This window comes from Strix uralensis, chromosome 1 (assembly GCF_047716275.1).
Source record: "Strix uralensis isolate ZFMK-TIS-50842 chromosome 1, bStrUra1, whole genome shotgun sequence".
In the NCBI taxonomy this organism is placed as follows: domain Eukaryota; kingdom Metazoa; phylum Chordata; class Aves; order Strigiformes; family Strigidae; genus Strix; species Strix uralensis.
In genome coordinates, this window is record NC_133972.1 from 32,849,213 (window position 1) to 32,957,022 (window position 107,810).

Genomic DNA, 107,810 nt, shown 5'->3' on the forward strand with positions numbered 1-107,810 from the left:
CCTGAAGACAATTTCCATCTCCTCTAGATGTAAATATCAACAGCAGACTAGGTTATAGCTATAACCTTTCTGTGATTCACCACCCTAGGATGTTAAAGGCTATTTATCTACTTACATGCCAGTAACCATAGATCTCATTTGGCCAGGACTCCCATTGACAAGGCCATTGTACACATGGATTTCTATGGGAATCTTCTTTTTCCTATGGAACATTTTTCTATGGCTAATTCTAGAATTTTGCATGTTTGTTCAGGATTTCCAAATACCTGGCAATCCTGGATGTATCTCTTGATTCTGTGCAGACTTGTGACCATGTGTGATGAGTGCACCTCATCCAAGAAGCATCACACGTTCTGCATGACGTTCTGCTCCTGTGCAGTAGATACAGCACAATGAGAACATTTGGCACGCTATGTATGCACAGTAAAACCATCTAGTACCTGAACTTCTTGAGGATCTATCAAACCTTGTGCACATTTGATCACCATTCAGTAAGTCCATGGGTTTCTTGCCTATATAGATTTTTACAGCACATGCATACATTGTAGGGAAGCATAGGCTTTCTGCATGTCTATCGCATTATGAATATGCACATATTTCAGCTGTGAATGGCAGCCCTGTTGTTGTGCAAAATTTTAGGCAATCCCAAGGCAAATGCTAAATGGTTTGCAGTTTGAAAGGCAAGGTCTGAAAGGCAGATGAAACCAGTAGGAAAGGGGAAGAAGAGTAATGTTATAAAGGTCAGCAGCTGTTTTTAAATTTTTCTACTTTGTTGTGCCTTCCAACATTACAAGGCCACAGTGGGGTTCTTCTGATCACATTGATGGAAGTCACTTGACATTATCCCATAACTTTTAATCATGTTCATAGCTCTTTTAGAGTGTAGTCTGTATCAATAGTAAAAGAAATGTATGCATGGGCATTACTCATAGGAGAAAAAAAAGTAAAGGACTGAGCCTTTGAAATAGGTCTAAAGGTGCAAAGTTAGAATTTCAAGCTGAACTTTCAAAAAATGAAGTAAGAGCTGGGCTACTCTGGAAACAAATGACCTCTGAAAGGTATAAAAATAAATCAAGTTCCCTAGCCAGCTTTGCATCTCTTCAAATACAGAGTATAGAGAAAAGAGGAGGCCAGAAGGCCACTGCTTGTTGTGCAACATATAACATCCATTAAGTGACTAATTTGCAGAAAGGGTTGCTTTTGGAAGTTGCTAGGCATCAATGTCCTGCCTCAAACGTCCTACCTTTGCCCTTTTCATCCAGTGGACAATCTGAAGGTTTACTAGCACTGGCTTGCCTTTAACTGACCAACTACCCTGTGACCTGATACCCTACTGGGTGACTAGCACAAGCAGGACTGTTGATTAAGTCACAGCTTTCTCATGTGGTTGAATTTACTTCATCGTGTGGTTGAATTTACTTCATCACACAGTTAGTGGGTCTATTCCTATATGGGTTTCTGAATTACACCTAATACACCAGCAAGGAAATGGTGAAGCCATTCATTGTTTTTCTGCACTTACTGTCTTTTTTGCTTCAGCAGCTGTCTTTGTACTTGTAGGTAATACCATCTTCCCAAGTAACATTGGCTATGTTGTCAAAGTATTAAATCTAAATGTTAGGTGTAACTGATTCAGATGTGCAAACTTGAACAGGTATTTTTATTGTGAAAAACAATTGTTGCTAAATAGCTATCTAACAAGGAAAACATAATTATAAAGAATCTTTTCCATCTCCTGCACTAATCGAATGAACAGAATTCTTCTGTACTACTTTGCAGACATGATCTGTTATTGAATTATTGCATTAACACTGGGTTGCTGTTTTACCTTTGCCCCACTCAGCAGAAGAGCTTTCAGACTTCTGAACTAGAAAGTCTTGATTATCTTTGTCCTTCTGACTAGAGCTATGTTCATATAGAACCTTGAGATTGATGATATTTTAACTACATTAATTTTCCCTTGTCTTGTCAATGAAGGACCTGCCAAACAAAAGTGGATAGGACTGGGAAAAAGCCTTTTTTTCTTGAATAGAAAATACAGGTTCATAAATTCTGTTTACATGTAGGATCATCAGCAGATTCATCCACCCACTTCTAAGATTTCAGGTCTGAGTTGAAAAGCTCAAGCAAGTGCTACTTGAGCAAGTAAACTGTGCAGGGGTTTTTTTGTTGTGTGTTGGTTGGCTTTTGACATTTTTAGTTGCTATGACATTTACTCAAAATAGGATTTTTAAAACTGCAATTGATTTCCTGTGATAAAACTGTGGGGATCTTTATCTTTGAACAATAAACTGCAGGTGACATTTGGGGTTCTGGGGTTCTCATTGTAGAACAGTTTTTTAAGTCAAATCCTCAAAACCCCTTGTTCTCACTTAGGCCATTGGGGTATCTTATAAGACTCAGAAACTGCAGTGTGAAAACTTTGCTGTGTTTCTTTCTTAAGCTAATGTTATCTGAAATAGAAATACTGTTGAAGCCATTGTATTTCCATTCAATGAATGCTACTCCTGGTATCAGCAATTCTAGGTGAGACGAGCAATTATGCAGTATATATTCATTCAGTTTCTAGCAACTGCATAATCTGATATAAATTTTTTTTCCATTTATTTCCCCCAAAATTTAAAATATTTTTATTCCCACATATTTATGGGATCTTCTCCAGTGGTTGCACCATGAAGTCGTGTTAGTGTGGGTTTTCACTACACCAGCAACAGCAGCTGCAGTGAGTACAGAAGAAAGAAAATAAAATCCTTTGTTATTGATTGCTATTTGGATGATAGAGACAAGGACCTATGTCTAATCTCAGATCATTGGCCTTAACTACCTGGTGCAGAGCTCTTTGAAGGGTGCAGAAGCTTTCCATTAGCGTCATGAGCCCATGGGAATAGCTGGAGGAATGCACTGCTTCACTGAGCAAGTTCAGAGGTGATAGCTCAGAGGCCTGGAAAGCACACGTCCATCAAGTTTCTCGCACCATATAGGACTCACTCTGCTACGTGACACTTCCCCTCCTCAGGATTGTCTCTATCACGTGCACCAGTACCATGGAGGTCAGAAATGAGCTGTGTAACCAGGTGTACATACTTGTCATCTAGTATGGAGTGCTAGTTAGCATGGAGTGTCAGTCTTGTGCACTGTCACCTAAGTCAAAAGCAAAAAGCCCGCAGCTATTGTCCATTTTATTTCTAAGGGACTTAATTTTTCTCCCACTGAAACCATTAGCAATCTTGCCAACAGTTTTAGCTGGTAGGGCCAATACCTCAAAATTAGAGGAAACAAACCTCTATGGCCTGGCTTGCTGCCTTGTAATGAGAGCTCTCCTTTGTGTTGACCTAATGGTGGTCCCACTAAAAACTAGCAAGTTGGTGAACTACCACTACATCATGATGAAGAGGTCTGTTCAAATATGAGTCCAAACATCTTTCAAGTCTTTTGTGAAAGCTGGCATGTTTTCCACAACAGAGTGTTTGCCTACAGAGCTTTCCTCTGTGTTGGCCAAGAGGCAGTTCAGGTCAAACAGGCTTAGACTTCAGAGTGATGGAGATGCTATGTCAAAAGAAAGGAGAATGTTGACAAAACATCCATTTTTAATCAGGGTTCTCCACTGAAATAAGTGGATAAAAAATCTCTACCTAAGAATGACTGCAAAGCTAACTATATGTGTCTTTTTTTAACTCTGAAACAGCCCTGGCTTTCTGTATCACTTCTGGCCACCTCCAATATAGCACTCACTCCTGCGAGGAAAAGGTATATTCCTTGTTCCTATCTTCTTTAGAGTAGATCAGAGGGTGGATGTGGTTTACGATAGAATTCCTTGCAATATTCTTCAAGCAAGATGTTGCATTTTTACCCAGACATGTTTCTGTTCTAGGCTGAAGAACCAAGAACTGAAATTGGTAAGGGCAGTGATGGAGGAGGGGAAAGATATGGGTCTTAGTTCTTTGTCGTGTTATTGGATTAATTAATTTCCTTATCAAATAGAACATATTTTGTACTACAAATTTTTACCAAATTTTCTATTGCTAAAAGACTGCAGGAAGATTTCAGGAGGATTTGAAATTACTCAGTTGTTGCTTTGACTAACTATTGAGTTCGTCAAATATTTTCAGAGGTGAATATTTTGATAAAATCTTGAGATTTTTGCATTTGAGTAATTTTTTTCCAGCATCCATGCAGGCTTCTAGCATGGAGATATTCCACTGCTTACCTTTGCGATCAGGCAACTGGACATTTATCTTACATAGGGCTTGTCATGATAAACTTCACAGGAGCTGTGCTTTTCCCTCTGAGATGCAGCATGCTAAGAGAACTAACAACACTTATTTAATCCATGGTCATCTTGGTCAAAGAAGAAAGAGACCAAGCTACTGTCTTCACTAAAAGTAGCCAAATACTAAAAACTAACAGACAGTGGAATAAAGTAGATGAACTTAAAAAATAAATTCAGTTATCCAAAGAGTTGCAGTACTGGAAAGATATTTTAGAAAGCACTAGGGTTAGATTAAGCATGTCCTTTAAGGATAGAAATATATAAGGCAGATATGATTGTTCCTATCAAACCATTACATTTAGAAAGATTTTGTTAATATCTTTGCAATGTCTTGAAATCAACAGCCAACATTGTTTAACTAGAATTGTGGAAATACATCGCTTTGCCCCTTAGTGGTGTACTCAGTAGGAGTTGACACCCAGGGAGATTTGTCATCATCTCTGTCAATGAGTACTTTTCTCAGATTAAAAAAAAAAATCAATTCTGTAATTAATCCAAAGGATTTTCATGTTTGTTTTGGGAGGAACAATAGACAGTGGGCGAAGAAAATGATCTCCATCTGGAAGAGAGGGAGTAATGATGGTTTTCACAGCAAAGGAGTACCTCTGCTTTTCATGGAAACCACTGTCAGATTCCAAGCAGAAAGGAGGATCCCTCTGCTAGTTATTCAGAGGACAGAAATTTATTTGCAAAGCCCTGCAAGTTGCAATAAGGCACAGAAACACTAAGCTTTTGTACAGGTAACAAGGGCACACACTGCTTTTCAGAGAGTCAGAGGTCTGTTTTCTTCCCATAGTGCTGTGTAGTGTGTTGACCATCACCACCCCCAGAGCTGATAGCGTTTCACTCACCCCATCATGGCACACATATTGTTTCTTCCACCTGTTGCACCCTGTCAGTAAACCCTTTACAGTCCTACGATGTCTGGCACTATTAGTGATACTGTCATTTTCACTTAAATCCCAAATAATAATCTGTTGTGCGGTTTGTGAAGCCTTTGTGGCATCCCTCAGCCTGAGATGCACTCTGTAAATGAATGCAGTGCCTGTACGCCTCTAACTACCAGTGGTAAGCAGATGTTAGGTCACTGCTCATCTCTCATTAAGGCAATTAGTGACCTGTAGAAGATGATCGATCAGGGATTTTATCCATCTCAACGTTGGTGTCTGGTTGCCTGCACCGAAGGATGCTGTTTATAGTCCAGTTCATAATTTCTCCCTTTCCTGCTCCTCATTATTATTATCCAAAGTGCCTTTTTGCTTCTGTTAGCAAAACCAGAATCCCCCATGTCCCAGTTTTAGCAGCTAATGTCCACAATAGGGGCAACTGATCCAGCACAGGAGTTAAATATAACTGTGTCTAGTGTAAGGAGAAGATTTAATGGGAAATGGTTGGCATTCTTTCTTCCTAAAGGCACGGGGAAAGGGGGGGGAGAGAGAGAGACGTACACACACAGACACACACGCATCCCACAGCCAGGGAAGAGGCAGAGAGCAGGCAAGGCAGAGAGGGAGCGAGGGTAGAGAGAGAGAGATCCCCAAAGCAGCCCTGCGCCTCTGAGCTGGAATCTGCCAGGGTGCAGCCAACATGTTGGTCCTCAGCTCACTTGTCTGGGGATCTTACCTGCAGCTTTTCTTCTGCTTTGCTTTATCTCAGACTGCGTACGTTGACAATATCTTCTCAGTTTCAGCAGGTAAATTGCTTTAAGTCTTGTTACTTTTCCTTGCTTCAAGCTCTCTGCGCTCTGATTCTTGCACTCTCTGGTGACTGGGAACACAGGAGGAAGAAAATAAATACTTCAAACTGCAAATCTCGATGGAGGGATTTTGCATTGCAGACCTGTTCTGCCACATTCTGGGACATTTTGTTTCTTGGTTGTTTTTGCTTTTTGCTTTATAATTTCTGGTTTTAAACCCTTCCTTTCCCTGTGAGAAATAATAGACAAGATCCTCAGCTGCTCTAAAATGCTTTTTTACCATTGGCTTCTATGGTGCTGTGCTAATTCATGGATCTGGCCCGATTAGTATATTACTTGCATGTCTGCATGTTTCTTTCTATTTTGGATGAGCTTAGGTAGATTACAGCAAGGGAAAGAAAATGAATCTCAATGTATATCTGCTGCTATAAATAAAGCCCTGACCTCAATGAGCGCTGCCAGAGTCCGACTGGATGTTAGCAGAATAAACATCATCTGGCTCTGGCTATGACACTAACAAATACTTGGATGACTTACATAGCGAACAAGAGCCCACTGCATGGAAAATCCCTGCTAGGCAAAGGCAAAACAAATTAGTTGTCAGCTGAACCAGGGCACTGGAAATCCCACTTAATAGATTTTACAGTTTCATCAGTAAGACTTTCCGTTAGCCACGTTCTGTGCAAAGGAAGGGGCAAATTGGCAACAACTCTGATTCCATTTCTCCTTTGAGGAACTTTCACCAACTTATGGCAAGTTGCTATCTCCCACCTTCTGTCTGTTATTCTGTATCTGTCAATAGCGATGCTTCTAACTAACATCCCGGATTCCTTCAGTGTCAAATTTGAGATGGTTCAACTGAGATTTGTAGGTCAAGGTCAGCTATACCTACAGATCCTCCCCATATCTTTCAGATGAAGACAGTGACCAAAAGGCTGCACATTTTAAGACTGTACATACAGTCAACCTTAGACATGAATCTAAAGACACACAGCCTCTCTCTCTCTCTCTCTAATGTCTCTGGTGTGACCACAGAGTCAAATGGTTTACATTCAAGGCATTTAAGAGAGATGGACAATCAGGAGGGTAGCTTGTATGAGATGATAGACTTCTGCACTAAATAACAGTAACGGTATGCATGATTTCTTCTAAGGGCTTTTTAAAAATCTTTTAAAATGTGCAGAGCTAGTACGCTGTATTTCACTCCCAATGGTTTGAACAGTCCATTCATTTAAAGATATTTAAAAACAAAAAAGATTCTGAGGGCCACAAGAGTAATGCAGATATCCTTTGGGGAAAAGCCCTATAGGATTTAATAACACAGCCATTAGAGTTCTGTAGTCATTTCAGATAGCTTTTAAGATAACATCTGGAGTAGCCTAATGTTTGAAGAAGTACATCATTTGGAAAACAATTTAATCCATTTTTTCAAACCTTTAGGAATGAATATTTTTTTCTACTAAGCTCTGTAGGATGCTAAAAAGCATTTACATTTGTTATCATTTCTGTTCAATTGGGTATGATTTTTTGATTATGTTGAGATTAGTTAATGCTGACCTACAGGTATCACCAGGATTTATTTTCTCTGATATATTCCAAATTGCTTTGCAATAACATATAAGTTATTAGACCTCAAAAATTGTTTTGTAGAGCTTTACATTTACTTGACTCTTGTAGATGCTACCCAGAGAAACGAGAATTTCACGTTTCCATCACCTGCATGGCCTGGCCTTTCTCCTATGCCACACGCTTATGTGTCTAGAGAAGCCATTTAAACTGTCCTCTTATAAAATAACAGTTAAACAAGTAACTTTCCTCTTAGAAGAGGAATGACTTATCATTTCTGCTGAAAACATAGTAGAAGAGGCAAATATGAAGGAAAATGCCAGACTCTGATCTTCGCAGTAGGATATTTTCCATAGTGCAGTTCCAGGGGCTTGCCTGCAAGACAGCCCAGGGTTTCCCTGGCAGCGAATGCAGCTGACCACAGTCCCTTCCTCCTCCATCCCCACAGGCCAACAGCTTCTGGTTTCAGGCTCAGAGAAGGTATGAACCCAATGGGGAAATCTGGTTCCCAGTGTGGCAGTTTGGGCAAACTGCCACCCCACTCACTGCTCCATGGGAAAGCCCCTCACCATGCTCTTCTGGCCAAGCCACTGGAAATTGCCTTTATACCCAGCAAGCTCTTAGCAAGGCTTCTGTCACAAATGTATTCTAAATGTTTACTTGATAATATGGGGAAAAAAATAACATCTGGCAGATGATTCAGTCATAATCCCACAACCACAGGGCTGGATCTAGAGCCATACTTTGGGGAGCTGTTACATACCTGTGGGCCATTATTACTTGCTAATATCAGGGCTATTTGGTATGAAAAATGACATAATAAAAAATTCCCTTAGTGCTTTGATTGCATCTGCATTTTAAGAAACATCTCCTAAGAAAAAAGAAAAAAAATCTCTATTTGCTGGTAGAAGTTTCACAGTGGGTATGGAAGGTGAATTAATTCAATTAAAATTTTCAGTTATTTTAATGGTTTCTCAAATGTTCTGTGACTTTCAGCTGAGTCAATTATTTATATCTGGCACCAGGATGCATTTTCACATTTAAAGAACAGATTTCAGCACTGTACTTGTAAATTCTAAAACTAATCACATTTAACAGTGAGGATGTTCTTAAGCGACAAGTTGTCTTTCCTATAGTTGAGAAAATGCATCTGGGTATTTTCCAGGTATGGCTGAAAACTTCTGGGCTAAAAGTACTTTTATTTCTGTCCTCACACATCTTTGCATAGCAACAGGTCACAAATAAAAAGGTTTACAGGTCACAAAACAGTAACCAGAAAGCAGAGATAAACAATTGGTAGGGGGAAAAGTGTTTGTAGAATAATTGGGGAAAGAAGAATAATCTGGATCTTTGTCTGTTTTGCTGCCAACTCTGCCTTATAGTCCCATCTGCCTCAAGCAACAGTGCATCCTTGTTTCTGGAAGTATTTTGAATGTCATGTCAGCTCCAAAGTGTTGAGTCTCCTGGTCCCGAAGCATCATTTCTGGAGGAAATGCCTCAGAGATTAATATTACAACATGCTCAAAGGTGTGGCTGTGGTTCCACGTGGCAGTGAAGACCCCCAGGGTGGGTAGCTCAACCCTCCTCAAGACAGCAGGTTTCTTTTCAGGGTAACCTGTCATATCCCAGTCTTATGCCACTGTGTATGGTGTCCTTTATAACCATGTTTCAGACCTCTGCTCCACTGAGGTTCCTGCACTGTGCGCTTGAGGAGGTTGCACTCACATGATGAAAACTAGCTGTGAATTTTATATTAATTTCTAGTAGGGTTACATGAACCAGTCTGTGCCTTGTAAGAGCCAGCCTGAGGAAACCACCTTCCAAATTCAGGTAGTAGAAAGACTCTCTTCCTCCCCCATCTCATTCCTTCCTCTCCCCTGTTCTACTCATCCAGACCAAAGGCTTCTGAGGTTTTGCAGAGAGATGGCAAAGTATTTAAATTATCAGCAACAGCTAGAGAAGAACAGTATCTTGATGCTTCTTCTGACCCAAACTGCCTTTTGTGCATGTCAGAAATGTATCCCTTGATTGAATTTTCTCCTACAATCAATATTGATACACAGCCCTATGAAAAGAATATAGTTCATTAATTTAAAGGAATGAAATGGGACAGTAATATCTAGGCGCTATTGGCAGTATTCCTCTTTGCCTTTTTCCTATTATTTTCCCAAAGAAAAGGAACACCATGTCTCACTGGGCAGGTGGCACAGCCTCTTTGAATCGGGAAGGTACAATATTAACCTCGTGGGATAGCTGCAGAAAACAGTCTAGCTTTCCTGTGGACAGACACTGTTGGAGCAGTAAGAGATGTGATGAGCAAGGTGGGTTGGGGACAGGAGCTGTGCAGGGTGACAGCCTTGGCTGGGCAGCGCACGGAGGGGACCTTGGTACCCCCTGTGTTGCTGCGCTGGGGGGACAGGATGTGTATTTATGAGAGAAACAGCACAAGAGAGAAAACACAAAAACTAGTGGTGATTCCTGACATTGAGGAAGTCGGGATTCTGGCTGCCTTTCTGTAAAAGGAGTATCTAACCCCATCACTGGCTTTTTTTTTTTTTTTCCCTCTAATGAAACAACCTGCAGGAACCCTAAATATTGTCAAATGGACAGCAGAGATGTCAGTTGGATGGTTTTTGTTTCTAAGAAGAGTAGCTGTAAATATTTATTTATGTAAAATCGTAAGGGGAAAAAAATATCAGAGTGCTTGCAGGAGTAAGAAAGACACAGAAGAAATTTAAAATAAGACCAACAGTAAAAGCTGGAAGACTCAAAGGCAGCAGCCAGAGCCTGCTGGGAAAACAGCCCAAAGGGTGACTAGCAAACAGAGGTGTATCTCTGAGGGGCAAAAATATTAGTCCAGGGAAGGAAGCCTAGAAAGTCAGCATGGGCCCAGGAGGTGCCCAGCATCCTCATGCCATTGATCAAGGGTTTTCTCATGGAACATATATGAGCAGGAAAGCTTTGGTCAGATTAAAATTCCTGATGGAAATGAGCCACTGGCAAAGGCTACAGCTTCCTTAGGGGAAGAAAAGCAAAGTATCATTGGCCACAAGAGAAGGCAGTCACCTGACTGTGGATCTGGTTAGGAAAGGTGTTTGGACTGGGCTCAGCTTGACATTTAAAAGATTTCTATCTTGTTTGTGACTCACAGAAGCCTGAAAGGGAGGCAACAGATTCTTTCAACAGAATATCTCTTCAGGTTGAGAGAAAAAAATAACCTTGGGATTGGCCATTTGCACCTGATAGCACAATTGAGTGGTTAGAAAGATAAGCCAAAAGAAGGCTTGTGTAGTGGTTACCCTTCTAAGCTGATAAAAGTGGTAGTTCCTGAACAGCCTCTGGGGAAAGACTTGGAGCAGTAGCAAAATAACAATCTAGTCTCTGTGGTTACTGTAGCTTTAAGTAGATGGGTCTCTAAAATAAGCACAATTAGATTAAAGAAGCACCTGACTTTACTTTATCTGTAGTTTCTCCCCTGGAAAATACAACCTGTGAGAATCCCAAATTGGATTTCTTGCACAGGTCAATGCGGATAATACTCAGGGATGAAATTGCCTTAGGATTCACAGACCCTTCTCTGGTGGCGTATGGTGGAACACCTGTGCTGAGTCGGGTGAGAGCAGAGCAGCCACACTGGGGCACAGCCTGTCCATGACTTTGTGCCTGCACCCAGCTTCGTGTGGGGAAGGGCAAAGGGAAGGCCGATGCAAGCCACAATAGCAAAGGACCCCCGGGAGGTCTGGGAGATTAGCAATAGATCAGTGAATAGAAGCCCACTTGATCCTGTGGGTGAGGGACAAGGAAAGGACATCAGAGGCAGTTCGGGAGTTTGTGGGATTTGCCTTGCGAAAATAAATATAAAGTAAAATAAATAAAAGTAAATAAAAATCAGAAGAGGACACAGCCAATAGTGAGGAAGATGGAAGCTGGTTGCAACAAGGCTTTTTGAGTACAGCTCTGCATCTTGCATGCAGGAGGGGAAAGGGACTTCTGACCTGTTTGTGGCATTACTGGATGATAAGGTGCTCAGCTTGTCAAAAAGATTCAGTGACTATAATGCAAATGAAGGGAAAGGGTCCAGTGAAATGCTGCTTAAGGTATCATGTATGTTCACTCACTCAAGAAATGGTCAAAGGACCACGTGGTCCCCCCTGTGTTCTCCTGTTCCCCCTCGTTTATATAAAGGTCGACTTGGTTGCCTTCATGTATTGAGCTGGCATCTTGAAATACAGAAGCCATGTTTAATACCTGGACCCCTGAAGTGCAGAAATCTGGGACTACACCAGTGGCCAGTTCAGATTTTTCTTCTGGGGCAATATTTGTGTTGCAAGTAAGGCAGGTGTCCAACTTGAGACTGGAAGCTCCTCTGGAGACACAATCCAAGCAAAGCCAGTATTTTTCAGGGAGTTGTTTTGTGGCAAACAAGTTGTCCAGGTGCCAGTACAGAAGCTGAGGCAGTGCTTGCTTAGCTTTCCAGGGAAAGAAGCAGTAACTGATCTGAAGGGTTTTCTATAACCTGTGAATGTTTCTGACAGGCAGCAACCAGTCCAAAAGGGAACCTCAGCTGAAAGCGATGCTGCAGCTAGCATGGAGATCCCAACTGGTTCAAGTAAGCTTGTCCATGCTGTATCATTACTGTGAATGAGCATAGCATTATCTGTAGTCCATAGGCATTGGATGTGTAGGTGAATACTAGATTTTTCTTGTGACCAGACTGGAAGGTGGAGGCTTAAATTCCAGCACAGCAAAGAAAAGTGTTTCAAAAATCAGGTGTTTTCAGTGAAAGGATGGGAGCTCCACTAACAAGCAATCCAAAGTGCTGGAAAATCAGCTATGTACTTGTAGACAGATAATGCTTGTAGGCCTCTGCTCCTAGTACAGACAGTTCATTTGTGGGTTTGTCAATATTACCAAACCCCTGCACAGGAAGGGAACAGTCTGTGACTTCACATTTTACCCTCATGGGTTTTTACAGTCTGTTTCACCTTGGATACAGAGGCTTCCCATGGGCAGGCTGTATTGGCACGGGAGCACCAGCAGCATGATTGCCGCAAAAGAGACTGCTAATCTTAGTTAAAACTATATAAAAAATATCATTTGTGTTTATGCGGGAGGAAGTTTGTTGTCAGGATAGGCCATGAACCCCTGCAGTCTTTAACTCTTGCTGCTAGGATAGGGTGTGATTGCAAAATCAGGGAGGACCTTTAGCTGTAATGCAACATAGGACTCACTCAGGAGGCATCTGGGAGACCTATTTCATGCTACATCTTAGTAGGTAGAACTGGGAACGCATCTTAAAGTCTAGGGGAAATTGTTTGAGGAAGATTAGAAATAGTCAAGAAAGAAAAACCCCACAGGAATTAACAGACCCCAACCTAATGACTGCTTTAACGAAAAGGAAACTGGGGGGATGCTTTCTGTAGTCACACGACTGTAATGGTAAAAGGGCATTTGGGATGAGAAGATGGATATAGGAAGAATGCAGAAGAGGACTGAGGCAGTGGGGGAAAGAGGAAAGAAGACATTAGCTGCTTTTCTCAGGAACTAGTAAGTGTATATGCATAAACGCATGTGCCCAGGGAATGCACACAAGTAAAGGGAGATGCTTTGTCTAAAGAAGGCAGTGCTACAATTTCTTCTACCCAGGGAAAAGTGCTGATGGATTTTTTCTTTTAACTTCTTGAAACTACAAAGTTAATGACTTTTTACAGTACCAGGTCAATACAGAGTTATGTTTTGTGAAAGGCAGGAAGTCAGCTGGGCTGTGAATCTGTTGCAACGAGGGAGCCATGAGGAATTAATTTAGTCCATGGCAGCAAAGTTTTGAAGAGGAATTTGAAGGCATTTGTCTGAAGTCTGTCTGAGAGTACAGCTCATAGGGATTGTTGGGGACTGTCTGAACATATGGTGAAGCACCATCAAAGTCAAGTACACTTTTGATCCATGCCAGCATTGACAGATTATGATCTTGCAGTTGTGGAAAAGTGGTACTGGTGTTTCTCTGCTTTGTTGATACTGATCTCACAGATGAAGTGGGAGAGGACTGTGTGGTAGTGAATATCTTTTGGAGCTGACACAGCAGCCATCTTGCATTAATCTTCAGGGTTTCAGGTTCTTCTATGGGTTGGAGTAGATTCTTAGGCTTTAATACTCAGAGCATTTCTAGTATTGTTTTGGTGTGACAAGCGTTGAGTTTTATAATCCGGTTCATAAAATGACTGAGACAAGATATTGTGATTTACCAGACTGGAACTCTTTTTCTGGTAGTCTAATTGATCTGTGGCTTTGGGGGAGTTGCTTAACTTCTCTGTGCCTCAGTTTCTCGTGCACTGAAGGGGAGCACATAGAGTTGTCAACATTGTTTAGCAGTGTCTGGACCTCTAAAAATGGAAGGTAATAGAAAGGAAATTGCACAAAATAGCTCTGTTGTGGTTACTGGGATTTATAAGCCATGCGTTTATTTTATAAACCCATAATATAACCCACCGAAGTGTTCCCACCAGTTTTTATTGAGATTTTTCATGTTCTTGTGAAACTGGAGTGCAGAGCCAACCCAAGCAAATGCTCCTGTCTCCTTCTGTACTGATCTCAGAATTTTCCTCTGCAATCAATCTGAGAGTATATTAATCTTTGGCACATGCATTGCCCTCATACATGCACATACACACAGATTAAATATCTGAAATATTTGCATATAGCGAGTAAAAGGCCTTTTCCTTGCTTAGAAATCTCCCAGGCCCCTTTGCTTTCCTGCATCTTGCCATTTCTGCAGTGTTTCCTAAGGCTGACCTGCAAAGATGCAGCCGTCTACTGCTCGCCAGCTGGGCTGTGAAGGGCTCACCTGGGGGCCTGTGAGCACGCGGGAGGTACTAGGAGATGCTGCGGGACATGAGCTGAATATTAGGTGGGAACGAGGACAGAGCGTCCTTGCTCCTCTGGCCGGGTGTATACTGAGATCCGGCGTCCAGGCAGTGTGCCAGGGATTGTGCTATTGTCAAGCTTTTTGAATGTCGACTGATTTTAAAAACTTCTATTTATTTATTTATTTATTTATTATGACAGCTTCTGAGTATGCGCCAGCTGGTAGAGTACACATTAGTGCTGCCAGGGCCTGTAGCCACTCTGGGGATTAAAATCAGAGTATTTTCCAATTTTTATGACTTTTTCTTGACTGAAAAGAAACTTGCAAGGTTTAATCTGGATTTATTAATTTTCTGTCAGAGGATGGGGAATTAATTTCTGACCAGCTTTGCTCTGTTCCTTAAGGACTCTGAAGCCTCATTTCAAGCAAGAGGAAACCAGAAATGAGGTAGAGCTGCAGCCCCACGTCTCATCCTGTAACTCCCACAGGAGCTTCACAGGTCACCACCTCTTCCTTGCAGACACCATTACCTAAGCTGTAGGGCTTAATATATTTCTTTGGCATATTTATATTAGCTGGTTTATAGGAAAAGATATATTTAGGCCATCAACTGTAAGGTCTAAGTTCAAAAGGGTACTGAGAGATGCAGACCATTCACCAACCTGACTGTCCAACCCAGCTCTGGACACAAGCTGCATTCCCGGCTCTGCTTATATGTCCTTAAGGCACATTTTGGGCCACAAAAGCTTTGAACACATTTTAAAGAAGTATGTATCATTAATGCTGACACATGACTTTGGAGTTTTAAAGGAGAGCTTAATACCTGCATCTGCTCTGTAAATGCAGGATTTTGACCTGTATGGCTCTCAAAAGGCACCTTTGACAAGCTCTTAAACTTTCCTAACTTAAAAGGAAAAAGTGCCTTAGTCACCTTGCAGTAGATGTACAGAATGGTAGCGAGTGGCTGTGGCCCATGGCATGCTGCTCTCCTTGCAAGGAGGGTAAGAGGAGCCTGAATGAATGACAACAAAGCAGATGGAAGTCTCAGTTTCAGCTGGACAAGTACGCATTCATTAACTGACTAGTCTGCCCAGCTTGTTTATTATTAATTTTGAGCTCCATCCAAGTAGGAGAAGCACCTGTGATGGGGTGTCAGCCATCAGAGGTCTCCGTCTAGCAGAGTCCTGCCCGTCACAAGCTGGGCAGGCCACCAGCACTGCTGTTGGGGCCTTTGGATAGCATCTCGTCTTCCCGTCGGGGCTTGCTAGATGAATGTGGTCACAAATAGGAAGGGAAACACATGTGAAGTATCTTTTTCCTTTCTTGCCCTTTCCTCCTGACAGATGGCCTACAGCTTTGTGGGTTTAGGATAAAAGTCACTTTCATGGTTTACTTACAATTTTTTCCATTAAATCCTGTAAATCTAACTTGAACCCAGGGTGGCACTTCTCTGGTATCTCCAGTGCAGCTGTTGAGGTTCACAGGGTTGAAGGTCAGCTCTAGGATCAGGTCTGGGAGGGTTCAGAGACCTCCTATGAGCCCAGCTCCAGGGGACTCAGCCCGGGTGAAGGCTTCTCTCTGGCTCTGCATTGGACCATCTCAGACAAGAGTTCCCAAATTCCAACTATGATCAGAAGCAAGCGGTCTGCAGGAACAAAATTAAACATTGCAACAGCTTATCTAAAATATGTTATTTTCTGAAGCAATCATTGCCAGTATAACCATAGATTTATATAGTCCCTTTCTTGAACTAGATTAACATATAGTCTGGACCGTAAAAATAATTTGAGTTTGAAAATGGTAAAGACTTTCTATTTTAAAGCTGACTATTATAATTTTTCTGTTCTCTGAAAATAACTGACACTTAGACAAGTCCTAGAAGGAGTTTTTCATTTTGTCCTCCTTCTCTTATTGAATACGTTCTTTGGTACTGATGCTGTTGAAAGAGTAGTTTTCATATGAGATATGTAAACGCACGCTCTGTGTAGGCAGGGTCTTTCTATTTCACAGAAAACTATGACAGTCCTATTCTTGTGCTGAGATTTTTTCCACTGATGGGGACTGGAATATTCTGAAGCTGTGTTTAGCAAACAAAGCTAACCTGGAGCCTAAAAGTACATATTGTATTTGCAGAGAGCCTGTAAACCTGTCAAGGTAACCCCTTTTGTGATAAGAACAAGCCAATACTGTAATGGTTGTACATCTTGGACCTATTGCAGTTACAAAATCCATACCAATGAAATGCAGTGCTTATTGGAAGATCGAATTATAGCAGTCATACCTGTAGTCACTCTGTGACTCATTCATTTTTTTGCTCCCTCTGCTGTTGTATCACCTGTCATACCTTGCATGTGGGAGGTCCTTGGATCCAGGACCAGCTTTTTCTTAAATATTTGCTTTGCAAATACACCTTCCAGAACATAGCCATGGTTAATGATGGACCTCCTGAAATACTAAGTACCTGCATCATTATATAATTGATATCTATCCTATATAGTAGTCATAGTAATTAAATATTTTTTTTTTTGTTTCCACATTGAGACCAGGACATGCTATCACCATTTATACCAGCAAACCTAAACTGGATTTCAACCTAACTGTTGTACAGTAGTATTAAAATAAGACTATAAAGACTGAAGTCAATGGCTATTTTGCTACCAACTTGGTTAGCTGTAGTGTTTTTCACAATAAAACCTGTTCCACAGAATTTCAGACCTTGCTTCTAAAAAGGAAAATCCAAATATATTATAACCCAGGACTTGACTTTACTCATGAGGACATAAGTATCCTATTAAAGCTATAGATGAACATCTATATTTAATCTTATCTTTGCAAAATATTTAAAGAACAAGACTTTAATCTTACCTTTCTTTTTTTTTTTTTTTTTTTTTAAAGTAGCAGTATAACTGCAGTAATGCAAACCTTTTTCTACAGTGCCTGGTAGTGATCTCTTAGCAACTAAGCCACACTGGGCCAACTTTGATAGTCTTATTCTTGTTGAAAGATAATAATCCTATTGAAATTTAGCTAGATCATGGAATAAGGTAATACTAATAAATAGTGATGATATTGGAATGTTGCCTGCAATAAAATAAGACACATTTTATACCTTGTTAAATTACAAGCTGTCCATTGCTTTAATAATATGCAATTTAGTCCCAATAGGTTCAAATACAGTCCTGAAATTAAGACAACTGCAGAAGTATGTGTGGTAAAAATTGAAGACCTTAGTTACAGCTGTGTAAGAGTGACTGAATTCAGAATAAGCCAATGCAGGACTTAACTCTACATATCTTTGTATTTTGTTGCTTAGAACTGGAGACAGGTGAACTCAAACTTTTGCTACTTTTTAAAGGGCATTGGCATTTTCAGTATGTGTTTCAATCTTTAAATGAAATAATATATATGTATTTTTTATTATAAATCTTTTGCCTTTCTCTTAAATACAAGTTTTTGGTTGTGTTTCAAACTTGTGAGGAAAAGTTGAGAAAGAGTCTTCGTTATGGATCCTTTCAGACTTGAATTGACTCATCTCTCAAAGGTATCATTGCAAATAATGTTTTGATAGAGAAAAAAATCTGGATAAGATAAACTACCCCTGAATGCTGCTGAATCACATTCCTCTGGGCAGCTTTTGTTTTGTGCATCAGGACTGAGAAAATGGTGTACTCATTAACGTGGGATGGTGGAACTGATATAATACATTTTCTGAGGCATTTAAAAAACTCTGTATCTCTGTCCCTTAGAAAATTTGCCTGACCTTGAGATGTGACTAATATCCAGCCTGCAATTGATTTGCACACAAATCTAGCAATTTTGTCAGGTTTGTCTTCCTAGAAACCTAATTTAAAGATTTTCTATTAATACCAGATACTTCACCATAGGCTTTTCTTCCTACTGTATTTGGCTCCCTGCCACCATTCTGTTCACAGACCATTCCATCTGCTGCTAGCCAGAGGAAGAAACCAACAGACATAAATAAATGTTTGCTGTCCTTGGCAAAACCTTTGCAAAAGGCCCCCACCCTGGGTAGAGATGCATTTCCCAAGGAGTAAATAGGTTCAGAAAAAAAACCCATCATCTTCACATCCTTTCTCTGTGAATCTGGTCACAGCTTCTTATATTGTTGATGGAAGTTTACCTCTTAGAAAAGGTTAAACACATTGCCGAACACAACTGAGATGCTGCCTTATCAGTCAGTCAGTGACGAAGCTATCAGCTAAATCTGGGTTGCAGAGTATTTATTCTTAGGGATGATGCATGAATCAGAAACCTGGTTTCAGTCCCAGGGGAAATATAAGCAAATGTGCTGTGGAACAGCTTCCCACTCTGTTATCACAGAAGTGCCTGAAGTGATTCGGTCCACGGGGAAGGTTGGTGGGCAACATCATGGAGTGATTTTTGGTGGCATGTGGGCTGTAACAGGAACTGGAAGATGCCATTTCTAACACCCATTTGGAACAGAGGATAGAGAAAACAAGAACTAATTCGATCTATTTTCTAATGCTGCCTATCTCTAATTTTCCAAAATCAGCCTGTGTCATAGCCACATTAAGAGCTTAAATGTCTGCATAGCCTTCAGCACAAGAAAGACTCTATAGACTTAAGGGACCACCCAGTTTCTTAAATCACTGCTTTGATTACAGTGTTACAATAAGTGCCCACAGGATGTAGGAAAATCCTGTGGACTGGAAACTCCTCTTATTCTGTAAGAAATGTTTGTGGTGTTCAAGACAACAGATGAGTGTTTGTATTGAACAGATCTCCCTTGTTTGGAACAGAAGAAACAGTTCAACCGCAGAGCATGCTGCCTCCTTGGCCCTCCTCCACCACCCCTGTTTCCACCACCGTACTTCAGGCATGGCTGGAGCACTGTAAGTGTGGCCCGGGAGCCCTTCTCTTCTTTTTACATGACTTTTTGTGTATGACAAAGACTGAAGCATCCTCTCAAGCACTGCTTCATGGCATCACTCAGCAAACTCATTTGTCTGTGTTGATATGGGTCTGTTAGGAAAATCATTTAACATTTCAGGCTGGGGCTTGAAGTAAATCTCAAAGTAATGAAACGAGGCTGGGTTTGTTCAGGCAATTAATTTAATTAACTTAAGATTTTCTCCTTACTCTGTTTTGGGAAATTTCTTAGAGTAAGGCAATCCTGAACTAAAGGAAATGGCAATGCCGTAAAACAAGTAAGGACAGAAATGCAGATTTCCATCCTGCACAGTGATTTCAGGGTGTGCATTATGTATGTGTCCTGCTCTGCATCACATTTGCCTTACCCAGTAGGTGAAATGAAGGTCCCGAAATACTCCTATGGAATCTATTCCCACCATTTAATTTTGCAAGAATAGATGTGTTTGCTGGTATGGAGTTTTCACTCACCCACTTAGGCACATACCTGCTCTATATGATGTGTATCCATACACATGTGTTAACATATGCAACATACAGGATACAATAGGTATATGATATAGCAGTATGCCCAATTACTCTTATTGCCAGGGTCTGTTAACTCCCATATATTTACCAGCATTAAGAATTTTTCTACCTACTCAGTATTTCCTATTTCTTAATTCTACTGTTCATTACCATATACAAGTACTGCAATTATTGCTAGTGTTATATAAATACTTATTAGTAAGATGTCTGACAAGAACTAACCCAAGAAAAAATACAGTGTAAAATCCTCCGTTGTCTTCAGAGAGATCAGGATTGAGCTCAGGGTGCTATTCCCCCCGAACCAAAATCTAGTTGCCTTCCCCTTCTTCATCCCCTCCCTGTGCCTTGATTTCCACAGAAAGCAGACCCAGAGACAAGATCTCCTTAGGAATGTGGTGTACTCCTTCGGTGAGGATGAGGTTGGGACCAGGGTCCCTGAGATTCCCCCAGGCAGCCCAGAGAGTAATCTGAGCATGAAATCACCCTTCACACCATCTTCCCCATAAAAAGATGAAATGAAATAAGTAGTCACTAGGAGGCTGGGAGCCACATGAATTCACTATGAGCAGTTTGTGCTTTGGAGTCTCTAGTTGGAGCTTTCCTGGAAAATGGCTTTTCACTTGGAAGCTGAAAATCAGTTGCATTAACCCAGTGTTCCTCTCTCAGTGGTTGTTTGCATTTCCAGGGGAGATCACTTTTGTCACAGGACATAAATAAGCCAGTTTACTCATGAAATCCTGTTTTTTAAGTCAAGAGGTTAGACATTCATTGATGATTAAAGTCATCAGCTCTAGTCTGCAGTGAATGAATGCCTACGGGTTAGTATCTTCTGGAGCGAAGTTCACACTGCCTATACCCTCACTGAGCATAGCCTCTATTATTAGAGCAAAGACACTATTTTTGGAGAGGAGCTGCTTCTTGTAAAGTGGAATGGAGACAGCAGGGTCAGGTCTAAGAATAGGCCAGGGTCCCACGCTGGATCTGAGGGGCGTGCGGCAGTCCGGCTGCGATGTGCCTCTGGGAGAGGAGGAGGAGGAGGAAGCATGGGGCAGGATGCTATGCTGAAGTGCTAATATTCAAGCATCCGTGAAGATAACCTTGTGACAAACCCTAGGCTTCTCCCTATGAGAGCAAATAAATTCTTGAGGCTGTAGCATTTGGTGGCTGTTTTCTTACACATTTCTCCGACAGGCTACGTATGGCTATATGTTCACTCATATGTTTTATGTTATGTAGAAGCTGCTTGCCCTGGATATGAAAGAGTTGTGTCAGGAGCTCCAGATAATACAGGCTTCCTCTCTACCCGAATTGCATTGCCCTGCAGGGCCTCCTGGCCCCCAGGTGAGTGATGCATTTGTAATTAAACCACATCGTTCTCTCACTTGCTCCAAGGTCCTTACAAAGCTGTGAAACATCTGCAAATGCTTTTTACCACTTAATAAGCATACCAAGCTCTGGCTTAATTTCATTTTTATATGACTATGCACAAATCATGTAGGCTTTTTACCCTATATTCTCATCCCTGCCTTGCATACTCCAGTTGGTTTCAAGTGTACACTTCATTTTTGTGGAGTTTTACAACAGGTAGCACTCATCAAAAATCTTGGAGGTACCATCTCTTCCTTCAGAGACTCTTTGTTAGTTTTTTCTTTGCTTTAGACTCTGTTGCCCTTTATGTGAGGGAAAGAGCCCATGGAGTGGATGCACGAGAAGTGCAATGAACTTGAATGTTAGTGGAGTACATCCCCTAGAAGGCAAACACCTACAGTAAGAAGCAGGACAAGGAGGGGCCTCAGGAGGGCAGTGGGGTGGGAGTGAGGAGATGTGGAATCTCCTAGCTTGACCTGCAAAGTCTCTGCCTCTGCTGAGTAGCCTTGGGCTAGTGTTTTTGACCTCCCATTTAATTTTCTACAATTTGTACATTCAGAAATCTTCTGAGGGAGGTCAGAAATCTTCTGAGGAAACAGTCCACCTCTAGGGAGAAGATTTTTGTGAACATGTATGTTGTGTGGAGAAGATCACCCATCTGTCTTTCCATTCCAGTTCATTCCCTCCAAAGATAAACAAAAATTTTCATGGAGAGGTATTTTCAGTTTCTCCTGGGGCACAGACGGTCCTGATCTATGTGCTGTGCCTAGTACTTTGGGACAGTGATCTTCCTCAAGGCCTCTGGGTGTCAGTTTTATTACAATACAGCTAATAGCAGACATGGCACAGGACTTTGCTGCAGCAAAACTGTGACTGAGAAGTTAACAAGCACGCAAACATTATTTAAAAAGTATGGACAGTACATTACAGTAAAGGTTCGGTTATGTGGCAAAAAGCTTAAATTATTTAGAAGTCAATACTTCAGGAGGTATTTGTAAATAGTCTGGAAGTTGCGATGTGAAAGCCATAAAGTCTTGTTTTATGAACCTTGACTTTATTTTTCTGCCATTTTGTCTTTGCTGAGATGCAGAATGAGGCAGATTCATTTAGTATGTGAATGATGAGGTGTGGAGAGAAGTGATGGGAAGTGTTTGTCCTGTCCTGTACTGAGAAAAGTCTTCTCTGCATTATGAAACAGCCGTGTAGTGTGGTTGGCCATGATCCATAGTTGCAGTACATGTGAAAGAAGCAGTTGTTATTTCAGTCTTCGCTAGTCTGTCTTTTTTTTAAAAAAATCCTCTTAATACTCTCTCTGACTTAAATTGGAAGAACAGTAATATTAAATCCATTGTTATACAAAGTCCATTGCTATAAATAATATTAACCTTGCAACCAAATGATCTACCATCCCTCCAAGAACATTTTTAAATAGAGTAGGCTGGCAGATTTTATCACAACGGCAGACAGTAGGGTAGGTATAACATGGCTTTGGAATTTTTAATTATAAATTATGGGACTGTGTCTTGCAATGGGACAATGTTAAAGCCAGCAGTCCTCTGCACAATACTTTTATGACAATGGACACCTGAAAAGAAATGCTAGCATTACAAAAAAATATCTAAAAAGTACTTCTGAATTCTTTTCTGCTGTAACTTGTATGTCTATCAAAAGAGTTGTAAAATCTCACACTGTTGACTCAGAGCTGGATTTTAACACTTTTTATAAGAAAGAGATTTAGATCTGTAATTATATAACTCAGAGTATAATTCCTTCCATGGGTAACCTAAGGTAAAATGAAAGAAATAAGACAAAATTTGGCTCTGACTCTAATAGGGTGCATTCTAATTTACACTATTGAAAATCTAAAATGACTCTACTGACAAAAATAGTTGGAGTAATTTGCATTTGGGGGTGTACTTTGCTCTTGTTCATGTACAATTTGCATCATGTTTTGGACAGTATAAGACAGTCAGGATCCAAACCTGGAGTGAATGATTTGTACAGTGAATCTAATGCTCCTGTGATGCAGGCTCATGGAATTTTTTTCCTTAGTCATTCAAAAATAAAAGGTCATCTGTGAACTGAAGCATTCTAGAAACAAAACTGTTTTTCTGAATCTTTACCTGAGATGGGGTTCAAGGTCTCCCTGGATTAAGAAGTCTCCTGAAAGGAGAATCAGACTCATTTGAGAGAGAGAAATATCTTCAGGATTCAGAAGTGGTGGCAATACTCCATGTCCATACCACATTGCAGAGCCCATCCCACATGTTTTATGCCACTTTCCTCACCACCCCTTTGGCTGACCTCCTTTACTAGCTGATGCGGTGTCTCCATGTCCTCGTTGTCACTGATTCTTCAGGACTCCAGTAACTTCTCATCTTTCCTTTGCTCCAGGCCCTTTTTCTTGCTAGTTTTCTTCATCTGGAAGATGCTCCTGCACAACTCTCCAGCCTGCCATTCAGCAGTGGCACAGACCTGGCATTTAGAGGCTACATTCAAACACCACATCCAACACCTCAACCTTGTGGTATCACACTGTTCCCAGGAGACACCTACAGGGTCAAGGGTTGAGGGAAGACAATCACCAGTGTCTCCTTACTAATGCAGTTTAATAGTAGCATTCACTTTTCTCCCTAGGGTCCACAAGGAATTCCTGGTATAATGGGACCAAAAGGGGAGAAGGTAAGTGTCTGTGGTTATGGACCATGGCATGTTTTTGAGGGGCAAAGAAAGGAGGGGGGTGTTCACTTTTTTCCTTGTCTGTTTAGTGAATGGTGGGCCTTATGGATGTGGGTATTTTCTTTAACTTGAATGTAAATCTGTGAATTGGTTTGAAGGTATAATTTAAAGCTTCATCTTTCAGTGTTCATTTTCAGTCCTGAAATATTTTTTATGGCTTCTCATGATAGCTCCCTCTGTCTAGAGTATGTATTAAGAAAGCAGCTCAGGCTCACAAGTCAGTAATCTTACTGATCCAAAAGCCTTTGAACGCTCTGTCCCTCTGGGAGGACATGAGAAGCAGAGCTCTCCCATGCAGTGTTAATTGTATGGGTCAACTCAGATATTAAAACTGGCGTAGATGTTAAGTTATGGCTTCAGATCTGCAAAGCATTTGCTCCATGATGATGCTTAAAGAGCCTTATACCTGAAGCTGGGCATGTAATTACATGCTTTGCTATACAAGGGAATGACTGTAGATTTAGGGCTGAGAACACAGGAAAGACCAAGGAGCTCTGTTAAAGTAACTCTTCTCATTTTACCTCTGGAAGCAGTCTTGAACACAAAGATATTCCCAATATTTATTTCTTTTTATAATATAAATGTATTGACTAATGAGCCACTGTGCTCATGTGGTGCCTATGAGACTAACAAGTTCCTTTCTCTGACAGGGGGAGATTGGCAGACCAGGAAGAAAGGTATGAACCAAGATGCTGTCTCAGAAAGCTGTCTAATACTTGACACATAGCAGCTGTCAGAGAGGGGATGCAGACAACAGTTAAATAAAAATTAACTAACGTTGAAGTTTAATCTGTTTGTACTGCTTCCCCAAGTACCCAGGGTGGGTGGTAGGGAGCTCTGGGTGCGGGCCTGAACAGCTGGGCCCTCTGGCTTGCAAAGGTGTCCCAGCTGGTTTGAATTCAATAAATTCCCTCAGTAAGAGCATGCGACTCTGGCCGGACAATTAAAACAGAGTAGGAAGTTGCCTGAACTGTGCCTCTGTGGACAGGGGAAGCAGAGTATGGGAGTTATCATAAAAGGTGTATTTAAAAAAGCCCAAAACAAAATCAAACTTTTGACACCTCCAAAGTCTAAACAAGGCTCAGCCAAATACCCCCAAAGGAGGAATAACCATTAATGATTACACTTACAGAGTTTTGGCACAAACGCAATATGCTGACTACAATCCTATGCTTGGTGACATATGAGCCATGATATATTATCAAAAATATGTGCCCCTACGTGTGATGAAACAGAATACACTATGTCAGTTGCTAAGTACCTCCATTTAATGTAATTAACTTTAAAAGAAGATAGAGATGCGGGATGAAATCAGAGGTATGCAGGGGGTAGTCACTAACCAGGAAAAGAAGTACTCTTCTAATAATATACCAAGGATTTTAACGCCCTTCTAATAATATACAAAGGATTTTAACACCAGCTACCAATCAGTAATTCGAATAAATACAAACCACATTTAATTTAAATTGCAAATGCCCTACAGTAAATAAAAATATTACTCACATAAATTCAAATGTTCAAAACAGTAATGTCTCAGAGTCACCTACCAACCTACGAAGAGGGTGCAAACCTTAAACACATTACATCTGTACTTATTCTTCCAACAAAAACTAGTAGGCCCCAGAAAAGAAGTTGCTCAGGTTGGAAATAAAATGTTATAACTTTTGCTAAAAGCTGTCTGGCTCATGGGAGGTCACTCTTAGCCCCAAATGTCATGATGACATTTCTGAGATCATATTGTCAAGTGGCATAAAGCAGTGGAATAGCACTAATCTGCAGGATTTTAGGAGATACTCAAAGAGTGATTTACAGGCAGTAATCAAAATAGATAAATAATTGTATGTATGTAGTTATTGCTAGTCATACAGGAGCTAATAAAGAGCAATTACAGCTATTAATATGAGAATGTTTAAAATAAGAATAGTAAATAAAAATATCTTAGTAAAGATTTGGTTCTGTTTTTAACATAAATTGCGTTCATACTGATATAGTTGCATGCAAGTCTTTTTGATTTACGTCATATTAAATGGAAAGACAATTTAAGTTATTGATACTGGGGTTTTAGGATGATTATTTTGACTGCATGTAGATTTATTCTGTACCTGACCTACTTATTTGAATCAGTATAACCTGCTATTTCTGCGAGCCCACTTCCTACAGCAGCATCAACACAAACTGTATTATGAGTATAGTATTTTTTGTATTAAAAACAAGGTAACAAAGCATTTCCAGGTCTTTTCCTGAAAATACTTTACTCCTCCATATCTCCTGTGTGCAGTGGAGGCCTGTGCATAGGAATGATGTTACATGAATCATTGTAATCGATGTTTTCTGTTCAAGGGTAGACCAGGTCCCCCGGGCATCCCTGGGATGCCAGGACCAGTAGGATGGCCTGGACCTGTGGGACCGAAGGTAAGACTAAAATTCACATGGAATAACCTGTCCAACATCACAGTCTGAACAGAAGAGTTCTCTAGGGAAATGTCTAAACCGCTATCTGCTGGAGGCTGGGAAGCTGCAGCAGCGCAAGGACACTGTGCTTGTCCTGTTTCTTACAGTGCTCTGCAAAGACCTGCCCAGTCTAGGGTTAGGTTACTCCACCCTCAGCCTAGCCCCTGTAGCACTTCTTATGTGGATTAAAATATGTCAAAGGAAAATTGAAAATCAATCTAATGAAGACTCATAACCACCAGTGTCTCACAATCACACGAATCAGTGTTTCCAAACTGATCATCATCTTTATGACTGTTCTTTATGACGATCTCTTTGCCTGAATGTGTACTTCTTTGCAGCGTAAATGTGTGCCCATGTGGTCAGAGGGAAAATACCAGGCTGCTATCAGGAGAAAGAGATTACAAACCATGAGGATTGCTGATCACATCTTTGAAGTTCATTCCCATACAAACAAACATTCATTCCTATGATTTTTAATAACTAACAGCAGAAGAAATGGCAAGGCACTCTTTGCTACTGCAGAGTGGTTGCTTCATCTGCATTTATTATAAAAAAGCTGCAGGACAGTCCTTTACTGAGTATTATCTTATGCAAAAGGTATACAGCTCTTCACAGGAGCCACAGCATATGGAGTTTCTACTGGGACTTTTGAGATAACTTGCTTTTCTTCAATCCAGTATGCATCAGGCAAAAGGACTGCACACAATGTTTAGTTCAAAGCTGCATTTTGCAATAAATCTTTGACTTTTTATTTGCTCCATGAAGGTTGGTGCCCATACCTCAGAGGACATGATGCAATAGCCCTTGCTACTGCAAGAATAATAGTAGATGACTTCTGAATTCAAGCGACATCTGGGAAGTAGCCTCACAAGATCTTCACAGCTATGGTAGATGAAGAACATCTTAATATAGTATGTGTAATGTAGGCAAGCAACAAGAGAATATGTACTTGAAAGGAGACAATGTTCACTTTGAACTATGAGATAGGAAATGATGTGTCCCCCCAAACACATTGTGTGCTATGATTTCCCACAGTGGGAGCAACAAAAGCAGAAGGAAGGTCCAACTACCTCCTTCCCTCACAGTCTTAGTACTGAGAGCAGAGCAGTCAGAAAACTCATTCACTTGGCCTTTTCCTTATATAAGTTCTAGTTTTATTTGTGAAGTCTTCTTAATTTTGATTTTATCTTCTCTTCGTCTATTGTTATGCTTTTTCATCACACCCCTACAAGCATCCCTCACATTCAGTAGTAATACTTTTTCCTATATTTTGACTGCAAGTCCTAATTGCTGTTTGATTCCAATTCTTCTGCTTTTATCGTCTCCTCTGATACCTGTCTCTTCTGTTCTTTAGATGGGTTTACACTTTCATTCCTTCTGGTCTTTATAAATTTTGTTTTCCTGCCTGTCAGTGAAGGCCCCAGTCAAATAGAGGCCTCTCTGCTCACTTCCATTGGTTGTGCCTCTCTTTTCCTTCACTTCTTCTCATCTCTGGTCTTCCCAAACTCCTGATACTCATCTTCACCATAGTCATTTGCTGCATCCTCTTATTGCTGTAAATCTCCAGTAAGCTGCTGTTTGGTTTGTTTTGGGGGTTTTTTCCCATCTCTGTACCTTCTATTTCTTCAGCTAGGTCTCCTTACTTGTCTTCTCTTTCTTTGACACAGCCTTGGTCCAATCCTTATTTCTCCTACTTTGTTTCTTCACGTCTTTTCTGAACTTCTGCTGAGGAAGCAGCCAGTGTGAAAATCCTCTCCGTTTCTAGGACAGTGAAAGCCAAAGGAGAATGAGAGCCAACTGTATTATGCTGGTAGCACTGCTGTATGTCTGTGGGGACTACTCCGTATTTCACGCTAGATATAATTAGCTGACAGCAGCCAGAGAAGTTGTAAAGTCTTTTCATGATTTACTGGCTCCAAACCACTGTAAAGCACATGATGTCTCAGAACTGCAATAAAAGTAGTCACTATGCCTCCCCAAGCCCTAAAGGCTTGCAGCAAAATACCTTTCTTTTCTGCAACTCAGTGGAAGTGATGCTGAGTAGAGACAATGCACCTTCATGCAGAAAAAGGATGCACTGTTGCTGTTAGTTTGCTTGCGTGTCCTTTAATAACATCTGGCAGAACTGAAGCACAAGTTACGCGCCCAAGAAAATGCAAATAGAAGAATAAGATAACATTTGAGGACTCAGACAGAATGCAATTGCAATATAGACCTCTGACTACAATGCTACACCAAGGTCAGGCTTGTCTCAACTAGGTGACGTAAAACCTGAACCACTAAACTGTCAGACATTCAAATATGACCTCCTCAGAGAGCCACAATCAATAACTCTCTTTATTGACCCCTTTAGGGTGAAAAGGGAGAGTTGGGTGTGATGGGATTGCCAGGTACAAGAGGACCAATGGGCTCCAAGGTTTGTTAACCAAATGCTGCATTTTCAGACATTGGTTTCTAACGCTCTGCTGACAGCTGCTTCCCTCATGAATTTGCTGGAAAGCATTTATCGAGATATATCTTTTCTAATACAGCTAAAAAAATATGTTCTACTTCAAACAAGATAATGTTGTCTGGTTGGGCTTGGCTGTGTTTTTGGCTTTTCATAAAATTGCTTTGGTATAAATTATTGTAATGCAAAAGTTCATTTTAAAAGCAAAACTCATGTATAATTGTATCCCGCTAGAAAACTGGAGTTCTTTAGTATATCTGCAGCATTAATTCATGTCTGCAATGTTTTCCACCCACCTCATAAGACTGTGGAGATCATTTTGGTCCTCTACTAAAACCGTGCATATGTATTGACAGTTGGATAGTAAGCACAATTTGATCTTGGTGTTCTAGTATCTGCACATCATTGTCTATAACATATCCTCTGCCTTTAAAAATTTAAGCCATAACATTTTAAGGTACTTGAAAAAATATATAATCAGTTTATTGAAATAAAGGACTGGAAAGAAAAACAGAACACTGATGTTTATTATACATTTCTTAAAGAGAAATGCAGTTTTATAGTAACCTTCACATTAGAAGATTACTTAAGTATAATCTAAGGATGTTCCATGGAGAAAAAACAAACCAGAAGAAGAAGAAGATTATTGCTAAAATTATTTTAGATTATTAATTGTGGCTTTATTCACTTTCAGTTACATTTTATTTCCCTTGTTTCAATTTTAAAGCAATATCAAACATGCTGGCTTTACCTGGCTTTTTTACACTGGCTTTTGGGCTGAGTTGTCTTGCCTTTAATTCACATTTCATAGTTCTGTTTCAGTGCAATTTTAGAAGCTATAAATATTCATTTGCATTTACAAGTTAATGCAATTAATTATCTGTGCTTCGTTCTTTTTCTTCACTTTAAAGTTTGAAAGTCTGGCTTCTTGGGTGATTTTGAAAGTGAGAAGCATTAAAATATCTATCATTCCCTTTAGGGTTTTCCTGGAACTAGAGGAGAAAAGGTCAGTGTGACAATAGATTAATGTATAACTTAACAATTGGAAACAATTATGTAAAAAAAGTAACTGTAGAAATGAGATTGAATTTTGATGGCGTGAAATCTAAAGGTCCCACTGAGAAATGAAAACAAGCATTGAGAAGGAGCACAAGCTTGGGCTGGGATGCTGAAGAAGTGAGTTTTACACCCTATCTTCTTGTGAACAAGTTACTACAGTGCACCTCACTACAGTTTCCCCATCTGTAGAATGGCTATAATAATTCTTAATTGTTGGTCTGGTTTATTTAGGCTATATACACTTTGGCACAGAGACAGTTTTTACTGTAAGTCCTTACAGTGGGACCTGAACTTGGATAAAGCCAACTGGGGAAAAAAATCAAGTTTGGAAGTATTATGTCCAGGAAAGCACATATTTAAAATAATTTTCTGGGGAGAATGATTACCTTTTCCTACAAGCCTTACTCTTAATGCTGTTATAGTATCAATTAAAGTAATAAGGAAACATTTTAAGGTATCTACCATATACCTCACTCTGGAGATATTGCTGTATTATGTGTGACTCCAAACAATGCCTCGTGTAGGAGAAATATTTTTTACTTCCTCATGAAATGGTAGCAATTAAGCTGTTGTCACCCTGTTATCTCTCTCCAGGGGTCCAGAGGTGACAGGGGTGACAAAGGAGTCAAAGGAGACCAGGTAATTTTCTTTTCCAAATGGCTTGAGCTTTAGCTGAACATGCCCATGAGAACCAGTGTACTTCTGATAGCAAAAAACAGGAGTGGTGTGGAGGAAGGGAGCCTGGAGGCATCTTCCTGGGAGGGGAAGAGTGGCAAGGGAAGGTCCTACATGATGGGAGGGCAGTGGGGCAACCTCTGTGTCCATGTGCCCCCCAGCCCCAGCACATAGTGGGGTTGATGAGCCAGAGGGTGATTTCCCTGGAGGTCTCTCAGTCTCTCCTGGCCTGTGCAGTCCAGAACCAGCTTGCCAAAATGCTTTTAGCTGGTGATATGATAATGCTGGGAGGGGGGAGGGGGTGGCTTGGTGGTTCTTTTAACTAAGAAAGGAAAAATAAACTGCTTTTGATGTAAACAGAGAAATGCCATTCCCCAACACAGGGGCCGGAAGTTGTCCAGGTAGTAACGGTTGCCTGTAGACAAAAGCACAATCGGGATGGTTTTGCTCGAGGAGAGGAAGCAGGCGGCAGAGGAACAGACAGAGGAGTAGTGTTACTGTACAAGGCGCTTTACTGTAAAATTTTGCTTAGAATTCTCCACCTACCACATCACTCACAGTGATGAATCATAGTGTGGGTTTTTTTAATCGATATCAGTCCAGGGCACTTGTTTTTCTTCCTTCCAAGGAAGGTGCTGCTTTGTCAAAGATCACTCCACATTCTTTGATTATTTTTCTCCTTTTACTTTGCAGGGAGAAATAGGCTTCCCTGGAATGCTGGGACAAAAAGTAAGTGAGTGTGATGTGTTGGGGAGTTGTGTTAAGTGCTGACACAGGGTCAGTAAGTGGCTTCAGGGACATCCTGGGAAGCATAAGACATTGAAGGACTTGCTTCACTCAATGACCAACACTACTTGGACTTGATCAAATTCCTTAGGCTTTTTATTTTAGGTGAAAACTCTGTTGTTGTTTCTCTATTTTCCCCAGAACATTGGCTTAGTCATAGTCTTCCTCCTGTTTAACTTATTCAACCTCTTGATTCATAACTGCCCTAACTGGGTTTTATTCACTTGAAACTAATAAATATTTCCTTCTTGATACTCTGAATCACAATGACACTACTACAAATAGCAGTGACAACCATGACCAGTTTTTATGTCATCATTATTTTGCACTTGAAAATCAAAATTCAGATGATGGCTTGTGGATAGGAAGCCTAAAGGAGGATAATTTTATGACATAATCACATCTTATCTCTGAAATTAGGATAAGGAAATAGTGGTCACTTCTAAGGAAGCTAGAAGATGAGTGAATTCATCTCCCTTTCCCTGCGTGATTTTATTGCACGTGCGTCGTAACAGCAAAGCAAGATATTGCAAAGGGGTCAGAGAGTTTTGCTAGCCTTGACCTCTCCAAGTCTCTGATCATGTTTCTGATCTCTCCAGTTAGACTCCTCTTTAGGAAAGGATATTTCAGGGAAATGTGGGTAAATTGTGAGAGATATTTTTCATTTTATGCTTGTTTTAAAATATTTTATTGTAATTTTGGATTTCTGAAAAAGAAACAGTGACAGCATTATCTAGAGGAATCATGTGAATGAAAGCACTGTCCGTCTGCTATCTTGTATAAGGTGGGTATAACAATGTACTTACATCCTGCTTCCTTCCCTCCACACCCACCAAGGGAGAGATGGGCCCAAAGGGACAATCTGGAGTACCAGGACACAGAGGACCTATTGGAAGACCTGGAAAACGAGGCAAACAAGTAAGACCACAGTGTTTGCTCTTCCCACATCTCATGGCATCTATGTGGTCATGGCTTACAACCATGTCGTCTGTGCTTTTGTGGTACCATGCACTTTATCACACGGGGAGCAGACAGAAGCCTTGAAACACTTCACATGCATGCACAGGCTATGCAGGAGTTAAAACATCAGCTTTCGGGCTGAAGCCTTATCTGTATCATTCAGCTCCCTGGCCATGAAGCATGGGGAAAGTTGTATTTTTCCTGTCTTGGTAACAAACTTGTTGAATACAACCTGAGCAGACCTTGAACCCCTCCTTTGAACCCTAAGCAACATAGAGCTATTGTCCCAGGCCCACTTGATGGCTAGAGAGTTGGTGCGAGGTCCAGGTCTCAAACAGCATGGGATGTAATGCATAGGATGTAAGTGCCCTACACTTTGTAGATCCCAACCCTGAAGCTGACTTAGGGAGCAGGCAGATAGGCAGGGTGAAACGGTAAATGGGATATATCTAAAATTTCAGCCTGCCCAGGTGTCATCCTCTGTCCCTCATGAAAAGATTCCTGGGATGTGTGAAGGAAGGTTTGTAGGAAAACACTGGCTTTCTGGGGCTCTGAGGGAAGGATTGCTGTGGATGTTACAAAAAGTAGTTCCTCCTCACTTCAGCTCTGGGCAGAGAGGCAGTGTCAGCATCTTGCAAGGGAGGTCCCATCGTTTGTCCATGGATTTTCTCTCTGGCTCACTAGTGCAAAAAGCTACACTACTGCTAGCAAAACCACTGCTTGTGTGCACTGGCAGTAGCTGCCTGTACACTGAGAATGGTATACTGTAATGGATTAAACTGCTATGTGGTCTGTGGCAATGAAAGCCACTGGTCTATACATCAAACCTAAGTCCTGTATTACACAGTAATATACTCCTGGTTTCTAACACATGCACTAAGTGTGCATCCTGTGTCCATTCAGGCTCTGCCCTTGCTTCCAGGCCTGCCTGGAGGATGATTTCTGTCCACGCTATCCAAATTGTCTGAGTCAGGCTTTGCCCAGGCCCAAGTGTTGGTCAACACAGATCAGCTTGCAGAACCACAAGGCCTTGGAGATGTCCAACATACCATTCAAAGGACCAAAATACTAAAACACTCTCTCTTTCTCCTGTTTCATCTGTTAACACTAAACTAAGATTGATTTGTTAGACTGGATATTTATATGGTGGTTCTTGCCATAGTACTTCGTGCCAGGGACAGATTCTTCAGCTCTGAAAAAGGTCAGGAAGACACATAGTGAGTGACCTTAAGGGATGGTAATCTTGTGTGGAAGATGTTCAGGAATGAGATGGTTGACAAACAGTCCTTATTTAGAGCTCAAAATAATTATGCTGGCAGAACTATTTTTTCAGATTTTCAGATGAGTTATGAAGGCAAGGAATTGTGTGTAAATTTGATACTGACTCCTCCACTATAGCATTTTCCAAGGAGGAGGTAGCAATATTGGTATAGTTACCTGTTCAAGTCACCAAATGGGCCTCTTGAGTGCACCTTTCCTTTTGTATTTATTTTAAGCAATGATATTGGGCATACAAAGGAGACCAGTTCCTGGTGCTCTGAATTGTCACCTGCAGAGCCTGTTTCTGCTGACTAACAGGGAAGGGAACCTGTTCTCACTACACCTGTGTTGGTGTTAATATACGTCTGCTCAGATACAGGAGCCTGTAGATGCTGTGGTTGATGGGCTTAGCTGAAAGTATTTTATTTGCAGTCTGGTTATGCTGAGCATTGCAAACAGAGGTACATGCCTGCTTCACTGTTACTTTCATACCATCAGCTAATATCTGAAGTGAAAGAATAGCCAGTGTGGGGAAAAATTAAAAGCTGAGTGTTAGGGAGAGAATAATAGGTCACCAAGTAAGGAAGGTATGTGCAATGTAAGTTAGCTAGATGACCCCCAAGAAATATTTTTTTTTGTCCTTGATTTGTCAGGTTTTAATAGCTGATATGTGCTCTTTGTTGATTTTTTTTTTTGTAAACTCTGCTCATCTGTCCTGCCAAATAAGCACAGAATATCTTTCCAAAGCATAAGGCAAAGAGAAGACATAGTGCCTGCAGATCAATTTGAACACAGTGGACTCCTTACTTGACCTTAGAGATTTTGTCACATTACACAGTGTCTTAATCAAAAAGCAGTGATGTAAAGCGTGTCATAATTTAAGGCAACAATCAGCGTGACTAAAATAACTATATTCTGGCCCTAAATTAGGATTTCTAGGCCCAAGGCTCAGTATACAAATCCCTTTCTGGTGCCCTGAAAGCAATTTCAGCTTTGATCTTCTGCGTGAAAACTGGTTTCCCTCTCTGTAATTGGTGAACTAGCTATTTCCTTTCTTCTTTTCTAATCCTTTGAAATATCTTGGGAGTAGCGTTTTAAGGCTCTTTGGGTCTGGCTGCTGCCTTTAAGTGCTGTAGTTGTCTGACTGTTTGTTCAGCTGAGAGGATAGTTTCCATCAACATGGGGCCATTTCCTGTCTCTTGATCCAGCTGACATCCCTAGATAAAAGCAGCTAAATTAGGAAGGTGTTACTTCCACTTCCATTTTGAGATACATCTTGATTACCTCACTGACTTCTTCAACTCTCCCCTGCCTCTGGGGCAGGCTCTTCCTAAAGGGTGGCCAGGAGATGGGAGTCACAAGTCGCAGCCTCACTGTATTCTCACTGAGATATAACACTCAAAGCTTTGTAACTTGGGAACTGACCCTAAGGAGCAAGTTTAGGGTTTCAGTCTTGATAAGGAGGAATGACTTAGGGCTTTATATAGGGCTTCCTTTTGAAAGAAAGGAGAGGAATATAATTATTGTCCATGGGAAAGCCATGAATGCCATGGGTGCATGTGAAAAGGACAAGGCAAACATATTTAATTATTATGCCACTATTATTTAACTTATCTGTGCTAAACAAGAAAGCATTAAGCAATCATTCCTCCAAAGCAGGAGACACAGAAGACAGCTCATTTTCAGGCAGTACGTGTCCAGCTGGTGCTGGCTCGCGTCTGCCAGATCGCTCTTGTGTAGGGGAAAGAGATTTCCCACAGACTTCTTTGGGACTACAAAATCCTGGTCTGATAGTTCTGTGTTGCATAATGTAAGAAGTAATTAGGGATCAGCAACGCTGACATTCACATAAATCCTGGAATGTTTTGATGGCACAGAGCTTACCTAATAGGATTAAACAAAGCAAATATTCAATTAGTTCTTTATGGGCCATGGCAAAATCAACGTTCCTCTGTTGAAATGGTGCAAGTGACATTCAAACGTATCCATGGGATACAACATATTATATAACAACAAATTATTTTAGCATGTATTACTATCTATGCTTCATTACTCTGAAATTAGACATGCAACCACTTGTCATGTGCCCGTGAATGCACATTAACCTGGAATTACACCATCTTCAAGGAATTCATCTCCTTTTCATTAAAAGAAAGCTTACATAGTACACATAATTTTTGTTATGATGAATAATGTATGATGTTACATAACAATCAAATCAGATATTTTAACTTTAAGCTATGTAATACACTTCTGAAATACAAAGCTGAGAAATCCAAGCCTTGGAGAGTATACGAGTATGAAGATAAACATAGTTATTTTTAATAAGTGTCACCATATTAAATTCAGGAGCAAAAATAGGAAGGTGCTGAACAGTTCTAGGGTGAAACTTCCAAATGCCTGAGAGTTTGGCTGCACAAACAAGTTCCCATGAGGCCAATTAGGGCTGATTTTACAGAATATTATCTGTTGTATGGTAACTGTGTGTAAGCTCGTCTCCCATAGGTAATTTTACAGCATTTTGACTGAGTGATAAGGTACCAGAGGGACCCGATTTGTCAGCATGGTGCTGTCACACACTAGCTTGCACTTTGTAAAGCCAAGCCCTTGCTTTCCTTGCAATGATTTGTTAACATAGCTATACCCATGGTGGAAGTCAGGGAGATACAGGAGTCCAGGCACCTTAAGTACTTCTGAAAACACTGTGAAAGTCATTAGTGTGCTTCTGAAAGACTGCACCCTAAGACTGGAAAATGTCACTGTGGAAGCCCTTGCAGACTCTTTAGTGAATTTTCTCTTTTATCCCACAGTGTGTATTAGCGCAGTAACTAAGGATTTCCAGGGTCAGCTATTTCAGCTCCACCAGCCTTTTCTTTCTGAGCTGTGCTTTCTGAGCTCCTAGAGAGCTGCCAGGTGTAAAAAGACATCCTTAAAGAAAGGCTATCAAATGATTTAAGTCAGAGCAGGGTGTTTCCTGACTCCACATAGAGCAGATCTCTGGGACCATTCACATTTAGAAGCAGAATTCCTGCCTGGACATGCTTTTCTGTCTCCACGTAGAAGAGGACAGCACCTCTTCCCTGGGATGGTGACTATGGAGCTCATGCTGCATGCTTCTATTGGCAAAAGTCTTGGCTTTCTTGAAAGGGAGGCCAGAGCTGGGTGGAAGAGGTTGTGTGGTATTAATACTTTAGCAAATAAATGGATGTCTCCTCTCTCCTAGGGACTAAAGGGAGACATTGGACCTGCAGGTATCATGGGTCCACCTGGAAGGCCTGGTCCTTCTGGCCAGCCAGGCCCCCCTGGACCTTCAGGATCAGGTAAGCAGGAGATGAGGTGATCTCCTAAACAGTGTCCCTGCTCCCCAGCCCCTCCTGACTCATCACATACACCTACATAGGCCTCTTTACAAAAAGTGCTGCAGGGTTTCATTTGCTTCTCCATTGAAAGCAAGGAGAGGATTTCTCCTGAAGACAGGTCATGCCACCCTTGTCCATTATAAGGACTCTATACCTTACTTTAAAGCCTTCATTATGGCTTCTGATGTTTCAAATAAAACCAAAAACATGGCCTATGTGGTTTCTGTGGGACTTTGGTAGATGAAAAGACATCTGGCAGCCTTGGAGGGACTAGTTAATCTTCATGATCAAAGGTCTGCTGCTTCTCCAGATATCCTGGCTTACAGTGAAAGATTGCGATTTCTAATCAGCCAGGACATACTCATCCTGTGCAGCTCTGTAAAAGAAAAACAGATGAGACTCAAGTCACAATGGCATTAAGGAAAGAAGGGAAGAGAAGAAAAGGGATAGGAGTCAGAGGGGAAAAAAGCAGTGGAGAAAAACTCTATATAAGTGCTGGAGATGTATGCTCACTGCAATTGTACATGTAGAAATCACAAGAAAAATCTTGTAACTGATAATTGTATGGCTTCAAAGCTATGCATGCATATGAACTCTGGGCAGCTTGTGAGACCAAGCATAGACATGAAGGACAATACACAACCCACAATGTTCAGTGACAGTGAAGCCTCAGGTAGGTTTTCTCAACCCGGATAAATAATAAAGTATCTGAAAAGAAAAACAAAACCTATTAGAAACTACTGTTGCTCCAAATGGACAACAGCTGCTTGTACTGCAGCCGGTCTGTTCAATGTCCTCTTCCATTTCGCTTTCCCTTTTTCTTCCCTTGCATACATCAGTGGGCAGGAGGTCTCTTCTTGTGGTCGTGTGGAAATGGTACATCTGTGAAGCTGAGGCCTGCTTCAAGAGCTTCACATATCTCGTATTTCCCATTATGAGACATCTTTGTCCTGAGTAAATTAGCTGAAAGTTTTCAGAGGGCAGAATTTTCACCATGATAATAGGAAGGCAGCCAGGATCTTGAGATTACTTTTTAAAGGCTTTATTCCATCCACAGAAAGTTTATGTGTCAGGCTTGTTAATCTTTCTCCTCTAGAATATAAATTCTGATTCTAAAAGACCTTTCTGTAATGATGTCACTGCTTGCAGTATGAACATATTGGCTCATAGTCTAATTCTGCAGAGTAGCACATCCTTGCCAAAGTTTGAAAGTCAAAAAGCAGCATTTTTTTAAACTTTTATTCATAGCACTCCTGCATCTTTAGTTAGGTTTTCCTGTACAGAAACCTCTGAAGCAGCATTGCTCAAGTGGTTGTACAAATGCACAAGTCCAACATGTTGTAGGTGTATACAGAGACTGACTCTACCAAACTTGGTGCATAGGTGTAGAGTGATCTGTATGTTCATCATGTCCTGAATTTCTGTAGCTTCAAACAGGCTGACATTTATTCTAAGTAAATGATCTCTCTCTTTCTCTGTAAAGTTGGTAGAAAAATTCTAAGTGTGATCTGAAATAATATGACTGTGGCACAAACTCAGGTCTTCTTCCTGAAGTGCTGGAATTGGTGGTTCTGATAATCCCTTCCCTCAGTTCCCAGTGGATTTTCTGGGAGATGTGCATATCTGAAAACTTAGGTAAATGCATCTGTCCACCTGATCTGTACTTTTTCCACTAAGGCTGCGTTTATGTTTTGTGTGTTAACTTCATAACAAGGCAACCTGGTATTTTGCTTTCTAGGGCAAGTCGCAATAGGACCAAAAGGTGAAAGAGGACTTCCAGGGCCTCCAGGGAGATGTCTCTGCAGAGCCCCACATGTGAATAACCCACCATATGAGGAATCTGTGTTTGGACACCGTTATCCAAAAGTCCCAGCGGTAAGCAAATGTTCTGGGAGAGGATGTGAGCTGTTCTTAAGTACTTTTATTGTAAGAGGTAGTGTACTCACTAGTGGTGTACAGAGGAGATATCTGTATATGGGCAATGTGTGATTTCTAGTACCCAAAACCTCTGCACTCCAGTCGGTGCGAAAGAGTTTGGTCTCATAACTAGTTCAAGGATTGTGTGACTGAGGTGCTGAAATGCAGCTGTTCCAAACAGAAACAGTTTAGAAACCTAAACAGCAGTTTAGAAACCTTTTTTCAAGCCTGAGGATGCCCTCTCTTCCATCTCCTACTGTACATATACAATCTTTTTATTTCAGTAAATCAAAATATATTTCAGATTGGTCAGTGAAGTAAGCATCTCTTTCTTGCTTATTTTTTATATCTTCTGCAAAGACAGTGATTTCAGAATTGAATATTTGAACCAAGCATTTTGCATATATGATAGAACTTTCTAAGCACAGATCCTCTACCTCAAACCAAAAAGGAGTCTCTGCAAACCGTGGGAGTCAGACTTCTGAGCTCCTGTAGGTAGACATACACTTCATATAGCTAATTTCAATCTCTAGCCTTCTTGAAAGCATTTTTATGAGAAAATTGGACAAAGTACTTTAAAGGACAAGTCATTGGTGGAAAGTGACCTAGCAATTTTTCATCTCTGATTTCTTTGGTCTTTGTAAATACTATTTCTGTACTTGTCTTTCTGCTGGGCCCTGCCTTATTATTCTGTGCATTGTAGCACTTAATCAGCAATGAAAATGCTACCTTGCTGTTGTGTACCAGCATAGCCCAGCCACCCCACTCATGCAAGTGGGTATTGCTGGGTGTCTGGTCGTCTCTGAATGACAATAAGCAGCAATTAGCTTTGTTAACTTTCCCATCTGTCATGTTGTCAGAAAGCTGTTACAGTGTGTGAAAGTGACATATTCACAACGCTGTCCATTAAACTGGGTCATTGAACTCAATCTTTTGCATGAGTGTGTTGCAAGTCTTGCCAGCTGCTCACTCATCCCTGTCTGTGTGGTATTATAAAAAAGCCCCGTTGTTTTTAACACATGATGGTGAAAGAAGAAAGTGCATGAAATAAACGTGCATATCACATCAGGCTGCATGCTTTTGCAGAAAAACTATCATGTACTTCATGGCATGGAGAACTCAGACAAAAAGATATAAAGCTTGCAATATTCTGTGTAGGTCTTATCACCCTCCTGAATAAGGCACAGTTTCATATTAGATCTTAAAAGATGGTAATAGGAGTGTCACTACCTAAAATATAAGTACCCTATGCCATCGCTACGAACAGTCATTTGATGATAATCAAGTGCCTTTTTGTGCTCAGAAATGCAAGATGATGAAGAAGCCAGCCTCAGGTCTGAAAACTGAGCACTTGCAGAAAGCAGTGTTCCCCGTTTGCCTGCCTCATTTGTTTTACTCCCATGAGTGTCAAGAGCAGGAGCTTAAACGTTGCTTTTATTTATTCTGTTCACATCCCCATGTAGCAGCTTTGAAGCCTGCCTTGTACCACTTGAAAACTATTGTCAGGGTTTCTATAGCTGCACACAGAAAAGACCCAGAGACACTGCTCTCTGCCCCCACCCTGCTGTCGTGGGGTTTGCCAAACCAGCATCCTACTGCAGCATGTCCCCAGTGCAATCACCCACTCATCCATCAGCTCCTCCTGTGCCAGCACTGCCAGAGGAGGGGCGAGGCGAGGAAACAAAGTGCTGTTTTTCTGTCACTGGCTAAGATTCATTTTGGTTTTTAAATCTCTCACAATTTCAAAGGCTGGCATCTGTAAGAGAGAGTTTCAGAGAGCACAGATCTGCTATTGATTTCAAGAGAAATTAGAGTTCTGGAGCTGGGACTTGAGTTCCTGAACACAATTACAGAATCAGTTCTTTGCTGGCTTTCTGTTTCTTTGCTTTCTTTCAAGCTGAGGGCATTTTTCTTCAATGCTTCTTTAATGAAATTGGCCTTTGTTGAGGGCTATGGGAATATTCTGCTATGTAAATATTTCAGGGTAATTTGTTTTAAAAAGAGCCAATTCTGTTTATGCTGGTGGGAATTAGGCTCATCCCTAAATCCATTTTGCTCAGAAGCACTCCATTTGCTTTTTCTTAATTTAAAAATGGTTTGAATCTTGCTAAAATTAATTTGATTAAGATGCTGAAGGAAGAGATTATTTCCTAATGCCCCTTACAGCCAATTTCAGTGACTGAGACATTAAAAATTTGGTAAGAGAGCAGCTCGTCCTAATTTTTCCATTTTGAAATATTTTTTTTTTCTGTTTAATTGAAGACTTGGCTTTAGACTAAAGTATATGCATATCAAGAAACATGCATTTCAACGCCAATTAAATCTAAACAAAGTACAAAGTGGTAAAAGATAAGTGAAGGTTGCATTGAGCAATGCATTATTTATTTGTAGCCATGAGCATGCCTAAAAATTATAGACAAACCCACAAAAAGCATTTATGCCCATATGGATTTTGCAATTGTTCCAGCGTCTAACCATTTGAGCATCTGACAGTTTTTCTCAGCAATGATTGTGCATGAGTACTTGCATGATCATTACCTGTGGGTGTGCATTTTGAAATAGGGACCATTGGAGCCATAGCTAGGTGCTCAGGAAAGACCATTCGCCTTTGGAAACTTGTGTCTCTTCTTACCAGTCACAAAGAAGCCTCTTATGATCTGACAGTCCATGGGTGTAAGTTCTCACACCATTCTGTTTCTGAAAACAACCACATAATTTTTCTGTGTAATCATTTATCTATTTGCAGATACGTGTCAGCTGGCAAAACTAGATTCCATGACATTCCAAAATACTTCTCGAGAGGGTTACCAATCACCTTTTTTTCTGTGTCCCAGATTTTTGTGGTGAATAATCAAGAAGAGTTGGACCGGTTAAACACCGAAAATGCCTTAGCTTTTAGAAGAGATCAGAGATCTTTGTATTTTAAGGATACCTTTGGATGGCTCCCAATCCAGGTGAAAATATGACTGTGGTCTCAGAAGACTCATGGGTGTATGTTTCGTTTTTAAATACAGAACATACTTCTGTTCTCAAGGTGTCATACAGAATCAATGAAGCAAATGGAGAGAAAGCTCATTTTTGAGCACTGCCACAACTATGTATTTTTCTGAATTCTGTTTACAGGAGTCAATTACTGAGGCATTAACTCATCAGTGTTGCAGGTTTTGCTAACCTCCCTGTGTACCAGGCTGCACTGGTGAACAAACTGGGGCTGAGTTTAGGGAATTATGATAGTAAAGAGCATTTTTTACTTAATACAAAATAAGGCAAAACTCACCAGGGTACAAAGTGGAGGAAAAAACCACAAACCCTGTAAACCAAACCCATGTATTTCCTTATTGCTTCAAGGAGCTAAGCTAAGTCCTGCTGAAATCAGCAGCAGCATCCTTCTTGCGTCCACTGGACTTTGAATCAGATTCTGTATAAACCCTGTGAACCACCAAATAGCAGGATAAGAAAACCTGGTTGCGGGATCTACCTCCCACAGCCCTTCACCTCTGCTTGCTAGCCAGGCTGCTTGTGGTCCAGTTCAGTAACTGCTGTGTGTTTGTTTGGCCAGCTCACCCCTTTCTATCCTGTGGATTACCGCTTTGAGGATGGCGGTACCTGTGGAGATGGGATCGTACAGGATGGGGAAGAGTGTGATGATGGCAATGCGGTTGTGACTGATGACTGTATAAGTAAGTTACAGCATGTCAAGAGCAGCCTCTTTCTACCAGGGAAGGTGCATTAGTTGTTTCCACAGGGTACACTTGTGCAAATCACACAAATGTTTCACTTAGTGGAGCTTTCGTGGTTTGTGGATTGAGTGCAGGCACGGGGAGAGGAAGGCATGATGGCCATAGTGCAAAAATGGAGGTCCTTCATGCATGTGGGTGCCACACCCCAGCACAAGGCAGAGGTTGTGCCAAGTACTTCTCATGCATCCTCATTGAGGACTCTGTACCCCACTAGGAAGAGGTGTCTGCAGTCAGAGCAAACCCTCCACATTTCAGGGGTCAGATCCAGCAGCTGGTTTACATGTACACTTCCCTGGGGGCTACTGGTATTCTGGTCAAAAGATGTAGCGTACCTTTGCAGTGCACCACAAAAACCCCTTAGGATAGACATTGAAGCTGGCTGTTTCTAATAGTAAGCTGGATTCCGAGTGCAGTAAAACCGCTTTGGATTTTGTTACTCACTTACATAGGGAAGGTGTCAACCCACTACCTTCACTATTAGGTTTATACAACATTTGATTCCTGTCTAGTCAAGCTTCCTTTCATTTTGCTGGCTGTGGATAGCAAAGAGCATATAAGCATACAAGCAGCTGTGGCAACCTTCAGTTCTACCTTTCAGTTACTTTTACTGCTTGATTCCTTCCCCAGAGTGCACACCATCTATACCTGACACAAAACAGGTTTGGTACTCTGTCAGTTCTAGCAAAGGGATGCTTCTTCACATTTCAGAACAGGTATCAGCCAACACTTTTCATTTATATAGCCCTCCATTTTTTAGCCTGACTTTGAAAATGAGGTGTATGCAGCTACGCTCTATATGAGTTTATCCATGCTCTTATCCATCAGTACCCTTCCCTTATAACTTGGGAATCCCAGCCAATTTCTCAATGACAACAGAAAAGAGATTTCAAAGGCAATTCAGTTGCAACAGGTATAGGGTAAACACATGTAAATAAATGTTCCTCTAAGCTTGCCTGACTGCAGAGTAGTCCAGTGAGAGAGCGTGAGCACTCCAGGCTCCAAGCATGAGAAAATGATTCAGTTAGAATTTGCAATCAACTGTGGGCAACAAGCATGCAGGAAAATAGTGTTCATTAGTTCTAGTGCCTGCAAAATTGTACATGGTGTGTCTGGAGGCACATTGTGTTACTTTGTGTTATACACTGGGCAAATCTTCAGGTCAGTCAAGGTCTTGCAATACATAAGACTTCTGACACTGATATGACCCAAAGAGTTATCATTGAGTTACTTGGAAATGAGCACATTGTCATCATTCTGCTCTTGTGACTGAACCAAAACAAAAAGGTTAACTAAATGTTAAGTGGATTTAATTGTAAAATAGGCTCGTTGTTCTTAGAAGCATCAATTTCTAACAAACAGATCCTTGGTGAAATTAATTAATCATTTCTATTTGCAAATAACCCATTTTAACTCTTATAAACTCCCTATTCTTGAGTGTCATTTTAATCCGTTGCTTAATAGTGTCTCCAAAATATGTCAAGGGGATTTTAGCTAAATGAATTTGTTCAAGTTATAAAGTCATACTCAAAAAGTTGAAGACATCAAAAGCAAAGTCTAGTTGCTAAAATAGCAAACAAACCCATAATTACTGCAGCCTACATGCCAGTTCACCATGAAAAAATGTCACAAGGCCTATTCACGCTCAAGTCAGTAGGAGTCAGAAGTGGGAAAAACACCTTTTTGGCAATTGTTACATACTTTTTTTTTTGATAAACAGGCAATAGGTCTGCATAATTCTATTTGTATGTGGGAACTCACTTGCAGTAGACACACATAGATACTGTGGAATATTAGGTAAAGGTCTCAGTTGGGATTTTCAAACCACTTAATGACCTCAGGGTGTGTTTTTGAAATTGTGACCTCCCCAAACCATTTATGTTAACTGCATCTTATGCTTCCTTTGATTTGTTTTGATAGTAATTATCTATGGTAATAATAATTATTAGAATAAATGCTGTTGTAATTAGTGTTTCTGTAGTAATTATTTTAATAGTTATTCATTCTTTCCCTTGGTCATTGAAATTAGTCTATAAAAGGCATATTCTTTGTAGTGAAGAATATTGCTCCTCCTAAGACTATCCTTACAGGATGCCCTCCCCAAAATGCTCTGTTTTATACTTTACCCTTAAAAATCTACTTCCACTTACCTCACCTGCCTCTTTTACATAGAAAGTGCCTTGAAGGTATTTCTTTCTGTCTTTTTCACTAGGATGCCGCCGTGCTTACTGTGGAGATGGCTACAGACACGAGGGGGTTGAAGACTGCGATGGGAAGGATTTTGGATATTTGACATGTAAAACATATCTCCCTGGGTATGTATGAGCTGTCTTCACTTTGGTTCAGGGTTTTTTTGTTGTGGGTTTTTTTTTTCACTCTTTGCCAGCTTTAAAACAAAAAAGTATTACCCACTTAAACCTTGTTCCACTGGGACCACTGCAGGCAGTGGGAGAGAAAGAGTCTATCAGATTATTTCTGCATATCATTGACTTTAAGGGCTAAATCTCATCTCTCAGTAAAAATCATATGCCTCTTACTGTACAAAATGAATGAAGGTCACATAGACATATGTTTGCCCATTGCTTGCAAAGATTTCCTCATTTGGTGACATCATTGCATTAATGTCACATACCAAGAGTAGGAAAGACCATGAGAAGGAAATGATCATGCTGAAGGAGAAAAAAATTCCAAACCACAACCTCCAACAGACCTCCTGTTGCCCTGACCAGTGAATGGATACTCTAGGTGTATCTTTGTTTCTGAATCAACTGGTCATCTATCAGCCTTTCCAAAAACCAGGAAATTCACTCAACAGCAGATGTAAAGCCACGCAACTGTTTAGCAATGTCCTTCATTTAAAACATCTGCTTATTGTTGACTTGCCTTCTCTGCCTTTGTTTAAGCAGCTTCCTCTGGTCAGCATTTTGCCTCCAGCAGCCATACCTCTATTTAACTGTCAGGTATTGTTACTAGCTAACAGGAAACGTTTAATTTGCAAATGAAATTATACGCAGAGCCCTCATCATTCATGGAATAATAATGCGCTAATTGACAGGAATAAGAAACCACAGGATGTCTTTGTAAATCAAGTGCTGTGCTAATCCCTCCACTGCAATTGTTGGAGCACTCCTGGTGTAGGAGATTACTAAAATCGAGACCAGCAAACCTGACAGCCTGAAACATTTTACAGACATCTCATCTTCAGAGAGTGTGGAGTTGTTTTCTACTGTGAAAACTACTCCCTTCTAAAAGTCTGAAGTTTGGTGCCAAAAATAGCATAGCAAAATCTTAGGAGATTTTTATAAATTTCACTTTTCATGTATGATCAAGCTGTGAAGAGCAGCTGAGATCCTCTATTTTTGTAAGTGCAGTCTGCAAATTATCTGATAAACTAAAGAAAAAGCTGTGAATCATCAGTAAAATGGGATGAATATGTGAGCATGGCACTCCCATGGGAGTTTCATCCCAAATCACCTTTTCTTCCACAAGATCTACTGCAACTGATTTTCCCATTTTCTACTCTTTCCAGCCCCTAAATCCCTCCTCATATTTCACACACCTTCACTTCAGATCTTATGTTGGTTTTCTAAGAATGTGGGTTATCCAGGGACATAGTTTTAAGGACCTGCTTAATGGCTGCTTAATCCGCAGTTTGTGGATTATTTGATGGATGGGTTATTCACTTAGACATATGCTAGCAATAAAATCTCATTGAAACACTTATTAACATCTCTGGTCATCAGTAGGTAGAGTCACTGCAGCTCAGTCTAAGTCAGTAGAAAGACAAAATCACTGTTTTTCCTTATTTTGCAATGACCCACCCTTCAATTTACTTTTTTTTTAGTTTTAAAGTTGGGCATGTGTCACTATCATTATTTCAAGTACATGAAAAGCAAGTTAAAGGACAGGCACAGTCATGCCTGCTGGAGCTATTGGAAGTAACTGGGAAAACACTTAACTCAGAGCCTCAGATATTTCATTACACAGTTCCTGTGGGTGAGCACCAAGGCCTCCTGCACCCACCCCACATAAAGCCCAAGCCCCATTGCTAATGGGGATTTAATATTTTTAACTGACATTACTAGGAATTAAGTCTTCACTCGTAGTTTCTCCTGGACTCTTATTTTGCTGACAAGGGGGAGCACAGTGGAGCACTGATGGAAATTACCTTCTTATTTTGGTTCCCATATGTTGCTGCACATGGCATTTTCTGATGTTCCTCACTCCTTCAGGGATTTACATCCAGAAACCATATAATGTGAACTATACATACTTTGAAACTGAGATATTCTCTTTTATTTTAGGTCTTACGGAAAATTGAGATGCACTTCTTACTGCTACATTGACTCTACACAGTGTCGATACTTCACATGAGGGAAACGGAGGTGGGTAGCATCCCACATGTAGTGGGGTGCTAGGTGCTACACTATCACATATCTAAGAAGGACTGGGACAAAAAAAAACCCACCCACCTCTGTGTGAAAACAAACAAAGAGACGTCATGCTGCTGATGGCCATTTTGAGATTTTTTCTTTTTTTAAAATTAAGTCAGATTGGGAAAAAAATAGGACCACTGCAACCTGTCTTAATAGAGAAAAGTCAAACAGTGTTTGCCAGTAAGACTTTCATGTGGCTGTGGATGGAAGCTTGCTCTCCATCACAAATGCAACGTTAAGCTACTGGAAACTGAATTTCACTAACCAGGAATATCGTGTAACAATTACCTCGACTTAGCACTGTTAAACCTACATGTAAGCTCTTCAGGGTTTTTGTCTTTAAACCTTCTCAGCATAAACACAAAGCATATCTTGGATGTGGTGTTTATAGAGACTTTCTCTTTTATTACAATGTGAACTTTGCAAGTGTTATATCCACATGAGTGATGACTTCAGTTACATTAAGGTTAACTATCCACCTTTGCAGGTGAAAGGAGCAGAGGCCCTTCAGTAAGTGCTTTCAAGATGAGCAAATCAGCCAAAAAAGCTGGTTAACTTCACCTTCAGGCTAAGACATTTGGCTGTGTGTGTCTCTGTGCATGCATGGTAATGCAAGCAGTCACAGGAGGCCTGAAACTGCAGACCACAAAGGCCAATCTGGACAAATAAACTGTGAAATAGTCAAGGACCTCTCTCCCAGGAGAAAATCAGAGGAGGAGGGAAGATAAAGAAGGAACATATTTCCGTATTTTTCATCTCTGTCTTGCTGGCCGGGCTCTGCGTGACCCCAAAGGGGCTGGGACAGTGTCGGTTACCTGCCTGAAACCACAGCGTGACCACGTACACATTGCTTTCACTCTGTTTTCTACACTGAAGGTCTTTTTGTTTTCATCTCCTTGTCCACCCAACCGCCATCATTCAATTACTGGTTATACCCTGTCCTCTTTTCCCCTCTCTCCCACTCGCTGTTTCCACCATCGTGTCTAGGGTACCCCTCAGTGTATGTTCTCACTTTTGTATCGCTGTAAATTAGATTTTGAAGTAGGGTGTTTATGGATGCTCGTTCATGCTGTCTAATGTACATGTATTTTTGTTTTTCAGAAAGTTTGTTCAACTATATTTAGCTCTGATAGGAGTCAGGGTAATTATATACTTATTTATTAGCAAGCATTAAAGAGCAAATTTCACATGGGAAGCATATTAAATGTTATGTGGAAAAGAGTCTATAACAGAAGAAAATGAAACAAAGTGCAGAATTCAGGACTAAAAGCCTCAAATCAAGGTGTTATTTTCATACAAGCCACTCTGCTTTGCGATAAATGCTGTACATGACTGTTTGAATTGCGTGAGTTATCTGCACCAGTGACAGCACTGTAACAGCTGCACTTACACTGGTACTTCTGTAAAGGTTAAATAAAGGTGGGTGTTGCGTTATAATGATAATGCATTAAAGCAATCAAGAAATGCATACAACTTTTATCGCCTGTATAGAAGACTTTAACTCTGCATGTACAAAGTGATACTGGAAATCACCAATTAAAAAAAAAAACAACCAAAATTAGTGTACTCTTTGTGGTTCTCACTTACCTGGGCTATTTATGTTGCTATGAAGCCAAGCCATCAGCATTTGTAGCCCAGTTCAATAGTTCAAAATTTTTCATCTTGGGTTTTTTTTTTTTTTTTTTAACAGAGGTCTTAAGAAAAGGTCAAGGGATCACTGGGACAAGGAACTTGCCATAAACTCTGGAAATCTGGGCACTAGTACAGCTGCCTTTTAATTTCCTGTGCTTGCACAAACAGCAGGTTCCCGCAGTGTCACACCACGTGGGAGCACGTATCCTGGCAGGAGGCTCCCGAGCACAGCCACCCTCCCAGCAGCATGTCCTGCTGGCCAACCCTCCAGCTGAGCCTCTGGCAGCATCTGCTGGGTGCTACCATCCTGGGCTTGGAGAAACTTCATCTGAACTCCTCACCTTCTCCAAGGAGTTCATCTCTACTCCTCAAAAGGCTGGAGTCTTTGAGAAATTTGGTAATCCAAGTGGTCTTTCCCCTTCAGTTTTAAGTTGCATCATTTTTAAAAGCGCCTACCTCCGAAGGACATTGGCGTTGCAAAGCTAGGTGCACAGAGGGTAGGAAATGTAAACAGGAGATGTGATCGCATAGATAAAATTGTACTGTGCTGGACATGTTCAGGAAGGGGTGTATCAGTCTGCTCAGAAAACATTTGCAAAGCATGGATTTTAAATGGACTTTATTAATACAGCACAAACAATTCAGCATCTTAACAGAAAGAAAGCAATATAAGATACAAGGGAAAAAAAATAAATAGGAAACAAGTTTCTTACTACCATTACTGTCTTGTTCCCCTCAGATGATAAAGCATGAGAAAGCTGGGAAGGTGTTAAGTATATATTATTTTAAAAGGCTGCAAAAGAAATCCTTCCTCTTTATTTCTGACATACCTGCTTTGTCAGCAAGTCAGAATTCTTCAGCTGGATGGTGCCTGTTCTGCTGTGAATTATCTTCCCTTCTTCTCTGAGTTTCGTAACACATTGTGCCAAGACTGGTTCAAAAGTTAATTGCGTTATTTCAGTTCCTCGGCCTTTTTTAGCAGCGAATGTTTGTGAGAGTTTTCTAATGATTAGTATGCAACTCAAGACAAATACACAAACAGTATGATCTTATGTCGTGCACTGTATTAAATGTATACTAAAGATCCAGCTTGCACTTAATATATAATTCAATATATGTAATTACCTACTCCATGTATTAGCAGCTCATGTCAATAAATCATGCTGCCTTAGTTCTGCTATGTCCCTACTTTCACATTTCATTTTGGGGTTAACAACACAGTTCTAAAATATAATTACCTAGTTTAAGATGCTGGGGAGGGAAAAAACCCAGTGCCTCCTCTCCCACGCCTGCGTCCTCTCCCTGCCTGCCGCTGGACCCGGCTCTGTGCGGGTGCACTGTGGTGCACAGCCCGGGACTGCGACTGTGCATTCCCACACCCGGTCTTGCCACTGCCTCAGCCCCAAACGGACCCTTCAACACGCCATATGAACTGCTATGCTTTCGTTGATTTCTGGTTGTAATCGATGTCACATGGACTACTTTTATTAAGGCTTTGGGCTGCGGTTTGGGGCATTGTCTCCTCCTGCTATCTCATAACATACTGGCTGGCTTGTAACTCCTACCAGAGGCTGAGCTGATGGCTGCAAACCAGAAAGCAACAGCATCGGGTGTTGAGGGACAATGGGAACAGCGATGTTGGCACCTAGGTTTTGGTCACTCCCAGCAGCCGGCACCCAGGCTTCAAGACAAGGCTCCTGCCTTGCAGCAGCAGCTGGAAAGTCTGTCCTCCTGAGGCTTTTGTCTGTCCCCAGGGGAAATGGAAGTGTATTGACAGCCAGAGAATGAATGAGTCTGTGGGGCGGTATATTTTCTGCCTGTCCTTTCTAAAAGTTCAGCTTCTGTGACATTCACCTCTCTGGCTTCCCAAATGCCTACATCATGTCTTTCTTCACTTCAAATAATTCAAAATTGTAGCTGCCAACCCCATCCTTGCCCATAAATCTGGCCATGCAGGTCATCTCCTTTCTTTGTTCTTACAGTTTCCTTTAACAGCACCAAAGTTCATATCCTTTGTAGCCCCTCCAAAACTCTGCAACGCCCCTGTTGCTCTGCAGGCACTGGGTTTCTCTGGCTTCTTTTTCAGCCTCTCACCCCATCCCTTTTCTAACATCTGTGAATGTCACAGCAAATACCCTTGGCCTTGGTTCTTACCTCCTTAAAGGATGGCTTCTTAGAGAAGCCAACCTCAACGTCTCAAAAAATCACGTGGTGCAATTCCCATTTCAGTCCCACTGGTTTGGACAAGGGGAGAGGGGATTGGCAGTTATCCTTAAACTGGGAGTCCCCCAAAACAGGGACAGTCCTTGAGCACCAGCTGTTTATGAGTAATAACAGCAATTAGTCCCCAGGTAGCCGCTTTGGGGGACAATTCAATAGCATTGGCACTCTGCTACCACATAAAATAATGCCATGTATGAAAAAAAGAAGACCAAAGTAAACCCAAGAAAAGTAAACTAGTGCTGTGCTGTGATTCTTTGATGCTACTCAAGTGTATCATGCAGGCAAGGCAATGCTGCAAGAAGATCTTTAAAGAGTTGTTGGAAAAAATCATGGTTTAATTCACAAAGGGCAAAGAAGAGAGCATTTTGTGATAGACTTTCGAGTTCTTCCTCTGATAGCTTTTGTCTGAGATGGATATGGCAAAGCAAGTGTCCTTTCACTGGAAACCATGCTCTTGCATAGCAAACACCAAGTAATGGGCTATTGAACTCTGGTACAGGCAACGTAAGGTGCTGGTAGAAACTAAAGCAGGCAACTACTGAATGTAAAATTGGGATCACTTCAGAGTAACTGATGCTTATTGATTTGGTAAGGGACTGTGCAACTTGCAGACCATCCGAGCGCTGCCAGACCTTAATCAAAGAGAAATAAGGAACAAAGCCTAAGCAAATGAGTCATTTTGTGTCTTTATTGAACATGGTCAGTGAAAAAAACCACTGTAATGATGCACTCAGTTACATGCCCGGCAATGTGCTCTTTGTTGCAAACTGGGGTCCCTCTGTGCTGAAGGCTGATGTCACTCCAGGTCTGGAGAGGTCAGAGTAAAGCCTGGGAATATGCTTTCATTGCATTGATAATTACTGGGGCATTTAGGAGGATGGCCCTGAACGAGCCCAGCCAAGGAAAGGCTGTGTTTGAAAGGATAACCAGGCCAAATTATATTAGAGGAGTGTACTCCTGCTGGAAATTACATTAGTGACCACTTCCCTCCCTCCACTCCCAACAATATCTTGGCACTTAAGAAGTACTGAGTTACAGACCTGGACTTTTAGGGCTTTTAATTCACTCTGACAGTTTCCTGTGCATCTGATGGAGGGTCCAGTTCGGATGCACAATCTTTTCAAGTAAGAAAGAACAGGGTTTAAACAGCCATACTCTGCTGCAGCCTTCCCACCCACTACTGAACAAGTAGTCCTCCCTGCAAGGGGCACTGCTCAGCATTTTCTGTGGGGAAGGAGGGGGAAGGAGAACCATGGAGCGGAACCCACCAAAGTCTCCCATAGCAAAGCCAAGCGGTGCTGCAGGGCGCTACAGGGAGCCAGAGCCTCTCTGGCCATCATGCTCAGGGCAGGAAGGGGTCTTGTGCCACATGTGCATCAGAGCATCTCGTGGTCTTCAGGAAAAGCCATCTGCTGGCCTGTCCCCAGGGCCGATGCTACTGGTGGCATTTCCTGCAGGACACAGAGAAGGACAAAGCACTCCCCATTAGGCTGGGAGCCTGCCTGGCTGGTGTGCAACAACACAAATGCAGTGCCTTGACAGACCAGGAATCTGAGGTAAGGGCACAATAAATCAGCCAGGAGGAAGGGGAGGTAACATTAACCTCCTCACACAGCGGCACAGTTAGTATATTTAGAAACTCAGCAACTGATGACCCTCTCTCACCCAGTCTAAAGTGTCACTGTTTAATAAGTAAGTGAACAAACTGAGATCAGCATTAAATTCCAGCTTGTGGCAAGATGTTTCACCCTTGTGCCAGGCATGGTAGGAAGCTTTCAGGATTCATCTTGGAGAGGAGACCTGCCAGGGTCCTCAGCATCCTCTGTGTGGGGTGAGCACGGGGGGATGACTCTTATTCACCGTCACCCTCCCAAGAGGAAGAGGCACCCCCATTTCCCACTGAACCACTACTGAGTGCTGACCTAAGAGATGTGGAAATGTAGGCATGTAAGACTTATTTTCCTTTGCCCTCTTAACCAGAGTGTCTCCAACCTGGTGGAGAAAGGAGGGACTGATTTGGGGATCTCACACTGTTCCCCAGCCCCATCACAGGGGCCCAGAAAATTTTTAGTGATGAATTTTGTTTGGAAGAGAAGAGATCCCATTGCTCCCTGCTCTTCTTGTTTCCAGCAGCCATGTTCCCCCCATGAAACTCACCATGCAGGGGCTGGGGGAGGCTGTGCTGAGATAGTCAGACATTTGGGGCAAGTTGTTTGGTGTTTCCAATGCCTTCCTCTCAGAGGTTATATGATGGATAACCACATAGGGGAACCTGGCAACCCTGACACTTTACAGCAATATAATTTCTTTTATACATTTCCATTGGGTTTGCCATCTTGCCTACCTGGCACTACTGCTCTGAGGATGGGATGAGCTGAGCAAAATAATATTGAAGACTGCTTAGGTTTTGAGTTGTTACCAGCTTTAAAGGGAAGGATGACTGATTAGAGGTAAGAAACAGAGAACAGTTCAGGCAACTGAACTGTTCAGAAGTGTCCTGTTAAAATGCATATATTATGGGCCAAAACCCACAGGGAGGCTGGTCATGAAGAACAACAAAAAGCCAGATTTAAGCTGTGATGCTCCAGTGCATTCAGATAAACCGTCATAAACCATCTGGTGGCTGTAGTGTTGAGTTACTCTTTCCCTGCCATTTGACCAGAGATTAGTTGTCAAACCCAGCAGTACCCCCAAAGCAGCGGTGTGGGACCAGTGGGGTAAAGCTGGTAATCTCAGTGGTTTTAGTGGATGCAGGGAAAGACAGAGAGTCTTGCTCTGTGCCAGGACTTTTTGAGCAAGACAACATCTGGTGTGAAATGCTACAGGATTACAGATTCTAAATAAAGCCAGGAAGCTGTACCTGTTGCTGGCTGGGGTCAGCAGGCTCTGCCTTAAGCTGTCTGAGATGGAGTTGTTATGCTATTCTAAAGATGTTAAATATTTGTTCTCTGTTCCACATGATCACATTATTTGATGAGCAATAATGTCCTGTATGCTTGCCAGGGAGTAACTACATGGCAGGGAGGATTGAACTGCTGTGACTGGCCCTTGGGGCAAATATGTTGACATGAGAGTTTGTACTGGGTATAGGCAAGGCAGAACTGAGCCCTAACGGCATACAAATAATGTGATTATTCCTCCTGCATTCAGCAGTCAAGTGTCTATTAGGTCATTTGTAAGGGGAAACCCATGCTCTCTTTAGCCATACTGCTCCTGTATTTTGCAGCCCTGAGGATGGCAGGACTCCAGCTGCAGCGTAAAGAGAGGCAAAGATTCCCTCAAAATGCAAAAGCACCCACAAAGCAGTTAGCAACGTCTCAGCAGTGGGGTTTCTGCACTGTCATGCAGCATTGCTGTAGGCAATGCCAGGTGGCTCAGGTTTTTCTCCTTGCCTGCAACACCCATGCCCAGGTTCCACAGCGGGGTGGTCTGTTTGGTAAGTGTGTCTGTATGCGAAGATTGAAGACTTCTTAATTTCTATTGCATCAATGGCCAACGCACTGCATTGGCATTTGGGAGTGGAAGGAATTCCCCTCTGCACCCTTACCACCTATGGCTCAACTGAAGGTTGTCCCTGAGGCTGAGGGGCACATGCTTGACAGTTCTGATTTACAGAGATGAACAGATCTGTCTGACATTTATTTAGGGATATAAACCAGGGCAGTTTTCCAGACCTTTTCTTGGTTTCACCAAACTGTGTAGCCCACAAGAAAAGTCCTTTAAGGCAGTTCTGTGCTGTGTGTGTCTCTGGAAGGGCACAGTGGCAGTGGTCCCAGCAGTGAGTGTTGCATTATTTCCCTCCAGAAATCACCGTGACTTGTTCTATTTCTGGTTATGAACCACCCATTTTGTTGTTGATTACGAAGCATACTTTGAGGATTTTTTTACTTGCAGACATGTTCTCCCAATGGCTATGTCAGTGGCTTGAGTTTTGTGGTGTGCAGTCATGCAGACCCCGTTCTGCTCCCTCATCAGGGGGTTGATTATTTCCTTGCTTCTTTCTTTTTTAATAAAAAGGATAATAACAGGTATTTTTTTTGAAAAGTTACATGCTTGCAGGAATATCCTGCTTGCATGTGTTTCTAAGTGTCTGTATCAAAAAGTTTTACCCTTCTAGTAGCTGAAAGCAAAGCTCCTTTAGAGATGGTCTGTGGACAAAAAAATACGAATGTGGACAGATGAATCCTCTCCCTGTGCTGAGACCAGCTATGTACTCACAGGCTGTTCAGAGAATATAAGAAAATTACCTGATTGCCCAATGATACAGGCTTAAGAAAATGTAAATTAATATTTAATTATTTTATTGAAAGCAGAAGGGCTTCAACAGAAGAGTCTATTTCAGAAGGAGCATAGACTGGATGTATGAACTTTCCACACAAGTAAAGGACTAATATAAGAAAACAAATTGCCACATGAAGAAACTTGTGGGCTGGCTGACAAAACACATGTTCAAGTTCTTTGAAATAGCCTGGGGTTTTCCCCAGCTTCCACCCAGGGGCTGGTTTGAGTCCCCAGCGAGAGCGGCCCGCTCAAGGTGACTGATGAAGTGTGAGGCGGGTAAAAGTAGCAGTGACTATTTATACACTAACAGTGTGCTGTACATTAATGGTGAAAGCATATGAATCCTTAAAAGACTGAGGGGGAAGGGGAATTTAATAAGCTGAAGAAAATAAAATTGTGAAATGTCCTGGCAGGATCCAATGCGCAGCTGGGACGTTCAGCATGTCCCTGACAAGGGGACGACTCCTTATAGACAAACGCCTGCAAGAAGGTCCCTGTGCCAGGCTGGCTGCCTGGAGCTGCCTCAACACAAGGGCCAGAGGCAGCAGAATGAAGGTCTGTATGGGAGATCATGCCTCTTGCTCTTGATGAGGGTCTCCCACTGTTTTTGGCAAGAAGGCTCTCCCAGCCGCCACAGCGCTCGGAGAGGCACAGGTTTCACAGAGACATCCGCAGCACCCCGCTGCACACACAGGTGTGTCCTGCCCGTGGGACAAAACTTCTTGGTTTGTTGGTTTGGAGAAAGCTGTTTGCCACTTGATGCATGAGCTGTGAAGCGTTGGGCTCAGCGAGTGTCGAATACCTGAGACCATGGCTCAAATGTCATGTTAGGGAGAAAGCGGGGTAGGTGAGAGGTGGCAACACAGCAGAGGCTGCGCAGGCTGCAGAGCACACAGCTTCCTCTCGCTTGCAGGAAGGAGGTTGGGTACCAGCTGCTAAGCAAGAAAGCAAGTGGAAAACTATGACCTATAGGAAACTATGTGAGGCACGTCTGGTCTCTGAAGACTACAGATGAGCTGGCAATATCAACACCAGAAACAGATGCTAAATTGATCGGAAATTATTTTGGCGGAAAGCCATAGCTGGAGCAGGAGCCCTGGTACGAAGACAAATTGATGCAAAACACATTCTGAAGTCTCAGATCTGTTTGGTTTTGAGAAAACAGAGACCTGTTCTCTCTTTGGCATCGCTGCAGGACTTTGCATAGGCGACACACCAGTGCATCTTGCTGAAAGCAGTGAGGTACACGCTTAGAAAGTGGCCAAATGCTGCTGGTTGGCACCAGGACCCACTGGGGGCCCTGACGGGGAAGCAGCATCTCAGTAACTCCTGGACTGACAGATCTGGAAGGACACGAGTATCACCAATTTCAGCTCCTCCTGCTGCAGTAGAAACTCCCACACCAAAGGCGATGCCTTGCTAAAGTGGTGGATAAACAGCAAAAGATCCTGGAGAAATTTTATCAGACTTTGCAAGCCATAACACCAGAAAAGTAATACAGGCTGCTAAAAGGTGAAGGTTAGGGGACGGCAAATACACAACAAAACTTGGAAAATCCTTTTTCCCTAATCCCCAAACTCAGGGGTTGAGCCTGCACTGCCATCACTGCAGCTTCTCTGGGAACCATACCCTCATGGGGCAGGGAAGGAAAGCTGGAATTATTTTTTAGTAACACACAAGAAACATCTAAAATCTGTATTAGACACAGAAGGAGAGGAATAAATATTTGTTAATTAAGAAATGTATCTATGAACCCTACACGTTCAGCACACCATTTTTCATTTTGAACCATGGATCTAGATTCCTGTGGGGACAGGAATTTAGCAGCCACTATCACAGCCCATGACCTTTACTAACAACTATCACAAACTCTGTCAAAGCTTTAGCTGAGGCTCCTTCTGTAGTTGATCTGGGATCCTGTAATGGCAACAGATTTGCTTTTTTTAACCAGTGGAAGTTGTAGTGAGGAGACACTTGCCTGGGAGGTATCTTTTTCTGCATGGGATTTCTGTTAGAACACGTCTGTGAAGTGTTGCTGGTCTGTGTTCAGCTATTTAGGAGAGCAGAGCATTTTACAGAGGTGACTAACGACTCACGCTAGCAGACAGTCCCCCTGCACAGCCACAGACCTCCTTGCCACAGCCACCACATTCTGCTCTCCTTTGCTCGTGGACATGTTTCAGCTGTAAAATAGGACACTGCAGCACTGGTTAGCAAATCAGTATTGCAGCTCATGGTTAGAAGCTGGGCTTCGAGGCATTAGCTTGTGGGTTTTGCCAAAGTACTGACAGTTACAGAGCAGGTCTGGGGACACTGTGATGCATGATGGACCCCATCATACCCCTCCTTCTTCAGTCCAAAATTGCCAATGGAAAGAAGTTGTCTGCATGGCTGCAGCAAGTTGCAAGTCGCTACTTCTCTGGAGAAAATGGACATTCATACAATTTGTTATCGCATGCCTGGATGGAAGGCTGAAACCTCATCTTTCTGCTGGAACAGCACCTTGTGATTTCAAACGAGAAGAGGAAACAGTTCATTATAACGCTGCGTGTGAGTGAAGTTTTCATAGAATCTGTACCACTTTCAGTGTCTGTCTCTGTGCATATCCTCTTTGTTTTGGTGTGAAGAGCTACAGTTGTCTAGTACACAGAGTGTCTAGATACCCACACCAGAAGTGCTGACTCTGTGTAGGACAGAGCTCTGCTCCAGCAGCAGCCCCATGTAACCGTGACACGTACCAGCGTGGCTTCGGAGGAGCTGCCAGGTAATACAGTGAACTGGGCTCAGTGGGTTGTTGTGGCACAGCTGACACTTCAGGAGAGCCACCAAAGCAATCCGTGCCATGGCTGCAATGACAGCTCGTGCCAGTGGCGCCCAGGCTCACCCACGTGCCAAGTTATTTCCACATGTCCACAGAACAGGGCCAAGGCAGTGTCTCAGGAGGACCTCTAGGAGCACTAGTGACACAACTGTTTATATTTAGCTGGAACAGCCAGGGTCTCATGACTGATAACCTGATTTCCTTAGGAAGGAGAGAATATGAATGAAACTCTGGAGTGGTGAAAGAGGGATGTGATCTCTGCCCTGGAAGGCCTTCTAAACTATTTTTCCATCACTGAGGTCCCAGCTATCCATCAGCTCAGCCCCAGCAGGTGAGACAGAGGGATGCTGAGTTTGGGGCTCCTGCTGGAGCTCAGTCCTTGCTGAAACAAATGCAGCTCTTGGCCTTTGCAGAGCTGATGCTCTGGGGACTACTGCAATTAGAAGGGTTCAGGGTCTCCTCTATCCCACTGGACACAGCCAGCTCTAGCTGAGCAGTGCTGCTGTTGTTGCAACAGGATACAGGCACACATCCTCAGGCTGGTTAGGCACAGCCAGGGGCTCAGTTTCATCTGCTCCTCTCCAGCTGAGAAAATGCCTCCATCACTTCCCAGATCTCTGCCTGGATGTTGACATTTAACAGAGGGACTTGCCCTTGCTAGAGAGAGACAATTGGGTATCATAGATCTGCTCTCAGGACCATGCTGTGTTTATACAGAGAGACAGAAAGAAAAGGGGTAAAAAAAGGGAGATGTTACATCCATATTAATTAAGGAGCCCTAGTCTTCATCTGCATCTCAAGATGACCACACAGGACTTTCTGAAGTCTTTGAAATCTCTACAGAAGAGGTTCAAGTCCAGGCAAAAGAAGGACAAATAACACATTGAGTTTAAAAACCCAAATTCCTCTCACCCTGCTAGGCCAGCTTTTGTAACTACAGCCTTCACATATTTACACTGGCCAAGGACCCACAACCATATGCCAGACACAGCTTTTATTCTCATAATCAAAACAGGCTCCATGTGTGTTAACATTCTTTGTACAAAGATACATACACGTAGTTTCTGTGAACCAGAAACATACTGCTTCTGACTGTTCACACAGTACCTAGAACAGATGCAGTCCTGAAGAGCACTTTAGGCCCTCTAATTGTAATAAAAGAAACAAAATCCATGCAAGGAGAAAGCGAGATTTTAAAACATGCTTATTTAAAATAAGTTTATTATAATGAAATAATATAAAAGTCTGACAAAGGTCTTAACAATGCTCCAAAAGAAGAGACAGATGCTGTATGATTTGAGAGACAATGCAGACTGGAAACTTCAAAGTATTTCAGACTGAACTGCTTATGACAGCACAATTCGTGCAACACTTACAATGGAAGAGGTTATTTTGGGGCCATGGGCAAGCCCTTAGAATTAAGTAAATAAAAGTGTGAGGCAATATACCTTCTCTTAATCTTTAAATGTATTTCAGTATGTATGTAATGTATTTTAGTATGTATAAGTAAGGCTTGCAGTAAGCTCAGCTTGACATTGATAAAAGGTATGCCCAAAACTGGCTTGGAAAAAGAAAATACAAAAGGAAACCACAAAAGCAAGCTGCTTTGGTTTTCAGTTTAGCCGCCGTATTCTGGAATGCAATTTACTTGTTTAGTTTCAAGTAGACATAAATCTCAAACTTTCAAGATGGCTTTAAATAAAGGAATTAATTAGTTTTGGACCCCCTGAATGCTGCAATCCAAAATGAAGTTAACAAACTGAAATTAGGATATGAAAACAAGGAAGTTTCATATATATAAAAATAAATCCACCTCTCGCACATCTGGAGTATCTGGGGGGAGAAGTCCTATACCAAGAAAGGGATATTAAAAATGATAGTCAAAGACCACATTTGGAAGAACTGCATGCCAGTGGGAGGGTGCACGTGTGTTTAAGAGAAGCATATGCCTATGTTCTAACTTCAAAGCAAGTGCTTAAAATCCTTGTGTGAACTGTGAGCAGGATCAGCTACTGCCTGGGCTTGCTCAGAGCCAGTAAGTGCTCTAGGATACCCCTTCTGCACAAGGGTGATTTTATACTGCTTGGAGCATGCAGTAGTTTTCAGGGTTAGTTCACCAAAACGCTACAGAAGGTAGTAAAGCGGCCTGAATTCAGTTATTCCCACCTCCCTTCTCTTTTTGTTATCTGTACTATGCAGGCAAGAGAAAAGAAATAAGTCAATTAAAAAAAATATCTATTCCCTGTGCTTTCACTCATAAGAAGTAGAGCTGCCAAGTCTGGGGTGTCCCAATTAAAAGTTCAAAGTGGTATGGTTTTCCTGGCAAAATATGTCAAACCAGGGAGAAATTTCAGAGAAAAGCAGCACATTCTCTGTCTGACTGTATGTTTGATTGCCTGCCAAAGAATTCAGGTCTGATTTTCCAAGTTTACATTTGTATCACTTACAAAATTTCCTGCTTTGTGCTCTTATGGAGAGATGCTTTGATTTGACAGCAACAGCTCTGGTAGCAAAGCAGATGACAATGGAAGGAAAGGAAGGGGTGGGGACCAGGTGGGGGAAGAAGGAAAGACAGACAGGTAGGAATGCGTTAATGATCTTTTCTAGTGTCTGAAAGGCAGTTTTAGGTTCCCTAAAGTTTTTCACAAGAGTTGAAGTGATAATGAAAAGAAAGGTTTAGAAGGTCCAGCATACAGACACACATAACATTGTTCTCTATAATGGTCGACACCCCTTTGCCAAAGCACACTGCAAACAGCTGGAGCACGCTTTGGGCATACTTTTTCTACGTTCAGCCAACCGAGTGACACTTTTCAAACTATGAAACATTTTTAAAGCAAACAGCTGTAACCTAAATCCTGATGATGCTTTACAAAAAGCTTGTAAGTGAAGGTATATTGCCCTTAACTTTAAGTGCATCTGTTAAAGGGAGACCCATATTACAACACTGTCAAGATGGGATGTTTCAATGACTCCTTAAGTTTACACTAAAGCACTTGAGTATCCAGTTCATATTCTACAATTGTAATGTCACAGAACTTCCATATGCAACTGAGTACGGTGTCTTAAAATAGCAGAGGGGGCTCTGGAACACAGTTCATTTTAAAAAAACAACAACAAAATAAATAAAATAAATAAAAGCCTCCCATTGCTAAGCAGAACTCGACTGAAATTATTTGAGAGCTCTGCGCTAATGCCAACAGCACTATATTACAAAGATGTGTGTATGACCTTCATTCAAATATGTTGACTGCCATTATTCAGTACTAGATAGCACTTCTATCAGATTGCTTTGGGATTTACCATGTCTCAGCAAGGATGTGCACTGGATAGACACTGTCTGTGTCATATGCTATATCAGAGTTCTACACTCAGTTATACTAATTTCACAAAAAGCAGCCTTACTCCCCTAGGGTAAGGCTGTGATTACTCTTATTTTGCCATGGCTAAGTAAAATCCCTGAGAATATGCAACTGTTAGACATTGAAGGAAACAACCAAAAGCATTTCTAAAGGAAAAGGACACAAAACTTTAGACTAACGCAGTTTAAGAAACCAAAGCAGTTCATGTAAAGTATACAGAGCGAGGGTGCTGTTATCTGAGTGTCACGCGGACCTCTATCAGTATGCAGCTCAGTTGTTTATAAAAGTCAGTCATTAAAAAAAACCCAAACAAAACAACCCTAGCCAATCAACAAACCAAACAGAAAACACAGACCTTCTCTCCAATTCTAAATTCGAAGTCCAAAAGTTAGTTGCTTGTCTCTACAATTATTAAAATCAAAAGCAATCCTCTCTGGTTGCCAAACTGACATCACAGGAAAAGAAAGAAGTGAATTGTCTAGCAGTGCTTCCACTTAATCATCTGGTCTATTGCATCCTTAGAGGTATAACTTGGGAGTTCAGCTCTGCAACATACTGCATGGGTTTCCTTCTCAGTGGTGGTTTGACTGGAAAGATAGTATTCGTAAGTCTTAAAAGTGCTCAGCGTCCTGAAAGAGAAGTGCATGGTGAAGTACAAATTTTGAAGGCAAGGAGACCTTGCTCAATTCCTTCTCTACAAGTCCCCTGTTTAACAACAAGCACACAGGGGTCTCCTGAAGCCACAGTCTCCTAAGAACATTCTCAAGCACCAATTCCAGAGTTCAGAAAGACCAACTTCCCACAGAAGAGCAAGACTGGATAGCCTGCTCTGAGGCAGGATGCCATGCTGACTAGAGGATAAGCAATGTGGACCACTATTTGTTAGAAGACAGAAGAATGGTAGAAGTTAGTAATTGCTGAAGCTAATGGTCCAATGAAGCTGTTAAGTTCTCTGCCTTCAAAATAAAGCCTCCTGACTTTTTGCATCAAACATTGGGTCTGATGCACTACTAACAAACTAGTGGTTCTCCTGCTAGTTAAAAAACAAACCAAAATCAAACAAAATGAAAACCCCAAAATACCTCCAAGACTTTAAGTGCTGAATATGCTTTCCTGCTACTGGAAAAGCTTAGAGAAAAAAGGGAAGTCAATTTTCAACATGATCTGACAGTTAATTTCTAGAGAAGAGGGATCTTTTCCTACTGTCCTCATACCCTAGCTGATATTTCATGGAAATGGGGTCTCCATTACCTTCCCAGAGCATTCAGCTAAAAACTATTACAGCAAAGTTTCCCACATAACAGCTGAAAACCTTGAGGAAACCATGCAGGGTGGAGAGTTGGTTGTTCTACTACAGAGGCTGATTCTTTGCATTCATGCTTAGAAGCAGCAGAAAGCCAAATCCCAAAGGTTCTCTGCTTCATTTTTAGCACTGTGAGTAGTGAAATAATTGAATGGAGTTTTGGTCACAAGTTTTGACTTTGTACTCAAACATAAATACATACTACTTAAATTAAGAATATCCAAAAAACTAACAAAACCCCCACATCCTTCTGATTCCTCTTGGAGTGTGTTGAAACTACAGATAGGCACAACTCAGAGAAGATGACAGGAACAAGGAAATCACAGTGCTTAAATGCCTAATTAGAGTTCCAGTATCTTGCTTTATACACCAAGTGTGATGTTTGGTCTTTTCTTCACGCATCACATGCTTTTCTTAAAGCTCACAATGCTAGGATCTTTAGAAAGGACCAAGTATTCAGTGTGCAGAGAGGCTCCCATCAGAGCGATGCAGGGCAGCAAGACTGCAGTACATTCATTTTACTGACATGGTTTTTAGCCTAGCAAAAGCCAGTACTTCTTCTGTGAGTATGGCAACACTGACTTCTATATTTATGAAGATTTACTAATTCTAAGTACATCATTAGCACAATCTTCTCTCCTCCTGCACATGAGTTAAACTCAATCTATGCACAAAGCCATCTGAAGCCCTAGGTCACCACTGAGAGACCTGCTTATGCCTTGAATAGGCAGTCAGTAATTCACAGCCTGTGAATCACAGATCAACACAACTAGGAACTTCACCCTTAACCATATCACTAGCTAAAAGGACTTCTTCATTATTTTCAATAGCAGCAGTGTTAAGGAGCACATTTTTATCTGAATCAGTAAAATGGTAAAAAGGGCAAACCTTATTTTCTTAATTTCCAGTCACTTCTACATCATTTCCGATTTTAAGGTTTGTAATTGGCCCAACGTGTAATGGATCCATGATAAATTCTAGCTTGCTCTACACTTTAGTAATTTCACGTCTACTTCTATGAACTCTTTGCCCATATTGGCAGTCTAGGAAGGATTTTAATGAAATCTGCTTTTTAAACTGCTAGCTGTATTCAATTTAAAAGCAAATATTATGTTTTTGTGTGAATTTGATTTAAGAAAACCCTAAACCCAAAATAGAAAAACCCACCAAAACCTTAATAAACCAGGATGATGGTCATGATCTTCAATTGCTTGTGTAAAGCACTGTTGAAATTAGCTGGGCTCTGCCAGTCTGTGCCAGCAAATTTCTTGTGGTCCACTGGCAGGAGCTGATAGGAGAACGTGGCACATACTGGGAGCTGGTCAGGGAACACAACACTCAGTTTCAAAGGCTGGTTCCTGGGGAAGTTCAGGCCACCAGCCACATATGCCTGTGGTGAAGATCTGTGAAATATCTGGGGAGGTGCTGCATTAAAAAGTTTCAACCCAAATTAAGGGACAAACTCACTGTGTACCTTATAAGCTGTCATTTAGCTTCCTGTCTCTTCTGCTACCAGGGTAACACTAATGCTCACTGCCTCTGTCCTCCTACACTGTCATGGGGAGCGGGCGCAGGGCATGGGAGAGCCAGAGCCAGCAATGCCTGCCTGGGCACCGTGCTGACGTCCCAAAGGCTCCACTGCACACGTGGCTTCCTCCTAGGGTACGGGAGCAAAGGCCAAATTCTGCTCTGTTACCTTTATGAGGTGAAGAGAAGAGGACGTGCACAGGCAGGAGAGAAACAGTCAAAAACATTCATCACAGACATAGTTATGATCCAAAGAGAAACAGTACCTCTGCATTTAAACACAAGTGTCACAAAAAAATAAAAGTCATACATACCCTTCCCCAAAAACACTCACAACACCCTTCCCACCTGTAAAGATACAATGAACAGAAACGATGTCCAAAAAAACCAAAACAAAAGAAATCTTTGTTAACAGACACAGTCCCTGAAGTTTTAAGATGTGATTTTGCTGTAGTCATACCACCTCATCAGACTCCAAACCATGTACTTCATAGAGAGTGTCCAAGATAGTTAGCTGCTTTTCCATGGCTGGTAAGTAAATGTTGAGGTCCCTCTGCATTCCTTTGTAAAATGTTTCTTCCTGAGGATCACACTCCTCTACAGACAGAGCTGCCACAAAGTCTTCGTATGTTGGAGCTGCCCTTAAAGCTAACTGGGAGAGGAATCAAAGCTTTTAGATTTGCAAAACAGAACAGGAAAAGAATCCCAACTAAATCCACAAAAAAACTTAGATTGCATAGCTTTAATGTAATCATGTGTATGTGCATATGTTAAAGATTTTTAACTGGGAGGGAGGCTAACATTTTTTAATTCTGTTTTTATTATCTCTATGTAGACCCCCAGTTTAAGACATCTTCAGAGACGCCTGATTTTTAGGAAGTGTCTGTATATAATATTTTGTACAAATAAATAGTGTACATTAGAAATTAAATACAAACCCCAAATAAAGTACAGTTAGGGGAGCTTCTAGCCCAGCATCACACACTTCAGCACTTAAGTCCCATTCTCAAATTGCTCTTTAGAAAGCTCTCCCCAAGATTTACATTTCTCCCAGTCAAAGTTTCCGTCATGATTGTTTGGATGAGGCTTTCCTTTTTCCTTTTCTAATTTCAGTGATAATTTCCAGTGACAGACACGAGAGGGAGCTGCCAGATCGGACAAAAAATAAACCGTTTCCTCTAGCCAATATATTCTATTTCAACTCCCTGACACATTCTGCACTAACCCTTCTTGAATGCTCACATCCAAAGACAGATCAGTCCTCAAAAAAGCAACCTCGAACCCTCATTTCTTCATTTAATAGCCCTGCAAGACTGTGCTGAAAAACACATAATGAAAAAAATGTGCACGCAAGCGTGATCCATCTGTTTTGGCTCCATAAAGCACATTCCACCCTTGAAAGCCTAATATTAAACATAGCGATAACTACAATCCTCACCTTGAAAATAAGGTCTGACAAAGGAATCTATTCATTTTAATGCTCAGAATTTTAACATAGTTTATTAATTACACGCAACATAAGATCACATGAACAAGACCTCCAGCTCTATCAGCAACCGAGATAAATACTTACCGCAAAGACCCCACGAACAACCCAACCATGGTGCTGCCGTAATGTCTTTCCATAAGCATTGTCTTAAAGGAAAAAAAAAAAAAAAAATCAAGGGATAGATGTATGGCAGTTTTAAGCTTGCATCACAAAGAGAACTTAGAGCTTAGAAACAACTATTTAAGGATCTATTCTTGCCACTGGATGCAAATAATGGGTGTTTCTGAGCACCAAAGTTATGCCTGAAAGATGACAGATTTGGGATTTCTGCACTGGGGTCTCAGCTCTGCTGTCAAATCTACTTCGGCTCATTCACAGCAAGTAGGTGTTCTAACAGACAGGAAGGCAAATGTAATTTTTATTTGATGAGCTGTGCTTCACGACTAACACTTCTACTATCTGGTCTTTAGTTCAGTGAAAGTCTGAGAAAATAATATACAGGGTGAAACAATCCTGCAAGCTGATGATTAGTCAGCCTCAATTGAGGTGGTTAGCTCAGGCATTAACCAAGAACTCTCTCTTTACATCTGAGGGTCAAGTTTTGAGGATCACTGAAACAGAAAGCATTGGGCCTTTATTGACATAATCCTCCGTATCTGTCTTGTGAGTGCCCCTGAGCGTAGCCTTTGATGAAGGCCCTTATTATGCTCCCAGACAGCTCCACTTTCGTATACAAAGCTTTCTACATACAAAGCCAAACATCTTCGAGCCATATTTTCCCAGTCTTAGCTTGTCACTGTCATCATTTTATATCCTTGTCCTTCAGTTGAATTTTTATGTATCTGACATTGTATTATACTTTCCCTGAGCTGTCCACCTTGAAGAAAGAAAACCTCTACCTTTTGCTGCTTTCAGATATTTGCTCAGAAGACTTCAGACAGTTATTACTGGAAGAATGTAAAAAGCCAGGAAAAACACAGCCACAAGTTTTGCTGTAATATGAAGTACTCCTCATCTATCACTCTAATGACTGGGGAATGCAGCTTTTCTATCTTTACAGTATAAGTGAGAATCTACGAGAAAAGTATACAGTTATAAGAGAAATGAAATAAGGAGGAAAAGAGTATTGTGTAGCAAACAGGACTGACAGGTCTATTCTCTGCCTTGTCAGCAAATGTAGGGGACATTAAAAGCACTGATAGTTGAAAAGATTGCTTAGATTTAAATCCCAAGTAAAGACAAATCTCTCTAGAAAGCTGTTTGTTCTTCAGAAGATCATAAGAACTGGTGTATATTCCATCTTTTATTTTCATTTCATTAGCTTGATATTTGAGGTTGTAGAAAGAGAACATATACCCCATCTTTACTTAAGATTCAAATAGCACAGTAACTCTTAAATAAGAAATTCTGACAGTAAACCAAAGCTGCACTGGTGATAGAGATATGGAAGAGTTTTTCACGGGAAAAAGGGAAGGGAGAAGTGAGAAAAACAAATTAGCAGCATGGCTCTGCTGCAAACACAGAGCAATTCAATAGTAATTCAGTGCTGAAGCCTTCAGACTCAGAAGGTCAAGTAAGTGCCTTGACTTTTCATGATGTTTAACATCCACATCTGGTAGCAGTGTATTTACAGTCCCACTTCCAAGAGCTGCTTACATACTTCAGTGTAGTAGATCTTTTTACTAATCCTATAGGGTGACTGCTTAGCTATTTAAAATAAGCTAAAAAAAAAAAAAAGCTTTAAAAAAAACCCAACCCGTTTTAAAGGATTATCATAACATTAGACTGCATGCATATAGAGAGGGTTTTACTCAGGAATAACTAAGCCAAGTCTAAGAGGGGTTTGTATTTTGTTTTATATTTGCTGTGGGCAAGTGTCAGAAATCATGTACTTAGAAAAAATTCCATCTTTTCTGTTACAAACTCCCTTCTAACTGATACAGGTAATTCACAGCCATACTGGCAAAGGGGTGATTTCAAAGAGTGATGGCAAATTTCACAAGGAACTAAAAAAAAACAAACCAAAAACCACAACAGCAACTATAGATTTGGGAGTGCTCCTGCTGTAAACCAGTAGAGAAAGTGGAATGAAACAAAGCACTTGCTTCCCTAAGATGTGACTGTCTCCCCTGCCAAAAGTATGCCCATTGAAGGAACCTTTATCTGCTATTAAATCAACATTGATCAGTTATCCAGTAACCTGCCTGAAGATGGCTATTTTCAAAACCTGCGGTTTTCAAAAAAATTATGTCTTGGAGATTACCTGCATCATTAGTCACTGAAGAAAAGAAAACAAGTTCTAAACAAGGAGGAAAATAGCAAAGTATGTAAATTCACAAGCACACAAAGAATAAAGCAACTGGCACCTACTCAGAGCTGTTTGGATGTTCTTTTCTCCATTCTTCACTTCTGTCAAAAACCCTTTCAAGAACTTTAAGCCTCTGTCAGGATGAACCCATGAAATAAAAAGAATCCATGTTTATAACAAAGCAACCCAAAGTATAACAAAGCCCCCAAAGTTGCAATACAATTCAGAAGTGCAATAAAACTCAGAATTAAGGTGCCATTTTCAATCTGAATTAAAAAAAATAGCAGCCACCTCCTCCAGCCTCTCTCCCAGCTCAAGGAAAAACAATTTGCTAAAACATTTTGTCTGCAGCCCAAAATCACCTGCCTGATGTTCTGGCCAAGCTGGATCAGTCACTCACCGTAACTTCACTTTTAGGGGAAAAAAGGTTGCCTGCAACTGCTTTTTCAGGCCTTTCGGCAAAGTTGCAGTGATACAACCATAGACAACACATTCATCTTGAACCTAGCCAGCTTGGATTGATGGACCCTGTGGAAAGTAACCAGTTTGCTCCACGTACACAAGCTTGCACTAGTGAAAGGCCCCTCATTGCATCTTAGCAGTTCATAGCATAAGTAGATACGAGGCCATTACCTTTTCAGCCACAGAAGAGCCTCTGTAGCAGAGTTTCTAACTTGTGCTACACCTGCATTCACTTCATGGAGCACTATCTTCTGAAGGGTATCAAACTCTTCTTTGTTGGTTATAAATTTCTGGTTTATTTTCTAGAGAAAAGAACAAGAGGCAAAGCTTTAGGCTTTTAAGACCAAACAGTGGCCTGTCCTATAAATACTACCTACTTACCAGGACTCTTCCCTGCAAAGGGATACCACAGACCCCCAACCATGTCACACGCTCCCCACAGTATGGCTGCCCTGCCACGCTAGGCACACCTTCCCAGGGCACCAGCCCAGACACGTCTGGCTAGCCATCTGGCTAATGCAACCAAAAAAAAAAAAGGCATCTCAGACAAAGATTTACGTGGAACCTACCACTTCTGTCTGAAAAAATGCTTTAGGTTCACATGGCATCCTCCACACCGGTGGGAATGAGTTAACTCAACTTGCTCTCCAAGCAAAGTCCCATTTGCCCCAAGCTTCAAGTACAAGCAAGATTACCTTCTGAAAACTGCTAAACTGCGAATTCTCAATTACACCTAGCAGTCATCAGCATGCTTAAGCTTTTTAATTTATTCCCAAGTTTGTTATACACAACTTCTCACAAAAACAAGAGAGAAAGTATAAGGGGCAGATAAACATATTCTTCTTCTACATTAAAGGAGTAGCTGCCTATCACTCCTATCACTTGACAATAAATATTCAAAGTTTTAGTTTTTTAAATAGCATTCTTCTCTCTTGCTATTTTCAGTCTTCCAGTGACTACCTTCAGTAAGATAAGCAAATACCTGTCTTACTTTGCACCAAACAAATCTGAATGTGTGCTGTGTTCCTTATCATACCCTCAGAAGATATGTTTTGCTTTTTTTGTTTGTTTTTTTCTTGAAAGAAATGCTATGAAAAGTCTTGCTGTGAATACATCTTGTCTCACAAGCAGCACTTCAAACCTTTTCAGACTTGGAGCTGGAAGAACTTCCAGAACAAGAACCAAAACTGCAGGGTCTGCCCCAACCTGTTGAGAAGCTGCTTCTTAACACACTAACTTCCTCCTACTTGGTAGAGGAAAGGGGTTCTTTTCCCCCCTCCTTTTGCTTTACAGTCTAAAGTCAACATAGCTACCATCACATCATGGCTTACAACCTATTCAGCTCAGAATCAAAGCCATATTCATTAGGTGTAACAGATGTTTTACTTGGCAGTCAATCAAGTATTTTATAAGTTTGCACATAACAACTGGATTTATTAAACACAGCACGTACCGTACGAACAGAATTAGGGGCATTTCAGTATTCTGATCTGACAGATGGTAGTATTATCAAGTATTAAATAGCCTTCCAGTATTGACTCTTACAACAAAGATTCTTGAGCTTTAGTGCCTAAAATAGATACTTTGTTTTAAAAAAAAAAAAAAAAGTCAGTGCTAGAAATAAGCTGTTACCTTGATGTTGCCTACAAAATCCATTTTAACAGGAGCAAAAACAGTTGGTCCCAGCTTGTCTAGAAAAACAAAGGTGGCTATATTTTAGAATTTTGTCATTTTCCAGTCTGCATGTCTTAGTAACAATTAATTTCATTACTCTCTTAACAATCCTTCTAAATGGCAGGAGAATACTAAATGAATGACATAAACCGAAGTCTGTCTTTGGTGTAGAACCAATCCACCCCAGTTGGTACAAGTGTTAAAATACACCGACCTACAATTTGGAAGTCTTCAAAAGGGTGCATGCTCACAGGGACCTCAGCCACTGTTAGATGCAGGGGCCAAGCAGGTGGGGGGCTGCACCAGCTGGAGGTAGAAGTCTTTGGAAAAATCAAATAGTACAGCTGATGGTGTGATGTCAGCTGTACTAGACATATAAGGCGTTGACATTGCTCTTTTGAGGGGAAAAAATTGCTGTTCCTGATAGACCCACATATTTCCAGACAGCTTATACGTGGGTCCCATCTAAATGAGAGTGGGTCCTCTATGAAGCAAAGGAGTAAGAAACATCTTCTGGTACCAGCCAAATTTATTCTGCTGATAGGAACTGTTTTGACTATATCACTTTAGCAAAGAAACAAATTCTCCAAACCAACTGCTTCACCTCTTCTCGCACCTGGCAGCAGTCAAAAGGAGTCAGAAGAAAAGAAGGAGCTGCTTACCCAGAACCGGCACAATTGCGTAACATGACTCCAGAAACTCTTCTGTTGGTATGCCCTCCTCCTCCCGAAGTTCAATATCACTGAACCTGGTGTCCAGGACAAGTAGAAAAGATTGTTACCTTAACAACTTCTTTTGTGCAGCTTCTAAATGCAAAATTACGTTTCATGCCCACTTCATGTGCACAGAGATAAGATTTATAGACATGGAACCACCAACATGGCTTTTGTTTCACTAGGTTAAAGTAAATGACTGCAGAAAATACACACTTGGTGGCGTGCAAGCAAGGCCTGCAATTACAAATAAGGAAAAAAACCTCCTTCTCCACTCTGTACAGCTAATTCTACAAAGGATATCTTCTTCCATTACTGTGCTGTATGCAGTCTTGTTAAATAACCACAGCAAATACAGCTTTACAGGCAGAAGAGTCTTAAAAATGAGTCAAAGGCTTAACAAGGTTTCAATAATCCTTTTAATTGAAATCTGTACTACCTATTGCTCATGACACTGAAGAAGGTAGGGGAATCATTTTCACTTCTGTCTTCCTCACACAGAGTCAATCTACTTGAAGAATTCAATTCCGACTGCAGGATCTTGTGGGCACCACAGCTTTCTACAGCTTGCAGCTTGTTCTCTCCGTCTTCTTTAATGCCTTACATTAATATGAAACAGCAGAAAAACAAAAATAGAAAAAGAAAACAGCCATATACCCATATTGTTATCCCTGTTCATCAAGATGCTTTCTATCTGAAAGACAGCACTTGGATATCTGGATCATGCAAGTTTAAAAGCTTTCCCTGCCAGCACCATGACTCTCACCACAGGTCTGTCAGGTGCTCAGACCACATTTCAACCAGTCCCCTCCCCATTTCTTTTAATCAGACAGACCAAGCACCAGGCTCCAATGCAGGTGAGCCCACACATCCTCAGCAAGGACAGCCTTATGAGAGAAAAGCACTGAAGAAGCAACTGGGTGCAGCAGGGACCAGACTCATCTCCTTGAAAGCAAGATTATTTCTCACATGGCTGTAACTTTCCCAGCACTGATAAGGTGGCACAGTGCATTTTCAAAAGCAAAAGAATAATAGTGACTTGTTTGCTCCTTTTGGTAAGTAATTAAACTGGCTGCTTAGATTGATACTGCTATGATATCAAAGACTGCTATGTTCTCCCTGAGTTGTATGAATATCTTCAAAGATTCACAGAACAACAACCAGTTGCCTCTTTCCCACTATGATCTATTTTATTTCTTCTTTGGTGTCAAGTGCATCTGTTTCATATAAACAGACCATTACATGAGCACCGCTGAAGGAAGACAAAGTCTTAGACACCCAAAGAAAGGTCACATCCTATGCATGGCAAGACCTTCTGACCTCATGGACAACTGCGGGGAACAAGACAAAAAACAAAAATGATACATTGCAGCACCTGCAGTGTACAAGGCATGGCTACAGCACATCTTGCTGCCACATTGTCAGACTAGCATCCAAGCTTTCCCAGGGAACCTGTCTCTCCAGGAAAGGAATGCTTTCAAATGCCAGTGAGGATTTACAGACCTGGAGTGGAACTGAGCTTCTGGCTGAAGGGATCAAGCTGCAAGGAACTCTCTTCCTCCAAGCGAAGTCTGAAAAAAAACTTGCAGCTTTCCCTATTACTTGCAGAACCACTGAATAAGCCTGGTGCTGGGTGAAAAAATAACCACTTGCACCTGATAACAGCAATGAGAGTTCAGCTGTTCTTCTCAAGGCAGAAAAAAATGGCCTCAGATATCACTGACTGTGCCTTATTCACAAGCAAAGTGACTCTACCAAGGAACTAGAGTTTGAGGGATGTCACCGATCTGTCCTTCACCAAGACACATGGGCTGGTGAATAGAGAAACAGCCCAAGTCTGCAGTGACTCCACACGAGGGCTATGCAAAAAGCCTGGAGTCCTCTGAAATTTCAAACTCTTAACACTGTAAGCCCTAAATGACAAACAGAAATTACTTACAGGACTTAAGTGCTTGAGTGTTTTTAAAAACTGACTGCTCTTAATAAAGGGGAAAGGGAGGAAGAGTATCTGAGACAGGGCAGAGCTCTTAGGCTCACACGGAGCACCCAAATACAGCCATCAGTGAGACAGAGCCACAGGCTGGCTGGCTCAGCCCATCCCATATGGATGGCACTGCACATCCTACTCCACCTCATGCTTCCAGCAAAGCTCTGCAGCTCAAATGTGTGTACCCGAGAAGGGGTAGGCTCTTCTCTTTTTGGCACAGGAACAACCTCAGTAGCTAAATGATACCAACAACCTGACTGGAATTAGTTTGATCTCCTTGCTTTAGCACTCTATTCTTGAGGTATTATGCTAAATTGTGACACATGCATGTTATTCTGCAGGGTCTTACCACACTACACAACACCAGTTACAAGAAATGGCAAAAACTCCAAAGAGCAAAATCACCATGTTCATTAACTTGGGCTTAAAAACCAGCTGATTCACTGACTGCATATGTATGTTCTGGAATAATGGCCAGGCAGAGAAAGTTACTGTTCAACAGGATGAGCTGAAATCATACGTTACTTGTATAGACTTAACCCAAACTAAGTTCAGCAGCCCTTAACAATATAGCTATGTTGGATGGAATTTTATACTGAATTAGTTCAACAGTTTTTTACTGAAGTCACGCACAAATCCAAGTTTTGTGATACGGCTAAGGTGATGGAAGAAGTAAGGTGCTTTCTAGTACACTCTTAGTTGCAGAAAAACGGTTAATTTTCCATAAAGATTTGTCAGAGCAATCAAGAGCGACTACAAGGTCAACCCCTCCAAGACAGGCACACAAAGCTTCGATGTCCCCCTTCTGATACTGCAGCCCTACATACTAGCAGAGGTGCTGGCATTCCCAGTGGAGGGCTTCTGGGAAAAGTGCAAGCACAGTCCAAGCTCTGCCAGGCTGTATTGTTACAAACATCAATCAGCATCTAGAGGAGCCTCTGCTTGTCCAAAAAAAAATTTTTAATTTCCTTCCCCAGTCAGCTCCAAGTTAGCTATCAACAAGGGCAGGAGCTATGCTGAGAAGATTTGCAAAGGGTAGATCTCAGACTAAAATACACTGACATTCCCCCTCCTGGGACGCAAGGTATCAGCAGTCTCACAGGCAGCCTACACTTCCCTCCATTTACACTTACAGAATAATGATCCTGGATAAAAGACATTGCATATATTTACCTGTCAAATCCTCTGCTATGTGATCTTCAACAGAAACATCACTGCTCCCCTCATTTGTTTCCAGGTTTAAACATTCCAGACTTTTAATAAGTGTTTGCTCTTGATGGTTAAATTCTGCTTCTACAGAGCCATTTTCACAGGGGTTCAATTCCATCTGCCTGAAAAAAGGGAAAGAATAATGGTTGATGTATAAAACATTGCTTGGTAAGCTTCTTCCTGTGAAAACACACAAATAACAATAAGAGAAGTTGACAGAAATTATAAGCTGTCACAGGCTGCTCTGAGCATTTATAATGACCTTTATTAAAAAAAGACATAATCAAAAAAATACAACTGATTACAAAAAAGAAAATCACAGGCAGGTGTTGTAACTGAAAGAATATCCCTTCATTAGTACTTTAAAATATATACCCTTGCCATCTACTCCACACATCATAGCCTGCTCTCCATCAATGATTTTATGAGCTTATGGAGTGGAACCTAAGATGCTGGAAAAGAGCAGTGAAGTGGGAGAGAGCTGGCTGGTGACTGACCAGTAAGTCATCAAGTAGTCGGCTGAGAAAAATAAAAGGGAAAGGGATGATAAAGAAGAGACAGCTCCTTTTTGTTGTGTTGCAAAAATATTGAAAGAACAGACACCACCAAAAACAGATTGAGAAGAGATTGACAGTAAAGACTTTTATTGTACCTTTCCGTTGAGGTGTGACTGGACAAGACAGAGTGCTTTATCTGTAAGATAAATGGGGAGGAGGAATATTCTTTAAAGCAAGAAGACTGTATCATGCTTCTCAAACTTCACATTTCATTAAACACAAGTTGGAGTTACCAAAAAAGCTGAAAAGCTAAGCATACGCTCACTAATTCTGACCTGGAGGCAGTATACAGCCAAATGTGAAACAGGTGCTACATTATTACACCATTAAAATGAAAAAAAAAAAAAAAACCCCCACAATGCAAAAACCAGGAGACTTCTTTCAGAAGCTAGCTAGCCAGTGCCAAGTGAGACACCATACAGCATGTGGAAAAGAAACAAGGCAATGAGTTTTCTTGGCAATGATGTTTTCTTTAGTAAAGAAAAAAATTATGAAAAAACAGAAGAAACGTGAGACCAGATACCAGGTACTGTGAGGTAATCTCACTTCCCAGATGCAGTGATGCATCTACCTTTCTACATACACCTTAATTTGCTGTTTGTCAGAGAAGCTCCAGTTTTGCCTATGTAGTTGTGGATCCAGGATTCAAGAAAATGCCCTTGTCATTGAAAAGATAAGCTCATCAGCTCCTGTTGGCGTATTACCACAAATCCGATGCTGTAGTAGCTTAGAAGAGTAATAACTGCTGTGAGCTCCCATAACAGACCAACTTGCTATACAGACATGGTATTTTGAAACTCCACTGTCTGTAGCTGGAGCAGGCCCTGAAAGTTAATGCTCAATAACTTTCACCTATCATTAAAAGTTACGAGATTGGTCACTGCTTATTAAAAAATGGCCCTACCTCACTTGTAAACCACAAGAAATAGCAGAGTATGTCCAGTGGAGGACTACTAGCTATGATATGGGTAAAAATGCATTCCCTACTTCCACAAATGCCACTTTACAAAGGGCACCTTAGCATCCGTGCCAAGACTGAGAGAAGAGGATACTGGCCATTACCTTGTTCGTTCTGAGAACTGCTAAATGTGGGGATCCAGGCGGGGTCTGATGCAATAACTCAGAAGTGAAGGCAGTATTTGCAATCTGCATACATTCTTCAAGAGTCTTCAGGAAGGTGTCACAGGTTGATTTTAACAGAGCTCCCATATCAATCTCACTCTGTGGGAAAAAACCAATTGGAAGAAAAGGATTCCAATGGATCTTACAGAAGATCAATTTGGAGCAACTAATGTCTACAAAGTCCACAACTGCATGATTTCTGTTTAACATGAATTAAAATGCAATGTGTCAGCTGGTCAGAGAACTGGCATCACATATTAGTGGGGCTATGCCCCCTCATAACATTACCACTCTTGTCAGCCTCTCACTACAACCAGCTCAGTATGCTTGCATTTTAAAAGCAATGTTTAGTTACTTATCTCTGGTGTTAAAAGTGTATTAAATACTAAGCCTTGATGTATTCAACAATGACATTCCAGAAGACACCACTGACTGGAGAAATGAAAAGTAAATAAATTAAATAAATACAGAATGATCTGAAGATAATAATTTAAAAGAATTCCATGTACAAAAAATTGAAAAACAGGCAGAATGAAGTATCACATTGCCATAACACTCTTCATCTCTGCAAAATGCAGTTATTGATGCTGAAATGCTTTTAGCAATAAATCTTTCCAGTTAAATACCAGTAAGATCAGGGGAAGCAAGTTCTTCCTGAGAAGTGTGAGCTGGATAAACACCACATTACTTGTTTGTTGTAACACCCGTGAGCTGTAAGTTCTAACAATGCCTTTTATCATTTATACACTACATCATGCTTCTGCACTGTCTGTTAATTTACCATAAATAGTTTATCAGGTATCTTTACAGAGATGGTTTCATACAAATGATTAACCTTCAGGTGTTCTGTCTGCATGTCCTGCACCTGAGGACCCACCTCTCCCATGGAAGGCCCCCGAACTCCACACCAGCTTCTCTAGCAAGTGATGTGCACCCCTCTTCACACGTTTCTCTCTCAAAGCAAGGGGCAGATCACTGTCATTAGGAGACCCCTCTTAAACAAGGCTTCTTTGGTCAGGAAGATTTGCAAGGCTTGAAACTTTAACTTAAGTGAGGTTATTCAGGCAGTTCTTTCTAGTGTGATCTGTATTGTCTCCTGACCTTTTAAGGGTTTTGGTTGAGAAAAGAAGTATTTTGCTGAGCAGAATATGAATGACTCAGGGGAATACAAATGTGCACTTTTTGCAAGTTATCTTTTTACAAAAAAATCTTTTACTTTTTTGATCCATTATATACACATGATCACCTACAGAGATGTTATTAACTAGATCACAGATACCATATCTCATCTCACTACTTGCTACTCCAACAGAGGGAAATTGATTTGCAATAATACAGTATTACTCCATTTAAACAAGAACTGTTGCATGAGTACATTATTTCCCACAGGTTCTCTGCAGAAAGAGGGTGAAATATTAAGTAACTGTGAGTGAATACTACATTGGATAACCAGAAGAGTTCGCAATGCTGAAGACTTTACAGATGTGGTCTACACCAAAAATAGAGCTGTACCTCTGGTTCTGATACACCAGAAATGCTGGCTTCCTTTGTTTTGTGCACTTGCTGAACAAGGAGGTTACAGTACAGTCTAAGTTCAGACATTTTGGTCTTCAAGGCTTCTGTGTTTTCAGTGAACTCTAGAAGTGAAACAAAAGAAGAGTTAAATTTATTGTATCCATCTTGCAGCATACAATTTTGGAAAGTTGCTAAAATAGTATTACCCAATCTAATTCAATCAATACTTCCTGATTTCAAAACATTTTCTATCAACTAAAAAAGATGAGCTGGATTGGCCATAAATTATGCTCCTGACAGATACAATACTGTTTCATTATTTGCCATCATAGACAGAAACAGTATGTTCCCAGACTTAGGACACAGAAAAAGCAAGTACACAACACTTGACCTTAATGGGCTTTTTAAATAGGACAAAACCCCTACATATCATATTTTTTGTTTTCACTAAGTAATGTTAAGGTGCAAACAATTACACTGTGAATTAAAAGATCAGGGTTCTGGGTAGAAAACACTGGATGGAAAAGACACATCCTGTCCAACACAAAGGGATTAATTTAATATATATCCTTGAATCACAGAATGGTTGAGGTTAGAAGGGACCTCTGGAGACCAGCTAGTCCTACTCCCCAGTTCAAAGCAGGGTCAGCCAGAGCACATTGCTGGGGCCATGTCTGGTCAGGTTTTGAACATTGCTAATGATGAAGACTCCACCGCTCTCTGTGCAACCGGTTTCAGTGCTTCCTCAGCCTCACAATATACATGTTTTTGCTTATGTTTCAATGGAGTTGCTTATATTTAAACTCATGCCCATTTCCTCTTGTCCATTCACTGAGAAGAGTCTGGCTTCATTTTTTTAATGCTCTCCCATCAGATATTTCCTTTAATCATTTTAACAGTCCTTTGCTGGCCTCACTCCAGCATGTCCCTATGTTTCTTGTACTGGAGAGTGCAGAACTGAGCAGACTAATCCAGATATGACTAACAGTCAATATGAGATTTTTCAGAAGTAATTTTTTGACATTAGAGTCCCAAAATTACAAAATAAATTGCCTGTTAATAACATGGTTTAGTTCTGAAAATACATCAGTAGCTTTTCATCCTGTGCTACTGTATGTTAGTTTATAGATAGAACTTTGTTCTGCTTCTCGGCACTGTGCATCAGAACCTAACTTTGTGTAGGACCCTACAGTAGCATCTTCTGCTTAGTTCTGACTCAGTTTGAACTGGTAGATGCAATGCCTCGTGAAGATGCACATAAGGCTAAGAAGTGATTCGTCACCTCAGGGCAAGGAAATGCCTGCCCTGCCTGCATTTCTTGGGATCACTGACATATTAACAATAATTTTCTGTTTTCCCATCTTCTGCATAGTCATGTGCTGAGGTTACACAAAGTTACATGACTCATGAATAACACTATATTTGTAAGCAAAAGGGGTTTTCAATGGGGTGGACGTGAGATTGTTGGTGAAAGCAAAGAGGTAAGTGAATTAATTTTCACAGCTTGACCATGATTAGATTTCAGTTTCTGAAGTGCACTATGATTTAAAATCAATTGCAAACCTTTATTTTAATTGCCAAGGGATTCTTGGAGTGCACAAGACAGCCCAGTTAGAACAAGGAAGGAAAGGGTCTGAGGAACTCCAAAGCTCAAGAGCCACTGGTACGAGAGGCTGGGTCTCATACTAAGATGGTTGCACAAGATGGGGCCTTACTGTCATGCACAGTCTGCAACCCAGTGACTCACAGCCAGGAGCTACTTGCTCCTTTTAGTAACAGAACCCATCAGCATACAGTTTTCAAATGATTTATACATCGTATATTTTAAGGAAAAGCCAAAGTTTTCAAATCCCTGCACTGAGAGTTAACATCTGAGATTCTATCTGGAGTTCCCACATGGCTTGGCTTTTAGCAGCACCAAAGACCTGAAGCACAGGTTGGACACAGAGTTCAGGTATGGACTTTGTCATCTTTGTGTGTACATCTACTAGGGTAAGGATGGGGAAATAAAAAGCAAATAGTAAGTGCCAGCAAAAGGGTGTTCTTGCCTTTTTCCTTCTGTGTCCTGCTGTCAGTCAGACAGGCTTTGGCAGTTCCTAGTGCAACAAGCCACTTTTGCCTTTCAACTGCGTTTCTTGCCTTCAGATAGAAGTACTGTTCCCCTGGGATGATCAGGTCCATTCGTGTGTTATCTGCAGGATGAACTGGAAGCAACATAGGTTTCAGACCAGTCCCTCAGCCCTTCCCAGCCCAACTGAATATCCCAACAGGTATGTTAGGTGGCAGGTCAAAGAGTAAAGAAAGAGGATGAATCTACAGCTCCAGACTTCCCCTGTTGCCATTTTATGACTTATCTTTGGACTTAGGGAATAGACAGGACACACACGTGTACAGCTGTGGGACAAAAGGCTATGAAAGGCAGTTTTGTGACCAGTACAGCATCATCCAGGAGTCTTTATGGAAAGGGCATCCTCTTCTGGCAAGCCTCTCTTTCAGGTTTCCAGCCCATAACTGAACCTCAAAGATGTGGCAAGCAATCCGAGTGAACAGGCCTAGTACTGAAGCTTATTATTCATATTTATAGCTTTAGCTTTGTGCTTATGAAGAGTCACTTGAAGCTGTGGGATGTTCTACCATGGGCATGAAAAACAGTGACCTACCTGCCTGTAGAATACCCATTATATTAGAGGTTTGCACCTCTCTTAACATTTTCAAAATACTATAGAATAAAAACTGGCATATAGATCAAGTTACTGAGTTACGGCAAATACATACCAAAGAAATCAAGCCCCCACATAGCTCTTGTGACCTGAAGTCTCATCTTGAATGCAACATTATTGGACAAACTTCCTGCAGCTGAGTGTTACTGTATCTTAGTTACCTTGAATTTCACACACCGCCATTTGGATGCTTCCCTTACAACCCTTCCAGGCATCTTCCTGAGAGTCGTAATAGGACAGTATGCCACCACAGAGAAGAAACCATCGAGGCTGCCAGCCTGAAAAACAAAACTGCATTTCTCAGTTACTTCTCTCCCTGCAATTCCACCATCTCTCTCATTCAGGATTCAGTGAAAATAAGGCCCCAAAGATTCTCAATTCCCCCAGGAAAATTAAACCCTTTGAAATAGTAAGATTTGTGGACAGATCTGGATGTTGTACACCACAACCCCTGCTTGCTGGCAGCTACATGTCTTTTCTGCAGGCAGCTGGACCAGGCAGTATGTTCCCAAGATGCCATATGCCATTTTCAGTAGTTTTGCTAACACAGCATCACTGACTCACTCTCTCTTCCAAAACTACCTTTTCAGTCCACCACCCCCCAGTTTCTTCCATCACTCCTCAACCCACCTCTTCACTCTTTCTAAAAGCCACCCCTGCTGTCTTGCCTTACATGTCTTCCTCCCTTGTGGGAAGGGCTAGCCAAACTGTCTTGAAAAGCAATGGGCAAGAAATTTCTAAAAATCAAGGGAAAGAGGGGACAGAGGCGGATGTGTTGATTTCTGAACACTATTATTTCTCAACGAAGCAGTTCTCAGTAGCTCTTGAAATTCTTACGCTGCCCACATAAAAAGTAATCCTGAATTAATGACTTTCACTTCTGGATACCTTCCCAGGAATAACCAAAACACTAGGCTAGACCGAAACCAATAGTTCCAGGTACCACTTTGGCCCACCCTGCTGCCCAGCTTCAGAAGTAAATTACCCTTTTTGTTTTCCTCTTTTGGAAGTACTAGAGCAGTATGAAAAGATATAAACAAACAAGACATGACAACTGTCATTTATGTCTAATTAAAAACTACAAGCCCATTAACTTAAGAAGAAATGAGGCAGCAACGTCACTAGAGAAAAGCAGCTTTCATTACTGAGCTGCAACAAATCTCGCAGGCCAGGACCAAGGGAGCGAGATACCAAAGCTCCCACACCGCGCCAGGAAACCATCTCTGGGAAAAACACTTTGGCAAGACCACGTGGGCCACGTGGCTCGTACGCATTTTTGCAGAGGGGCCTCGCTTCTACTGTCCCCTGCACCAGGGCTCTGCCAACCAACATGGCGCTGCAGGAGCCCAGGGTCTGATTCCTTAGGCTACAGCGGAAGCCAAGCCCACCTCAGTTTAAAGTAAGAAAGCTCTAAAGCTAATACTAGGAGTATGGTTTGGGGTTTTTTGTTTGGTTGGTTTTTTTAAACAAGCAATACCAGGGCATCTCGGCCAATCTGGTCTATAGATTCCTGAACCTTGGGGGTGGCTGGAATACAAATTAAACATAAATCCTTTTCCACACACTTGCAGAGCTCTTCCATTATTTCTTAGGAAGAATATAAAAACATTATAAACACCAGAGTATTCTCAATACTTCTTTATTTTCTATGAAGGGGAAAACAAAATCATAAGAATGAGAATAAAAAAACCAGCAAGACTGATTTTTATTTGTCTTGCCACAAAAATAAAGAAACTATACTAAAAGTCACTATTGATATGGAGAAACTCACAAAAAAAGGAGGTGATTGTTCAGCAGAGAGAAGCAGTTAATTGCTTCAGACATTCAATGGCACAGAACCAATCCCCTAAATAATGCACAGCGCCACAGTCAATACAAGCCTCTAATTCAGTCTGGAGATCCTGCTGCTGCACATGAATTATTTCAGCCATGGTCCTACAGCTTACAATTGCAGCTGATGCTCAACCAAATTGCATCCCACCAATCAAAGGCTGTGCAATCAATTAGCCAACATACAAAGCACTCTGCCTCCATCACTTTGGAGACTGGTTAAAAATATGTTATGAGTCAATATATTTTGTTGAGGCTTTTGTTTGGTTGGGTTTTTTGGTTCTGGGTCTTTTTTTTTTCTTGAGGGGGAAGCAGCAATTATCTGTCTCCCTTTGCAGAACCTAACTGTTCTTTATTAGATATGCACTAAAAAGACTATGATAGGCAATTTTTAATTAGGACAGCATATCTTTTCAGAACAGAATTGTTACACTAATAAAAATACACTTTTGTAAAAGGAAACCAATTTAAAAAAAATAATTAAAAAAAAAAAATCACAGCAAGGTTCTGTCAGAAGATGCAGTAACCACCTGGTACTCACTGACACTGAGTCAGCAGCCATGGGAGGGTTATCCTAAACAACCAGCTAAAAATAGCATGTGGCTGACAAATCATGGGCAGTGCAACAGGGATACAATCGTCAATTACAGAAGCTTTGCATTTGCAGACAAGCAAAGAGCAGAGGGAAAAAAACCCACCACAACAAAAACCAAAGCAGCAAAAAGACACTTAGGCACTTCCATGAACACAAGTCTTGGGTTTATTCAGTTTTATTTTCTCCTTATAAACTGTCCTAGGCATATTGCAATTTTTGGAACTGAGCATTCAGACTTCACCTGATATAGAAAGTTAAAGCTGAACCTTTTGAGGTCTTACTGGTGCCAGCACTAACACAACTTTGAAGAAGAATTTACTAAGCCCGTATTTACTGGTGGTGCACAGGCAGGACAAAATATAGCTCATACTTCCACAACTCATTTTAGAGGCACAGAGCCTTTAACAGTAAAAATTGACCTTGCTGGGGAAAGAGATAGATTTTAAAAAAAGACAATAAAATGCAAAGCACAATAAAAGTGAGTAGTAGCTTAAGGTCTCAGCCATAGAATAAAGTGAAGAGATTCCAGACAACTTCACAGACACTGGTTAATGTCCTAATACATACTGCACTCCTGTGTGGAACTTTAAATTAGTACCTGCAGTACCTGGATGATCTGATATTGTACAGAAACAGATACTTAAGCAGTCTGTGCCTGCTAAGGATTCAGTATTTCTCCAGAAGTTTCTACAGCCTGAAGGATCTGCCTACTTCCACCATTACACTTCAGGAAGTCTGAATACAGCTATCACTGAGCAAACTTGACAGTTCTTGATAACACAGTTGAAATTTGGACGTAATTCAAACTTTAATGTTACACAACTCAGACTCTAGACAGCATTTGTTCCAAAGTGCCAAGCCTGAAGGAAAGAAAAAAAAACATTTGAAGACATGTAGATCATGTCAGACATCCACAAAGCCAAACCATCTGGGAGAATTACATACTCAAGAAGTCAAACTGATGACCTGGAAAACAAGCTGCAATTAAGTTCCAGTTGCATTTCTAAAAGGCCAGACACCCATGGTTTTTATTATTGCTTGCCTTCCACTAGAATTATATAATACTTCATGCTTATTAATTTCTAGAGCTTCAACATAAGTCTTTATAAAAACATATGGAATAGATAGTCCTTGGACTTCTTTGACCGTAATTCAGATTTTAAGTGTAGATAGGAGATAATTCTGAAAACTCCATGTTATGGCAACATCTGCCTAACAGGAGGGGTTAAAGCCTTCATCACATCCCTACTGCTAATATCATGGGCAAGACCCAAGACTTAGTTGCAGGTGGCAGAGCAGGGGCAGATCCCCGCTTTTCTGTGCGGGGTCACAAGAGAGTCCCAGAGTGGTTGCTCTGATAGTCAGAGACATCTCACAGCAAGAATAAGCAATAACCACCTTTTCACCCCACCCTCAGCAAAGTAAGCTGTGTCATGTGTTCACCGTACCACCACCTACAGCTTCATCTCCCAACACCTAAGGGCAGAAGAACCACAGCTTCTGTCCAGCGCTGTGTCAATGACTGATAGCTGGATGACAGCTGCTGAAAACTCAGCTCAAATAGGATCAAGACAGTGCTGGTGTCTTGCAAAATGCAAGAGAAAACCCAGTACATGTCCTTCCCCAGTTGCCAGTGCTGATATAAGTCTGTGAATGCCATCAGGTTCGCACCTTTGCTCAAACCCAGCCTGCTCCTGGTTGCTCACGTAGCAGCTGTTGGCCAGCAGATTGCACCTTCTCCTTGTGCAACTGTGACCGCAGAACACCTGCCTTCCAGTTATGAGGAAAGTCATATTTTCCAGTTAGAGGATGCATTTAACAGGCAAAACACAGGACCGAGTCAAGAGACCTTATTTCCAGCTTAGAAAGCAGACTGCTGAGATGCCATGGACTGTGCTGAAAAAACCCTGATTTCCGCACTGAGCTCCCTGCATCTTCTCACCTACAGAACACAAACGTTTCATAATGGCCCAGAAGGACCACTGCATCTTAATGCACTAACATCCAACAGGCGAGGATTTCCCTGAGGAATTAAGACTATGGAAATCTCCAAGTCACAAATGTATGAATTACTCGAGCGTGTCCAAAGAAGGGCAACAAAGCTGGTGAAGGGTCTGGAGCACATGTTGTACGAGGAACGGCTGAGGGAACTGGGGTTGTTTAGTCTGGAGAAGAAGAGGCTGAGGGGAGACCTCATCACCCTCTACAACTACCTGAAAGGAGGGTGCAGAGAGCTGGGGATGAGTCTCTTCAACCAAGTAACATGCGACAGAACAAGAGGTAATGGCCTCAAGTTGTGCCAGGGAAGGTTTAGACTAGATATTAGGAAGCATTTCTTTTCAGAACGGGTTGTTAGGCGTTGGAATGGGCTGCCCAGGGAGGTGGTGGAGTCCCCATCCCTGGAGGTGTTTAAGAGTAGGGTCGACATAGTGCTTAGGGATATGGTGTAGTTGGGAACTGTCAGGTTAATGGTTGGACTAGGTGATCTTCAAGGTCTTTCCCAACCTAGATGATTCTGTGATTCTGTATGAGACGCTTGTTTTCAAGATCCCAGAGCCCTTGCAATCTTAACTATTGGGTACCCACACTAAATCGTACAATCCAGTTCTTAACAACTGATTACGTGACCAAGTTCAGTTCACACAGCTGCATGTTTCATGCTGTCAGTCACCACCAGGTTTCTAGTCAGGAAAAGCATTTAGCAAAAGAGTATCTTAACACAGACCAAACCTGAAACTTTCCCCCTTTTTTTCTCATACAAAGAACAGAAGTAATACAGTTAAAAGGGCTATCTTGACCTAATCAATTTGCACCCAAATCTGCTGCCTGCTTTTTCCATACAGCCTCCTAAGGCTACTCAGTATTTTGAGAAGGGCAATCCCAGGCACTGGAACACATTTTGCAGTCTTAATTCTGTAGCAAAACAAACTGACTGGGTAAAAATCCAGTCCATACCCATGAGGGACTGCAGAAAGGCAGACAAGAGTGTCTGACAATTCATGCCTCTCCTCTGAGCTATTATTCTCCCACCTAGAGAGCAGCTTCTAGAAATGCCCATATTGCAATTTCCCTCTAATTATGTGCATATTAACAGCAGGAATCAATACCAAAAGCCCCTAGAGGTAATGAAGTTAACAAATCTAGCACTCCAACAATGGTCTCACTTTCTAAAGCACTCATTTGAGGGACACTAGAGGTTCAAGTGAAGCAAGCAACAGCTGGAACCGGCTTTAACACAGTGACCCCTCTCCCAGATGATTTTTCTGGCAGCGGTCCCATAAAATCCACCCTCATTTCAATCACAACTGTTAGGGCAGTGCTAGCAGTATTGAAAAAGCATCCTGCCATCACAGGGCAACTGGGTTGGTTTGCAAACGATTTTATGCCAGTAACCAGCCAAGGCACAGAGAACACAATGTACCAGCAGTCAGGCATTTTTGAAGGGGACACAGTGAAAGGATGAAGGGCAGAGAGGGGATCATGGCGAGTGATGGAGGCAAAAGTTCAATAATACAGGGCACTGCTCAGACACACTAATTCAAGTCATTCAAAGCTCCTGGGAGTTTCCCTCCTCTGTTTATACTTCCCAGCCCCAGCAAACAAGCAGCTCCTCTCTCTGACCCCTGGGGTGGTTATCAGGCCAGACTGAGCCAACGCAATGAATTTATGTAAACACACACAGATACCACATGGTAGTATCTCTTCACGTCATTCTGCCACACCTTTCACTTCTGTCCTACCCAGCCATTCCCTGTGATCACTTAGTTATTTCAGTGAAGAAAGTCTGAATGCAGAGGCACTGGTACTGCAGCATACCTGGCAGGGAACGCTGCACCATGTAGGCTCTGCAGCATTGCTCTAACACCTACAGAAGAGAGAGGACACACCAATTTCATTCCTGCAGCCTCATCAAACTTTTCTGCTGCGAGCACATTACTCAGTTCCAAAGAGGTATGACAAAAGCAAGACTGCTGCATGAAGAAAAACGGGGGGAAGGAAAGAGAGTAGAAAGAAGGTCAAACCACACAAACTTAATTATGCAAAATCCAACAAGAATGAAGTAACTAGTCCCTGAAGCATCCTGGGTGAGAAGCCAGAAGTGGGTGAGACTCAGTCGTCCATCTAAACCAACACCTGGTCTCTGAGAGCAGCTACGGTCAGTAATACTGGGCAGACCATTGCTCTGAAGGCAACAGAAACAGCTGCCTAGGTCCACCTCTGCAAAAGACAGACTTCTCATTTTACACAACCAGAACTTGGACTATACCCAGAGGCTAAAAAGAAGGGAAAAAATTATAAACAAAAGCTTTTTAGAACCAAATGTTTATACAAGTGTGAAGTTTTCAATTACTTCCTCCATCTCTGGAAACAGAGGACCTTATTTCCAGAGCTTGATATCAACTGGAAGTGTATGTGTCTCCCATCCTAGAAGGTCAGATTTCTTAAATTAAACTCCCAAAACAAAGACTCACTCTAAGCAGTATCATGTGCATCTGGAATCCAGCTACAGAAACTAATGCTCTCACATTTTCTTGAGCTCTCCCCCAAAGTTTGTTAAGGAATTCTGAATCATTAGATACAAGAGTAATTTAAAGTTTTATGTGAAGCTTGAAAATTACTGCTTGGTGCTGGCTCTTGGTATCTTGGGATAAATTGAAAAGAATTCAGAGCACAATAAAATGAGAATGGATGATACATACAGGAAGATGGGGAAAGCAAACTACGGTATGTGGTATGATGCAGCATCACTAGTGATGACATGAATGAGAGGGTGTCATGCCTTGAGGAAGATGAATTAGGGTTAGAGTTACTCAGCACAATTAAGGAAGTGAATATTTAAATATCAGGAAAAGCGATCAAAGCCATTTCACGGAGCAAGGCAAGTCAGTAGAGGCAGTCGGCATTTTTCCTTCTAATGATGAAGCTGCCTTTGATCCCCAAGCCAAGAGCTGATACATACTGCCTTTTCCAGAGTCAGCAGCAATCCTGCCTGTGGCCAGTGATCCCAGATAAGGCATGCCTCACGCTGAAGATCTGAACTGAACTGAATTTCAGCAGAAAAAACAACTAGAAGTGCCAAGCGCTCACACACACACCACTGAAGGAAGGTATTCCCCAACTCCACACTCTGTTTTCCTGTGGGTAAGTGATAGCTTACTCATTCTAGAAACCCAGTGAGCAATCAAAGTCTCGGATTATTTTTACAAGGCAATCTCCAAAGACTAATGAAATTTCATAACCAGAAGGTATGCTTAACAAAGAGCATGAATTGCAGTTTGAGTTCAGTTGGAGAGTCCTGTGGGAGACAGTTTCCAAAGAGAAAAGGGCAGCCTTCATGTGCAGTTCACATCTTCTTTCTGTATCCTGCAAGAAGCATCCCCCAGTTTGAGATCAGTCCTGCTACCACACTGCAGCCAGGATCTGGCTTTGATGCTGCCCACACCAGAATGCTTTACACTCAGACAAAACCACAGGCAGTGGCACAGCAGACCAAGGAGCTATAGGGAAGGTATAGGGTGATGCTTTTATCACCCTGACTACTTACTACAATAAGCAGTACTGAAAAAAGAGTTATAGTCCCTTTACCCATGCTATAAACCCATCCCTAGCCTACACAACCTTTACCAAGCAATGCTAACATTAGACAGAGATTGGCAAAGGATGAAATCTAGGAATTCTTTAAGATCAAATTACTTGCTTTGACTGTAGGCTCAGCTGAGGCCAACTTGCACACCTGCATGATTTAAGACACCCAGCTCTGGGTTTTGAGGATTAATGATTTGAAGTTTGCAGAGGCATCATATATTTGCCCAAGTGAAAAAGTATTATCACACTTTATATATCAGTGAAAATTCTTCTTGCAAAGTTCCACATTACCTTGAGGTTTAAACCAATTTAGTGGGAGAAGCATAGACTAGAGCAATCTCAGGACACGCTTATTGCAAACACAAGATTCCAAGTGGATTTTCATAGGCTAGATCTGTGTACATGCATATCTGATCCAAAGTTGCCACACTTCACTTGAACTTAAACAAAACTATCACACTGAGAAATCACTATCTGGTGGCCATTGCATTAGGGGAGAGAAAAACTCTAAAATCTCAGTTCTCTAAACTCAGAGATTTCAGAGGCAGCACTGGAACCCCTGCATATAGAAACCAGAGTGTCAGCGCAGGATTAATACCAGAGGAAAAACCCTATCTCCAAGCAGAAACCAAGTAACGCTAATTTATTTTTTCCTAATCTATATAAAGCAAACAAGTGCATTTATTATAAAACAAGATAACTTGTTTGAGCAGTAAGGCAAACTAATCTTTCAGTTGTTGGCAATCACGCTATGCTTTCTGACCTTTGCCTGCAGAAAGCCAAACTTGTTTCCTACTTCCGAAATGTTCTTGCTGCCAGTAACTATGTAATTTGCAACACAGATCTAGCTCCTTGTCCAAGGGCCAGAGGAAAACAGGTTGCTGTGGACTTGACCTCTCATGATAGTGATGAGAGAAGACATTATAAAACCAAAATTCCCAGAAAAGACTCAATTACCAACAAACTCCATCAGCTCCTCTCTCATACCAAGGGAAATCAATCCTGCTTTTCTACAGTTTTAAGCTTTTTCTTTGGTGAATGCCTTATATCCTCTCTGACTCTGTGAAACAAAGGTGTGTTCCTCATTATAAGGAGGAAAGGGCATAAGATACCTGCTGTGTAAATTTGGATCAGCATTGGATTAGTAACACAGGCATACTCCAGCATAAAGAGATTACATTTTCCCTACTTTTTGCACACAACATTTACACTATGCAGCACCAGACTAGTTAACCTTGAACAAGAAGAAAAGCATATTGGCGGCAGAATACTGACAGAATTACTGTTCTGGATGACCTGTTGAACCCTCTTGCTTCCCTTAATCCCCGAAAGGAGGCTTTCCTGGCTCTCTCTCCCCAGCTCTGTGCTACTGCTAGGATAAATACCACATTCCAGCAGGATTTACTTTTTTGCATCATCACATAAATTTATAACTTAATGGCTTCAGGGCAGGAAGTCATCATTTTATGCCAAAAGAAAGCACATGTAAGCATAGTTAGCTTGCAGAACAGCAAATTTACTGTTCTCAAACACACAACAGGCCTTCTACAACCTAAGAAAAGGCATGGAGTGACCTCGACCACCATGCTTACTAGCAGAGTCAAGTTTAAGCAAAGAAATCAGAAAAATGCTTCAATCCTCTATCGCAGATTTTCTCTCTGTTGACAACAAAAACTCGTCTATTTTTTCCAGCTGGGGCAATCTCACTCATCCAAAGAAAAGAGATTCCTTCAGTCTGCATTCACTTAGATTGAGGTTTGCAAAGCATCATCCTTCTTCATGAAGGGTCATTTGGTTGAAAGTGAGTATCAATGTGGCTAGCAAAAAACCCCCAATTTAATTTTGATGAAACTGGTATATTTCTGGTTCTTAGTCTTCAGCATACCATCAAAACAGAAGACAAGTCCAGCTGATCCTACCACATGCACACTTGGGCACAAATGCTACAATGCCAAATGCCAGTCAGTCATCTACACAAGCACTGGTTCCCACAGACACACAGGTCTCATGGCACGAAAGCAAGCGCAAGGGTTCCAAATACACCCCAGCATCTAAGCAATGCAAAGAAAAACAAACACATAAATCTTTAGATTGACTGAAACATGGACCTTTATGTTACCAGGAAAGGACTAAAGGACTGCCCGAGTTCTGCAGTCCAAATGGAAAAGCCAAGCATGACTGCTCCTACTGCCACACACTCCATAATTCAAGCGGACTCACAAATAATTAAAAAAAAAAAAATCCATGCCATACCTGACAATTTTTGATTCCCCCCTCAGAACACCTATTTCCTAAAGGGGAAAAGCTGCAGCAAGCTTCCAGCACACCAATAAATCCAGCCTCATGCACCACCTCCCCCCCCCCATCCCCCTGCCACATGAATTCATCACTTGCTTGTGCTTCAGCTTTTTCTTTGTTTAATTTTGATTTCCTACACTTTCCCAACTAAGCAGAGAGGTGCAGCTGTTCCAGCCTCTCTGAAAAAAACTCAAGCAGGAAGGCAGCCCTCCTGCCTACACTCCCAAGCAAAACTTGCACCTGGCAATGTCAAGGTCGTGGTTATTTTTCTCTGACCATCAAGTTTCCAAACTGTTTCAACAAACTACAGAGAGGTTTGCACCAGGCAAGACCCCCATTCCTGCACCCCAAATTACAAGCCACCCCTGATTCCAACACATCCAGCGGTGGATACCCACAGCAACACGGGTGGCACTGGACCCTCCCCATGGCCGCAGCGTTTCTGACCTCACCCACCTTTAACCTCTGCTGAGCAAACCCTGTCCACACAGCTGCTTCCAGTCTGCTACGAAAGCCAAGCCTCCCATGGCATGGGAACACCCCAAAAATTAAAATCTGGGCCTAACACTAGCAGGACAGGACAGTCCTTTTTTTTTTTTTTTTTCTTCTTTCTTTTGCATGCATGCATTTTCATCCAAATCCCCCAAGTGTGATTTACTGGCGACACCTTTTCCTCCCAGATCTGGGATTCCCCCCAAGTCCCTAAAGCGACTCAATAAAAGCAGTAAAAGTTTCACGGAGGTGTACAGAAAAGGTAATTTCGCTGGTGAGTATGACCTAATGTACCCAAAATAACCCCAAACCCCAACGCCGAACCCCAGGGAGGGCAAGGGACACCCCAGACGAGCGCTGGCACCCACAAGTGGGTTAAACGCCTCCTCCAGCGCTCGATGGTGACAATGTGGCAGCACGGCTGGAAAATCAGGGTGAGCCGGGGCTGATCCCCTGCACGGCGGGGTCAGGGGGCAGCACTGATCCAGACTGAACAAATACATATATATTATAGATATATACTTATATAAATACATATAAAGAAGATGAGGGCACTCGTCTCACTAGGGAAGCCCGCCCCGCGCAGAGGCTGACGACTGGCAGCAACTCACCACTCAGGTAGTTGGTCCACTTGTACAGCACCCCCTCCATGGCAGCCGGCCCCCGCCCCCATGCAGCGCGGCCGCCCCCCGGCGGAGTCACGCCGCCCGCTGCCGCTGCCGCCCCCCGCGCCCCGCCGCGCCGCCGGCGCTCAGGGCCATCGCGGGGCGCCGCCCGCCCGGCCCGGCCCGGCCCCCACCGCCGAGCCTGCCCACCGCCCCCACGCTCCTAGCGCAGAACGCACCGCTGCCGCGCACCCAAAGAACGGCCTCGCAGTGCTACGGCAGCGCAAACAGCTCTATGAATCGCAAGTCACGTGATCGACAGGAGGAAGGGGGGGCGGGCGCAGACCTCCTAAAGCAGGTGGCCTTCCGCAGCCAATCAAAACGAGCCTTCGGTGAGAGCGCCGCCCAATCGGCGGCCGGCAGGAGCCGGCTCTATTGTGTGAGCGCTCCGCGGGGCACCCCGGCTCGCCGACGTTTGCTTCCTGGAGTGCCGAGGCCCGCCCACTCCCTTCGCTCGCGCCCCTCCCCCGGGGCTCTCCTGCCGATTGGGCAAGCTGAAGGATAGACGGGGGCGTCTCCCAATAGACGACGGTTTCTTCTGGGCTTGCTCTGAGGTGAGCCAATCAGAGGGCTCGCCCCCGGACCCGGGTCATCGGTAGCTAGCTGTGAGGGCCGTTGCCACGTCTGCTGAGCGGGAGGGCGGGCGAGAGGGGCCGCACACCGGGCTCTAGGCTTGGCCGCTGCCTCGGGGAGCCGCGCCGCTGGGCTCGTAGGCGAGGGGTGCGGGATGGCGGCTCGGCGGCGGTGAGGTGGGCGCTGTGGGGCGGGGATGGCGGTGGCGCTGCGGGCCGCCCTGCTGGGCGCGGCGCTGGGCTGCGCGGCCGCGGCGCTGATCCCCGCGGCTGACGTGAAGGTGGAGGTGCTGCAGAAGCCCTTCCTCTGCCACAGGAGGACGAAGTGGGGGGACATGATGCTGGTTCACTATGAGGGCTACTTGGAGAGGGATGGCTCCATGTTTCACTCCACGTGAGTAGCTCGCCCCGGACGGCTCGTCTTCGAGCGGGCTGGTGGGTGAACTTGCGGGGGGAGCTGTATAGATCTCTTTTTATATATATATTTGTAAGTATTTTAATGTAGGTGATCTCTTCTGGCAGTGTTTTACTGAGCCTGGACGCCTCACAGTGGCCCGCAATCCCTCTATGAAGTAGCTCTGCGAGGAGTGTTTTGTTGAGGACGGGTCGTTTTTTATTTTATTTTTACAGTTACCCCTCCCTTCCAAAACTTGCTTTTATCAGTGTACAAGGAAACAAAAGCAATGCATGCATGTTCATAGCATGCCCTAGACGTTATTCGTTATTGAATTAAAATAGCTTAAATAACGCTGCACAAAGTTGTTCACGGGACCCTTTCCGCCGTCACCTATTTCCAGAAAGTTTGGTTGCTCTTTACGCTTTGATAATTTAGGAAGCACAGACTCACAATGCCGTTTAAAATGAACAACAGTAAAGCTTATCTCCTTTCCCTTTGCCAGATCAAGGATATAAAATCTTATTTAGCTTTTGTTTTCTGGTTAGTCTGTAGAAAATAGAGCCATGTGGCATTTGTTAAAAGATGGGAATGTTACGTATCCTCTTGTGCAATTTAGACACAGGTTGGGATCTCAGCGGTTTAGTAAGTATTCTGCTTTGCACGAATCTCTGTCTGGTTTCTAAAACAAACTTCCAGGGGAGAAGTCTGCCTCTCATTTGGGGAAAAAAAAAAAAAAAAAAAAAAAGTTATATATATCTCCTTCCACTACTGGCAGCACAATGACAGCTTTTCATTACTGAAATGGTATATTCTTCACCTGCCCCCGACCAGACAAATCAACATACCAGAACCACAGTAAGGCAAGTAGGAGGAAGAGCCAGAAATTCGAAGGAGCCTGCTAAGAGCCTGCAATGACTCGCTAATGTTGCGTTTCCTGTAAAACATCAACGAAGTGTTAATGGTGGGAGACAGCAAAATGCTCAAGTATCTGTAGGCTACGTCTGACACCTACTTTTGTGGAACATATTTAAAAAAAAAGTCAGTGTTTTGCATGGTTATGCTCTTGCAGACGATTTAAACTAAAAATCTCACTAATTTTCTCTTGTAGTTAAACTGCCTCTCTAAGAGAAGTTCTAGTGATGCTCTAAGTTTTTGCTGCTGACTAACTTCTGTAAGTGCTCTGTTTTCTTGTTAATCACCTTTCCTGCATGACTAGTAAATGGAGCTTTTAAAATTCTGTGTCTGTTAGTAGAGTGAGAGTAGTCCTGGTGTACCACCTGGTTAAATTGGAAATGGGGCTTGTCTGCCTACTTACACTTGAATGTTCTGCATGCATTTGTTCTATTTTTCTACACTATCTGTTGTGTAGTTGGTTTGGGTTGGTTTTTTTTTTTTTTTTCCTAATGGCTTTTGTGGAAGAGATGTGGCTGATTCTTCTAAGCATATTATAAGGTACATTGTAATCATGACCAAGCTGGTTTTTGATTTGCAATTTGCCAAAGAATGTGCATGGCCTTGAATTTATATTTTTAAGTAGAGATGTCTTTCTAGCCTGATTGGTTTCTAAGTGGAAATAGGTGATCAAGGAAGTGAGGGTGGGGATCCAGGTTGCTCAGTGTTGTCAGAAATGCACCATGTAGATGTTTCATTTCTTTCCACTTCTTAAAACTTACACTTTGCATGACAAGGTTCCTTAAAGACTTTAAAAGTCTAGGTCTTTCATTTAAGAAATGCCAAGGTGCCAGATAGTGGTGTGTTTTTATTTATATATCTCTGCAGTGAGCATATTCCATCTGCTCCATGTGCCTCTTATGGAATTTGCTGTCTAAAGACTAAGTGTTTTATTCCGTTCTTTTCCAGTCACAAGCATAACAATGGCCAACCTATGTGGTTTACCCTTGGCATAAGGGAAGCTATCAAAGGCTGGGACAAAGGTTTGAAGGACATGTGTGTGGGAGAGAAGCGGAAGCTAACTATTCCACCAGCCCTTGCTTATGGAAAAGAAGGGAAAGGTAAAACACCTGAAGTCCTTCCCTTACTTTAATTGTTTTTAATCTCTATATTTTACTGTTATTCTTGGCCTAAGTGGTCATCAAGCTTTCAAGCTTTCCAGGCTGATTCATTAAATAGGAAAAATTGATGGAGTCAGGTGTTCTTTCTCACAGTTGTTTTCTGCAGAAATAACCATTAAGTGGTTACGTGGTAAATGCAGGAAAAAACCAAGAATTGATAGTAGCTGCTGTGCTATATGTTCTGAGTGTCTTTTCTGTTAGTGCTGTGTTCAGTAGTGCTCTGGTTTTCTTTCTTTTTTTTTTTTCCTTCCCCTTCATTTTACAGTTAAGCTGAAAGTGGTTGCTTAGGTAACAGTTGGCTTTTTGGCTGTTGCATCTGTGTTTGTGGTAATACTTCATGAATGTGCATGTGCAAGCCTTGTTCTTGCTTGCAGATTTCTTTTAGAACCTTAAGAAACTCCCTGTACTGCCTTATCAGTTCTTAGCTGATACAGTGAAAAGTCACCATTTTTTTCTCCATATAGGGACACTTAATTTTTTCCCCTCTTTTAGCTATTTTCAGTTTGGGCAGTGGTTCCTGTTATACACAGTAAAATAATCAGGTACATGGACAGTCATGTTGACATCTACTGAAATGTGTTGAATGGTGTACAGACAGATAAATGCATTGTTTGTAGTGTTTTCTCAAACTGTCTACTACTGATAGTGTTTGGGGGTTTTCCTTTCAAACGTTTCTAGGTGCCTATTTTAATGGGAGGGCCAGATCTGGAATTTGCAGTTAAATGAGTGACAGCTTGAATGATGCAGGAAGGTTACTGTCTCTGCTTTATGGGGTTTTTTTAGTTAACTTTTTTGGAGCAATTATTGGAAATATTTTGTCATGACAACAGTTATCACAAATGACCTAAGGTAACACAGGGTTTCAAAGCAGAAAGGATAGATGTCCTGGAACACATAACCTGTCCTGCTGCTGTCCCCTCTCATTAATTTGAGACTCTTTTAGGAATGAGGCATGTTTGCATGTCTGTATCTTCTGGCAGGAAGGGCTGAACATAGGCGAAGTAGTACTTCATAGTACTCCATACATGCAGCATACTCCATACCCTCCTTTCTCAAAAGTATCTTTTTAAAACATATTTTTCTAGAAGCCTTGGTTTGGGGTTCAAGGGATAGTATTAGAAGTAATTGTGTTTCTAGTAGAGAACAGGAGACTTGTGGCAGTCAGTTAGTTGACTGTATGCAGGGCACAATTTTTTCCACAAAAAGATATTAAATGCTGCAGTGCTCATGTAGTCATCACAGGCCTAATTGCCTTGATTAATATGTAAAGCACTACAGTTGCTCTTCAAAGACTTGCAAGCCTCACCTCTGTTTAGTGTAAGAAGGTTGAACAAGTCAACACCACTAACTGCTGCTATAAGAAATTACTCGCTTTAGGAAAACTTTGAAGTATTTGAACATAATTATGTTGCTGGTTTGAGATGATGCCCTTGAAGACAGAATTATTCCATTTTCTTCATGCTTTCCTCTGAATGCGCATAATTTTACCACCTTGCTTGCTGTCTGACTTGAATGATGAGTCAGATGCCTTTTTCTGTAACACTCAGGAAAACTACCAGTGTTCCAAACTCTAAGCAGGCCACTGTGCCCTGTATTTCCACAAGTTTCTACACATCTATTTATCCCAGAAATCTACAAGCCTGTTTGCTGCTGCAGCTCAGGGTGTATTTAACACCATAACTCCAAAATAGTAGACATGGATTAATGTTTTCCTTATCTTCTCAAGGCACAGGAATATTTTCTTGGGGTGCTGCCATCCAGTATAGAAATATATTTGTTCCTTATATAGAGAGAGGTTCAATAGGACCAAAGTGGTGTGCTAAAAGGTCTTTGACAGTAGCTTTATCCATCAGCATATCACATCACTGTAGAAGTTAATGCCTGATAAACTGAAATCCCTAAGGGGTGGTGGCATGGAGGGGGGTGGTCTTTGGCACTATTGGGAAATGATCAGTCTGTTCACCTGTGTCAAAAATGTTATGATGCCAACACATGTCTTTTGAGCAGGTTTATATACATAGTTTCTGCTGTGTATTTGGAAATAGCTGAATACTTTGTGCAGCAGTCCAGAGACAGCTATGGGATACTGACAGCATTGCTGCCCTTCTGTCTTTCTCTGCAATAAGAGTTTTTCCAGTGGCAGAATAGCAGATACAAGGTGTCAGTTGGCAGTGGAGAGGAATGTGGAGACTGGTGGGGTTATGGTGTATGAGGAGGACTGAACTTTCCCTTCTTGCTACCCTGTCCATCAGTCTTGGCTGTATGTTGCAGTAGTGGCCACCTGGCTGGCTGTACAGTCTCTGTCACTCTTTTCTGCTTTATCTGGCTCTGGACATGAAAAAAAGATTCGAGAGCATTGTCTGATAAACCTGTGATAATGATTGCTGAATATGGGCTCACATCAACACGTACTAGTTTCCAACAAAACTAGTTGCACCTGAAGTTGCATGTGTGCTGTAAGGGCTGCTCAGGGTCCAGGCTACAGTTTGAAATAATTAGTTATCATTGTTACAGATACTTATCCTTGTTAGTTCAAATTGCAGGATGCTGTGAAAGTAGTTGGATTATCAGAACATTGCTCTGATGCGTACAGCTTTTGTATGGCACTGAATAAGTAGTTTTTAACTTTTCTCCACGTTTACCATTTTGGGCAGGAAAAATTCCACCTGAGAGCACACTGATTTTCAACGTTGACCTTCTAGAAATCAGGAATGGACCGAGGTCTCATGAGTCATTCCAAGAGATGGATCTTAATGATGACTGGAAACTGTCCAAGCAAGAGGTGAGTGGGTTGCCCTTCCTGTGAGCAGATCGAACAGGATGGGATAGTGGAAAGCAAAAGATAAGCTTAACTTGATACTGGTAGGGAAGTATCTAAACATAAGTTTGATTTTAGTTACTACTGTGCACAGAACAACTCTGCAAGCAAAATACACACTATTTAAGAGTGTTTAAGGCATTTATTTATTTGGCGATGCATGGTACGGGTAACTAGGACTAACGAGTTGTTAGCATAACTACTATCTGATGTGCTCATCATTAATGGTAAGACACCCAAGGCCAGGTGGTCATTTGTCTTGTGGGGAAGGGTGAGTCTCTGGTCTTCCTTGCAGATGACTTTCAGTGTTGCTTGCCTTTTTGCCTTTGTTTTATGCCTTTTCATGTTGGAATCTTTCCTGCTGAATGCTTTGGTGCACCTTCCCCCCTTCCCCCTCCTTCCTTCCACTGACTTCGGTGTTCACATAGGTTTCCTCCTCACAACTCCTCCTCAAAGTCCCTACCCCCTCCCAGGTTCCCCTGCACAGAGGTGCAGCCACCGTTGCTAATTGGCTCAGCCTTGGTGCAAAGGCAGGTCTGACTTGGAGCTGGAAGAGCTTTTGAGAAGCTTCTCACAGGGGCCACCACTGTAGCCCCCTCCCCTGCTACCAAAAACCCCACCACACACACAAACCCAGCACAGTCACTTATATTACTAGAGTCTTTCATCAGTGAGCGGTGCTGCAGAATCAGTCAGACAAATAGTATTTTGGTAATGGCAGGAAGGAAGATATCTATTGTCTAATACTACCGTCCTGAACACAGTGGCCCTGTCTTACGCCACAGTAATCAATCCTTTCATAAGTCTAAAAACATTAACTCTCACCTTTTGTCTAATAGGTGAAAATTTACTTGAAGAAAGAATTTGAAAAGCATGGAGCAGTGGTAAATGACACCCAGCATGATGCTTTGGTTGAAGACATATTTGATAAAGAAGATGAAGACAGTGATGGGTTTATATCTGCAAGGGAATTTACATACAAGCATGATGAGCTGTAGAAAAGAGTGGTATAATTTTTTTGACACAAATGGCAGTGACTTAGACTGTCTGGTTCTCTTGTCATCTTAATTCTGTGTTTTGGAGTTGACAGCTGCTGTTGGCAAAGAAACACTCTTTGTTTATATAAAAGACAATTTGTTTATTGTGTACAAATGTTTTAAATGATTTTAAAAGTATGAAAATGTACCTCTTTTATGCAGCAAATACTTGCACATCAGTGTTTAAAATTTTGTATTAACTTATTTTTCAGAAATGAAACAAACTTTACAGTTATCAAACACTGTGAAAATCAAAATCCAGTTCAGTGCCTTAATCTGATTTGTTTGTGTGTTAAGATCATTTTCAGTGACTCCTTGACCTTCCTTCTTGTGTGTCACTGCTTAAAAAGCAGTGTGCTTACCTTGCTTTTTTTTCTGCAGATTTTTAAAAGGTGTGCTAGAAGGCATCAGCATCTCTATACAGCTGAGAAACTGATACAAAGCTGAATAAGTTACTATTCTGTGCTGATTTTGCTCTTCTAAAGGGAGAGTGTTACCAACCTGTCTGCAATTTTCTTTAAATTATGTGAACAAAGGAGGAGTTAAATGTCAGACTTTCACTTTCAATGTCAGCAACATTCTAGGAGATGTCTGTAATTTGGAAAATAGGAAGTTATGCTGCAGTGCAGAGGTGGTGTCCTTGTACACACACATTTATTTTGAAACTTGGAGCTTGCATTCATGAAGAAAGATCATACCTTTCTCCTCAAGTTCTGAGGGAGATCTTGAGTAAAATGTTACAAGTCTGAAGTTTCTCCCAGTTGCAGAAGGAGAAGAGCATACTGACAGGAGGATTAGTATGGCCTGAAGAACAATTTGCATTGGCTTGCCTGCTTTGCAACTGCGTGAGTTGCAGAACTTGTTTCATCATTGCCCCCTCTCCAGTGGTTTTACAAGTAGCACACAAGTGATGTGAATTCTAAATAATAAAGTGACTTTTTAGTAAACAGGCATGGGGTGAATGTTACAGTGCTGTGTCTTTAGAGGTCGAGACCATGAGGATTTCAACTCCATTTTGTGTGTGTTTGAACTGTTTCTGGGGAGGAACAAACATTCTGCAATTGTCCATGGTTTCTTAAATGAGAGGGCAAGGTATCTCAGGGAAGGAACTAGCCTGTATTCTGGCACCACTAACATATGGGTCTCTGAATGCAGTATTTTACTTGAAAAATGTTGCTCAAGGCTATGTAGGGACACAAAGCAAATCCAGTTCTATGAACTCGAGATTGCTCCATTGCACTAATCCGTAACTTGGAGGATTAGTGAGACTCTACAATCAAGGTTCTCAATGCCTTAGATGAGCTAGATGTTTTCCCTGCCACCTAGTGTTGCAAAGAAGTACTAGAAGACTACTTTATTAAAGAGTTCAGCTGCATATGGACATTACTGATTGCTGTCAATAGTGACTGTTTTGGGGGGAAAAAAGTATAAGTGAAGGTGTGCAGTGGTGGGGGTTTTTTGTTTTGTTTTTTCCTTCCAGCATCTGTCATTTTGTGGCTGATGGCCTACATGATACGGAATTATAGCCACATATTTTGTTTTCAGTAACCTTTAGGTTACATTTTCCTCAGTGATGCCATCTAGTTTTCTTGAACCCATTTATACTTTTACTTCCATAATGTTCTATAGCAGTGAGTTTCATAGTAGAATAGTGTAGGAAAATATTTCCCTTTGTTTTCAGCCATGTTGCCTGTCCTGACTCTTCTATTTTGAGGAAATAATGAGTAATTGTTACCTATTTAGCTCTTCCTACCAGTCATGATTTTGTCTGATATTTTTTTTTCTCAGCATTTATGAAAATTAAGTTTGCCTAACTTCAGCTCTCCCAAGGCTGCTTGCATGTTCTGTGCTGAGTGTCTTTGGTTACCCCTGCAGTCACCAGAGCACTAGGCACCCGGGGGCAGCTCATCACATGTATGTTGTTCATGTTGTATTGGATTAGATGCCTTATCAAATAGTTTCCTGTCTTTCTCCATTGACTACATGGGGAGCCTAGGCAACTGGCATAGCCTAGACTGAGGGGGGTTAGTAGGATATAACATTGACCCTGAAGGCAGTCTTGCCTAGGATGTAGGAACTGGCAGGTACCCAACTAACCAAAGGGGAAATACTGCGTGTGTGCTGCTGGGAAGAGCAGAACTGAGACTTGCATTGTGTCTGTCAGGGTTTTAGACGATTGTTTACAGTGCTTAGTGTGTTCTGTGAATGTCTGGCTGGGGAATGAAAGCATAAAAGCATGAAATAAAATTTGGCCCAGATTACTGACCAAATATATAAAAAGTTTAGCTTAAATAATGGGGTGCCGGTATGTGCCTTCAGTAAGGGCCAACTGTTGTTTCCTTTGTATTAATTAGGAGTTTGGAGTCAGTGAATGCTGTGAAAAGTACATATGCATTATCTTCTGCTTGGATTTTTAAACCATTTCATAAAAATAAGTGAACATGTAGTTAATTTGTTAATGCTAGCAGAGTATTAAAGCTGCAGGACCAAGATTCTTTATTTGGTGTTGTATGTAGGTTTACGCTAGATGAGTGGATGGGTTTTGTTCTTAGTGCTTTTCTTGGTAGCTGTGTTAAATTTCTGAAATTGAACTAGAAAAAGAAATTCAGAGTGCAGAATCAGCAGTAGATGTGAGAAGACACTTCAACTTTATTACTGTTTGCCATTGTTAAAGTTCTTCTGCGAAGACAAGGGATTTCTTAGGTAGAAATAGCACTGCCTGTCTTAACCTCAGTTGCATCTGCCTGTTAATCCACAGGGCATACTGCTGCAGTGCTAGCAGGAGCCAGCTAGCTACCTGAGGGGAGGAGGAATACTGGAACTTCAGTGGCACTCTGGTAACATTTTGGCTGGCTTGCGTGTGAAGCGCAAGGTGCATTTCCCCTGAAGAAAGAAACCCTCATTGCGTGTCTGTAAAATGCAGCACTTGAAAAAGTGGAGCGGGCTCAAAACAGAGCACTTTCCTGCAGCTTATATCGTCCTTCACAGGTTTCTTGTTGTTTTGTGGTTATATAGGAAAATGTGTACTGATGATTTTTAGAACTGCAGCCTGTCATTCACAGCCACTACCTAGCAATTACAGTGGGATTTGCTGCCTTCGGTAGGTAAGAAGCAGCCCTCAGAGTTCATTCTGTTTAAAAATTCTTGATATGCAATGCAATGACACAAGAAAGTTTTTGGCAAAGCTTCAGGAATGGTGCTTATAGTCTGAAATGTTTTTTAAAGCTTTCTTCTTTGAGATCAACTGACAAGGCAAACTGTTGAAAATGAAGGAATCACTTTATTAGGTCTTAAATCTTTGCTTTTCAGTAGCTTATGCCCTTGTGCAGCCAGCAACATCCATAGTATAGAGGTGCTTTGGTGAGTACTATATGTGACAGAGTCATAAAATTGCAGTGTCAAGTACGTATCAAACAAACTGCTACCATAGTTTCTTCTTCATGACATTTAGAATGAAAAGTATGTTTTCTGAGTACTTCAGTGTAAAAATAGGCAGTACAGGTCAGTCTTTAAATTACAATTGTCTTTGTCATATGTGATCCTCACACCCCATCGTTTCTGCTGTCAGATATGAGGTGGTCTATCCCTTAATCCAGAAATCCCAGTTTCAGATGGCAGGTGAATATCAGCAGGATGGGGAGAGCTCGTTGCTTTGGGGCATTCCGGGAAAAGGAGAAAATGTGGTGAGAGTGAGTGGAAGTACCCCAAGTGATGTGTGAAATGCAGAAGATTTTGTTTCCTAGGTCTTTTGGCATTGCTTACTTGGAAGAAAGAACACTGGCAGCCACTGATGTAGGTACTACAAATAATAAGGCTGGTTCCTGCTGTTTGATTAGAAATCACTGCTTTAGACAGTTTCCGTATGGATTTTCACTCTTACGACAGAGGTTAGATTCACACTTCCAAGGTCCATTAAAGAATATTCAGAATAGGTATGTTGAGTTTGCTTCTTAAAAATACATCAGCCTCATCATACAGCTTTTGCGAAAAAAAGCCCACAAAAAAACCCCAAACTGACCACCACAAAACTGAATTGGTTTTAGTAACAGGAAATAAAACACACAAAGCCTGCTTATATTTGTATAATCCTGGATAATTTTAGCCTCTCTTGAAAGTTAGTCGTAATGCTTACATTCTGTGCCCTACTTTTCTCCTGGTACATAGGAAAAACAACTCTGACAAAATAAGGGTCTGTCTTTAGCTATCCTGCTTCTGTTTTCATGCTTGTGCTTGATTATGTCAACAGCTTCGCACAAGAAATGTATTTGAAAAACTCAGTAGGAAGCTATATATCTGTATACACAGGGACAAGGACCTTCATTTTCAGCCCTCCCAGCCTGGAGGGGATTCAGATGGAGCTTCCTCCTGCATCACATCTCTTCCTTCTAGGAGGTTCTGTTCCAAAAGGAGGGTGGTTTAGCTAGGAGTTGCACCCCATTAGGAGCTGTGTGGTATTTCTGTTCTCTTCAATGGTGTAAAAAAAAGTAGCAGCTTTATTTAGCCAATAAATTTACCATGAAAATAGAGGTTAGTTTGAAACATGTCAGGTAAGTAATTTTGTGCAGGGTTTCCGAATGCCATGTTCCTGATTCAGGGCTGGAGTTTGTCCACAGGGGTAGTATTTTTTTTTCTTTTCCTTTTTTCTTTTTTTGCTTATAACTGACCTGCATCTCCATTGGATAAACAGTGAACAAACCCACCTCTAAATTATTAGGATCTGACTGTGGAAATCTAGTGGAGGCAATTCTTCAGAGCTCCCCAAATCCCAGTTACGTTTTCCTCTAAAAAATCTGAGGCTGATGTTAACTACCATTAAGAGCTGCTCTTCATATTAGATTCAGTGCTTCTAATTTCTAGTTTGTGTCATGACCTGCTTAAGGAGATTAAATGACGCAGGATAATTGATTCCTCATTTGGGAGTCAGACTGAAAGCATTAAATCAATCCTATCCTTTTACAGTTTATTGCCATTGAAATTTCTTTAAAGCAGCTGATGTTTCCTCTTCTGTCTCCCTGAATAGTGAACTAGGTAATACCTATTTCTTTTGCATGCTTGGTCTGCTGTCTCTCTAGGAGTAAATAGCACAGCTTAGCTCTGGTCTCTCTAATCTGCTGGGATATGTCTTTAGAGAACAGGTTTTCATTCCATAAATGCAATGCAAAATGTTTTTGGTGACCCTGTGTTCATCTCCAGGTGTGGAATCTGTAGGGCTGTAGCTAACGGACTAATCATAGCTTAAAGGAAATTATGACCTGCTACATTTTAAAGGAAATTATGACCTGCTGTATTTTACTCTTAGCAATGCTGACAGTACTTAGAGAGGCAAGAATGGCGATGTTCCTTCCTTTTAACAGAAGGTGAGAATTTACATTTGCATCCAGTAATATCAGACCTTATGTGCCGTCATGTCCTCATTGCTATTGTCAGTATTATTAGTTGGGTTGAAACCTGGGCTTAACATGGTCATATGGACATAGCGATGTAGGCTTGCACTCTGAAATAATTCAGTGTTCTGCCTCTGCAAAACTGAGTCTGAAGCAAAGCTCCTGGACATGTGGTACTCATCTTGCAGCTGACAAATGAGCACAAACTGTGGTGGGAGCACGTATGGAGCAGAAATGGCCAGCGCCCCTGTTCATTTGGTACCAGGTTCTGTTGCTAACCTGAGCCAAGTCCAGCTCACCCACCATGGCACCCTTTTGAAACAGCCACAGCCAGCCATTCAGGCAGCGGTGAGGTGGGCTCTAGGACACCAATTAATATGCTCTGCCAGACCTCTGCTGGCTTCGAACCTTCACACCTTGCTGCTTGAGCAGGCAGCTGTGGGAGGGCAGCGTGGGGATGCGTTGGTGCCTCTGGACAGACTGGAGCGGCACAAGCCAGGCTCGCACTGTCACACCACTGCCTGGGTGTAAAGCTAAGGGCAGGCTTGGAAGAAACACCAGGGGCCCTTGCACTGGGGGAAACAGCAGAGAAAATAGGCAGGGGAATAGCTTTCCGTACCATCCAATTTTTCTTGGCTGATAGCCAATATAAGGAAGTTTAAAAACAACTGGGTAATTTGTTGTTGACATTTCTTTATTAAAATATGTACATAACGAGTAACACAATGAGCATGAAATGTACAATACAGTTTGAGCTTTGTTACTTTTCTCATCTCCAATTAACTACTATCTTCCAGTTGTACATTGTCGACAAGGCCATTTATGTAAATGTGGGCTCTTTTATGACAGAGATACTCAGTTTTGGACAATTCAAAAAATATATTTTTCCTATCCTTTTGGAAGACCAGCAGCCAAAAGGACTTCTTTCTTATATTTTAGTTTGAAGTATTTCTGATATCAGAGGTCCCTTCATACCTGCAGCTATCTAGCACTTCCATGAATAAGGAAAATGACTTAATCATCGTGAGGGTTTTCTGGAGTCAGGACTCCTTAAAGTCATATTAAAAAAAAAAAAAAATAAAAAGGCTGCCTAAGTTTTAAGACTCCTGAAAAGTGGAATAATGGAAAATGCTTCAGCAAAAACATGCATAGCCTAGGAGGGACATGCCCCTGCTCACAGCCCTGGTGTATGATGTGTATGGGAGGAGAAAAAAGGTTGCTGACACATGCATAACTTTTTAAGTGTACTCAGCAGACCTGTTGCTGTGGTAACTAATCAGAAGACTATAACCTCTCCTGAATGAGCGCTATTTGCACTGCACCAGATGGCTGATAAATCACGTAGTGGCATTTTCTGTCACTTGTATTACTGTCCAATCATTCCTCTAAGTGCTGTGATTTAAATTGCAGCAATTTACACATAGATTATTCAGACATGACACACTAATATAAAATATAAAGCTGCTTTGGGTATGCAGTCACTTTAATGAACTTCTGGATCACCTGCGTAATACCAGAACTGGTTTTTGTCTTATGTATTGATGTTCAAGCTGCTGCAATTTTATGAATAATGCTAAGCTGTGAAAACCTATGCTTGACTTTTAATATAATTTTAATAAGGGTAACTATATAGCACATAGTTACTATAGCACATTTCTTGCAGAGGGAAGTGAGACACCTCTTCCAGTTCATCAGTCTGCTACCAGCATTTCTGTACAGGCAGCACCATAACAATGGAAACATACGTGAAGATTAAACAGGATCACTGCATAAGAAAGTAATGCTGTTGTCTCTCCATTTTCTGCTTCTTTGTTGTTGTTACTGGCTTATCTTCTCAGGATGACAGATTTCCTTCTTCCACCCACCTTGACTATTTATTATTATGAGTCTTAAGCTATTGTCAAGTATTTTAGCCTTGTTGTTAACAGGTGCTGTTCTAACACACTAAAAAAGCTCCAGACTCATGGACTTCATATGCCAATAATAATGTATGTGTCTTGTGATACCTTTTAGGGTTATGAAAATAAGTGTGGTGTCACAGGTTACTGTAAATTAAAACAAGGAAAATGACAATGTTTATGAAAACAAAGCAAGAGACATGCTTTTTTGATAAATCATTACTCCAGAAAAAGGTGACCTTTTTGAATGGGCAATGAAGCAGCTTAGTTGTGTGGTTCAGTGCTGTGCCTGATAGGTTTCTAGACACAGAGTGACTGCAGCGTGCCCAGAGTCCTGGTAGCACGCTGTCTTCTGTGCCTGTGACACAGGGTAAGCAGTTGTGTTCTGTTATGTCACTTGTGCCACGGAGAAATCAATCACCTTCTGTGTTGCATGAGTAAGAGCTTGGCATCTAAGCCTGCCATTGTGCCTGTGATGGCATCTTATGTACAGCTGCAGCCATTTTCATAGATTAATCTTCAATGGTATAATTGAATAAAGGGGCTGTAGCCAAGACTTCTCCTATATTTTTAGTTTTGAACATTCACTGAGCCCAGCAGGTGACATCTTCACATCAGAACATTGCACCTGTCACCCTCTTTCTTTGTTACAGGTGAAGCCACCTTTAGGATGGGAGAAGTACTCTCAATTCTCTGCTCCAGTCTCCCAACCATATAAAAAATCCAAAACACCCTAGTACCATTGATACTTTTTGCTTTTTAGATTTGTTCTATGACATCAGTTGAATTTACTGGCCTATGGTGTAAATATTATATTAGGGTCTTGCAAGGTTTTTCAATGTTACTAACTCTTCTGTATATAAGGAGTTTTTTTTGTTCCTATAACTCACTGTAAGAGGAATCATTTAAGTTTAGTGGGATGCCTTTATGGGTATAGACTTAGAATGCTGACTTAGCAGCCACCAGGTACATTTGTTCTGTATGACCCCTGTTCATCTGATTTTTAGGTAGTCCAAATCAGTGTCCACCAGAGAGAACAAGATTAAGACGGTGGCTTGAATACCAACAAAAGAGCTTTCTTGGCTGCATTGTGCTTTCACCAAAATCTAGCTAGTACATCTTTTTTATACAATTTCAATGCTTAGATGGTCTTTTTTGCCATCTGCATTAAGCCAATTTATCTCATTCTAAACAGTTTGCTGAGAAAACTAGTTCCATCAGTTGTATGCCTGCATGGCTGCTGTCTTGAACTTGCAGAGGGAAGTATTTTGGAAATGATGAATCAAAGATTAGTGCTGCAGTGCCTTGAGGATTTTGGGTACTAGTTCTCCTGAATAGGCTTTGATCTCCAACTAAGGAGGTATTAAAAGAACAAAAATAAACTCTAACTTAAGCTGTATGTTGCTGTGTTTGCCTTTTGGTCTCTTCCTTTCACAGATAAAACATGGAACAAAGGTTCTTTGAAATTCTGTTTTCTAAAGATGTGTCCTTCCTGCTCTCCTCCTTTGATGTTGCATCCCATTGGAAACTCATCTTTTACAGGAGAAAAAACCATTTTTTTTTAATATCCATAAATTCTGCTGTTATGTTATTAAAGACAAAGAGCAAATAATCAATAGATAAGCACTGTGGCTTTGTCCTAATTACTATAATTTTGTATCTTCTGTTTACGCAGCAATCTCCATTCAAAGATTTCAAAGATGCAGCTGTGACTAAATGCTCTCCCCATTTCATGTATGAGGTAATTTAATTGCCATGAGGTTACAAGATTTATCCAAAGCCAAGCAGCAAGCTTATGGCAGAACAACATACACCCCGGGCTCTCTTGATTCCCAGGACCATGCTCTAACCACTCATCCTTGCTGCTTTACACTGTTCATGACAGCTTACACAGAAGGAAGCACTGTGTCGCCGGTATGTAATCATTCTGTAGACAGTCTAATAATTCTTAGGTAGATTATACTCAGCCGTAATCATCTCCAGTGTAATTAGAGAATAGACTTAGTCATCTAAGTGAGCATAATATGGGTAATATAAGTGGTGTGTTATAGGATATAATTTAAACCCGCTTTTAAATTGCACCTGCTCTTTTCATCGGCTATCTTTCTGATTCTAAGAAGCAAGCTGCCTATGACGCAGTTCATCCTTGATGTAACTCCAGAGCAAGGAATTTGGGTTGTTATGTTCAACTGAAGTTGTTGCAATTAACTTGGTAGAAACTCCTCAGCT

General features: G+C 41.6%; 3 protein-coding genes across 3 annotated transcripts; 2 read left to right on the forward strand and 1 right to left on the reverse strand.

The window, feature by feature from the left end:
* Positions 1-5,797: 5,797 nt before the first annotated feature.
* COLQ (collagen like tail subunit of asymmetric acetylcholinesterase) lies at positions 5,798-48,590 on the forward strand. The gene is made up of 17 exons (XM_074861755.1): positions 5,798-5,963; positions 19,156-19,268; positions 21,070-21,174; positions 23,839-23,883; positions 24,591-24,617; positions 26,281-26,352; positions 28,748-28,810; positions 29,823-29,849; positions 30,497-30,541; positions 31,271-31,306; positions 32,201-32,281; positions 36,807-36,903; positions 38,681-38,817; positions 41,694-41,813; positions 42,419-42,539; positions 44,809-44,911; positions 46,901-48,590. The coding sequence occupies exons 1-17, from the start codon at positions 5,858-5,860 to the stop codon at positions 46,968-46,970; spliced, it is 1,368 nt and encodes a 455-aa protein (XP_074717856.1). The 5' UTR covers positions 5,798-5,857; the 3' UTR covers positions 46,971-48,590.
* Positions 48,591-59,190: 10,600 nt separating this feature from the next.
* On the reverse strand, positions 59,191-91,444 carry PLEKHA8 (pleckstrin homology domain containing A8). The gene is made up of 14 exons (XM_074861770.1): positions 91,350-91,444; positions 80,099-80,215; positions 79,266-79,421; positions 77,215-77,339; positions 75,643-75,801; positions 74,676-74,716; positions 73,988-74,145; positions 71,267-71,426; positions 70,777-70,862; positions 70,073-70,131; positions 68,612-68,742; positions 68,041-68,111; positions 65,755-65,816; positions 59,191-64,833 (listed from the first exon to the last, which is right to left on the reverse strand). The coding sequence occupies exons 1-14, from the start codon at positions 91,387-91,389 to the stop codon at positions 64,636-64,638; spliced, it is 1,563 nt and encodes a 520-aa protein (XP_074717871.1). The 5' UTR covers positions 91,390-91,444; the 3' UTR covers positions 59,191-64,635.
* A 574-nt stretch (positions 91,445-92,018) lies between these two features.
* FKBP14 (FKBP prolyl isomerase 14) lies at positions 92,019-99,252 on the forward strand. Its single transcript, XM_074861782.1, has 4 exons — positions 92,019-92,369; positions 94,233-94,384; positions 97,099-97,226; positions 98,102-99,252. Exons 1-4 carry the CDS (start codon positions 92,173-92,175, stop codon positions 98,258-98,260), a joined length of 636 nt encoding a protein of 211 aa, XP_074717883.1. The 5' UTR covers positions 92,019-92,172; the 3' UTR covers positions 98,261-99,252.
* The last annotated feature ends 8,558 nt before the right edge of the window (positions 99,253-107,810 follow it).

Bases quoted from the DNA above. Each gene is read 5' to 3' on its own strand.
- PLEKHA8 (XM_074861770.1), bottom strand. From the start codon at position 91,389: ATGGAGGGGGTGCTGTACAAGTGGACCAACTACCTGAGTG. The intron at 75,802-77,214 runs GTACAGCTCTAT...TTTTTCCCACAG, and splicing joins CTGGTGTATCAGAACCAGAG to AGTGAGATTGATATGGGAGC. The intron at 71,427-73,987 runs GTAAATATATGC...TATTAATGTAAG, and splicing joins CATAGCAGAGGATTTGACAG to GCATTAAAGAAGACGGAGAG.
- COLQ (XM_074861755.1), top strand. From the start codon at position 5,858: ATGTTGGTCCTCAGCTCACTTGTCTGGGGATCTTACCTGCAGCTTTTC. The intron at 30,542-31,270 runs GTAATTTTCTTT...TTTACTTTGCAG, and splicing joins AAGGAGTCAAAGGAGACCAG to GGAGAAATAGGCTTCCCTGG. The intron at 32,282-36,806 runs GTAAGACCACAG...CCTCTCTCCTAG, and splicing joins CTGGAAAACGAGGCAAACAA to GGACTAAAGGGAGACATTGG.
- FKBP14 (XM_074861782.1), top strand. From the start codon at position 92,173: ATGGCGGTGGCGCTGCGGGCCGCCCTGCTGGGCGCGGCGCTGGGCTGC. The intron at 92,370-94,232 runs GTGAGTAGCTCG...GTTCTTTTCCAG, and splicing joins GGCTCCATGTTTCACTCCAC to TCACAAGCATAACAATGGCC. The intron at 94,385-97,098 runs GTAAAACACCTG...CATTTTGGGCAG, and splicing joins TTATGGAAAAGAAGGGAAAG to GAAAAATTCCACCTGAGAGC.